The sequence below is a fragment of the Cavia porcellus genome, unplaced genomic scaffold, assembly GCF_034190915.1.
Source record: "Cavia porcellus strain 051 isolate PalLab524CR breed Dunkin Hartley unplaced genomic scaffold, mCavPor4.1 scaffold_25, whole genome shotgun sequence".
Lineage (NCBI taxonomy): Eukaryota > Metazoa > Chordata > Mammalia > Rodentia > Caviidae > Cavia > Cavia porcellus.
In genome coordinates, this window is record NW_026947508.1 from 18,104,134 (window position 1) to 18,244,479 (window position 140,346).

Here is a 140,346-nt window from a genome sequence, read left to right on the forward strand (position 1 = left end):
TCAGAGATACTCTCTAGAGGGTCTATCTAAAGGCCTTCAATAGACACCAGTGTTCTCCTCGTGGGTAGGCATACACTTTAGTCCGGAGGGGAAAGCCTGAAACAACAGTTAAGTGTACAATGGCCAAATAATAAGATCAACCACACCTTTTGGGTTCTGACCTAGATCCCCGATCTCCCAAATGAGTGTATGATGGAGGTTAAATAAAAAGAGACAAATTGTATGATTTTTAGGGCTCCAGGGGGGTCAAAACCCTTTAATTAAGCTCAAAACTTCAAGGGTTAAGACAAAAGCTTCTCTGGATCAGTCCACTTATATTGGGACCAAGGACAAAGGGCGGAGACTGAGGAAAGCGCAGGCGATGAGCAGGGACTTGGGAGTCACTTCAAGGACATCTCCAAGTCACGAATCAAGTCAATTTAGTGGCATGGTCTTCTCATGAAGACATGGTAGAAGTGAGACTGTAGGAGTAATCTTTGCAGCTGCAGTCTCTACCTTGTTAACTGGGGTGGAGCCAGAGTGTCTGCAGCTGTGGCCTTATCTTGCCCTTTGAGGTATCTCTGGCTTCACAGGCCACTACAGACCTCAGCCAGGACCAGTGATTCATAGAGTTCACTTACTATGAATCAGCTCCCGTCGCCAGGCAAGGGGTCTAGTCCTAGGGCAGACTCACAGATAAACATAGAAAGCCAATTAGTAAAATTTAAATCCTGCTCAGAGCCGCTTCACTTTATAGTGGTCTCCAACAACACCATCACTAATATGACCAACACATGTTTCCACTAGGAAGCGCCAGTAACAGCTTCCCACAGAAGATACGGAGGTCCATGGAATTTCAGAATCTGACATTGCATTAACTGTTTTTTAATATCTTGAATAGCCATCAAGATATTAGCAAAAGGATGAGGACGGTACATGCAACATTCAGATTTTACAATTGCACAAGTACTCTTTTGAGCAGCTGTTAGACTATCTAATACTGTCTGATTTTGGAGGAAATTTGCTCCATTAATTTTGCTTCTTTTAGGAGAGAGACTGGTTGAAGTATTGCTTAAAGCCATTGAGTACAGTCAGCCTAGGCCTCGATGTGTTGCATGACGTCCTCTGATCCCAGGAAAGGGATAAAGATAGAAGCCAAATGAGCTTACCAGTGAAACACACTCCTAGGCCATTGATGTAAGTTCACAGATTTGTTGTATTTTTGACACTCCTGCCTTTTAACCACACAAATCCCAGTGTGCATCTCCTTATTCATCCAGGGGGTAGCCACGGTCACAAATTGGTTCCACAAGGACCAATGTGTGCCACTGGGGGCTTCCCATCTAATTCCAGGATGATTAAACCAGTTTGTTGCAACCCAGTCTTTGACCTGTAAAATTATAGTGTATATACACTGCTCAGGTGTTGTCCATCTCCAATGTTAATAAGAGAATTGGAGTTATTTTCTTTGCTCCCACCAAAAGGGGTCTTTTTATTAAGTTGTCCTAGAGCTGGAGATAACTACATACAATCATCCTTTTTCTGAAAGGAGCCATTTTGATATCTATGATTATTAGCACTCATGATAGGACCTTTGCTTCTACTTAACAGTGTTCTACTAAAGTCTGTACAGAGGCTGCTGTGATCTTCTTCTTTTTTTTTTTTTTTTTTGTCTTTTTTGTTTTTATCGGTACCAGGGATCGAACTCACGACTGCCTGCTTGCAAGGCAGGTGCTTATGCCGCTGAACTAAATCCCCAGCCCCTGACCTTTTTAGAAAAAATTCTGATTATGTTTGGGATCATCAAGGATGGGGTTCATAGGCCTCTCAGTTACCTTGTAATGGTGGGCTAATCTATGAACACTGAGCTTTTTCTGGTCTCATCAGTGCTGTCTTCTGGCTTATTCAAATCATCTCCTTGAAGTGGGGATACCCACCAAGGAAGTCCCGATGTCCTTGACCAGAGGAACAGGCCACATTTCCAACAAGATTGTAATGGCTGCATTTCCTGAACCCATACTAAAAAGAAACTGCCCTCTCCTTTAGGCAGTGAATAGTAAAAAGGCTGAGTAACGACTGACTTATCTAAAGACTTTGCTTTCTTTTTGAGCAAGAACTTTAAGACTTCTGTGTGTTCATAGGCATATTTGGATGCTTGCTCATATTCAAAGACAGTCTCTGGTTTGCAGAGCTTGGGTTGGGTGCATCTTTTTACCTAGAGTTATCTAGAAGGAATTAATCCTTATTCATGGCAAAGTAGTATTCCATTTTATAAAACACGTACCCCTTCTTTATGCATTCACCAGTTAATGAGTATTTGGGCTGTTTCCAAAATCTGGATATTACAAATTAACAAATTGTATTGCTGTAAATATGGATGTGTAGCCAAGTGAAAAGTTTGATGGAAAGACTTAATAATTTTCCGTTGACTGGCACCAGGAAGGAGCAATTTACTGTCATCAGACTGTAACCACCCTGATGGAAAGAACTGACACCCATGGGAGAGGGCCTGTTCGATATCTGACTGAGAGTATTTGGGTCAAGTATGATCAAAAGATCCATCCCATATCATGGGACCTGACGGGCGGGCCCTTGAGCAGCTTCTTCTCCAGCTGCATAAACCAGGGGATTATCTTCTCGTACTCCATCAACTCGTTCTTGGTGCCCTTATAGGGAATTGCTGCCCCTTTGGAGGGCAGATACACAGTTAAGAAAGTCTGTGACACTTTATGGGAGCTCCATTGGCTGTGAGATGATTCCTTTCTTTCCATGTGTCAGTATGAGCACGCAGCACTAGGAAAGTGCACTTTAATGTGTCAGTATAAATACTGACATTTTGTCCTTCACCGAGTTGGAAGCCCTCTTCAGAGCTGTGGGTTCTGCTAGCTGGGCACCAGTCCCAGAGGCAAGGGAGGAACTTTTAAGTGTCCAATGTGCAGCCCTTACTGTGTACCCCGCCTTTCTTGTCCCATTTTCCTTGAAGGAATTGCTGTCACTGACCAGGGGCAAGTCAGGATCAGTAAGGGATGTGTCTAATTAGTTGTCTCTGGCTACATATGTGTACAGAATTACCTGTTCACAGTCTCATCTTTCAGTCTCAGTTTCCTTCTTGTTTTGATAGAAAGTTGGCAGGGTTTGAGAAGGAACATGTCTTTGTTTGAATGGCTGGTCCTTCCAGAAATAGAGCCTGGTAATTTGTTTTTTGGTCTTTTTTTGAGGCAGGGTTTCACTGTATGGTTCGAGTTAGCCTCAAAGTCATTTTTTAGTCCAGGCTAGTCTGGAACTCAAGGTGATCCTCCTGCCTCAGCCTCCTGACTGTTGGAATTACAGGTGTGTTCCAATGTGTCTATCAAGGTTGGTATTTAAGTCATTTGTCTGATAGTCGAAGGCTCTCTTTGGAAGGAAGAAGTCCTGCTACATCGGGAAGTGTATGTATAGTGTGATCTTTGCCTAAAGTCAGCTTGGGTGCCCTGGTACCAGGAGCACTACAGCAGCCACATCTCTAAGGCAGCAAGCCATCCATTTGCTACTCATGCCTCAGACACACTCCAGGCTGTTGAGCAGGTCCCCTGTCCTCTGTAAGAACTCCCAAAGCCATGCCCTGCCTTCCATTAACACACAGATTGAAGCAGAATCCTGCTGGTAGGCTCAGTGCTGGGGCACCTACAAGTGTCTGTTTAAAGTTTTGGAATGCAGTTTGGGAATCAGGTTCCCAGGTTAAAATATGGGTATCTGCCTTTTGGGCTTCTTTATAAGCTCATAGAAGGTTGTGCAATCTCACCATACCCTGAGGCAACAAAAGCCTATATTCCTAGGAATTCCCTTAGCTGTTTTTAGGCACTTGGGTTATGGGGAGGAAAATATTGATTTAATTCTCTCTTCCCTCAGTCTTTGGGTCCCCTTAAATATGATAAGGGCTGAGTATCTTACCTCAAGGCTCAAAGTTGTGCCTTAGACCTACAAAACTCAGCGGAGCATAGGTGCCTTGACTAGGGAGTTCTTCTGAAGGGGCACATAAAAGTATATCAGCTATATATTACAAGACCATGACTTGGAAAAATTCAGAACAGGCCAAGGTGTGGTAAAGAACTTGCCCAAAAAGATGAGGACCATCCCTGAATCTCTGAGGAAACAGAGTCTGTCATGGTTTATGTCTGTGTCCCCCAGCCCTCAAAAGTTTGAATTGTGCATTTGTTATTCATTCATTGTCTTGGATTGTTATTCATTCATAGTGCTTGGATTGATGGTGTCAGTGCTCCACCCACATAGGGGTGGAGCCAGGATGTGATGTAATGGCAGGAAGAAGGTGTGTCTTTCTCTTTGCTGGTTTGAGCTTGCTGTTTGCAGCCGCCATGAACTGCGGTCCAGCCATGCCCACCTGCCTTGGAGCCAACTGAGTGTGGACTGAAACCTCCAAACCTTAAGAAATAAACCTTTCCTTTCCCAACTTGGGCATCAGGTATTTTGTCTCAGCGACGACCATGAAGTAACTAAGACAGAGTCCAAGTCAGTTAGAAGGTCTTCTCATGAGGATTTTCCAAGGCAGAAAGAAACTGGGACTGTGTATGTAAAGGAATACAAAAGAAAAGTGTGGAGGATCTGGAGAACTCTCCTTGAATAAAGACCAATTTTCTCCGTTTTGGCTAAACCTGGCCCTGTCTCAGTTCAATGTACTGATATGCACAGGGCTGGCTTGGCTATTTCTTTATCCGGTTCAGGGGCTTTAAGCAACATAAATAGGGCTGGCGGAGGTGCTGATGTGTAATCTTTGAAGCTAAGCGACAGTTACTTTTGTGACTCCCAAAAAACGTGGTTGAGCCAGGATAAAGAGCCACTGCTCCGTGCTGTCTGGGATGGAGCCTTGAGGTAAGAGGCTATGACCTCCCAGGGCAGAAATGTTTATGCATCAGGACTGGAGCACCAGCCCCAAAACATTAGCTGCTACCTCAGTTGTGTTACACAGATGACTCTTTCTGCGTATCTTCTCTCTGCACAGTGCAGAAGTGATTTCGGGCCTCCCACCCAGCCCAGCTCACAGCACTCAGGTACTTCCCACCATTCTCACGGTCATGCATCCTCAATTCACTCCCTTCCTCATGAATTAATAAAATCCAGGTTTGGCCCTCGGTCAAAGCCTCTATTCTAAAGAACCTTCATTCTGGCCAGACCTAGGAACTTGTGGCTCCCCGTAACTATAAATATGTCTCAATGTCTTTATTCTTGCTGTGGGTTGTGCTGAAGTGGTAGATTGAAATTAACTGATTGGAATTCCTATAACTTTTCCATGGGATTGTGAATATAAACTTCTCGTACCAACACAAGGACTGGGAAGGGTTCTCTAAAGAGAGCATCTTCTAAATCTAACATTAAAAACCACCCAGAATCTTCTGAGAGAGGAGCATATACAGTTAGGTACCACCAGCTGGATTGATGCTACTGCTTCATTTACCAATCTAAGGTCCTGTACCAACCTCCACTCTCCATCAAGCCTTTCAACTCCTAAGATCGGAGTGTTACAGGGAATGTTACAGGATCCAAGCAAACTTTATGCCCTTAAATTAATTGATTATAGGCAATAATCCTTTTTTGACTATGGGCCTTAGAGAGTACTATCTCCCATGAGGAAAAATAGTAAGGAGCTTTAAAAGGTATTTGCACTGGGGCAGCTGTTATTTCTCTTGTTCTTCTACCTTGAGTTGCTCATACTTAGGATTTATTTCTGTTTCCGTGAGGGGAAGGCAGTGTACCTGACCCGGGTGCATGTATATTACAGTATTCAACCAAGATATCTTCCTCCAGGCAGACAACTAGACTTTCAGGCATAAGCAGAAAGAAACTGGGGAAGAGATAGCCATCCCTTTTTTAGCCTAAGGGTTGTGAGAAATATCCAGTTACCTCCTCTCTAGTGACTCCTTTCACTGAGGTATGATCCCTGGAGGGAAAGCCAGGATTGAAAAGAAGGACAGAGAGACACATACCACTCTCTGGCAATAGGCTGGTTTCTTTTCCCGCTGTGGTCATGATTGCCCCGGGCTCCTCCATGGAGATGGCAGTCCAGCCAGAGGGAGAGGACAGCGAGTGCCCTGGGGCCCTCTGACCTTGCTGGAACAGCTGGTAATCCACAGGTGGTAACAGTGCCACTCACAGCAAGATGGAGGTCTGATCCCTGGGGCCTCTATGTCAGGGGACAGTCTGACTTCTGCTGGTCATCTTTGTAGTCAGGGGATGGCTCAGGAGGACTCTCATCTTGATGGTGTGTGTGTGTGTGTCTGTCTGTGTGTGTACCAGGAACTGAACTCGGGACCTCACACTTGCAGGCAGTGTTGTGCCACTGAGCTATATCCCCAGCCCCTTGTAATGGTTCTTACCATAGTACATTCTGCAGTGGCCTGGCTTCCTATACTGGTAGCACCGAGCCCCAAGTACCAGACTTAGAATCTGTTTTAAGGCCTCAACCAAGGCAGCCACTTTCTCTTGGTCTCTGTTTCCTTCCTTGGCCTCTTCTTGGTCTTGATTATAAAATACTGAGCAAGCAATTCTCACCAATGGATCAAGAGCGCTATCTGAAGCAAGAGCTATCTTTTGTAGCTTTTCCCTAATATGTTGAGGCTGACCAGGTAATAAGCTTGCCTTTAAGAATAATTTGTCGGGGCTGGGGATTTAGCTTAGCGGCATAAGCGCCTACCTTGCAAGCAGGCAGTCGTGAGTTCGATCCCCCGTACTGATAAAAAGGAAAAAGACAAAAAAAAAAAAAGAATAATTTGTCCTTCTACTGAATCAGGAGCCAGGGTATGTTTCATCAATGCCTCTTATGAGCAACCTGAGAAGGCAGAAGGGTTCCCATCTTTCTCCCAATGAACGCTGACAATTTAAAATAGTTGAAGTGGTTGTTTTTGTCCTTCTTAGATCTTCAAGAATACGTGTCCAAAGATGTCTCCTGTCTGACTGTCAGGTCAGCAGGAGTCTTTGGCAGGGATCGCTGGGGCTCCAGTGGGAAGTGATTGCTCCCCTGGCTGCCCATCTTCAAACCTTCTAAAATTAACAATATGATATTCATTCCCAAATGCAATAGCAGCTTGTGATGCTGCCTGTCTCTCATTAGAAGTCATTTCTTGATTCAAGAGTAATATTACATCTTTCTGGTTCATAGGTCTGTGCTAGTCCCTTAAAGACCTCCATGTACTTATCAGGGTTGTCTGATCACTTTTCCAGGTCTTGTTCAATCCATTTGAGGTCACTGAGAGAAAAAAGTACATGGACCAAATTCTCCATCCACCAATAGAAGATACTGCCCTTGAGAAGCTTGAACAAAATCAGATAAGGATGGATAGAGGCCAGCAGAGTTCACAGTTAAGGTTGGCGTGGAAACCTCACCTACCTTAGAGTCCATAAGGCGAGTGAAGGGAACCTCAGGCTCAGTGAGGGTACACGCTTCCAGCCGGGCCTTAGGGGCCAAAGGTGTCCCGTTTCCTATGGCTCACATTTACATTTTGAACACGAGTAAGGGTTATTTCTTCATGCAAACAAAGTCTGACCATAAGATAATTCTGACCATTTTCCTTTTCTCTTACAGCAGAATTCTAGTTGTGAAATGTAATCAATATTTCCCTTTGCATTGCATTTTGCCTCTAGGAGGCAGGCAGGCCATGCACATGTGCAGAAGAATATTGAACCACTCTTTCTCAATATGTGAGTGTTGAACAATATTCAGCGGTTAAGAATACATTCCAAAGGAGTAAGTTAACTGGACACTGAGTTTCCCATCTGCAAAACAAGGCACCCCTCTAACCCCTACTTGGTTTTTGTAACATCTCAAGGCATCCACTGAGGAGACCTACTCCAGAGTGGGTGACTGCTGTCTAGAGAGTGACCAGAAGATAGGTCAGGTTGGAACAGCCACCCTTACTGATGTGCAACCCTACCTGTCCAGAAACTCATGCTCGTAACCCCACCATGTGTTTCCAAAAGCAAAAACTATAATGGATTCCAGCTATAACAATCAAGGCCTATCAGAAATCACTGTGGAAATGCGTTAGGGCCTGGCATGGAGGAAGCGAGGCCCAGTGAGTGCTGGGCTGGATGGCACATTTGGGGAGGGGCTGAAGCCAGCCACATCCAGGTGACATGCGCCCCTCATCCCAGTAACGGCTCTCAGGTTGTCTGCGCCATGATGCCTGAAACACGCTCTGGAAAGGACACAGTAAGGACAGCAGTGGTGAGCGCCGTGGCACAAGCCTCTGATCCCAGCCATTTGGACATGGGGCTTGGGAGCACTGAGGTGGGAGGGCTCAAGTTCAAGGCCAGCCTGGCAACATAGCAAGACCTTGACTCAAAAGCAAGCAAACAGCCCTCAACCGGGGTGCCTGAGCCTTGAGGCCACACTGCACCTGCACCTGTGAAGCACCCTCACACCTGTTCATCAGTTTGGTTCTCCCCACAACGGGCAGGTGCTGGATCCCGATGAACCTGGCTGGAGGCTCGCACTGCTGTGTACCACCAGCTCCCCATGACCCTGGGTGAGGTTTAAACCCGTGTGAGGTTCAGATTCTTACCTCACAAGCATGGGTGGTGACAGACTGAACGAGGGAAGTCACAGAGAGATGGCACGGAGTGATTGCTCAATGCATCGTAATTTTTGTTTCTTCCCCAGCAGCCTGAGGGATTATGACCCCAGGGCTCTGTGCTGAGCTACATCTTCAGTCCTTTTTTAAAAAATAAATCTTTAAATTTGAGACAGGATCTTGTTACATTTCAAATTCGTGTTTAAAGAAGGAAACATGAGACAGAGAGAGAGAGAAAGAGAGAGAGAGAGAGAGAGAGAGAGAGAGAGAGAGACTACTAGCAAAATTAAACCAATAATCAAGAGACCTGAATGATTGCTTTTCAGTTCTTTGACAGAGTGAGGGAAAATAAAAAATCAAAGGGCAAATTGGAAGTTGGAACACTTCACAGCCTGCACAAGAGATAACCTTCGGTGACAGAGGCGAAGAATGAGTTGGAAAAATCCTGCCCTGGGCTCGAGGACAAAGAAGTCCTTAGGACATTTCTGCTGTCTACTTAGTCACCTCGGTAATCTTCCTCGGCAGCAAGACAAGGCTAAACTTTACTCCAAAATCCCTCTAAAATTTCTGTGCCTCTATATCCCCAACACACTTATGAAACTCAGATTAAAACATTGACCTAAAACAGGATGCAACAAATCATCAAGAAGATTATATACTATGATCAAGTAGGATTAATTCCAGGGATGCCAGGATGGTTCAACATTTTCAAATCAGTAAATATAATACACCATATTAACCCAGCCAGTGACAAAAGCCATATGATCATCTCAATAGATGCAGAAAAAGCATTTGACAAAGGGCAGCACCCATTCATGATTAAAACCTTACAGAAGATTGGAATAAATGAACTTTATTTCAATCAGACAAAAGCCATCTATGGCAAACCAATAGCTGATATCATACTAAATGGATGAAAATTGAAATCCAAGCTGGATGTGGTGGCTCACACCTGTAATCCCAGCACTCGGGAGGCTGAGGCAGGAGGATCATTGTGAGTCAAGAGCATCCTGGGCCACAAAGTGAGCTCAAGGCTAGCCTGAGCTGCATAGAGAGACCCTGTCTCAAAAAAGACAAAAAAAAAAAAAAAAAAAAAAAATTGAAAGCTTTCACTTTGAAATCAGGAACAAGACAAGAACGTCCACTGTCTCCACATTTATTCAATATAGTTCTGAAAACATTAGCCAGAGTAATTAGACAGACAAAGAAATAAAAGGAATAAGGGCAGGAAAGAAAGAATTTAGATTATCAGTATTTGCAGATGGCATGATACTCTGTGTACAAGACCCCAAAAGACTTCTAGATTTAATAAACATTTTTAGTAGCATAGCTGGAAGGGAAGTCAACACTCAAAAATCAATAGCCTTCCTGCACATGAATAACAAACTCACTGAGAAACCAGGGAAACAACACCTTTCACAACAGCTTCCAAAAAAATGAAATACCCAGGACGCAATCTAATGAAGGAAGTAAAAAACCTTTACATTGAAAACTACAGTGCTCTGAAAAAGGAGACCAAAGAGGATATCAGAAAATGGAAGGATATGCCTTGGTCTTGGATAGGAAGAATCAATATAGTAAAAATGGCCATACTTTCAAAACTGTTATACAGATTTACTATAATTCTGATCAAAATTTCAACAGCATATCTCACAGAATTAAAACAATCTTAAAATTGATTTGGAGCCATAAGAGACCTATAGTAGAAAAGGCAGTTCTGGGCAACAAGGGCAAGGCAGGGGGTATCACAACTCTGGACCTAAAATTATAGTACAAGGCTACTGTGATAAAAACAGCATGGTACTGACAAAAAATAAAACAGACCTGGGAATCAGGAGAACAAATTAGAAGATGCAGAAACAACTCCAGACACATTCAGCTGCCAAACCCTGGAAGACAGACATCTGTTTTAATAAATGGTGCTGGACGCCAGCCTCCTGCATGAGCCAGGAGGAGACCTGGTCAGCGGCCCCAGAGATACGGCCATGGCCATGGTAGAACTCAGGTGGCTGCACAAAGAAGCAATTTGCCTGCCCTCTTGGTAAGCACCTCTCTCCAGGGCAAGCCAGGAGACCCAGTCAGCATCTCTTGTGAGCCTGCCAGGTGTGGACTAGGAATCAAACATCCCACCCCACCCCCTAGCCCCATTAGCAACTGGGGCCGGAGGTCTGAGCATCTCTTAGGGAGGACTGCTGTATGCAATATAGCAAATTATGGGGATTTCCTTCTACCATCTCTTTGAAGGCAAAGTTTATTTTCATTGTTTTATTTCATTATGATTAATGGTTTTACTTTACTCAATATTTTCTTTTGATTGATTTTATAATGTTCTGTATTTGGTTTAATTTTGCTATGCCTGATGGGATAGACAACTGTTGTGAAGATAACGAGATATACAATGGTACCTATTACTGTTATCCTGGTATCCTGCTGTGAAGTTCTGTACCAATTTCACAGCATTGTCTGAATTGGCTTTGTTCTGTTGTATTTCACTGCCTTCAAAATAATAAATAAATAAATAAATAGTGCTGGGAAAACTGACTTTGCACATGCTGAAGGTTAAAACTGACCCATATCTTTCACCACGCACTAAAGTCAAAATGGATTAGTGACCTAAATATTAAGACAGAAACATTAAATCTGCTGGTCGAATAGGTAAAACTCTAAGATGTTGGTGTAGGCAAAGACTTTAGGAACAAAACCCCAATTTCAAGGGAACTCTCACAAAGAATCAGCACTAGGATCTCATCTTATTAAAAAGCTTTTTCACAGCAAGACAAACCACCAACAGAGTGAAGAGACAATTCACAATGTGGGAGAAAGTGTTTGCCAGCTGTTCCTCAAGGGATTACTATCGAGAATGTATAAAAAACAAAACAGTTCTCCCAAGTTTAAAAACTCCATCCAAAAATGGGCATCTGATATGAATACACACTTCTCAGATGAAGAAGCACAAACAGCAAATAAATATGTGAAAAAAATGCTCAGCATCACAGATCATTGAGAGATGCAAATTAGAACAATGCAGAGACACCATTGCACACCAGAAAGCTTGGATATTATCAAAAGTCAACCAATAACAAATGCTGGAGGGACTGTGGGACAAAGGAACCCTTTCCACTGTGGGTGGGAGTGTAGACTGGTGCAAACACTGTGAAAATCAATGTGAAGTTTCTTCAAAAGAACTAGGACTAGAAGTCCCATTCAACCCAGCTATTCCCCTTCTTGGTATCTTCCCAAGAATTAAAAGCATCTTGCCACAGTGATATATACATTTATAGTGGCACAGTGTGTAATAGTTAAAAATCTTGGAAATATCCCAGATACCCTTCAACCAATGAATTTAAAGATGACTTTTTCATACGATAGAGTACTACTCTTCCATAAAGAAAGATAAACTTGAGATATTTCTAGGTGAATAGGTGCACCTAAGTCCATACTCAATGACATAAATTGGACATCATGTAAATACTCTTGAAAACACCAGATGGCCTCTGTGATGTGAGAAACTGAAGGTGTAAACAAGGGCTAGAATGTATCGTAGATATTGCAAAATAGGAAGAAAGAAATTGTTCAAATGGAGAGGGGAACTAGGAAGAGGAAAGATGAAGGAAAGGAAGGAAGGGAAAAGAAAAGAGAAGTAAAAATGGGAACAAAGCTTTTGGAAATGAGGAGGGAGATGAGAAACAAAAAGGATCAAGTTGTGTCATGTACAAGTACAAATTCTCTATGAGGAATGTGATCATTATGTGTACTTAATATGTACCAGTAAGCTTAATTGATATCTCTGCTCCATGTGCAGGCTGCGGGGAGGAGAACCAGGTGGAGGTCCCTTCCAGCACATGAACTGGAAGACAAGAGCCAAAGAGCCAAGGTCCCTGTACCCCGACCCTCACCCCCCATAAGCCACCGGCTCATCTGGAGAAGCGCAGGTTGACATGATAGTTACTGAAGTAAAATGCAGCTTAATACTCCTTTGCAGGGTTTAGTGTTCTGTTGACTGTGCAGGCTTAAAGCCAGTAATCTGATCGCCTGTTTGGAGGCTAACAGTGCTCAGCAGGACATCCGTGGGGATCTCCTTCTGAGGGTGCTAGCCATTGTTGATTCCCTATTGTCTTGTTTTAAAGTCCTGTATCATTTTCATTGTTTTGCTTGGTTTGATCTTATTCTGTTTTGTCTTGTTTGATTTTATTATATCTGATGGCATGGGCAGCTATTTCAAAGATAACAAGATATATTATGGTAGCCACTTTGGATTTACTAGAATCTTGCTTTGAAGTCCTGTATAGTGTTCATTGTTTGTTTGTGTTGGTTCTACTCTGTTCTGTTTTGTTAGATTTTACCATGTCTGATGATATGTGAAGCTATTTTGATGACAACAAGACACAATACGGTAGCCATTGTTGATTTCCTATTATCTTGTTTCATAATCCTGGATCACTTACTCTGTTTTGTTTTGACTGGCTTTTATTCTGGTTTCTTTTGGCTGGCTTTATTCTCTTTAAAATATAAAATTACTAAAAAACCTCCAAAAACCCTTTAATTAATCAACAATAAAATAAAACAAAACCATAGCCTGGCGAGGGTATACACACAAACGAGCCACCGTGGGAGGCAGAGGGATTTGCAGCTCTCCATTCATTTCCTCCTCCTAGGGGTGGCACACAGCCTGGGCACAGCTCCTCATCCAGCAGTGACACTGCTCTTCTGGAGCGGCAGCTGACCCTCGGTGGGGCTGCCTCAGAGCAGTGCTTACCTCCTTGGACACAGACCCTTGAACCTCCTTCTCCTTTTAGCTTCTAGGTATGAAGAAGGATCCAGCCTCTGCCTTTTGTGTCCCGTGCTTGCCCCTGCAGTTGCCTGCACAATAACTTGGCATTCTCCCCTCCCCCCTTCCCTTTGTTTTTTTCTGGTGCCTGGGACCAAAACCAGGGCCTCATGCCGAGCTCTAGCTCTGAGCTCCACCCCAGCCCTAACATTATCATTTCACTCTTAATGAACAAATTGCACCTGGTTAATGATTATTTGCATAAATTTCTCTGTTCCAATCTCCAGTGTGGTTTCTGTCTACTGATAGAACTTTGTGTATTGGTTATTGTCTGTCCCCACCCCTATAGCCAGTAATGTCAGCTCCTAAAGGGCAGGGATTTTGTTTGTTTGGGTGATTATTCTGAGCACCTCATCTGGTGCCTGGCTGTTTGTAATTGCTCAGTAAATATTTGCGAGCTGAGTGAGTGGCTGGATGGATGAGTGGATGATTGTTGGCATATAATTTCATTTGGAACATTTGTTTGAATTTTATTTTTAGGTTTTTGTTGGTTCTGAGCCAGGACTTTTGTTTTGTTTTGCTTTTTCTTTCTACCAGGACCTTACTCTCTAGCCCAGGCTGGCCTCAAACTTGCCACAATCCTCTTTCCTCCACCTCCAGAGTGCTGGGATTACAGGTGTGCGCCACCATGCCCAGCTCTGAGCCAAGATTAACAACAAAGTCAGATTTAAAGTAAGTTAGAACTGAATATTTGCACAGCATATGATCGAGGTGGAACCAAGAACTTGGGTGATTTGAGATTCTTCCAGTGAAGCTTTGGGGAACTTTCTAAAGTGGCGGACAGAAACAGAAAGTAAAGCTGTTAGCAATAGAACCCCAAGGATAATAATATAGTGGATTCCCTACATGTACGGGTTTTACGTTTAAACCAATCTGTGACTGAAAATGTTTTTAAAAATTTGCATCTCTCTCTACTGAATGCATTTAGATATGTTTTTCTTGCTGTAATTCCCTAAACAGCTATTACATAGCATTTGCATTGTTATAGTAATGAAAAATAAGCTAGAGATGATTCTAAACGCACAGGAGGATATGCACAGCTTAGACAGAGGGCATCACACTGGTGCTCAAAGTTTTTGGATTTTGGAATGTTTCAGATTTGAGACTCTTGGGGTAGGGATGCTCAAGCAGTAAAGTTTGTGGAAATATCCCAAAATCTGAAAAAATTCTGAACTCTAAAGCACTTCTGGGTCTAAGCATTTTGGGCACGGGGTGCTCACTGTATATGAAGATACTTTGCTGTTTTATGTTAGGGACTCAAGTGTGCATGATTTTAGGTGTCTGTGGGGATCTCGGAGCCTGTTATGCAAGGACACCAGGGAACACCAGGGAACAGTTTGGTCATGCGGGTGGTTAGGGCAACTGAACCAACCAATAGCCTCATGCCCAGTTGAGTAAACTGGCACTTTGTACTGAAGGCAAAGATGATTTGGTTAGAGACTTTAAGTTATGGAGACAAAAACAGAACAATCACTCACAAAAGAAGCCACTAGACCACATGTGGTTGTAGGGCTACAGGCCCAACAAGAGAATTTGTGTGTTGCTTTTCCATTTGATGGGAGAGCAAGTGAGTGAATTAGGACCCAGTGATGTCTTGGCTGCCAGAATTCTGGCCCCTGCCTCTCTCTATTTCCTGACTGCCAGGAGGCAAGCAGGTTCTTCCACTATACACTTGCACTTGATATCCTACCCAGCCTCAGTCCCAAAAGCAGTGGATCTATAATCCCAGCACTCAGAAGGTTGAAAGAAGAAGATTGCCTGGAGTTCAAGACCAGCTTGGGCTACATAGCAAGACCCTATTTCAAAAAAATCAAAACACCCACACATAGTCAGGTCAAACAACCTGAAACCTCTGAAACTGAGTCATTATAAAGTGTCCTGGCTGGGCATGGTAGCGCATGCCTGTAATCCCAGTACTCAGAAGGCTGAGTCTGACACAGGATGATTGCCATGAGTCTGAGGCCAGCCTGGGCTACATAGTGTGTTCAAGGCCAGCCTGCACTCTTGTAATCCACAAATGAGCCCCCCAGAGCCCCATCCTCGAGTCCAAAAATGGGGCAAGGCATGTTTTTTTAAAAAAGCAGCGCTGATTTATTTTATCCTGGGCCCAGCGACACAGTGCAGTTGGAGTTTGCAAAAGCTGTGTGTCTCCCTCAAAACTTTTTAGACTTTTTGTAGAAAGCACAGTTTACAAAGTAAGGGGTTATGGGCGTGGATCAGGAAATCTGCTAAGGAATGAGGAAGACCTTTGTTTCCCTTTGCAGAGGACAGAGAAGTCTAGCAGGAATTAACAACCCTTTGTCAATTTATTTTAGCACAACATCTGTTATTTGTAGAGGGCAGCAATGGTTAACATATCAATTAGGTCAGGTTCCCAGGGATTTACAATTCTTTACAGAGGGGAGCATTGATTAACATATCAATTAGGTCACCCAGAAAAAAAAATGCATACACAACAGTACAGCGGTATTACAGGTACTTTGGTCATATAACTTAGGCATAACACAAACATAACGAAGCTCTTTTTGCTAGTGTACAGCTGCACTACATGATGAGACCCTGTCTTAAAAAACAAAACAAAACCAAGCAAAACCAAACTAAACAATCAATAAAATAAACCTTCCCTCCTGTAAATCAATTATCTCAGGTATTTTGTCACAGCAATAGAAAACTGACACTACCACCACAGGGCCCCACCCTCACAATTTTATCTGATTACCTCCCAAAGGCTCTACCTCCAAATACAATGAACGTATGAACGTGGGGGCTAAGTTTCCAGCACATGGACTGTGGGAGGACTCATTCAAATCATAGCCCAGTTGATTGTGTTGTTCTCTAAGGCAGGATTAGCTACTAGGGCTTAGTTCATTTAGTTGTCTGAACTTCATCTCTGGTCCTGAAAGCAGCCTCAGGGTTAGGTGTACCATGTTCAGGGGAGGCTGCTGTGTTTGAATCTGTTCATTTATTCAGGCCTAACAATTTCACTCCAGGAAGGACTGCTATCTGCCAAGCAGTGGGAAGCAGTGCTGCTGGCGGCTAAGCTTGTAGGTGCCCCGTTATTATTAAAAGACAGGCTGGTGCGGGGCCCCAGCAACCTGACACCTCTGGAACTGTGAGTCAAAATACAATATAGGCCCTTCAGGTCCAGCAGGAGTTTTTCAGCCTGAAGTCCCATCTGCCCTTTTTTGATCATAAGCTTCTTTTTATTTAATTTTTTATTTTAAATTGTTTTTTTCCTTGAGGCAGGTTCTTGCTCTTTAGTCCAGGGTGGCCTTAAACTCACTGTGTATCCCAAATTGGCCTTGAACTTGCCTCCCACCTCAGCCTCCTGCTTCAGCCTCCTAAGTGCCTGTAAGGTGTTCAACACTACACCTGGCCAATCATAAACTTATTCTTAAAAAGTTTTTATTTTGTTTATTTATTTGGTACCAGGACTCAAACTCTCGACCTTGTGCTTGCCAGGCAGGCACTGTGCTGCTGAGCTGTATCTCTAGCCTGTGAACTTCTTAACAATGGGACAGTGGTGAGTCAGTGCCTCTCTGGCTCCAGACTCAGTCTCCCTACTCTGTACCAAGCATTTAATAAGAATTTGCTGGTGGATGATGCTTGTTCAAAATCTACTATTATCAGCCTCTATTAATAGAGGAGAATCTTCATCTCTCCATTCCCCAGCCAGGATTGCCTGAGATCATGCTTCCAAGATGTACAGAATGAGGGTGTAGCCTGACAAAAAGTAAACAACTTCTTGTGGCCCTGTGCATGAGAGGTGGAGTGAAATGCCGATGGGTAGGTGTCATTGTCTGGCCCAGGACCTGCGATCCGGAGGCCAATAAACAGGAGCACAATTGTTCTGGGTCTGTCTTCACCCAGGCTGCGTAGACATCCGGGTCACATCATCCCCTATGACATTAATTTGATTAGTTTGAATTACGCTGAACACAGCGTAATTCAAAATAGCCAGAAGGGAAATTTTGAATGTTCTCATTACAAAGAATTGACCAATGTTGGAGATGATTGATAACCTAAATATCCTGAATTAATCAATGCACAATGTACAAATGTACCAAAACATCACACTGTGCCCCATACATGGTTATGATCATAATCCATCAGTTAAAAGAAAAAATAAAACACAGGTGATCTCAGTCCATGAACATTCCTCGAATTTCAGTTTTTAAGGCCACATTCTGGATTCCATTACGATATGAGTTGCTTAAGCATAGAGCCAAGGTACTGATCCTTCTGATAACTGGTACCCTCTCAGTGTGGGCAAAGTGAAGAATGTTAAAAAGTATTTAGGCTGAGGCAGGAGGATCGCCTGGGCTACAGAAGGAGGCCCTGTCTCAAAGGAAAAAACAGAAAAAAGAAAGAAAGAATATTTGTTGGCAGCAGAGAGTTAAATAGAAGCCACAAAAGCAGTTCCTGACTTCACTACTTTGGGCTCCGTCCAGGGCCATGAGTGACTCCATTTCATCTTTTTGACAGCTCTATAAGGAAGGTTGCTTCTCTAATGTTCTGTTCAGTTTGTGAGAAATCCATTTCTTCTAAGAATATATGCTGTGTTCATAGTGTGAATCATGCACTGTTTTAGGCAGCAGAGTCTGGAATCTACAGGGAGAGAGATAATAAACGAGTGAGAAAATACACAAATAACATCAAGAACCCAGCCAGGCCTGGGGGTGCATGGCTGTAATCCCAAGGCTCAGAAGGCTGAGGCAGGAGGACTACTGTAAGTTTGAGGCTACAAATGAGTTCAAGCCCAGCCTGAACTACGTAGCAGTCCTAGGAATATACCAAAGAGGGGTGAAAACAGGGACTCAACAGATACTTATACATGAACGGACCCAGGATATAGCTCAGTGGCATAAGCTCCTGCTTGGCCAGCACAAGGTGCTCAGTTTGAATCTATCTATCTATCTATCTATCTATCTATCTATCTATCTATCTGGTTGGGGCACAGTTGTTGGGAACGTAGAGACACATTCACGACAGGGTAAACGTATAGCTTTTTATGATCAATTAGAGGCCAGCCCAGGGTTCACAGTGAGCTGAAGGCCAGTGAACTACTATACACAGTGAGACCCAGTCTCAAAGGAAAGGAAAGCAAAACAATAGAAAGAAAAGGAAAGAAAGGAGGGACGGAAGGAGGAGCTGGTGGGTGGGCAGCTAAGTAGCAGAGTACCCTGGATTCAACCCCAAGTATTGAAGTTAAAAAAAATCCTCATGGGATTGTGGGCTTCCACTTCCTGAAGCAATCTTGCTGTCATCAGTCAACAATGTGCAGCAGGAGGAAACTTGGATTCTGTGAGCTCCTACCCTGGTGGGGTGGGGCCCTACCGGTGCGTGGGGCAATCTATCATCTGTTAAATTCCTGGGGCACAGCCCTGGTTCCTTGGCAAGCTTCGTCTCATTGGCTTCTCATAGCAGCCTTTTTTTTTTTTTTTTTTTTTTTTGCTCTGTAATTCAGCCTGCCCTTGAGCTCAGTTTGTAGCCTCGGCCAGTCCTCCTATCTCAGCCTCCCGAGTGCCGGCATTACGGGTGTGTGCCACCACGCCTGGCCTAATTTTTAAAAAGCTACAGCCATTACGTGATAATTCTTTCTTGTAGAGCACCCATTAATTTTCATGAGTGCAATTGGAAAATAACTGTCTGAATTTCCTGCAGGAGGGGAATTCGGGGCTCCCTCATCTGTATCTAATGCTCTTGACTAATTGCCAGATATAAATAACTTACATGACTCCAGATGAAAACAGAGCTGAGGGTTTTTTCCTCCTGGGATCCAAAAAAATGTTTTATTATATAAAAATATTTTAAAGACACACACAACTAAAGAGGATGGTAGGAGGAGCCCCCACATTATCTGTCACCCAACTTTGAGAATTATCGTTCTTTGCTAACTTTTCCATTTCTTTTCCTCCCCCTCTCATTTTTAAAAACTGGAGTATTTAAAGCAAAAACCCCAAAGCCTCATTTCACCAGGAACATTTCTATAATTGGAACGAAAAAGGCTGTTGCGTGGCCCTGCGTTTCTGTCCCTCTAGATCTGCTGGTGCTGGAAGCCAGGGTGTAAAAGTCAGCGGGGCTGTGGATTCCCGGGAGGCGCGGACAGGGAGGGGCTGTGTGATCTGTTTGCCCTCGGTCTGGGGTACTCCTTTGCTGATCAGCCTCCAGCCTCGGAAGTCATGCTTTTCTCAAATGGTTAAAATCAAATATCTGGCTCCCTGCTAGCTAGAGACATCTGCGGAGTGTTGCTTCTGAAACTATTTTTGGTGTGAAAATGTCACTCGAGTTGCTTGAAGCTAGCTGTCTGGAATGTTTTGAGGGTTGAAAGCAGCGGACTGCAGCCCTGGCTGAGGCCAGGCGGGCACATGGTCCTGTGCTCTCCTGTGCATCGGCCGCTCCTGTGCTCTGATGCTCTGAGTGCTCAGGCGGCCTTGAGGGTGTGGGGAGGAGCGGCTGGTGGTGTGATAGAGGGGAGCCCCACTGAGTGCCTGGCCTTCCTCCTATCTGTGCATCTGGCCTGCCCTCCTTGGAAGACCAGCCTGCTGCCCGTCTGGAGAATGCAGGGGCGTGCATTTGCTGATGGGTTTTGCCAGGTAAGAGAGATGAAGTTTCCAACTTCCTGTGTCCCACACAGGGTGCCAGGAGTCAGGCTTCCCAGGCTGCACCAGACAAGGAATAGTAGAAAGAGCAAACGGGAAGTATAGCCACAACGGAAATAGCAAAGTTCTAGAGAGGAGGAGCCTGAAAAGAGTAGGTCGGACAGGAAGCCACTGAAAGTTTAAATTACTGCAGCGGTTAACGTGGAGGAAGGGCAAAGCGGACAGATTACCCCGATGGCCACTCCTTCTTTCTTCCCCTCCGTTTGCACATGAAGAAAATTCCAATGAGTTCCTCACATGTCATCAATGCCCGCCCCATGTGCCACTTCTGATTAGAGGTCATATAACCTTCTGCCCCTCTATGTCTAGTCAGAGGGAAAGCCAAACCCCCGCGGGCTGTGGGCTCCTCTCCATGTGCTCAATAAAAAGGCCACTTTCTTTTTTTGCTTCTCTATTGCGCCAGAAAACTCTTAACAGTCACTTTATAGAGATGACCATCAGAATGGGGAACAGGTTAAATCCTGGGCCCCAACCTGCTATTTGTTAAAAAATATGATTTGGTGCTGGGGATTTAGCTCAGCGGCATAAACGCCTGCCTTGTAAAGCAGGCAGTCATGAGTTCGATCCCTGGTACCAGTAAAAAGGAAAAAGACAAAAAAATATATATATGATTTATGTTTTGGGCTGGGACAGTCAGGGACTTAAAGGCCATTTTTACTTAAAGGCCATTTCATGACTTCGCTTGGGCCTGCAGATGTCCATTAAGTAAAAAAGACAGAATGAAACTTGACCTTCCTTTCATTTTGTATTCTTTGTTACTGTAAATGTTGGGTCAGGTCCTCTCAGCTCTGCAGAGGGGCCTGTTGATCGTTTAGGGAGTCTGTCCAGGAGCTGAGCAGACAGCTGATTGTCCTGAATTTGCATGACCTTATCCACCTCCAAGACTGAGGACACCAAGATAAGGGGGTCAGCTATGCCCAGTCATTGTCTTGAACCTGGAGTCACCTGGATTCCAGGAAAGGTGGAGTCCTCATGGCTGAGACCACCACAGACTTAGACAGTCTTTTCCTGGAAATGGGAGCAGTTCCCAACCATGAGGATTCCAGAGCAGCCACAGCAAGTCTGAGATAAAGCCGATCAGCTAATCCTTCCTTCAAGATTGGCCTCCACGTTTGTGGGTGGTCTTGTCTGAACCCCTATATCAGAGTGTGTCCTCCCCAGCGACCTGAGCTGGGGTCCCTGCTTTCCCTCTAATTTTAACATTTTTCCTGCACACATAGGCTTTAGTTTTAAGAAAGTGAGGACCCATACTGGCCAGCACCATGGGCCCTCGGGCGTGGGGAAGAGGAGAGCAAGGTGGAAAGGAACCAGGGTTCCCAGCTGGTGAGCGTGAATCAGGTGAGGCTGGAGGCTGGCTTCTGAGACCTTGGGGTAGCACCCTGTCTTTGATGGGCTCAAGAAAGATAGAATACCTAAAATGGAAAAGATTCCCAAGTGGGGTTCCCCCCTTGTCCCCTACCCTCATTCCCGGGGTACTTGGGAATAGGTGGTTAGGGCTCGGGCAACAGTGAGGGGTCTCAGGGCACCTCCAGCACCACTGGCCCCTCCCCTCCTCCACATTCCTAGGTACAGGACTTGCGCTCTTTTTTCTTTCTTTCTTGAAGCAAAGTCTCACTAAGTAGTGCGGGCTGCCCTTAACTCACTTATGTAACCCAGGCTGGCCTTGAACTCATGGTGCTCCTCCTGCCTCAGCCTCCCGAATGCCGGGATTACAGGCATGTGTCACCATGCCTGCTGAGTTTTGGTTTATGATTTGGCAAGTGAGCGATGTGGAAGCCACCACTCCATCCTAACAAGTAAAAACCAAGCAAGCTCTTCTTAGGCTCATCTGTTAGAGAAGCAAGGACTCAGGGCACGTGGCTGTCCCTGTGGTGGACAGACAGACAGGTGGCTAGACAGCCACAGAACCAGTGCCGGTGGGGAAGCTGAACGGCAACTGAGGAATTGCGGGTGGCCCTGAGGGAACAGGTCAGGGACCCCATGCTTTTGTGTATTCTATTGCCAGGAACTGAGCCAAATTCTTGGTGGAGATAGAGAAAAATCCCCTGGAGCTTCCAGCGCAGGGAGGAGCCAAGTAACCACTGTGCAGTACGCCGGTGCCACTGGTCTTCTTTCTTACCAAAGCCTGGCCTGCGGGGACAATTTTACCAGAGCCTGCTCTGCTGGAGGACCACAAGCTACTTACCTCTGTAGTCATCCTGTCCCACATGAATGGAGGGACAGCACACACTGTAGTTAGGGAAAAGATGAAATGAAGCCTCCTTGAGCTTTACTAAAAGTATTTTTTTGAGGGAGACAGAGTCCTACTAGTAGTGCAGGCTGACCTTAAGCTCGATTACGTAACCCAATGGCCTTGAACTCACAGGGATCTTCCTGCCTCGGCCTCCTGAGTTCAGTGTTGACCTCTGCAGACAGACTCCAGCAATTAGAGTCTAGTCTAATTAGACTCTAAGGAATTAGACAGGCTGCTAACCTCAGCAATTAGAGTAGACAGGTAACGGAATCAGGACAGGGAAGTTCCTAGGGAGCTCGATACACAAACCTCCTCTTCACTTCATCCTTCAGCCTAACCTACTCATAATCTTACCCTCCGACAAAGGCCTGGGAAAGGTCACGTGGCTGGAGGAATCCAAGATTAGGGTGAAAGACAAACCAGGGTGCCAGTGAGGTTCTGAGAATCTTAGAAGTACAAAGATCTCAATAAAAGAAGCTGCAGGTGAGAAATTCACAGGCACTTCACTGTCCAGTTCTTCCTTTTGGTCCCATGTAGCTTTCCCCATCTTCAAATAAACCATTTCTTATTATTTTGCCTTTTTTTTTTGGCAGCGGGGATCGAACTCATGACCTCACACTTACAAGCAGGTGCTTGTTCCACTGTGCTAAATCCTCAGCCCCTTTTGTTTTTGAAGAGACGGGGTCTCGTGTAGTCCAAGCTGACTTGAACTCAGCCAGCAGTGGCCTTGAACTTGCGGATGATCCTCCTGCCTCAGCCTTCCAAATGCTGGGATTACAGGCATGCACCGCCATGCCCGATTTTTAAAACTTTAAACTGCCTATTTATTTCTTTACTGACACTGGGTTTATGATCAACGGGAACTATATGTTCCAGCAGGGCAGTGACTTGCTGCCCTCCCTGGATGTTACAGGGTGGTGTAGTGTACAACTCCCCCGAGATGTCACATTAGGAGCTGGAAAAGAGAAACCCTAGAGGCACAGTGAAGGCCTAGCCCAGGGCGTGGCAGTAAAGCCTGAGTCCCCATGGGGCCCACGCAGCACCTCCCTTCCCCACCTCTTACCCTGGCCCAAGGCCTATTTATTACACAGCGTTTCACCTGGAGCAGAATGTCTGCTATTATCAGGCTCTGAAAGGCAAAACGCAGTTGGAAGGAAGAGACAGAGCAAGCATCAGAACTAGAGTCAAGCCACGCATATGGGATTAGCAGATGAGGGATGCTTCAGAGCCCCAGTGTTAACACACTACAGGCTCCAGTGTAGCCGAGCACAGACCACCTCGGGCTTTCCAGCTGTCTCAGCCCCTTAACAGGAAGCTGCCGGCCGGTGCAGCCTCGTGAGCTTTCGGTGGGATCTTACAATGTGACACAATCCTCACACTCCGCCGCGGCCGGTAGGTTTTCCAGTGTCCCTGAGCTTGGGCCATTTTTCACTGGCACAGGAAAGAAGCCAAGACTGTGAGGGTGGGTTAGGGTGTGGCCTTTTTCTAGCTGCATGTTTGCAGGAAGGGAAAAGCCAAGAAGCTGGGGTTATGGGAAGTAATTAAAAAAAGTCTTCCTGGCAGCTGAAAGGGCCCACAAAATGTTCTTCTGGCCTTCTTGTTTTGTAGATGGGAAACAGGCCCAGAAAAAGAACATGTATTGTGTAAGATGCTACAGTGAGTGGGTAGCAGGAAACTTTCAAGCTAGGGGAGTTGGCCTTCAAGACCGGCATGGTCCCCCAAACTCTGTCAGTGCTGCCTCTCCCCACCAGGGGGCTCACTGAGCGCTGCATAGCTGGAAGGATGGCTGAGCTCTACCAGTTAGCTGGTGGGTGCGGCAGGGCCGACTCACTTTATCCTGAGGTTCAGAATTCTTTGCAGAAATGAGGCAGGAGTTATTTCCCGATGTTGGGAGTACACATGATTTTTATTTTCTCCCCTTTAATTTCCAAGGCTTTTCTAAAAATTTTACAACAAATATCTATAATTCCATAATCTGCTCTCCAACCAGTTCTTTTTTTAATTTTATTTTTCCCCTCAACTTTAACTTCTTTTTTTTAACCTTAGTGTTTAAAAGAAAAAAACTGAAGAGCAGGGAAATGCCTGGCTTTGCATTGAGATCCATCAAGCAGGGCCAACCAGTATCTGTCACACCAGGCAGAGGCTCTGTCTGCAAGCAGCCGAGAAGGTCCGCCAAGGCAAGCTGGTGCCCACGGCCGCCTGGGCAGCTGCCTGCCTCTACCTCGTCTTTGCCCCCGCTACGCCCACTCCCAAAGCGCCCATCTCCACAGCCACACTGGACTCAGTTTTTGGAGCCCACACCAATTCCGCCCCCTGGTGGGAAGGAGTTTCAAAGCCCACTTCCCCCAGCTGTGATGACCCGCGTTTCTCCTCTCTGACCATCAGTAGCACTTTACTTGGATCTGTTCTATAAAACTTATCCTACCTTGTCCTCTTGTCATTTATATGCAGTTCTGTCTCCCTCATGGACACATGGGCGTGGCCTTTGTATTATTTATCTTTTTTTTTTTGAGACCAGGTCTAACTGTATAGTTCAGGCTGGCCTTGAACTCACTTGATCCTCCTGCCTCAGCTTCCTGAGTGCTGGGATAACAGACGTGCATGACCATGCCTGCCTGCATGCCACACTTCAAATGAGTGTTGAACTTATGTGACCTGAAATGATCATCTCCTAAAAGAGGAAGCCTATGATATACCAGTTTATGGCAGGGTTTGTTGACCTCTGCACTGTTGACATCTTAGGTTGGCTAATTCTATGCAAGGGAAGCCGTCTCGGATAGCAGCATATGTGGCCTTGATCTACTAGATGACAGCAGACACCTCCAGTTGTGACAACTCAGAATATCAACACTGCCAATCGTTCTCTGCAGAGCAAAGTGGCCTCCTATGGAGAAGCCTCTGACTGTCTCTTGGGATGGTTGGGGTGTTTATCTGATGGATGAGAGAGAGGTGAGGTTTTGGAGAGCGGAATGAATCTCACATCTAAGTTTCCTATTCCAAATCCAGTGCTCACCCCTCCATCCTGGAGGTCTCGAAGGACTCTAGCCGCGCTTTCCTTCTCCACTTGGTGTGTCCGTCCACTCCTCCCCGCCTGTTGTGGATCCCACCCTGTGCCCTTTCCTCTCCCCCACCATGGCCTGTGCCAGGCTGTGACCCACTGGTTGGTCCTGCTGTTGTTGCAGACGGGATCTCAGGTTGTGCCAGGACACACCTGTCACATCTTTTTCAGCTCCTTGGGCTCATCCCCGTGTTTGAACACACTGATGGTGACCTGGCCCGTCTCGGAGCCATACTTGTTCTTGACAAAGACACCGTAGCGTCCACTGTCCTCACTGGTGACCTTCTCGATGGTGATGGTCACCTCTGTCCCCCTCACATCCATGCGGTAGCGGTCCAGGAAATTGACGGGCTGATCATTCTTCAGCCAAAAGATTTCAGGGGCGGGATCCCCTGAGATGACGCAGGTCAAGCACAGGGTCTGTTTCAAAGGACAAGAAGAGAACAGTGTCACCTCCTGTGACTTGACCTTGGCATTCACGCTAATGTCCCAGAGAGCTCCTAGGACAGGTAGTTCCTGGGATTAAATTCATGATGGATGCTTTATTGGAACCCATGCAAGGGACCTTTTATTTTAACCCCACATTCTCTACCCTCCATCTTTCTACAGGAACCCTGGAATTTTAGGCCATCCTCACTCTAGCAATTACCTGTCCCAGAAAGGTCTGCATATTGATTTATTGCCATACATATGTCATTCAATTTTACTTTGCAAGGAGATCACATTGCTTTAGTACACAGATACATGAGTTGAGTTGGAAAATTCTCAAACAAGACCCAGTGCAGAGCACTAGAGTGGTTAAATATGCAGACTGTCGGATTGGGCTGCACAGGGATGTGTTCAGCCTTAGGGGTCTGCGACCTTAGAAAATCCGTTAGGCGCTCCGGATCTTGGCTTCCTCAACTAGAGACTGTGATACCTCATTTCATGGGGTCGCTCTGTGTCACTGGAATAAGGCCTGGCACAGAGATGCCACCCTAAAAATAGCTATAATTTTTCTGTTTGTTTTTTGAAACAGGGTCTCAGTATATAGTTGAGCCTGGTTTTGAACTCACAGTGATCCCCCCGCCTTGGCCTCCTGAGTACTAGGATTACAAGTGTGCACCACCACACTCTGTTGTAACTATAATTTTTGAAGTTACTAGATTTGTATAATTCTATCCATAAAAGGAATTTTAGGGATCATTCTGCTGAACACTTATGGAAGTGGAAGGCATTGATGGGGTTGAGCTGGGTGGAGCAGTACTGACACTAGGCTCAGTACCTTTCTCTCATATGTAAGTAGTCAGTGACCCGTGGTCCCCTGCAGATCTAGTGCCTAGAGGCACTAGTGCCTGTGGCTAGAGCCACAAACCTGACAGTCTCATGATCTGGGATGACTCGGTTCTTAGGAATACAGAGGGTGATAGCTGGCATGGCCAGCGGGTCGGTACCTTGTCTTCCATGATGGTGGCCACGTCTGGCAGCCCCCTCACTACCTTGGCTCGATCTGGAAGGGAAATGGGAGAGGCCAACAGTAAATACTTTGCTGCCAGCCACTTGTGGGGCAGGTCTCCTTGGAGCTGAGGTTTATTTTTAAGTAAAGCTTCTTTCAAGTTTCAGCAGTTTGGATGGAGATTTTTAAGACTTATTTGCTTTCTTGTCTTTACAAGTAGAAGACACAGGACATGCTGTGTTCCTGCTGCTGAACTGTGGTAATTACGATTTGACCCTCAGTACCTGGGGGTGACAGAGAGGTACCCTTGGCCTCAAAAACTCAGAAAGAAAGCAAATAATATTGTTCTGAACTTAGACTGACAACACCCAGTGATCAGTCAGCTAAGTTAGGGAACCAAGACGAGATGTCCCAGCTTTTAGAACACGATGACTCTGATCCAGCAAAGGGCCAGGTGGCCACTGTGGGAGGGCAGGAAGACAGCGTGGCTGCAGATCCCAAAGCAGAAAGCTCAGTATGTTCCCTGTGCTGCTGTGCCGCCCCAGGGAGGGGAAGAGGCGCTGGGCATGGCCCCAGGCTCTGCATGCGGATGTGCAGAGCCCGGCCTGGACGATGTCTGTGCAATGCACTAAGGGGAGCAGGGCCCTGGATCCACCAGGGAAGTCCCCAGCATGGGCACGGTGGGACAGGGATACTTGCCAGGTGCTCGAGTGAAATGATCCACGTCCTTCACTGGTTCCGATTCCACAAGCCCCAGCAATCACATGTTAGTGAGTTCAACTATTAGGGCCCCACACGGAGCACCCTGTCTAGGGACATGGCATTTCAGGGGGTGAGGAGACATTCGAGCTGGGTAAACGGTTAAGGGGGTTCTGTGGGGCCTCCTTCAGGAGCAGCAGGCTGAGGCTGGTGTCCCTTTAACCCTGCGAGGGCTTCTCCTTGCATAACCCCTTAGACATCTTGATGGCCCTGACCATACCTAGGAACTCAAGGCCTGTATTTCCTGTGAATGGGGACAACGAAGTCCTATAGAGAAGTGCTCAACTGCTGTGCTGGCAGCTTTCAGTGCTCCTGTCCACTTCTTTTTTTTGTCTTTTTCTTTTTTATCGGTACCGGGGATCGAACTCACAACCCCACACTTGCAAGGCAGGCGCTTATGCTGCTGAGCTAAATCCCCAGCCCCCCTGTCCACTTCTTGAAGCCGTCCAGCCTCCCTCCTTGTGGTCAGGCTGGCGGGGCTATGGCTATGGCTCTGCTGCCCATGCCTGTGCCTCACTGAAGCGCCCCCTTCCCGTGGCTGCCAGTGAGACAGGACGCCCAGAGCCCCAGTACTGGGTCACAGAGCCCATGAGGGGCTCGTCCTCAGCCACGACCTCCGGGTCCTGGAACTTGTCCATGCATCTCCACATTGCCTCGGCCCAGGTCTCCCCAGCAGTCCTCGGACTCTAGGAGCCCTCCAGGGGCTTGAGCTCCACGGATGCCCACCCAGCATCCAAAGCAAAACCACAGAAGCACAGGGTCTTACTCTTCTCGATGATGGCCAAGGCTCTGAAAAACAGAAATGGGAGGGAGGTGTGGGTTCCATCTGTCCGGGGACTGTCCTGCCCTGTGGGGGTTGGGGTGATGGGGGAAAGGTGGAGCTCCGGGGTCTTGAGTGCAGTCCAGGCCACCACCCGGGTGAGGCCTGTGGTCTGCACTGAGAAACGTCAAGAAACTTACTTCAGTCTCTGGTGTTCGGCCAGGGCGTCATCAAAAGCTGCAAAAAGAAAAAGGTGGTGGGGAGCATCAGGCCTCTGCAGGGGGCCCCAGGCAGGGCTCCGCCCCAAGTGTCCTCCATTCTCCTCCCCGTTCCGGTGTTCTCTTGGGGCGCTGACAGGATGGGGCGTGGAGAAGGGAATTTCCTGGATGTTCACCTTGCCCTGAGAGGTCCACTGAGAGCTGCCGGGCTTCCTTCCCGGCGGCTATTTCCAGGGTGTATTTGCCCTTGTCTGAGTCTTTGGGGTCCAGGATGTGCAGCCAGATCTCATCCAGGGTGGTGCCTGCTCTGAACCGATCACCGCTCTCCAGGCGCTTGTCTCTGAGTGTGGCGACAGAGAAGAGGTCAGCATTGGCGCTGCAGGTCTACTCCTGACCTGGCCAAGCTCCTCTCTTGGGCTCCAGGCCATCCCTAAGACATGTCATGTGCACCCACACACTTTCCCATTCATTATTCAATCGACGCTCCATTCATTTATCCTGTGGCATCTCAACTACGCACAGGTGCTGCATTGTCATGTGTCCTGAGGGGTGGACCCCAAGAACACGGTGTGCGAGGGGCAGTGACTGCCACTTCCTCCACCCCAGGAGCCACTTCCTCTCCCCTTCATCCTCCTCTTAGACCTTCCAGGGTTCCTTCCTATAATCCTTCTCCATGAACCATTCAGAACGATACTCAGTCAGGTTGAAGTCTTTCCTTTTTACTTAAATTTCATGCCTGAAGACACCTAGCACAAGTCCCAGGATTCTGTTGCCCCTGCCTGTTGCCAGGGCTCAGAAACTGGCTGCAGAGGGAGCCCCACTGTCCTGAAATTCTCTCTGACCTTGGCTCTGCTGCATTTGACACACTTGACCAAGCCCGTCTGTAGAATGGGCACAGCAGTGTCTGTGCTATGAGGCTGAGCGTATAATAAGAAGCCTGGGGGAAATTCTGCTCTCAAACTATCTGGGGTGACCAAGCTTTTGGCCGCATCTCTGTGGATACGTTATCTATCCTGTGTTCCAGCCCTGACCTTCAGTTGGTAGTTGGCCTCACGGGTTTCTCTCTTTGCACCTTCTCCATGACCCTGGTGTTCTGAGCTTGCTAAGGCTGCAGAGGCCCGTGGGCACCATGACCCACTGGACCGCCTGGCTCTTCTTTGTTCCTGTGTCTCTCCCTCTGCCACTTCCCAGGGGTGCTCTGAGATCGTGCTCCTTCTGAGGACGTGGCTATTCCAGGGCAAGGTCCTAGCAACATGATTCCCATCGCATTTCTACTGTGCTGACTGCAGATCCCTGCCCTCAGCTCTGACTGTGGACAGCAGGGCCTGTGTGAAACCCTGGCCCATGCCAACCTCCTGGGACCAGGCTGTGCTGGGAGGACTCAGCAGGGCAGGAGGGATGCCCCCGTGGGCAGGGTCCACCTACTTGTGGAACCAGGTGGTTTTCATGTAGTCCACGTTGTAGTACTTGACCTTGCTGAAGATCCGGATGCCCTCCTCAGTTCCCTGGATCTTCAGTGGAGTCGCGGAGAGGGCTGCAGAGGTCGAGGAGAAAGGCAAGTCCCTCCCGAGTCCCTCTGGGCGGCATGCTTTGGGGCCAGCCTGCTCTCTCCTGCTCTGGGGTTGGGGATGGGGTGGGGACCTAGATCTGTGGGGAGGCAGGAGCATCTCTCCTGGTCCTTGAAGGAGGGCACAGACCCACTCCCAGCAGCCAAGGCAGGTGGGAGGCCCCGTGAGGTGCTTGGGCGTCGGTGTAGGGCTGGGCAGAGGCAGGCTTGCTTACCACTGATCCTGCCCAGCTCAGTGAAGATGGCATCCAGGTCTGGAGGGAGACAGAGAAGGGTCAGCTGGCGCAGGCTTCCCCAGGAATGTGAGGGGTGGGGACACTCTTGGACAAGGCGGTGGGAGCTGTCCTTGGGCCCAGGGAGCTCTGCAAGGTGACTGCAGAGTGGAGGGTGTCTGAGGCACTCAATGATGGGTGAGCAGAGGAGCTGACTTTTCTATTTTCTTGCAGACTGAGCCGAGCAGAGAGCGAGCGCAGGCTTTGGGCTCAGAGGGTGCACTGCAGGGCCTGGGTGTCACAGCCACATACTCCAGGGCCCCGCCTCACTGTGCAAAGTCGGGCAAGTCACTAGACCCCTCCCTGCGTCAGTGTCCCCCAGTGACCTGGAGATTTCACAAATCTTACCCCCAGGTCATATCGCAGTCTCTTGCTCCAGACTGACCCGCCTCAGCCCTCCCAGCCCATCTCGAACATCGCCAGCTCCTACCTTCACCTGTGAGGTCCAGGATGGTGTCGTCCTCCCCGCGATCATCGGAAACCTCTGCTCTGTAGATCCCCTTGTCCTCTTTGGACAACTGGAAAGGAAGGTGAGAGGTGGCGGCATCAGCGTGGGCTCCCGGAGGAGAGGCACCACCTCAGAAGGGCCGTGCTTTCTGTGTGACTCCCGAAGGCCTTCTCCTCCTGGGCCTCAGTTTATTTCTCTGGGCTCCGGACAGTTCAGACCCTGTTGATTTCTAGCTCAAGGCTGGTCTGGACCTAGGGAAAAGGGGAGACTGAGGGCAGAAGTGGATGCCTCTCATTTCCCAGCCCCTTCTTTGGGGCTTGGGGGTATTATTTGCCTTCCTGTCCCCTCAGCAACCTCTCTGACCCACCCACTGCTACACAGTGGGTCTGGGGCAGGACTAAAGGCGTGGCAGCTCTTTTAATCAGGGACTGAGGGGCTGCACCCTCTGATCCTTTCCTATGGCTTTCTTCCTCTCTTCCGTGCACCAAAGACCCTAAAGTCTCTGCCCTACAGGAAGTGGGTGATTGAAGTGACTGCTGACCCACTCTCTAGCTTTGGGTTCTTGAATTCATTCCTCTGAGCCTCAGTGTACTCATCTGTAAAATGGCAGCATTATCCTCATTCTATCCACCTGCTGCTGGTGCTTCAGAAAGCCAGGAAGCTCTGTAACAGCTGGTACCCCACAACCATGAAACACCTACTTGATGCCAGGCCCTGTTTGAGGGGCCTGCCCTGTGGTGACAGGTGGATGACATGGTATTGCCAGGATTTACAGAAGACCCTGAATTGTTATTTTGGTCCTAATAGCTGTACAAACGTGGGCAAGCTAGATTGCTCCAGACTCCTTGAGGCCAAGGGGCACCAGCATCAAGGCAAAGAAGCATGGGCCGGCCAGGATCAAGCCTATATTTCTTCCCTCTTCTGAAGGCCCTGGCTGTGGCGGAGGACTTGAGTGGGAGAAGTGAGCTCCAGGCCCACTTTGCTGTGCTCAGAACTGCCTGTCCTCAGGCCGGGGCTGTGGGAGCAGGAAGGGTTGTTGACAGAGTATCTTTCTGATCCAGGCATCTTACTGATGAAGCCGAGGTCAGAGATGGTTAGCTTAGGCCTGGAGCCCAAGCAGAGGGAAAAAAAGCAGTAATACTGGTTTTATCTTTGTTGGAAATATTATTTTTTTCTTCATGGTCTTTTTGGGGGCACTTATTTTGATTTTTTAAAAATCTCACACAAAATATAGTTTATCATGATTATTGTGTTTTTTGGTACTCCTTAAATTTTGAGCCTCAGGGTGAGAGTCTTGCATACCTTACCCAAGTCCTAGCCCTGCTCTGGACCCTGGCAAGCCTGTCATGCAGCTAATAGAGGATGTGAGCCCCGGAGCAGGAAGTGCCTTTACCTCTTCAATGCGAATTAACCCTTCACCAGTCTGCGGGTCATACTGACCATCTGGCACCTCTCTCTTCCGGAAAAACCACTGAAAGCGAGTCTCCTTCTTGGTATTGGTCACCTGCAGATGGTAGGAAGTAAAGGACTCTATCACTCTGTCTTCTTTTAAGTAAAAACTCAACTCATCACAACTTCCTGTTACAAACATGACTCCCTCCCCCACGTCCCGCCATCTCCCAGCCCATGATCAGACTGAAGGCTGGGTGTCCCCAGTTAAGTTTCTGCTTCTCTATCCCTTCCCGATTCTGTTTTCCTTGCAAATGTCTAGCCCCCCATACTTGGGACGGAACCCAGGGCCTTATGCAGATGCCCCCAGCCCATGCCTTGACTCCTTAGACTCAGATGTCACCTCCTCCAGGATATCTTCTGCCTCAGCCCCTGCCCCATTGTGATTAATCAATTTCCTGCACACATCTGCTTGAACAAGAGGCATCTTGCTTTCCAAGGATCCTGCCTTAGACCATGGGCTTGCAGAGCCTAAAGAAACCAGGTCTGCAACCTTGTGTGTTCAGTATCTGGCACTTAGTAGGTACTTTGAGTTCACTGGGTGAATCTCCTTCTGGGGAAATAATCCACCCACCGACCCTGCCCCTCCCCAGTTATCCTGGGATAGACAGGAGGAGGCTCTGGAGTCGGGCCTTCAGTGGTTAACACCTGGCCTCTGCCTGTGGTCTGGAAAGATTTGCTCTTTCATCCATAAAGTGAGGATAACATTGCCTATCTCACAGACATGGGGAGGTGGATGAAATTAAATACTGCTGTGACCCCCTAAGCACTGCTGACACAAGCACAGTGGACCCCTCGCTCTCTGGCTCACAGGCGCCCTGGCCTCCCTGGATGCCTTTGGAGACTCCTGCTGCTGCTTCCCAAGTGAGAGATCAGCAAACACTGGCGATGGAATTTGGGGCGTGGGGTGGGCAGGGCAGCCAGCAGGACAAGCCGCAGGCTGGAGGTGGGGCAGGGACTCGCCTTGCACGTCAGCAGCACTTGGCAGTCCTCGGTGACCTTCCACTGCAAAGGTTCCTGGAAGTAGGGACCTGTGGGTCCAAAACAAACACACCCACCCGTCAGCGCCCCAAACTGAGGCGGGCGCCACCTGGTGGCCACACGGGGGAAGCCAGCCTGGAGGAGGCTGCAAAGGACCGCTGGGCTTAAAGATCCAGATGCGGGGGTCTGGGGTAGTTCAAATGCTGGTTTGATCTGGTACCGGGAGAGAGGTGGACTGAATCGCAGTGGGCCTCTCTGGGGTGGGGGTAGGGTCCTCGTAACCCCAGGTCTGCCGTTCTGCAGTACAGCGGCCAGCCAAGGCCTTTGACCTCCGACCTCCGACCTCCGTCCCGCAGCTCTTACCCTGTTTTCTCTTCCAGTCTTTTCTCTTGGCATCCGCCTTCCTCAGAAGCTGGTCGAAATCTGTGAACACAGTGGGAGGGGCTGGTACCATCTGAGAAGAGTGCTGGTGCCCAGGGGGACATCAGGTGGCCAGGAGACAGAGGTGGGTGGGGGAGGGGCTCAGCAGGCCCCTGAGTGGGGGTTGGGGGAGGCTGGGGAGCAGCAGGATGCTGACCGTCGTCCACCAGGGCCAGGGTGATCTGGTTTTTGGCTTTTCCATCCTGGAGCTGCGCAGTGTAGGAGCCTTTATCATCCTCTGTCAATTGCTGGATGATCACCTCAACCAAGCCCTTCTCACGGTCAAAATTGATTGTGCGGTTCTGGGAAGAAGCAACGGAGTGAGTTCCCTAACTTGGGAACAGCTTGTGGACCATGCGTCAGGGTGGAGTTGAGCTTGGGGAGAGGGGTGTGAACCACGGACAGTGATCATCTTTCAGAGACCCTGTTCTGCCCGTGTGGATTGGGGTGCCCCAGCTACGGGGCCCTGGAAGATACCCTGGATGCTTGAGTTAATCTCATGGTAATAATAACCCCTCACCCCTGCTGTGACTTCTTGTTGGTCATTTCCTACTCCTTTTACAGTTTCATAGAAACACCATAAAAGTATATGAAGAAAAAAAAAGTATATGAAGGTCCTGGGCCTGATGGTACATGTCCTTAATACCAGCACTTGGGAGGCTGAGGCAGGAGGCTCACCATGAGTTTAAGTTCAGCCTGAACTACACAGCAAGACCTTGTCTAAAAAAAAGAAAGAGTGGGCTGGGGATCTGGCTCATCGGCATAAGCGCCTGCCTTGCAAGCAGGCAGTCGTGAGTTCGGTCCCTGGTACCGATAAAAAGGAAAAAGACCAAAAAACAAAAACAAACACCTATATACTGCTACCCAGAACTAACTCTTCTCTACAGTTTGCTACATTTCAACAGTTTAAAAACTTTCATTTTTCTCCTTTAGGTCTTTATTTCCTCTGGTTTTGTGTATATATGTATGATTTGCTGGAATGATCTAATTTCCCTCTTTCTCTCTCTCCATCTCCCTCTCTTCCTCCCTTACTTCCTCCCCCTCCCAGTCTCCATCTGTCTCTGTCTGTCTGTCTTTCCTTTCTCCCGGGAATTGAACCCAGGGTCTTCCTCATTCCAAATACATTCTCTACCGCTGAGCTACACCCCTAGTGCCAACCCATGTTCTCTGATGGCCGATTTGCCGCCTGGAGATGAAACCACACACCACGTGAGGCTGCGCCCTGAGCTTGAATCTCTCACAAGATTGGCAATCGCCGTGTTTGCAAATCAGAGCAATTGAGGGCCAGCAACCTAGCTAACAAAACCTGCCTGCTTAACGAAGGTAAATAAAAACTGAACATAAAATAATCCTCTTCCCGTAACAGGAGGAATTAAAAATCATTTCAATGATTTTACAATGTAGATGTTTGGACAAAATCTCACTCATGCCACACTGGTTTAATGAGCTGTTTTGAATATAAGAAAAGCAAAAAGACTGGAACTAAATCTGTTCAAGAACAGAACAAGGAGTGAACGAGCACAGGAAAGGCGGCTGAGGGGATTGAAGCTCTCTACTGAAAGTACATTAGGCTCGTGAGAGAGCTCTTTGTATTTGTGCCTAAAACAGGGCGAGGGCCTCGGTGTGGATACCGATGGGCCCGCGTGCAAGCTGTGCACTGGAAGAATGTCTGCTGGGGTGGCCCAGGACAGCCACACAGTCTGTGTGGCCATCTCTGAAATGCCTGCTCTGGGGAGAACCGAGGCCAGGACAGGCCACCTGTGCTCAGGAGGGGCTCCCGGGGATGGTGAGCGCCAGTTACCGGTGAGCTGAAGATCTCCTTCTCGTTGAAGATGAGGTGCAGCTCCGCGGCCGGAGACAGCTTCTCTACCTCCAGCCACAGCCGCACCTCCCCTCGCTCCAGGATGTCAATGTTCCAGCCGGAGATCAGTTTGATTACTGGAAAGCACAGGATGGGGAGGGTATAGATGGGCCCCCTCCTTTCCTCCCTACCCAGTTGCACCCAGTTGACACAGGAGCTGCTTGGAGGGCCTAAGGCTGGGGGCTGAGGAGGGTTTTTTTTTTTTTTTTTGTCTTTTTCCTTTTTATCGGTACCAGGGATCGAACCCATGACTGCATGCTTGCAAGGCAGGCGCTTATGCCGCTGAGCTAAATCCCCAGCCCCGAGGAGGGCTTTTTGTATGCGGGCTCTGGACTGAACCGATCTCAGGGAAGCATTTCCCCTTCAAGGGTTCTGAGGCTGTGGTTCTCAAGCTGGCCCAGCACTGGATCTCTGAGGACTTTGAAGAACACTTGTGCCCAGCATGGTGGCACAGGCATGTAATTTTAGCACTCAGGAGGATTATAATTCTAGCACTAGCAGAAGGATTACAATAAGTTTGAGGCCAGCTTGGGCAAAATAGCAAATTCAAGGCCGGTCTGAATTGCATAGTGTCTGTCTCATCTGTCTCAAAAAACCAAACCAAACCAAAACTAATGAACCAAACAAAAAACTTGAAAATAAACAGATATCTCCTCCCATCCCCACCATTACCCCCCAAAGAACAAAACACTGGTATTGGGGCTCCACTTCCAGTGGTTCTGATTTGTCCAGGGTGTGGTTTGGGTGTTGTTCCTGGGGTGATTCCCATGTGTGGCCAAGTTTGTTCCAGGACTGCTTATGCTATTCCCAGCCAAAGGAAGGAGGAGGTGGAGGATTAGATGGGCCAAAATTTAAATGACTGAAGAGCAGGTAATAATACTTAGAAAAAGAAAGCACCTGTGGCCTTTCCTGCATTGCCTGTCCTTGGCTTCTGCTGGCTTCCTTTTTCCCTCTGTGGAGCTTCTGGCCTCCTGCCACAGCCCTCGGGGCCCCCCCCCCCCTCCATCTCCGCCCCTGCCCAGGGGTTAATTCTCCAGCCCTGTCTTCTCTGGATGCGCCCTGGCCCCTTAGCAGCTATGGGTTTAACGCTTACCTGGGTTTCTGATCTCATGGCTCAACTTCTTCAGCTTGTCCAGCTCTAGCAGAGAAGGGCACAGAAAGCAGCAAGAATAAACTATCTGGGCTCTGGGGGACCATAAGAGCCACCCCGGGTCCCAAGCTGGGTAAGTCCTGTGAGATCCCCATCACCCTCTGCTTCAGAATCACCTGCTGCAGGGGATGATGATGTGCACAGGGCAGGAGACCCTGGGGCTGCTGCTGGCCGCCCTGAGGTTGCACATCTTCCTGTCCGTAAGGCCTGGACCAAGCCCACCTCTCTTGACAAGCACCTACTGTGTGCCAGGCTGTGCATGATCTCAGTGGCATCACATGGTGCTGTGGGCTGAGCACCCTGGCTGCTGCTGGCCACTCCATGCCCATGGGGTCCTGAGCCCCACTGTTAACTGGGGTACCATCCTGTCCCAGTGCCCTACAGGTCTCCAGGGGGCCCAGCAGAGAGCTGCCACCCCATCTGCTCATGGCCTGTTTCTGTCCACTTTGCCTGTCCTGCTGAGCTGAGCTCTGGATTGCCATGAGTGTCCAGCGCACAGTAAGTGCTCAATAAATATTCATTGCAGGGATGAATTGGCAGGGTCAGAGCCCATCTTCATTTTCCTGATAAAGCCCAGAATCCTTAGCATGATGAACCTGGACTCAGGGACAGCAGGCGCTTGTCCAAACAACAACAAACCCTTCACTTTTGAGGATGGCTTTGGTTTATCTGTATAGTAACACTGTTTCCAAAGGCGCAGCCAAGGATCACAGTGGCCCCTTTACAGACCAAGAAACCGAGGTACGAGGGGTAATAGAATTGCTCACGGTCAAGGAGCCAGGAAACTGAGCTGGCATTGTAACCTCGTCTCTGGGCCTTTGCTTCTTAGCCAAACCCAAGAGCAACGAGCATTGGAGGCCATGGAGTGGGCTGTCCGTGTTGCCATGGAGACAGCAGAGCACTCTCAGGGTCTCTGGTTTCCTGAATTTATAGGAGTCGCAGGAGCCTTCAGCCGGCCCCATTCTTTGCCCCTCCTGGCAGTCTGGACTCCTCCCTCCCCATCAGTGCTGCTTGCAGTTCATTATCACCTTTGCACTCTCATTTTTCTTAGGCTAAAGAGCGAACTAAAATAATTCTGGATGATTTGCTTTCATCAAAAGTAGGAAAATGAAAGGGAGGTCAGACGAATGCACGTTCGACCAGGCAGGGATTTTTGTGGGTTGAGTTCTGATGTGGTCCCAGGGCCTAGGACAGAACCTGGCACAGGACAGGGGTGCACTAGACTGACTGACTGACCGAATGAATGCCTGGTGGCTGAGGCTGCTGCTTGCTGGCCATTATAGGCACCTGTGTTTGGACTCCAAACTGGGGGGCTGCTCCTCACCTTCCTCAGTCAGCGTGTGGCTGGCAGAGATGTCCTCATCAGCATCGGTGACTGTCACTGAGTAGGTGCCCAGATCCTGAAGGTCAGGTTCTTTCAGGATGATCTTGGACCTGGCAGAGAGGGGACAGAGGCTCTGAGCAGCTCCTTGGCCTCGTGCAAGGGAGCCTGCGAGCTGCAGGATTTGGGCTCTGGTGGCCTGCACCATCCCAGGCCCTGGCCAAGGTGGAAGCAGGGCAGCTGACTCCTTGCCCTTCCTTGGGGTCCCCTTTGGCCTGCCACCTGCATTGGCCCCACTAGCTGGGCTCTGGCACAGGGTCTGCTAGACCTGGCTGTACTGCCCCATCTTCCTCCAGGGCTCAAGAGTCAGCTTTATCTTCTGCAGGGGAGGATGAGTGAGATGGTAGGGGCCCTTGTGTCACCGGGTCCAGCCCTCTACTGTATGGACAAGGAAGCCGCTGGACCCCACAGGAGTCTTCTTGGAGGCTCTGGGGCAGAGGCAGTGCAATCCCTTATGGAAAAAGAACCTCTCAAAGAGCATCACCATGCTGAGCATGGTGGCATGTGCCTGTAATCCTGGCGCGCAGGAGGCTGAGGCAGGAGGATCACTGTGAGTTTCAGGCCAGCCTGGACTGCATGGTAAGACCGTGTCTCAAAAGAACGTTGCCATGTCCGCCCCTCAATCCCCTCTCCCCTCACTTCCTGCCGAGGTGTTATCAGCGGGCCACTGAGCTCAGCTGTCTGCACCCTGCCTGTGGCCTCACCCCAGCCCGGGCCGGCAGTATCCGGTCCTGTGAGTGGCTATGGCTCCTCCTCACCCCTCACTCACTTGTTAACTCCATCCTCCACCTTGACCCTTTGGGGGTCGGGTGGACCCTTGTAATCCTTGGACCACTGAAACTCTGAGTCATCGGGGGCCTCAGGGGCTTCGAAAGCCATGTAGATCTGGCCTTCCTCATCCACGCCAACCTCGATCTCATGGGCATCTGAGGGAGAGATCCAGCAGGGAGGGGGAGGGGGGACGGATGTTTATAAATAGTAAACCCGACCACGCCCCCCTTAGGTCCAGCAGTGCAGCGCATGCGCCCTGGCCCCCTACCTGGCTTGTCCTCCAGGAGCACAGGGTCAGTGGGCATCGATGGTTGTCCCAGCCCAGCTGAGTTCATGGCCTGCACCTGGAACACGTACTTCTTCCCTGTCTGCAGGTCAGATACCTGGGAGGGGGGCGAGAGCCAGCACTGAGCATGGTGAGGGTTGTTCCCCTGGGCCCTAGCTGGGCACAGGAGGCCTGGGGCAGGAGCGGAACACATCTCGCTCCTGAGTTCCAGACTGTAAAAATGTTATTAAAATTTGAATTTTGTGGTACTGGGGATTGAACCTAGTGCCTCTGTACTGAGCTACAGCCTCAGTATGTGTTTTTGGTTTTGTTTTGAGACAGAGTCTCACTAAGTTGCTGTGTTGCCCAAGTTGGGCTCCACCTTGAGATTCTCCTGCCTCAGCCTCCTAGAGGTTCTGGGATTACAGATACTCACTACCACATCAGGCTCTGAGTTCCAGCTTTGTGACTGGCCTCTAGCTGCTTATCTCCCAGTCACTGGCACTGGAACCTGCTTGAGGCTTAACTCTACCTTCTCTTTCTAACGAGACACTCTGTTCCTGTGTCCCTGTCTCTCCCTCTGTCCTCCTCCCTCCTCCCTCCAAATGCCAGAGGCAGGCCTCAGACGATCGTGTTAGATCTTTTTTTCTTTTGTTTAGACGGGGTCTTACTATGCAGTTCAGGCTGGCCTTGAACTCCCTGTAGCTCAGGCAACAATTCTCCTGCCTCAGCCTCCCAAGTGCTGGGATTTGAAGTGTGTGCCACCATACCTGGCTTGGAGAGGTGGTTTTCTTGAGTCCTCCTTACCTGATCACCAAATCCTGCCTATTTTATTTCCCTTACGTTTCCTCCCCTCCGTGTCAAGGCCACATCCTGATCGAAGCTTTATTTCTCCTCACTTGGATTGGTTCATGTTTCCTAAATGGCGTTTGTGCTCCTGGACCCTTCTCCAGTACGGTTTTCCCTGTCAATCTGATTATGCTTCTCCCATCTTTCAGTGACTCTCAGGGTCAAGGTCACATCCAGATGTTTAGAACCTAAGGACTTGTAATCTGCTTTAACCTTCCATCTTCTTAGCTAGAACACAAAGGAGTGAAACTCTCTTTCCTTCGTTACACCGCCCCCGATGGCTGCTCGTCTTCTATAGTCCTGACACGGAAGCTGTGAGCGCCACCTCCTTCTCTCCATTCAGCCATAACCCTGATGCTTATTCAGGCTTAAACTTAGGAGATCTCGCAGATTGCTGACATCAAAAAGAGAGCCAATGGGAGGCATCAGGACCCTACACATACAGGGCGCCTGACCTACCAAGGCCCTTTCCTGCCCGCTTCCGCTGCTGCCACAGGACCCTCAACAAACGTGTCCACCCTGTGAGGTGCACACCTGCAGTTCCTTCCTCAGGACATGCAAGAACTCGGCTCATTTTGGCCCACTCGGCTGTGTCCCTCCAAGTCCCTTCCCTCCCTCAGGGTCTGCATGGTCAGGGAGCCGTTACCCTCCCCACTGCCTGCCCTCTTGGGTTGCTGGCCCTCCTCCTTGGCCTGGCGGACTCCAGCTCAGGCTTCCGGGACCGCTGAGCTGGGGAAGTCGAGGATCCCAGGGTGTGGCTCTGACCTTTCTCCTCTGGTATTAGACAGCTAAATCAGGTAGAAAGATTAGAGTCAGACCCGCCTGGGCCTTGGAGGAGTCAGAGCAGAAGATAACACGTTACAGCTGTGGCTGGAGGCGCGTTCCTTGAAGGACTCCAGACAAAGACGGAATGACTACACCTTCAGGCTTCCCCAGGGGGAAACAATAATACAGAAGGCGTCACCTGGGTGGGGACCAAGACTTCCTTGACTGTCCCCTCCAGGAAAGGTCCTTGTTTCTCTTCATGCACACCTGTTACGTGACTTGCTTCCCACAGGATCAATATTACCTGAGCAACTATCCTTGTAGGCTAATTGGATGATCAGAGTTTGTTCCACCTTATACCCAGCTCGTGACTTGCACCCACCTCATGATTTTGCTCTATAAAGCCTCCCCTGTAAGTAGAGTCCGTGGCAAACTGCTTTCTGGTCCCCTCTGGTCCTTCGTAGACAGAAACTATCTTCCCTCAATAAATATTTCCTCCTCTAAGCTCCACTGCTCCTTAGAAGTCATGCTTTGATTTTGGGGGACACACACTCAGGGGTTGCGAGTTACAGTACTTCCCTGGTATTATCTGGACGCTCGGGGGTCCTCTAGCATCCCCGTGTCATCAGCACCCCGACCTCCCTCCATGGCTGCATTCGTCACCCTGCACTGTAATTGCTGTCACCCTGTGGCTGTCGTTTGTTTAGCTTGTTATGTCCAGGGCCCCGTCCAGACCTGGCAGTCGGCCGATGTCAGGAAGAGGTTAGTGAATGGCTGAGTGACAGCCAGCCCTTCCCATGTGGACACCGGTGCCAAGTCACTGTTCTGGCCCGGGGTCACTCACAGAGGGAGGGACTGTCTGTCCATCATGTGGGGCTTTCTCAGGCCAGCTGTCCAGCACCGGCCAATTCCTGTGCTAGCGGACTGACCCTGGGGATGTGGAATCTCAGAGGACTCTGCCTGTGAATGCTTTTCTTCTGTTGTGTTGGGTCAGGTGGGCTTAGTTTCATTTTTACAAGATTAAGTTGTTTCTTTTTTATTTTTGAGTTGTTTCTGATTATAAGAGAAAGTGGGAAAATTTTAAAGCGGCGGAGAAGGATATAAAGTGAAGGATTAAAGCCCCTCAGGGGTTCCTTAGTTCCACAGAGGACCGGGCTGAGCAGGATGGTGAAAATCATCTTAGATTTTGTAAAAACATGATGTGTATCTTGCTCTCTTTGTTGGTATCTAACCCCTTCCACATTACTGTGGGCTTCCCAAGCCTATCTTCTTTCTCTTGTGTGCTGTCAAGGAAGGCTAAAGAATGCCTCTGTCATCCAGGCATGGCAGCTCACGCCTGTAATCCTAGCACTCTGGGAGGCTGAGGCAGGAGGATCCCTAGTGAGAGTGAGGGACTTAGCAGGATCTTATCTCAGAATAAAAAAGGGCTAGAGATGTAGCTAAACTGGTAGGCCTGGGTTGCATCCTCATTACATGTGTGTGCACACGTGTGTGTGTGTGTGTGTGTGTGTGTGTGTGTGTGTGTTGTGTGATCCTGACAACTGCACCTCCTCCTGTGCCTGGGAAAGGTGCCTCAGGGAGGAAGTAGCCCATCTTTCTCTAGAGCTGCAGAAAATACAATAGCACACTTTCCTTGCATCCCCACCCGCAGATACGCTATCTACAGGGCATGGACACCACAGCCTGTGAAAGTGACCCCAGTGACCGGAAGTCAGTAAGCCAGTGACTTGTGTCTGCAGCTGCTGATTCATAGTGACACCTTTACCTTCTGACTTGTATAAATATGTGTGAGTCACCTTTGTCACACCGGGAAAAGAGTTCCTTTACTCTTGTGTGTGTGTAAAGCTAAAACCACGAAGCCACCGTGATCAAGACCATGTTTCTTATTTATCCGAAAGGTTTAGAGTTTTTCTTATTTAAATTAAAAGGCATTTATCTTCAAATGTTTTTCTCTATGTAATATAGATACTATAGATTGTGTGCTATGTATTTATTTTTTGGGTACTGGGGGTTGAACTCACAACCTTACACTTGCCAGATGGACGCGTAAGCTGCTGAGCTAAATCCCTGGCTGACTGTGTGCTGTTTAAACATAAAAATATCTTACTCTTCTTCTCTCTTTCTTTTGTTTTGGTTTTCTGAGAGGGATCTCACTGTGCATCCCAAGCTGGCCTCGCACTCACAGCAATCCTCCTGCTTCAGCCTCCCTAGTGCTGGGATGACTGGTGTGTTTACCACACTGGGATGCTTTTCTTTCTTACCTGCATATGACTGGTGTATTTTCATGGCCATACGCGAAGGTCTGGCTCACCCCTAACCCTACTGCCATTCCCTGTGCTTCACACTACCTGGCCCGGCGTCTCTGTGAAGGAGCACTATGATTTCAGCAAACTCCTTCTGGCAGACATTTAAATTGCTCCCGGCTTTTGCTACAGTGCTAGAGTCACTGTCACCATCCTTAGGTCCTTCCACACATGCCTCATTCTTCCTCTACAATCCAACTCCAGAGGCATACTTCCAGGGTCTAGGGATGTGCATATCTAAATACTGAAACACTGGCCTCGCTTGTGTCGTGATTTCACAGAGGATTCTGTCCAGCATAGAGCAGAGTAAGGCCAGTGGCCAGCCGGACCTGCTGTCAACTTGCTGTGTGGCCCTGGCTAAGTCACTCTCCTCCTCTGCTCCTGTGCTGCCAGTAAGATAAGGCGCGCTGTCCGAGGGGTGTTGCAGCTTGAGTGGTTCTGCCATGTCCAGCGGCAGGGAAGGCTCAGGGCTGGTTAGAAGATGAAGAGGCAGGAACTTACCCTGAAGTGGGTGGCAGAGACGGGGTGTGGGGTGATCTGCTTCCACTCCTCAGAGCCTTCCTCCTGGACACTGATGCAATAGCCCGTGACCGGTCCCGCCCCTGTGTAGATGGGGGGCTCCCACTGCAGCATCAGGGAGGTGGCCCGCACTTCGGATGCCTGCACATCATACGGGGGGCCTGTGGGGGAGGGATGGCAGAGATGTGGGGGCCAGGCATCCGGGCAACAAGCTGGGCGGTCCGCCAGCAAGCTGGTCAAGTGGGTCATTACCAGGCCTGGAAGGGCCTGCTCCAGGCACAGGGAGGACCTGGCCAGCCTTGGCTTTGTGGCAAAGCTGGGTTCTGGGACTCCTGTTCCCTGACCTTAAAATGGGAACACTAGTCCTCACACTGCTGCTGTGAGCCATACGAAGCAATAGTAAGAGTGTTTGGAAAGTGTCTGGTACACAGTCAATACCAGATACATAGTCAGTATCCGAGAGGTAAGAGCTGCTCATCACAGCTGCTCCTGAAGGCCCTGCGTGGTGTAATTACCTGGCACCAGGTGGGACAGGTACGGAGCTGAGCATCGTGATAGATAATGTGATTGTTCCCTCTTGGGGGAGGTGAGGGGAGCATGCTCAGGGGTTACTGTCACAGCGTGTGGTGTCCCCCTGAGGGGACTCCTGAAATGCACGGGCTTCAGTGGTAAACCGGGAAAATCCCAGGTGGATGAGAGGGGGTCTCGCCACGTGGCCTTGGCATTCACAACAGGGCTGGGGCAGAATCAGCGCGTCAGGTTGGGGGATGGTTGGTGTTGGGGTGCAGACTTAGGAGGTGGCCAGTCAGGGGTTGTTTTTGGTAGGCTAGGGACAGTCTGCACGAGGTATTCCAAGGTCAGTCTGTGGAAGAGTCAGCATCTGCGGTCCAGATCAACCGAGCAAGACTGAACACACAGAAGCTGACCATCTCTCTGGGGCCAGGTGGTGAGGGCAGGCAGGGCAGCCTGGGATGCAGCCCTCGGGCCTCACCTGGCTGGGGCATTGTCCACTCTTTGCACTCAAACAGGCTGCTCGGTGCCGACAGCTCACCAACACCTGCCCAGTTTACTGCTCGGGCACGGAACTCATAGAAGTGGCCTTCATGGAGGTCGCTGACCTGGAGGAAGGGAAAGACGGGCTGGGTTTGCTGCAGCTGGGGAGGAGGAGCTGTGGGTGTGGTGGTGGGGCCCTCGGCACTGAGCTCCATTTCCAGCCCCTTATTTGTTTATTTATTTTTATTTTGAGATAGTGTCTTGCTGAATTGTTAAATTGCCTGTGCTGGGCTCAAACTCACAGTCCTCCTGCCTTGTAGGGGAGCTGTGATTACAGGTGTGAGCCACCACAGGGGCTTTACACAGGGGCTTTACACAGGGGCCTCAGGAATCGCCTATGCCTGAACTCAGCTGGGCAGTGGCTGCAGGGGAATTTGAGGGCACACAAGTGCCTGGAGGCCTCACTCCGTGTCCTCCATGTCCCCTTGCACACACAGCAGTGACATGAGTTCCTGGCCACACTCCTGCTCACCTTGCAGACCCGGCTGGGGACTGGCTGCTGGTTGACCGGGTGCCAGTCTGGCTCCTCTGAGTCATGCTGGTCCAGGAAGTAGCCCAGGATCTTGCCACCTCCACGACGCTTGGGGGGTTTCCACCCAATGACCATTTCATTCTTCCCGCAGTGCAGGAGGGCAAAATCATACGGGGCTGACGGGGTGGCTGTGGGAGGCGAGGAGGCAGGCAGCTGCTCCCAAGGGTAGTGGCGCTGGGCTGTGGGGCCTGAGGGAGCCCAGGAGCCTCCCCTGGTGGTCATCCACCCTGTCCCAGGGGTCCCTGAGCCAACCGCGTCTTCCCTGAAGGACACCCAGATCTGATGTGGCCCAGGAGCCGGGCCCCCGCCCAGCCCAGGATGCCCCAGAGGGTAATGGGTTGGTCTCCTGGGGACTCACCCAGGGCCTGCTTGACCCTGATGGGCTCCGTGGGGGCTGAGCTGTCACCCACACCGGCCTCACTGACGGACCGGACACAGAACTCGTACTCCTTCCCTGTCCTCAGCCCTGGAACTGTAAACCTTGGAGAGAAATGTGCAGCCTCAGGGGTGGCCAAACAGCCTGGAGACTTCCTGAACCTCGTGGGCTAAGTGGTTATCAGTGTGATGAGGTTTGGGGGTTCTGACCCACTCTTCCCTAAAAATATCTCCCCCAATCCGACAGCAATGCCTGAAATTGCTCCATGGCGGGTGTTGTCCTTAAGGTCCAAAAGGATGCTTGCTCTTCTAAGGACCGCAGTCAAAGTGCAAATACTTACAATGCAAAAGTTCCCAACCTAGGATCAAGGGTGCCCACCCTTGGCCCAGTGCTATATGCTCAACTTCAGAGCTCTGAGTTTTGATCTTGAACAAGAACAGGTGGCTTTTATAATCTGCAATGCTGCTGTGACTCAAAACACAGAGTCTTCAGAAAAACCTCAGTAGGAAGTGTCACCCACAAAAGGACACCCTGGTTTAGAGAAAATTGTCCTTCTCTTCCTGTCCCTGTGTGACAAAGCCCAGGTCGTGGACCTCTGTCTCCCTTCTCCCTTATCCACATTGTCCTGTAGTAGATCTGGCTCTGCAGGGGACTCCTCCAATCCATGGTCACCCCATGCCCAGACTTCTGCAAAGGGCACGCCCTTGGCAAGTGTGTGCCAAAAGAGTCCATCTGGGCAGGTCCCTGTTCTTGCTCTTCCTAGCCATGGGAGTTTTGGCAAGATGCTTAACCTCTCTGTGCCTCAGTTCCTCCCTCTGTAAAATGATGATAAAAGCAATCATCCTAACTGTCCTAACGGTGGCCCATACAGCTGTGACACAGTGGGCTGGGTGCCTGCTGTGGATGGGGCAGGACAGGTTCACCTGCTGCCCTGGATGGGTTTGTTGTTGACTGTCTGCCATTCAGATGATCCTGCCTCCCGAGAGTAGATGTAATATCCCAAGAGCTCGGCGCCACCGTCCACAGGATCCCAGGTCAGGGACACAGAGGTCTGTGTGTCTCGGAAAGCTTGAACTTGAGCCGGAGGAGGGAGAGTGGCTGAGAAACAGAAGCATAGGAAAGAGAGGCCAAGTTAAGACCCTGACAGGCTGGAGGAGAGGTTTTGGGGAGAGGCAGAGAGGAGGCCCACAGCAATCCAGGACATCATATGGATTTCAGCTTTGCGCAGGGGACTAGGGTTCAATTTCCCAGGCCTGAAAGTGCATCTAGGACTTTCCTATTTAAAAGTCCTCTCTTCCGTAACTGCTGAGCATCTCTGTTTCTTTACTCAAGCACCAAAGCCCTCCCTCCTTGAGTTCTACAGTCTCTCTCAGAAGTGACAATTCTGACAGTCCTTATCAGTCCTTACCTTTACCCTCAAGCAAACTTGATTTTCCTTTCTTGAAATTTCTCTGTCGGTTTTCATAGTTCCTAGATACTAAGCTACTTGATTTGGGGTTGCCATGACTTGTCAACAGATAGATGGATGGCTGGTTGGATGGTTGGATGGGTGGATGTGTGGATGGGTGGATGTGTGGATGGAAGAGTGGTTGGATAAATGGACAGATGGTTGGTAGATGAACAGATGGATGGACGGGTGGATGGATGATGATTGGATGAATAGTTGGTTGGATGGGTGGATGCTTGGAAGGCAGGTTCAAACTTTTTTTAGTTCTTTCTTTGCATTTCAAATTCCTTATACATCATTTGTTGGATCCCCGTCTTCCTTTTGGTACAAATGCGAGGTTCTTCTAATTTTTTCTTGGCCTATCCCACTTTTTTCCTCTCCTGTTATTCCTCCTGGGCTTCATACCCCTCCGGCTACATCATGCAGTACCTTTCTTGCCTCTCAGGGCGATGGGTTCACTGGGCTCTGAGGGGTCGCTTATGCCGTATTGGTTCATGGCCCGCACTCTGAAGACGTATGACTTCCCTTTCTCCAGGTTCAGGAGGGCAAACCTTGGAGACTTCACCGGGGTTTCTGAGCTGATCGTCTCCCAGGTGCCACTCCCTATGACCGACTGGAGGGAGAGAAGAACTGGCATCAGCTAAGCTACTGCTGGGTGAACCGCTCACCACACTGCCCTCATGATCTCCTCCAAGACAGGCTGCCCCAGGCCCTGGCCCACCTGCTTCCTTTCTTTCTCCTGAGTTCCTCACCTGGGATGAGGGGTGGGTGCATGTCTAGCACTCAGCCCTGGGATTCCTCACATCTGTGCTGCCACCACGTGCTCGTGCACCACACTTCCCCAGGCCCAGACCAGGGACCTTGCAGCTCTTACCCTCCTGCCATAAATACACTGCCATCGACAGATCCAGTTTGTGCCACCTTTGAAATGTGTCCAAGCTGGACATGGTGGCACCTGCCTATAATCCCAGTAGTTTGGGAGGTTGAGGTAGAAGGATTGTGAGTTCTAGCCCTGGATAACTTACTGAGATCTTGTCTCAAAATTAAAAAATAAAAAAGGGCTGATGATACAGCTTAGTGCAAAGGCCCTAGATTCAATTCCTAGTATTGGGAAATGGAGGAAAAAAAAAAAAGAAAATGTATACAGAGTCCAACATGCCTTAACCCTTCATGCTTCCTACCCTGTCCATTAACCAACCCAGACTTATCTGTGGCTTGAATTGAGTCTTCCTACCTTTAGTTCCTTTCAGTGTTTTCTTAAGGGGCTGCCAGAGGCCCTGTCTGCTCAGAAGTCTCTTAAACTCTTCATCTCTCCTGGAGGAAGCACTTCCCCATGACCTGGGCTACTTGTCTGGCCAGAGTCCATTCCTCTGTGTCTGCTCATCACAGCCCTGTGCCTCCCTGCCATGCACTGACGGATCAGGTCCCCGGTCCCTCCTGGGTTTCTGCACAAGGCTCCCTGGCCACCACATCTAAGTGCAGCAGCAGCCCCCGTGTTTTGCATCTCTGTCCTCAGTGCCAGCTGCTAGCTAATGAGCTGACTTGCTTCCTGTGCCGCTCACTTTCTTGTTGCCTCCCCAACTTGCCACATGCCCAGGCCCAAACAGGCACTGGCACAGGGGATGAATGAATGGGTGAATTCTCACCATAACCCTGTGTACTAGGTGTTGATTTCCCTACCCATGAGACATGCAGTTTAGAGACAGTTGGGTAACTTGCCCAGAAGTCTCACGTTGAACACCTGCTGGAGAGGGCCCTGAAACCCAGGTGTGGCTGTTTCCAAACCTGTTTGCCTGCTATGGCACCAGGGGTGCAAAATGCAGTCATCCATCCTGAAGGATCTAAAAAGTGCCATCATCCTGAGGGACCCAAGGTGACCACCTGTCCTCCTGAGTCTCTGAGCAGATGTGGGAGACCTCAAGTGATTGAAGAGGCATCCAGAGACCATTCCCAGTGAGTTTGGACTTGAGGGGCAGGGCCCAGGAACGCCAAACCCCCATCTCTGCTCTCTTGGCCCACCTGGCTGGCAGTGGCCTGAAACCCAGGGAAGCTAAGAGATCACCATAAACATGGTGGGCGGTGCTCAGTACTCACTGGACACGGGCTCTGTTCTGGCTTTGTGTACCTTAATTTGATCCTTACATTAACCCATCAGATGTTTGTGACTATTATTAACATTGAAATGTGTAGGGAGCGGCTCAGAATGGCTGCTGCTGCCCTGCCCCTCCCACCTGAGGGCATTTTGTGTGTCAGCCTACATTTCCCATGATCCTCCCCTTGCCTATAGTGTGCATGATGTGAGCAACTTCCCGCTTCAGCCTACATCCCCCATGATCCCCTCCTGCTTATATCATATATCCGGATGTGACGATGACCTATCAGATAACACTCCGTGCCCTCTTCCTGCCCCATTGGCCCGCCTCCACCCTATATAAGTTGTAGCCATTTTAAGAATAAACGAGACTTGAATGGAATCCCGCCTTGTCTCCATCTCTCTTTTCTCTTGCCCAGCTCTTCATCCCCGTCCCTTCTCCAGGCGAGGCCCACGGACTGATCTGTGGGATGGATCAGAAATGGAGGCCCCCAGGAGACTAAATAAGTTGCCCATGGTCACACAGCTTGGAGTAGCGGAGCTAGGGGTTGAATCCAGAAAGTCCGGCACCAAGGTGGTCACTATCACCCCCTCCACTCACAGAAAAAAATCCACAATCATCTATGGCTTCCTGCGCTGGAAAATTAGGGTCCGTTTCCTGTGACTGTGAGAAGAGTGGTCCATTTGGATGAAAAGAGCTAGAGATTCCTCCCTGGACATTTTAAATTTATCCAGTAAACCTTGATGGCCACCTATTTTGGGCCAGGCACCACGGTGGGCACAGCGATTCAGAGAAACCCAGGCCATGAAGATCAAGAACACATCTTGGGAAGCATGGACAGCCCCAGATTCTGGCCCTGACTGTGTGCTGTTCCTTGTTTTTCCCTCTTTGGTCAGGTGGTCTGTTCTGGGACGGAGGAAACCGGGGCTCAGAGAAGGCAGGGAGCTAGCTTGGGAGGCCCCATAGAAGCCTGGGTTGAACTGCACTGGCACTGTCTTCTTTCCATGCTGCCTCCCCTGCACTGAACCCAGTCCACAGGGGCAGCCCCAGCTCCTTCATGGTGTCCCCTGTGCCCAGTGGGGCCTTCCTTCTCCTGCAGGGTGGTCCCCGTACCCCTAGCTGGTGGGCACCCTCCCCTCCCATCATGGCCTGGTTGAGAGCAGGTGTTTGACACGTCTGACCCGACATCATCCACTTGGGACAGGGAAGCCGTCAGGAGATGGTGTCTTACTGTTGTTATTGCTGTCTGTGCCTCTTAACTTTGTGTATTTCATGAACAACCTCAAGAACTGCAGCACAAGTAACTGTCTTGCAGGCAGGATTTCTCTTCTCTTCCCTCAAGGCCCCCAGGCACCCTGCCTGGGGTTTCTCAGCTGCCTGCACTTTCCCGCAGCTGGGCCCCATAGTGTGTCTGTTCTCAGGCTGTCCTGGGCTGGTCCTTGGGGTCTCCTACCTTCTCCAGGGCATAGGTCAGTGGGGCTTTGCCTCGGGGCCTTGGTTCTTCCCAGCTCAGAATCACGTAGGCCTCCCGGATCTCGCTGGCATGGACATTGGTCGGGGGCAAGGGGATGGTCACGGCATCTAGAATCATCCGGGGCAGAGATGGTGAGCCCCTAATCTCAGCTTCTCATTCCACAGAGGAGGGAGCTGGGGCCTGGAGGTCCAGGTCATCCCACAGAGTCAGACCAGAACCCTGGTCTCCTGATGCCCTGCCCAGGGAGTCCCCATAGGCCACCTCTTCCACCAGCACTGCTGCCAAATGGCCACAGTGACCCCAGTACCCAGGCCGCCTCCAACTAGACCCTCCTACCCTCACATCCCTGTATCCTGAATGTGGATAGCGTTCAGGTTTTGCCTGATGGTGCCCCAGTTTCCAGAAATGTCCAGGAGCTGGCCAGAGGCACAGTGCTGGGCAGAGTCAGGCCTACCTTCAAAGTCGTCCATGCTGATGGTGATCTTGCTGCCCAGGTCAAAAGGGATCTCTAGGGAGGAGGATGGAGGATGTGGGTACTCAGTCAAGGTGAGCCAGGGCCTGCTCCACCTTGTCCCTGAATCCTGCCTGGTGGTTCTCATTGTGTGACCTCAGGCAGGTGCTCTCTGGGTTGAGCTTTCTCAGGAGTCCCAAGTAGAGCTCTGCTGTGTTCAACCTCAGAGACCTGCTCCTCCATGGGGCAGGTGGGGGCAGAGAGGAGGAGCGATGTGTGTGAGCACAATGGAGCCAATGGCAAACCTAAGTCAGGGTGACCCTTAAGGCTGAGAGAAAGGCGTCTCCACATTTCCCCTGGACTGGGGCTCCCGAGGATGGGGCTCCCTCCTGCACCAGACTGGAGGCATCTGAAGAAGGTGCTGTGGTCCTCCTTCAGACTGGCGCCTCCAGTGGACATCAGACTGGCTGAGCCTTCCACCTCCGGCTAAGGCTAGGACTGGCTCTCCTCCATCAGACTAGGACTTCTGAGGGCTGAGCTGTGTCACCTGTCTCCTCGCATAAGACCTGCTTGATACTCTACAATGTCCCTTCAGGGCCTCCGTACTCACCTGTCTTCCTGTGGACGGCATCGCGGGGGCCCATGACAACTACTTCTGAGGCCTTGGAGGGGAGGCTGCTGCCTGCCTTGCTGATGGCTCTCACACGGAATCGGTAGCTCTGGCCTTCGAGGAGGCCTTGGATTGGGCACCGGCAGGTGCTCCCAGGGGCCTCATGGCAAGGCACCCACTCCTCAGAGTCGCCCTGGCACCTGTGGGGGACAGGCCCTGGTGTCCAGTCCCTGCCTATGTCCCGCACGTCCCTGGTTGAGCTTCTGTAGGTGCCACTGATTGCCTGGGACCGCCTGCCCCGGGAGGCCTCCTCCATTTGTCTGCATCATGCTGATCGAATGGTCTGTGCCTCTCATGGAGTTCTGCCTGCGGGGCTGTGCCCTCTGTCCCCATTATCTCATCCTCTCAGTGGCCTCAGGAATTGCGGCTCTTCCTTCCTAAGTGGGCATCTGCTGCCAGAGTGGGAGGACTTGATGCCTCCTAAGCCAGTGACAGCCACCTTTCAGAGTTTACAAGGATAACAAACAGCCATCACTGCCGTAGGGATGACCCTCCAGGCCTGGCTCTCTGTGGCTTGTCAGTATCATTGTCCTCAGGAGCTGGACAGCGGGTGTGCCTTTTAGGTTGGTCCTGCCTCCATTGCTATGTGACTTTGGGTAAGATTGTCCCCCGAAGGCCCTCATCTGAAGGGAGTCCCACTCTCCTTTACACAGGAGGTAAGGCCAGATGGGGGCACCTCTTTCCTGCAGTTGGACAGAATCCACCCGGGGGCCCAGCCACTGCAGAGGATGACTCACAGCTCGATGGCGTAGCCGGTGATGGGGTTGCCCCGGGTATCGCTGGGCGGGGCCCAGGTCAGGATGAGGCAGTCTCTGTTCACTTCCAGGCACCGGACATTCAGCGGGGAGCCTGGGGCCCCCGGTGTCTCAGCTGCAGCATCTGAAGCCGGCATGTGTGGGTGGTCTCTTCAGTCAGTGGCCTTTCGGTGACCAGCTCCTCCCACTCTCCCTGCTGCCCAACAGCTGCTTCTCCTAAGACCTTCTGGGGCTCAGTTTTGACCTTGAGGACCAGGGCCTGAAAAATAGCCTCTGGATACCCCACCCCCACAGCCACATCTCCGGGAAGGGGTGACAGTGCCATTTTCCAGAGGCCCACTTTCCACAAGCACCTGACAATCAGTAGAATCAATCTGAGTCTCAAAGCACCCTTCACTTTGGAGATGGAGAAGCTGAGTTTCAGAGGTGAGTGACATGCTTAAGGTCACCCAGCCAGTGAAGTGGCTTGGTGACATGAACCCCACCTAGTGACCAGAGGCATCTAGCCCTAGTCAGCCTCCAGGGCTGTGTCCTTTAGGTGAGGTTGCTACAGGGGTTCCTAGAAAGGCTCTAGCCCAACACCTCCATTTAGAGTAGAGAGACAGAGATGCCAAGGGTTCAGGGGGCCTGGCTGAGGTCCCCCAGAAGTCAACTACAGAGCCCTGGTCGCTGTGCCCTGGCGGCCCCTCCCACCACTCCTCACCTCTCACAAACACATAGGCGCTCTGCTCGCGGGGCCCCGTCGCTGAAGGCACCCGGATGCTGTACAGCCCCTCATCCTCCTTGTAGGCACAGGTCACTTTCAGGGAAGCCTGGCGGTCCGCGTAGAGGATTTGCCAGCGTCTTGAGGATCTCAGGGCCCTGCCTGTGGAGGATAACAGGGTTCCACTGTGAGCTTGGAGAGGGGGATCCTGGCCTCCCCTCTGGGGGACTCTGGGGTTCTGGAGCCCTGGCTGGGAAGAGGAAGAGAGGGCTGCTGTAGCTGCGGCCTGAGGGTTAGCTCAGTGTGGGGATTTTTGGGCTCTTCCAAGGTAACTCCCCAACTCTCCTCTGTGAAAAGCTGGAGATAGGGCAGGCTTGGGGATCAAGCAGACAGTGAAGGTTTAGGGAAATGTTTGGGAAGACGAGAAATTGAGGTTCCATGAGAAGAGAGATTGGGTCCTGTGTGGGGCTGCAGGCTCAAAGAATGGGCTTATTGAGAGTGAGGGGAGCTCAGTGGGTGGGAGCTGTGAGTTTAGTGGGGGATATGGGGGTTGTCGGAGGTGGGAGATCAGTAAAGGGTCCACATCTAATAGACAGCGCTGGGGCCTCTCAGAGAGGAGGGCAGACTGCTGGTTGAGGGGCTGGAGTTCAGTGACAAGAACCGATGGGGACTTGAAAAGGCCACTGCCCAGCCACCTCGGTGAGCCATCTCTTCTCTGTCGCAGACAGGGGCTCCTCTCACACCTCTACTCTGTAAGATCTGCAGGTTTGCAGAAACCTCTTGTAGCAGGCATTTCTTGGGTTCCTAAGTCCTCTCCTCCCCACCTCCCACCTCCTGTAGGTGCAACTCCTGGGCTCAGAGCTGGGGTGTGCAGACCTGTCCCACAGAGGGGCAGGAGCCCTGGCTGTCTTTTTCTCCCCTCTTGGGGCTGTCTGTTCCTGCCACAGCCCAGCAGTCTGTTCAAGCTGCTCCACGACATCCCCAGAAAGTGCCCGCACACTGATTCCAAAAGCCCTCCGCAGGCCGCACAGCCTGCTCTGAGCATCTAAGGGACTCTCCCGACCCCTCGCCTTGGCCTCAGGTCCCCTGCTAGAGTGGTGACAATGCAGGCAGAGGACCCCGCCAACACCGGACCTCACATCCACAGGCAGGACTCAAGGCGGCAGCTACAACCCTGCTGATGGCTTCCTTCTACCCTGAAGACACAGGCAGCTCCAGAGCATGTGATCTGCCCACCCACTGCCCAGGTCCCAGCACAGGGGCTGGCATCCTGCAGATGCTTGGTGACCACACCTGGCCGTGCTGCTGCCCACCTCTGGATCTTTAGCACAAACAAGGCAACCAGTGTTGGCCCAGTACTGAGTCCCATGCAGGTCCCAGGGTTAGGGATGGACCCAGGGCTCCCGTCCTCCTGCCTTCTGGACCCTCTGGCTCTCAGCTGAGCTTCAGGGTGGGAGTGGGGGTTTGCCACTGAGGGCCAGGACCAGGATCCTCACCGTCTCGGAACCACTGGATGTTCTGTTCGGCGTCTGACACATCGTCAGAAAAGAGGCAGGACAGGGAGAAAGGCTCCTTCTCACGGGCAAAGACGGGCCGCAGCACCGATGTGAAATCCACGCTGGGGCCAAACATCGCTCCTGGGGTTGGGACAGAAATCAACGGCAGGAGCTTTCTGAGATGCCAGGGGTCTAGATGGGAGTGAGGACCCGCCTGGCATCCTCTTCCTCAGGGTCAGGAGGATTTCAGGGGTGGTGTCGACAAGAAAGGGGGCTGGCTCTGGGGGTGAAATGGATGAGGCTTGTCTAGATGGGGTCAGGTAAGCAAGAACAGCAAACACCCCAAAGCCATGTTTTCCATCGTCTTCTGCCCTTCTAGCCTAGTTTTGGTCAGGGGACGGCTCACGGGCTGGGGGCAGCTCTGCCATCAGTCTCAGAAGCCAGGCTACAGTATTAACAGCTAGTGAGTGTCATCCCTCGGGGACAGCCCTTTGTGGGCAAGGGTGGCTCTATTCTGAAAAGCACTATGTGAGGCCAAATCCTGAACAAGGAGTCCCAGATGCCCCATGAAGCTCCAGCCCTCCCTGGTCCACTTACTTTTAAAGATCTCTGAATCGAAGCCAGCCTCCTTCCCCAGGTAAGCTGGAAATACACACACACACACAAAAACAGACTTGGGGAGGGTTCAGACTCTACATTTCCTACCATACGTGGAGGGCATGGGCCTTGGCAGTCCTAGTCTGTCAGTAGCTCCTGCTTTTACCTGTCTGTACCTCAGTTTCTTTGTCTGTAAAATGGGGACATTAATTCCTACCTAATTTGGTTATGAATGAATAAAGTATGCAAATAAAGCCCTCAACCAGAACCTGGCCTGCAGCAGGTGCTCGATTCATGTGGGCTTTCCTTCTCCACCCTTGCTGGCTCCTGGTATCTCACACTGCGCAGAGGTGGGGCCTGGCTGGAGACCGGGGTTTCTGGTGGATCAGCACAGGTGCAGCTGCCCAGAGGACCCCTCAGGGATGAGATTGCTCCCGCGGTGCTTGTACTGTGTGCTGCAGGCACGCTCCTTGGCTCCTTGCAGCTCCCCTGCCTCAGGAGTCTGAAGCTACGCTGTGACCATGGTCCCCAGAAAGCCCCTTCCTGGGGGAGCCCCTAAGGAGGTCACCTCGGTCCCACAGGGAGCCAGTGGGAGGCAGCAGTAGGACCCAGGGCTCCTGCTTCCCAGCTGGGGCTTCACTCGGCCTGAAGTTACCACGTGGATGGGAGCAGGGGGGAGGGTGACCAGTGGGCGCCCTCAGCAGGGGCTTGGCGGAGTGTGACTGGTGTCCCTGGGTTTGATGGGCGGAGGGACAACAGAGACCGGGCTGAGGTGAGGGGCAGGGTGAGTGACAGAGCTTGGCTCTCGGCACTGCCTATGGAGCAGCTCGAGTTCCCGTTCAGAGGCCACCTGGCAGAGGCCTCCCAACAGCTATTTGGGGAACAGGGCCTAGGGTGGGGAGAACAGCAAAGGACAGTTTAACAAGGTCTATGACAAGTGGGGCTGGGCTCCAGCCTGTCTGCTGCCCAGGACAGCTGCCCTGGGGGTTTGTGTAGGTGTGTAGGGGTGTGTGTGTGTGTGTGTGTGTGTGTGTGTGTGTGTGCGTGCCCGTGCTTCCCAGGGGCCCTAAGGGCCAGGCACAGCACTGGGACCAGGATTGCACCCCCAGACAGTGTTCTGGTCAGGTCATAGGGAGGGACGCGGCCTTATCCTTTCCTGAGCGCTTCCTGTGTGCTTAGCTGAATCTGTGCATCTCATTTAATCAGCACGAGCCTCTGAGGGAGGCCGTGGGAGTAGAGGAAGGATTGGCCACACAGCCAGCCAGGGCAGAGGCGGGAGGGGTCTCAGCTCTGGCTGACACCTGGGTGTCTGTGCTGCACTATCCATGTCCAACTGGGAGATTCACACTAGAAGCCAGAGGGACAGTGGGGGGAAGTGGGGAGGTGGCAGGGCTTGGCCTTTGCCCCTGTGCCCTTGGCAGGGCCAGACTATCCTTGCAGAGGTCTTTGGCTGGATCTGGCGCCACATCTGACTTGGCGGGGGTGGGGAGGACAAGCAGGCTCTTTGGACACAGACCGGCGGGGTCATCTTGATCAGCTGTGCAAGGTGTGCTCTGCACAAGGGTTCCCCAGCGAGAGCAGGTAGGGGCTGAACCTAGACTGTTTTGCACTTGTTAAATCACGAGGCCCAGCAGGAGAGGGCGTCCACTTGGAGGAGAGGGTCCCTTTTTCTAATTCACTCACCCTGGTGACACAAAAATGCCATCAAGGCCAGTGATGACCTCAGACACAGCCAAGGTCCAGACTAACTCAGCATGGACCCGGAGGCTGTCAGAAAAGATCAATCCCCTTCCTCTTCCTTTTCCTGGTGCCTCTTCACCCCTACCTCTGAGGCAGAGGTTCCTGCCTCACAAGCCTCACATCATCAGCCACCCACACTGGTCTCTGCTGCCCAGGCCAGTTGGATGGAGGAAGCTGTCAGCTCCAGAGGCCCATAGTGAGCCTCTCTGGCTCTCCCGCCCCCACCCCAGCTCAGCAGCCCTGGGCCCTGGATCTAACTGCATGGCCACGTCTCCATCTGCTTGGGTTGGGTTTGCTAAGGCCTGGCCTGGCCTGGCCTGGTGGGAATGGGCAGACTTACTGCGGACAAGGACTTTGGCGAAGGAGGAGGCCTGACCGTAAGCGTTCTTCACCTTCACTGTGTAGGTGGCCGAGTCCTCCATGGTGCATCTGCAAAGAGGCGAGGGTGAAGCCCCTCTGAACTGCAGGGCTCCATGGGAAAGGCAGGCCCCCTGGGAAAGGCAGGCCCCCTGGGAAAGGCAGGCCCCATGGGAAAGGTAGCCCCATGGGAAAGGCAGGCCCCATGGGAAACGCTGGCGTGACAGGGCGTGACAGGGAAAAGTGCTTTGAAATTATCCTGTGCCACACTGTATGCTCATTACTGACTTTGGAGGGTCAGAGAGGTAAAGCCACGTGTGCAGTCACACAGCAAATAGAATCCAACATGGCCTCCCGGTGACAAGCCCTCCCCAGGCATGGCCTCATGCCCTAGTGATGTGTCCAAGTCAGACTCTCAGGGCAGGCCCTGCTCCTTTCACACAGACATGCCAAGGCATACTGCCAGCCTGTGCCAGGGCCGGGCCGCATGCCAGGAGTTGTCAGTCTCTGGCCTGCATCTCACCATCAGCTGGGCCAACCCTGCCATGTTCCCAGTGGGAATGTGGCCTGGCTCCATCTAAGGGAACCTCAGTGCCAAAAGGACAGGCATTCTGTGCATGTGGTTCCATCAGCAAACCCAGGGGCCCTGTGGTGGAGCTGGTTGCTCCCTGACCCTGGCCCTGCAGCCCGCAGACGCCTCCCTACAGTAGCGTTGTGTGGCAAGCTGCTTCTGGAGGGAAGGATCCACGTTCTGCTTGCCTTTGTGTCTCAGAGGCTCAGGTTGGCTAAGGAAGGGGTGCTGGGGTGCTGGAAGGAACCCAGACCCACAAACAGGCTCTGCATTAGCTTAATGAGACCCTTGGCTTTCAGAGCCTGTTTCTAACATGGGGGTGACCAGGCTCCCCTCTAGTAACAGCAACAGGCATCATAGATCTTGTGTGTGTTCACCTAGCCGGGGGTTTGGCCCTGGGAAGAACTCAGTATGGGGCCGCTCAGACAAATTTCCGGAGAGGACAGGACTTGACTGTTCCAATGCAGCCTCCCTCCCCGCACCTACCTCTCCTTTGGAATCTGCTCAAGGTGCATGTCTCCCGAAAGGCCACTCACCTTTCCCGACTGGGTGTGACTGGGTATGCATGCGACACATGGGCGTGTTTTCTCTTGTCTGTACACCTAGTCAGTACGTTGCTCCCTGCTAACCTGGGTCTGAATTTCTTATCAAGTGTTCCAGAGCAATGGCATCACATGGGGCATGTGCGTGTGTACACGTGCGTGTGTGCGCATGTGTGTGAAATACCAGCTCCCAGGCTGTGCTCCAACTACAGAATCCGAATCTCTGGGGCAGCTGGGGGATGTCCACTGGGAATCAGTACTGTAACACGCACTGCACATTCTTCTGCAGACAGGGCAAACCTGGGGTGAGGGGAGACCCCAGTGGTGCCGGGGCCTGCAGTCGCTGGTCTCTGGATTCAAGGTCTCACCTCCTGATCTCCAGGGCCAGCAGCCCGTAGTTGTTGGTGATGTGGTACTTGCCAGCAGGAAAGAGGCGGGGATCGATGGGCACATCGCCCTTGTACCTGTGGAGACACAGTGCCTATGGCGGGCGGTGCGGCGCCCAGCAGGAAGGATGCGGAGACTCTCAGACCAAGGTCAGCTTTGTCTTAGTGCTGCTCCCTCCTCTGTGCCATCCAGGGGTGGCTCCTTCTGTGCTCTGCGCCTCAGCCTCAGGGCACGGCCTTCCTGGCTGCCGGCCCTGAGTCCTGTTTGTCTCCACGGTGACCAAACACAGCCACCCTCACACACAGCCCCATCCTGCAACCTCTCTGAGTAGGGGCCCACATAGTCTCCATGGGAGGGCAGTGCCTAATCTGGGAACCAATTTTTCCAGCTCTCTGGGTTGTGGGGACCAGGGCCAGGCCCCCACCCTCCACCTGTTCGCAACATTCCTGATTGGGAGGCCAGCCAGGGAAGAGGTGGCAGCTGCAGTCCAGCCTGGAGGGTGGAGTCTCAGCCTCATCCTGCTCTGCCTGGGCCTCAGTTTCCCCAGTGTGGCCAGGCTGGGTGGCGCCTGGTAAGAGTAGCATTAAAGGGGACACCCAGAACCTGACGCAATGCAGACGTTATAAAATAGTGAGACCTTTATTACTTACCTAAGTCTTTTTTTCTTCTACCTATATTCTGATGTTAGACAACTTTTAAGGGTGCTTGTCTAGAGACGCCAGCCCTGCCTCCCTTCTTCCTTCCTTTCCTCCCTCTCTTTTTCTTTTTTTCTGTTTCTGGCTTTGATAGGTTCTTGCTATGTAACCCGGCTGGCCTTGAACTTGTGATCTTCCTGCTTCAGCCTCTCCAGGGTTGGGACCAGGAGTTAGCACCAGCCAGGGCATGCTTTACTTCACTCAAGGCTAAGAACCACCTCCCCATCAATCGTTGAGGGTCCGGGTCCTACCTAGAGACCTGCCAGTCTAATTCCCAAAAAGTAGTTACAATTCAAGCAGTAGTACATAGATCGGTTCTTGGGGAATCTCCAACTTGGGTGCAGCACAGAAACACGTCAGTGTGTCTGAAAGTGACCTTTGGCTGAGGACAAACTTATCACCTTCTTGTCAGGAAGTATAATATCTCACAGATGCAACTATAGCAGAGTGAATTATGGGAAAGGACGTGCAGGTGGCCAGAAATAAAAAACCCTCTTCCTAATCTCAGGGGCGCTGTGAGTCTTTTCATTGGGCCACCCCCACTCTGCAGAGAGCATATTTTTCTCCCTTTTCAATAAAAGCACATTTTTGCTCCTTTTCTGTGTGTCTGGTCTAATCCTTTGTGTGTGACACTGAGAGCCCGGAAAGAGGCTCCATGGGACCCTCTGTGTGGTCACAGGATTATAGATGTGCACCTCCATGCCTGGTTTGAGAGACTGATTCCAACTGGCAACAGTCGGATTCCTGGGTAAGACCCCTTTCTGTGGCTAAACACGCCAGAGTGGGGCGCCCTTGATTTGTCTGGGTGCTGGCCAGCGCCCTGGGGGCCTGGGGTTTCTAACACACCATCAGCAACAGTTTCCTGGGTGCTCTGTGGAAGTCTCACCTGGTTCTCAAACCTGGAGGAACAGACTTGGGTGCTGCCACTCTCCCTTGCTCTGTGTCCCCAGAGCTCCTTAGCAGCGACAGTGCAGGCATCCGAGTATGGCCCAGTTCACCTTCCAGCACTTTTTGCCTTTGTTTTTCACTCTGTACCCCAGCTTGGGCCCCTGGTACCTCAAAGGGGCCAGAGGGCCCTGAATGCCCTGCCGCAGGCTTCCCCAGTAGAGAAGCTGGGCTCCATCTGTGACCATCTTCTGTGAAGCCTCCCTCAGCCTTGCATGCCTCCTCAGCAAGCTGAGTCCTCTCTCCGGGTGCCAGGTGAGAGTTTGGTGCGGCTGCTGCTTTGCTAGAGGTGTGTGTTCGAGTCTTGGCAGGACCTCCACATCAGGAAGTGCTCAGTAACCGCCGAGCCAATGCACTTGCCTGTGTGTGCATGATCTTCCCCGTGGATGAGTCTCTGCAGGGCCTGGGTGGGCACCTGGGAGGCTGACCCCAGACCCACCAGGACCCCTGGAGTGGCCGACAGAGTTACCTCCCAGTTCTGGGAGCTCCAAGGGCCACCTGCGTCGCTGGGGTTAGAGGGGACTGGGTCATGGCTTCCCTCCTTATAGAATGCTCAGCACCGTGTGGTAGCAGCCTCCTTGGCTGGAGTGGAAACCAGTTCCCCTTCTGAGAGGGGAAGAGTGGAGGCTCTGACCAGAGAGCCCAGGGCCGTGCTGAAAGCTTTCCTCCTGCTAGGATCAGCCACTCGCATGTGGGACTGCCTTGGTCCTCATGGGACCTCAGCACCAGGCACAGTGCCCAGCATACTTCTTTGAATAAGCACGCCTGATAACAACCAGCCTTGGGGCTGACCCTCTTGATATGCCTTTCTTACTGTCTCGGTCTAAGTGCATCCTATTTCCCACTCCTGAGCACTCCTTGCCCTTTATAGGAAATAATGACTTCAAGATCACACTCTGGCTCACTAGGCCACGTGGAAAGAGTTGTGAGCTTGGAGGCAGAAGCCCTGAGTCTGAATCCTGGTTCACACTGCTGAGTGACCTTAGATAAGTTGTATCATTCCACTGAGCCTTGTTAGTCTTATCTGTGAAATGGGGTAGCAATTCCCCCGGCATGAGTAACCCTGAGGCTCAACTGAAAGAAAGGTATAAAGTGGCAACGGGCCTTAGACCCCAGGAACTCAGGAAACAGTGGCTCTACCGTGTGGGCAATGTGTCTCCTTCTGGGGTATGGCCAGGTGCACCCCATCTCTACCATTCCTGTTCCAGGGACCCTGCCCACCCCAGTTGGCCTAGCCTACTTCTGCTCTCAGAAATGGCCTCTCCTGTTTCCCCAGATTGTTTCAGGTTCTGAGGGCTTCTGTGTTGTAAATCCTTACCACCTGCAAATGGAGTGGAAGGTCTTCAACCCACTCTACAGAATAGGAAACTGAGGCAGACCCAGAAAGGTTGACATATGTGCTTGAGACCATACCCTGGGCTAGCAGAGAGAAGCTGAGGCCTGCATGGCTCATACCTGTGGTCTGAGCTCCCCCTCCCATTAGGACCTGCCCTCCCCCCTCCTGCCTCTCGCCACCATCCTCTGGCCCTGAAGATGCCCTGCTCAGAGCAGCTGTCTTCGTCTGCCACCAGAATCATATTTTTACAAGGCTGGCTCCCTGTGGAGGCTGCATGTCCAGCCCCGGACTGGCGGGGCGGTGGCTAAGAATAACTGAGGCCCGAGGCTCCCCAGCAGCTGTCCTGTCTGGGGATGGGCAGAGTCGGGGTCTGTGTCTGTGGCTTTGCCCCCCGGGGGAGACCTCACAGGCCCCGACGCTCACCAGGTGACCTGGGGCGGAGGCGAGCCCTGGACGGTGCAGGTCAGCAGGACCGTGGTGTGCTCCCAGACGGCGTGGGAGCGGAGGGGGATCCAGAACCAGGGTCCCCGGCCAGCACACAGCTCCCGCAGCTCCTTGGCCTCCCGGATCTTCTCCTCTGTCTGGGGCAGGAGAGGGGGTCGCATGTGAGATTCCCATTGAGAGGTGGTGCTGCCCGGTGGGCAGGGCATGGGCTGGGGTCAAGGCCTGACTCTGCTCTTACTGGAGGATGGACCTAGGCAGGGCCTCAGTTTCCCTACCAGTAAACTAGAGATGATGGTGACCCCCCCCACACACACCACCACGGGGTCCTAGTGGGTCAGTGTGGAGAAACGTGTGTGCCCCGGGGAGGGGTGATGGGGAGTGACTTCAGACCCCTGTATTTGCTGGGATGGATTCCCTGAGGGCCTTGTTTTGTCGCAGGCATGGGGAAAGTCACCTCCCAGACCCAGGCTCATTTAATTCCCACCGGGGAGTTGTTAGGACCACATCTGTGTCACCCACGAGAAAACCACGCTCCTCCAGGAGTCCCTCATCCCGGTAACACAGCCCCAGGGTGGGGAGCCGGGATTCGAACTCAGGGCCGGGGCCCTTTCCTGGATGCCCGGCAAGGGGCCGTGCTGGGTGGCTCACCCGCTGCCGCAGCGCCCTCCGGTCCCGCCGCTGGCGCAGCAGCCGGTGGGTGCGCAGGTAGCCGGCCTCGGCGCGCTCCCAGGCGTTGGCGAAGCGCACCCGCTTCTGCCCACGCTCCTCCAGCTCCACGGCCGAGGTCTGGCGCCTCAGCCGGGCTTCCCTGCGTGACAGGTCACCGGGGCGTGGAGCAGGTCAGGCCGGCCGCCCCTGCCAGGCCCCCCGGGAAGCTCTCGGACTCACCAGGTCAGCTCCGAGGAGGCCGTCAGAGCCAGGGCGGCGGCCAGCGCGTAGTCGGCGGCGCTGAACTGATGCTCTTCTTCGCTGCTCCGGGAAAACGGGGTTCATGGCTGCTGCACGTCGTCGGACGGGGGCTCCCCCAAATGAGGGTTGTGTTGGTGCTGTCCGGCAGGCTGAGCCCCTCTCTAGGCCGTGGCCCCCCCCCAGCCCCTTCCCCACGCTCCCACCTGCTGCGGAAGGTCCGCCTGCGCACCGAGGAGCCCATGTGCAAGCTGTGCTGCCGCTGCTCCTTCTGTTCCTCCTCCCGTCTGTGCTCCAGCCTGTGAACCTGCACGGCTTGGGGGTTCTGGGGCTCCCCCCCACCTCCAGGGTTGTGGGGCAAAGTCATGGCTGCGAGATCGACAACCTGCAAGGTCGAGGCACACACAGTGGTTCCATCAGTCCTGGCCTGTCCCACTTCCTGCGCACCCCTCCCCACGTCTCTGGGATGGTTTGGGGTGAGGGGTTCTCTCTCTAGTGGGAAGACACAGAAGCGAGGTCTGAGAGGGACAGGACAGAGACGGGCTCAGGCTCAGAGTTCAGTTTCCACTTCTCCCTCACCCCGTGTGATCTCCTGGCTGAGGGGGCAGGTTCTGCTCAAAGGATCAGGTCCCTGCCTGCCTTGCAGGCCACTGGGGGCCACGCCTCCCATTCTCTGGCCTTCTCTTCCCAGGCCTGAGGACAGCACAGTGATGCCCAATGCTATGTCTAGAACTCAGAACAAGCGGGTGTTTCCAGGATCTTAGTTTCCGGTCCTAGAGAGCCCCTCCCCTTCCTCCTGCGAAGTGAGGATGCCCCTGGCCATGGTGCTATGATCCCCAATTCCTCATTTCAACTTCCAGTGTGTGACCTTGGACTCAGTTTCATGACTTGATTTCCCCTTCTGTAAAATGGGCCTACCAACCTTCCAGGGCAGCCACGAAAGTTAGATGAATGCCTGGCACTTAATAATACACAAGAATTCAACATTAGCATGATTTTTTTCTAAAGGAAAAAAAATGCCCTTCTGAAAAGCCTCCAGGTCGGCAAGAACTTTCTCCCTTTGCACTGAGGAGGAAGGGGAAGCCTGGGTGATGGGTTGCAGGGCATGATTGGCATCAGATGTGCCCAACCCCACCCCTTCCAACCTGGTCCTCTGAGTCTACTCGAGGTCAGGCTTTGGCTGAGGCTGGGACACAGTGGGCCACTTGGGCTTTTTTCTCCTTAGGGCACCACAAATGTACAAATCCTCTCTTGTATCCTTGAAGCTCAGGTTCTGGACTGCACTGACCAGGAATCTGGGAGTAAGCAGGGCGCGTGGGTGGCCAGGGCAGGCTCTGGCTTTGGGTTTGGGTTCTAAATTCGTTTTAGACCAGGCCTCAGTGTCACTGCTGGGTTTCTGACAGCCCCTTGGAGACCAAGCTGAGGACACTGTGGACTCCCCAGAATGATGCTCCAGGTGGGCATCCTGGTGGTGGGCATCCTGGTGGCAGGGTTCTACCATGGTAGTGCTTGCCTGAACTGGAGAAGGGAACAGAAGGGGGAAGATGGCCCTCAGCTTCTCCAGAGGCACCTGCTCAGGGTGACTCCATGTGTGTGTGTGTGTGTGTGTGTGTGATATGGTCTTCTGACCTGGGTGTGGACATAGCACCCAGGGGACCCTTTCTGTGATGGAGGGAAGATGATCCCACTAACCTTCAAGACCCCTTGGCTGGAAAGGGCCTGGTGTGGGGTTTGCAGGCTGCTGAGGGTCCTCTCAGTGGGCAGACTCTTCTTCCTGCTAATGGATTGCTCCCATTGGGTGTCTACAGCCGAGCACACCAGGAAGGACAGCAGATTGCTACAGAACAGCGATGACCAGGGGCCTTCCTTGATGGTCCTTCGGCTGCTGCTGAGAATCTCAGCGATGGGTCAGTGGCAGTCACCCTCTTTGGCTTCACTTCTGTTTCCCCGGGTGGAAGAGAGTCTCTCCACATCCCAAGAAGCAGCCGCGCCCTCTCATTCTGCCCTCTCCTCCTCACAGCCCAGGACAGCTGCTGGATACCACGCTGGGCTGAGCGAGGCTCCCATGCCTTCCTGGGACACTGTGGTCCTGGCCCCAGCAGCGCAGGATTAACGTTCCTGGGCGACGGCTGTTGGCTCCCTGCCCCTGCTGCTGTGTCCTCATTAGCACCGTGGCTGGCCTGGCACTCATCCCTGACCTCGGGGCCTCGGCAAACAAACCCCCTGGCGCGGATGAGCCAGCGATGCTTTTTAAAGCACTGATATGTGGGATGAAACAGGGAGGGGTCTGCAGCCTCTGCTGCCTTTTCCACCACAAGAGGTGCCCTTCCGATAGCTCCCCGTGGCCTGCAGGGAAGGGTCAGCACCCCACTTCTCCTGCAGAGACCCCCACAGAGCCCCTCCCATCCTCTGGAGGGAGAGAAAAGCCCTCAGTTGAGACATTTGGCGGCCAAGCCCGCTGAGAGCTGGTGACAGAGAAGCGGCCCTGGTGGTGAAAGCAGGGACGTCCTTCCCGGGTGGACTGTGATGGCTGGGCTGGGACATGCTGTGTCTTCCCCAGCTCCCTAGAGGCTAGGATGACCCGGCCCTGATGAGCAGAGGCCTCTCCCTTCCTGGCCGGCCCTCCATTAGCTGCCAGGCACCGGACGGAATCCCTTCCGGCTCTGAGTTTTGGGATCAGGGCTTGGTCTCTCTCTGCTGTGCGGTCAGCAGGTGCGGCCAGCCGGCTCCAAGTGGGACATCCCAGCTCAGCCGGGTCCCTACGATGGCCGCTCCATGACTGCCAAGACTCCATTTCTGGAGGTACCTCCGATGCCCAACGGTCTTTTACGTTTTCAGCTTTCAGAGCACAGGGGAGTCATCTCGGAAGACTTGGGGGGCTGTTTCTGAGTCCCTTCCCCATTTTCACAAGCATGAATCTTTTAGACCCTGTTGCAGCACACACACACACACACACAATCACTCCCCAAGGGAAAGCCAAGGTCTCCCTTTCTTGAAGTGTCCCTTCCTACCCCAATTCCCCAATTCTGGGAGACAGATAACTCACAAAAGCAGCTGTGTCCAATTAGGGAGCAGATCCCGATCCCGAGGGAGAGGGGTCCTCGGTGTCTTCTTGCCCTCTGCTCAGTGAGGACAGAGAAGACCGCGATCCTGGAGCCGGCACACGGCACAGTTTTATATATAGCAGTGCTGGGACAGTGTGATATGACAATGGATGGGAACTACGGCGGGGGTGCGGGCGGGGGAGGGCCGTCCCGTCCTTCTAGCACTGCTGGGCAGAGCGACAGGTGGAGCGCCCCCACCCCCTGCTCCTCCCTCACCCGCTGCTTCCGCCAAGTCTTGCCCCTGTTCAAGCGGAGAGTGGAGAGCAGCGGCTGAGGCCCGGCTGGGTGGAAGGTGGACAGGGATGGCTTTCCCAGCGGCGAGAGTTCAAACCTGAGCTCTTCCTCGGGCTGCTGGGTGCCCTCGGGAAGATGCTTGGCTTCTCTGATCCGATTCCCTTTGTGAAAATCAGAGACTGTGGTTCCTGGAATCCACACTTTACCAAGGCAGAGGAGTGGCCACAGGACATTAGGGGCCGGAGAGCACCTGGGGGCCATCAGGAAGGGACCTGTGGTCAGGTCCTAGTGGACTCAGGTCTGGGAAGGCTCCCCATCTGTCTCACAACTTTCTAGCTGTGTGACCTTAGACAAGTCACCTCACTATTGTCGTTTGATTATCTGTACAGTGGAGGACAATAATGCCCACCATGCAGTCTGGCTGAAAAGATTTAATTAAGATGTATGCAACCTCTGGCAGGCCTTGGTACCATCCCCCAGCACCCAGGAGGCTGAGGCAGGAGGATGATGAGTTCAAGGGCAATATGGGCTACACAGTGAGATCTGTCTCAACAAAACAAAATAAAAAGGAGAAGGAAAAGAAAAAAAAGGAAAAGGAAGGGGAACCTGCAACCTTCAGGACAGTGCCTGGTCCCCAAGAGATGTTTGCTACATGATGGCTGTGCCAGAGGGCCTTCTGTCCCTCCTGTGGCCCTTGGGCTGTCCTCATGGTAGTGATGCCCTACCTATCACTGGGACCTCTGTAACAAATAACAGCCAGGCTGTAATGGTTTATGTCTAGATGCCCCCTCAAAGCTTCATGCACTCGTAGGTGTGGCTTTGGGGACTGAGACTTGGATGCGTGATACTGGGTTGGATCACTGACGGGTTATAGCTGAGTATGATGTTGGGAGGTGAAGCCTGGGGGTAAGAGTCTGCGGACATAGCCTGCAAGGCCATTGTATATATTTCTCCCCTGATGGCCTGAGGCTTGTTGCCTGCCATGCCATGGGCTGTTTCTCCTCTGCCATGCTGCCCTGTCTTGGAGCCAGCCAACTAGGGACTCTACAACGTGAGCTAAAGCAAACCTTTCTTCCTTTCATTTGTAGGTGTCAGGTATTTGGTCCTAGAAATGGGGAAGCCGCTAAGATAAACATTGGCTGTGAGACTGGGCAAGTTGGATGATTCGGAGTCCCACAAACTTTGGCATAAAATGACTTGCAGGCCAGGTGTGATGGCTCACACGTGTTATCCCAGTATTCAGGAGGCTGAGGCAGGAGGATCACTATGCGTTCAAGGCCAGCCTGGGCTACAAAGTGAGACCCTGTCTCAAAAAGTCTCCCACAACAAAAAAATGACTTGGAGTCCTACAAACCTTGGTAGAAGTTCCAACTTCTGGTAACTCTACTTACGGATAAATCCCTGGAGATTAAGGGGAGTTTGGTCTCCTTCCTGGCCTCAGTTTCTTTATCTGTGTTTTAAGCCAGAGGAAACTTTACTGTTCATTTTATCTTTAACCCAAGAATAGTGCATGGCATACAACTAGATCTTGAATTTGGGTTTGTTTAAAATAAATGAAAGAATGGATGAATAACAGCTTACTTCGTTCAGGCTGCTATAACAAAGTACCTTAGGAATGTATTTCTTACAGTCCTATAGCTGGGATGTTCAAGATCGAGGTACCAGCAGATTCAGTGTCTGGTGAGCGCTCCTCCTGCTCCAGGATGATGCCCCTCCTTTCTGTATCTTCCTGTCATGGAAGCGACTATAGAGGTCTCTCTCTCTCTCTCTCTCTCTCTCTCTCTCTCTCTCTCTCTGGCACTGGGAACTGAGCCCAGAGCTTTGAACTGAGCTACATTCCCCAGCCATTTTTACTTTTATTGTTTATTTTGAGGCAGGGGCTTGCCAGGTTGCCAAGGCTGGACTTGAATTGTGATCCTCTCGCTTCAGACTCTCAGGCATGCAACCATCACGTCTGGTGTGCACCAATCATTGTTATCGGGATATTAATCCCAGTGCTGAGGGTGGACCCTTGTGACCCACTCACTTTCAAAGGTCCTACCTTTTAACTGGCCCTGAGTTTCAACATACAAATTTGAGGGGACACTAAACATTCAGATCATAGCAGGCTGTTTTACAGAATGGTTGTAGAATTCAAATTGTTGTCAAAAATGCATAAAATTCCTGGCATTATAGTTGGCTTCTATTTCTTTGGTTCTCTCCTTTCCCTTTCTTTTTTCCTTTCCTTCCCTTCTTGGACATGTGACCAAACTGACAGTTATTTGAATACTGCCTCTCCTTCTGGCCTCCATCTTTCCGGAGAGCAACCAAACTGTCCTTGGCCGATGGCGCCATCTAGTGGCCAGAATGGGGAACCTGCTGACAGGACGCTCCTGGGCTCCTTCCTCTGCTCACAGATAAAGCTTCTGCATCCTCTTCTCCGTTCAGTCTGGCGTCACAGGGAGTTCCAGCTGCTGTTCTCATGGGCCCAGGTCAGACCTTACATTTCTGTACCTTGTTCTCCTTACAGCAGGAGGAAAAGGGGTTCAAGCAGCCTGTGGGCGAGCCGTGGGCTGGCATCTCAGAGCGGCGGCCCCCAGTATTAGCTCAAGCAGGACGTGTCCCTCAGGTTTGCCAGCTTCAGCTTACTGCTCTATGCCAGGCTGACACTCAGACGTGGAGGATACAGGAGGATCCGCTCTCTGTGATCCCTCGGAGCTCAGCACCAGTCTCTGGGTGGGGCTCAGGCATCTTCACGTGGCCTAGGGTGGGACCATGGGGTTTGCAGGCCTTGTGGCCTCTGGCCCATCCCAGGAGGTGACTCAAGGGAGGAGAGTCTGGGCTGCAGATGGAGGAACGTGGAATGAGGGCAGCATCCCCTCAGCATAGCTGAGAGGAATTCCAGAGGAATTTGTTAAGAATGCAGATTTCCCAGGACCTATGGATCTGGGGTCAGGGGAGCTGTATTATTAGTTAGCTGCCCAGAGATTTTTTTCACTAGGAGGCAAATTTAGCAAATTGATGAAGGAAAGTTGCTTTTCTGAGCCACATTTTCTTCCTTTCCAAAATATCAATAATGTGACCTACCATAGAATGAAGGTTAACAGGACAGAGAATCATGAAGAATAATGAAGCTGCCGAATGACCTGCTTAGATTCCTCCTCCTCTTTCTTCCTAGTACCACTGCTCCCGCTACTGTCATAATCTGCTTGTGTCAGTCAGCTTTCTGTCACTGTGACAAAACACCTTAGATAATCAGTTTATAAGGAGGGAAGGTTTATTGTGGCTCTTGGTTTCAGTCCATGATCAGCTGGCTCTGTTGCTTTCTGGATCTCGGAGAAGCAGAATATCATGATGGGGAGGACACAGCTGAGAAAATCCACTCACCTCATTGGTGGCCAGAAAGGAAAAAGACAGGAAGTGACCAGAACCCTAACATCCTTTTGAGAGTTTGCCCCCAGTGACTTCACGCCTTCCACTAAGCTCCATGTCCTGAAGGTCCCACCACCTCCCAAGAGCACCATCAGCTCAAAACTAAGTCTTCAACACGTGAGCCTTTGGGGGACTCCTAAGATGTGAACCATAAACTCCCTACCTGTGGTTTTGCTTGCTGTGGTTACATGGACTCAACCATAGTCTGAAAATGTTAAATGGGAAATCCCCCACATAGTCCCAGTTCATAAGTTCAAGGTTGAAGACCATTCAGAGTAGCTCAGTGAAACCTCGCTCTGTCCTGCTCCACCCAGCTCCAGCCGTGATTCCTCCCTTTGCCCAAGGCAGCCACACTGTACGTGATGCCCTCCCATTAGCCAGTAACCATCTGCATTTGGCATCTGTGGTATCGTGGGGGCAGGTAACCCTTATTTTACCCAATCCAGTCATTGTTCTATTTTATTATTTTAATCTCTTCTTGTACATAATTTATAAGTTAATTTTACTGTGGGTCCGTATAGGCAGAAAAAAACACAGTGTATACAGTATTCCATACTATCCAGGGCTTTGGCCACACTGGGGATCTTAGAACGTTTCCTCTGAGGATAAAATGGGGCCGTGTATTTCTGTTCACTTACGCCTGGGTGTCATGTCTCGGAGGCGGTGATACGTTGGAGACTCACCTGTCTGGGATGGGCAGGGCAGGGCCCTGAAGCTTCCTGGTATGAGGCCAGAGCTTGGAACTTTCAGGATTGGCATGGTCCTCCGGGACTTGGACACCTGCCCTCTAACTGGCTCCAGTTCATCCACAGGCCTGGGCTGACTGGGAAACCAAGACTCCCATGGCCCTGCAGCCTGGTCCTTGCACCTCGGAGGTCCCTGACTCTTCACCAGATCCTCGGACTCCCCCCTCTGAGGATTATTTTTGGAATGTTTGTACCCCATGTGGTCCTGTGAGTTGGAAGAGATGTTCACGACTCTTACTAAGAAACCTCTGTGTCTCCCTGGACCCACTGGCCTGGTAAGAACAGTCCAGCCATTCTGTTGTTTTCACTAATAAATAAGGTGAAGACAGGTAACCTTTGGCCAAGGGACAGGAAGTAGACTTGTTTGCAGTGTGCATGCCAGGCTGCACAGGTGGGTGCCTTCCCTGCCTCTGCTGCGCAGATATCGGGTCAGTGACTCTGAAGAGATGTTAAATATTAATTGCACACAGATAAGAACCCCATCACTTGTCACCATGCCCCAGGAAGGGAAGACCAAGCAAGCACAGCCAACTACAGAAAAAGGACATTGTGTCCTCCCGGAAGGGCTGCTCTTAGGCAGCTGGAGTTCGATCTTGTTTCTCAGAAACTTGGGGCAATAAGGTGATCAGGGATCCCTTATCTTTCAGCGACCTATGAGGGTGCTCCTCCCTTCTTAGGCCTCAGCAGTCACATACTCTAAGAGTTCCACCAGGTGTGGAAAAGTTCTCTTGATAAGGACCAAGATCTGGGCACCAACTCCACCATGGCCTGCAGAGTGGCACCATGGGGGTGACCGTCACCTCTCAGAGCCTCACTTTTCTCCACTCAGGGTCACTGAGATGCGAAGAGAGGAAGATGTGATGGCTTTCAGAAAGCACGGAAGAGGGTGCCTCTCCTTCCAGGAGTGGACTCAGGCTGGCCTGGGGTAGGGGTGGCAGAAGTCAAGAAGGACAGAAGCCCATAGAGGTGGCTGCAGTCAGAACAGCTTCCACTTCTAGTGCAGGCACAGGGCTCTGCATCGTCAGTGTCTGTACCCTGTTTCCAGAGAACTCTGCAGCCTCCCCCTTTGCCCCTCCTGAGCCATCCAGTCCTTGGCTTGGCCAGAGCAATCCTGGGGCAGCCCGGCTCCTCTGAGTCCTGGAGAAAGTGCCCAGGGGGTCAGAAGCCAGCTCACACGGATGGGGTCACTCTTTGCATTGCCAGATCAATAAAAAAATCACAACAAGAACAGCCACATTTTTAGGGCACCACCCATGTGCCAGGTGTTGTTAAGCACTTCATAAATATTAATTTCACATTCACAATAGATGTTATTGTACCCATTTTGCAAATGAAGAAACTGAGATTCTGAGCTCTGATTCACTGGGTGGGTAAGAATTGAGGCTGGAATTTAAACCCAAACGGACTGCACACAGGGCTGATTTCCAAAGCTGTGTGATACAAATAGTTTGTGTCTGGGTCCCCTTCAGGGGTTGTGTAGCCTTGTGTTTCTCTGTCTTTCTGTCCTTTAGTAGTGAGGATTGAACCCAGAACTTTTATACTGAGCTAAGTTCCCAGCTCCTTTAAAAAAAATTTTTTTTTTGTCTTTTTGAGGCAGGGTCTGTATGCCATTCAGGCTGGCCTTGAGCTCACTTTGTAACCCAGGCTGCTCTCGAACTTGCAAGAATCCTCCTGCCTCAGCCTCCCGAGTGCTGGGATTACAGGCGTGAGCCACCACGCCCAGCAAAATTTTTTGACATTTTAAGTCAAAATCTTACTAAGTTGTTAAGTTGCCCAAACTGAGCTCAAAGTTTTGATACTCCTGCCTCAGCCTTCCACAGTGTGGGACTGCAGGCACGTACCACCATACCAGGCACGACATCCCTTTCCAATCTAGTTCTCAGGATAAAGTTGGAAATTACTGTTTGAAGGAAAGGCTTGTGTGACTGACTCTCCGGACTGCATTCTCTGGATAGTGAAGCAGGAATGTCATACTTCAGTCACAGGCCCTGGTGTGGACCAAGCCCCAGCCATACCCCTCCCAGCAGTTGGCCTCTGGCCTTGGCAGCAGGGCAGGTTGTTCCGGTTCTGCCCAGCCTCCCACTGCAGACTCCTTCTCCCATCTCAGACAGACACCTCACTGTGCTGAGCTAGATTACAAAATGGGACAGGAATGGGGTCAGGCTCCTGGCCAGCATCCTCAGAGCTGGGCCCTAGGTCTCCAGAGCTTGCCTGCATTACCTCCCTGCACCCTGACGGCCTTGCCCGCCACCTCCTGAGAGCTCACCATCTGCCCTGAGCTCCTCCAGCTGGAGCCCTCATCACGCCTTTGAGCTCCTACAGGGAGCTTGCCCACGGCAGGCCTCGAATCCCCCTTTCTCTGGCTCTTCCCCAGGTCTCCCACATGGGTTGGGCTGCGGAGTGGGGCATAGCTGGGGATGAGGTTGACAGCCTAGAAGATACCAGTGGGGACTGAAAAAAGCTCAGGCCAGTCCTGTTCCTCTCAGGACTCCCACTGCACGGTGAGGGCCAGGTCTTGGAAAAGACAGTCCAGCTCTGAGGGCTGCTCCAGGTCCAAGGCCCCAGGGCCTGAGCTCAGGCCCCCAGCCTCAGATGCTGGAACCTCATCCTTGGGACACACAAGGGAGTCCAGCAGGCCCCAGGGACGTGGCCCCTGGTCGGAGGGGGAACAGGAGGGGGAAGGAAGGTGCAAAGCGAGCGACAAGGGGTGGCCTTCGATCCGCACAGAGGAGAGGAGGGAGAGTGAGCCTGGTAGGTACAGAGGGGTCTGTGGCTCCCCGCTGGGTAGCAGGTCCAGTTCTCTGTCTGTACAGACCCCCAGGGGTGAGAGGAACAGTTTTGCTTCTTGGGGTTTCTCCAAAGTCACAGATGTCATTTCTTGCAGAGAGACGTCACCCAGGCTGACGCTTTCCACTGGTGCCTCTTTTTGGAGCTGACCTTTCTGCCTGAGAAGCTTGGGACTGGAGGGTATCTCCAGAGGGGAGTCTGTGCTGCAGCCTTCCAGGCACACCCCGTAGGAAACAGGCCCACTGTCACCCGTGGCCTGTGGGGCGTATGAGGGAGGTTGGGCCTTGGAGACAGCCTGCAGGGTGTAGGGTAGGGCTTTGGTGTTGGGGGCCACCTGCGGAGTGTAGGAGGGGGGCCTGACCTCAGGGGCTGCCTTCGGGGTGTAGGACGGTGGCAGGGAGAGCGTCTGGGGAGGGGGCACACCAGCAACCCCGAGGATGGAGATGTCCGAGTGTCCTAAGTAGGCCATCTCGGGCAGGCTGTGCAGTGGAGCGGCCCCTGGGGGCTCCCTGGGCGCAGAGGCTATGACCTGGGTGTACTGCACCGGCTGGGTCAGGCTGCCGGGGCTGCGGAGGTCCAAGGCGGGGATCAGCACGTGCTCCTGGATGAGGCGCAGCGGCTGGAAGGTCAGCACTCGCTGGACATTCTGCGCAAGGACAACAACCGCAGCTCTGAGGATGCATTCTAAGCTCCTGAGGTGGGAGCTGTGAGTGCCTGAGGTCCTCCGGGGGGAGGCACGGGGAGGGGCCATTTCTGGGGTCCAGGCCTGGGCTGGGGGTGGCTCAGTGGCAGAGCCAGTGCCTGGCATAATTGAGGGCCTAGACCCCACTCCCACCATAACAAAGATAAATAACCAAGTAACACATGTGTCCACCTCCCGTCTGCACCTCAGTGATCCCCCAGAGAGCATGAGGCTCTAGGCTACGTCTACATCTGTGTCCTCTCTGGGAGACAGATTTAGGCTCTTTTGCTGAGACAGATAACTGATGATCCAGATAGCTGGTGATCCAGATTTGGGGGTGTTGTGTGGCTCGTGGGCCTTGGAGGGCCTGATACAGGGGTCAGGGTGGAAAGGGAGGGGCAGCAGGGGACTCCAGAGGAGCTGACAGATGCAGCTCATGGGCACGTGGACGTTAAGCAAAGCACCTTCAGAGCCGCCGTCCCTCAGGGGGGCAGCAGGTTCCAGGTGGTTCAAGGCCACCGGGAGTCCTGCTGCTGGAGCTCAGAGGCAGCTGTGGCTGTGATTAGATCAGTTTGCACAGGGAGCTGCAGTTTAAGTTTAGCTGCTGATGTCTGAAATTTGGGAGATTTCACATTACAAACTGAAATTCTGGCTTTTCTTGAAAAAACATGAAGCCAGGACAACATCTGGCCCGCAGGCCCCTAGCTGTCACTCGGGTCCTGTTACGCACCTGGCCCTGGACATGCTTGGGCCTGATAGCTTTTCTGTCCCACGTCTACCACCTCTGGTCTCCTACCCCTCTGCTGGTCACCCCTGTTGTCAATGTTGGGCTGGACCAAAATTCCAACATCAGACTGGCAGACCTATTCTGCTTTGTGTACGGACCCCGTGCTTTGGGGACCCCTTGCCCAAAGTGGAGCTTTGAGGTCCTCCCTGATGCCCTCCCTCCCGCTCAGGTAGGGTGACTTACCAGAGAGTTAGGGGGCACAGGTGGCTTTGTGATATATTTGTAGCTCAGATAGCAAAGCACGCTGAGAAAGAAGCCCGAGAAGAAGAGTATGGCGCCCGAGAAGGTGTAGGTCCACGTCCGATCTGGGGGAGGGGAAGCAGCGTGAGGCGGCCTGACCCAGGGCGGGCTGCAGAGCCGGATAGGTGCTCTGCTCCCTCAAGGGTGGAGGTGCAGGGAAAGCCACCTGGGGCCCCCAGGCCAGCGCGGCTCCACCCCACTGCCAGGGCCTCGTCCACAGGCCGCCTCCTTTAGGTCCCTGCAAAGAGTCACCAGTTGGTCTCCCTGGGGGCCAAGAGTCTGCACTTGAGTCAGCATCTGCCAAAGAGTTTGCCTAGACAGAACGTGGGCTTGGGCCACAGGCAAGGGACTTCAGGGTCCCAGTACTCAGAGCGTGGTCCTCAAGGGCGGCTGCTGGGTCCAGACGGACCTGTTCTCTTCACTGTGTGGCCCCTTCACCTTGTGGGGAGGGGTAAGGCCAGAGCAGAGCCCCCTGGAGGGCAGGGTGCAAGGCAGAGCCCACCCCGCCTCTGTCTAAGGCAGGCAGGGGAGGGGACAGCAGGAGGGACACAAGTGACCACCTTCCTGTCCTCTCTGCCTCCCTGCCAGCAAGGCCTGGGTGCTGGGGAGGATCTTGCTTACTGCCGCCCGCTCTTAAAGGCACAGAGGGGAGGCTTCTCCCTGCCCAGCGTGTTGTGATGGGCACTTTCAGGTCTTGGTGTGACATCTCCCCGCAAGCGGTCTGAGCCTGCTCCTTGCTCCTGCCCTAGCCCGTGTGGCCTGGGCCGCTCTGGGTCAGCTGCCATTGTCACGTGACCCCCATCAACGCTCTACTGTTTCTGCACGATGCGCCTCACATTAGTGGGAAACTGCTGCTCCTTTCATGGGAGTGGGCTGGGACGGGGACATTGCCTGGCTTGAGACATTTTCCACATGCTGTTTTTCCCAGAAGGAGGAGGGATAGGGTAACAAAACGCCAGTCTAGGGTAAGGAATATACAGCACTAGAGGTCTGGCTCAGCCATTCATGTGCCAGACGTTCTCCTGGCTACACAACCCTGTCTCCCCTTTACTAGTACCAGCTACCCATGCAACATGTCCTGTGAGCCATGCAGTGCGCTGCGTGCTCTGCCTATCATCCTGGCAAATCATCAAAACCACGCTAAAGGATAAGGATGCTCCTTTCTTACAGAGCACAGACTGAGTTTCAGAGAGGTTAAGTGACTTGACCATGATCACACAGCTTCTCAGCGGAAAAGCCCAATTAACATGTAGGCCTCCAAATCTCTTCCTCATAGCCACTCCTTAAAGACGTCTGTTTGCTCATTTGTACTCATAAAACAACGACCTTGCGATCTATATCCTATGCCAAGAAGCTGGCACAGTGCTCTGTGATTCTCCAGGCATCCCGGAAGGAAATCAAGGGGTCCTGGGTCTGGGGTAAAGCAGATTCCATGACACAGGGTCACAGGGCAGGATGTGTCACTCTGACAAAGAAGAGGAATAATGTGCAGTTGGCGGGACTGGCTAGAAACCCAGCTGCAGAGTGGAGGTTAGAGCCCAGGCTGCAGATCCAGCTGACCAGCCCTATGTTCCTGGACAGGCTATGTAACCTCTCTGAGCCAGGCTGGGACATCTCTGTAAAATGGGGGTGATGCAACCTAATGTGCGGGATTGTTTTAAAGGTAAGTAACATATATAATAAAAAAGATGGCAGAATGGATGCAAAGCGTTCGACACATAGTAGAAATACAGTAGCGATTAATAAGTGGTGGGAACTGTTTTTAGTGTGCTGTATTTTGACGGCTAAGGTATCATCTATGTATCAGTGAAAGATACTCATCAGGAAGTGTGATTTATATGAAAGCAGCTCCCAGAAAAAGTGATGCCACGTTACAGGTGAGGTCATGGCAGGAAAGGCACCAGGAGGGCATGTTGTCGGAAACAGGGTGAGGTCTATCTGCTAAACTCAGAGGGGAGAGTCATGGGCCACGCATCACTGCTGGCTGGGTGTCCACCAGGCTCATTTCCATTCTCTAGCTTCCTCTGGCCTGGGTCTGCTGTGGTGTCCCTGGCCTTGTCCAGAAAGCATGCCCAAGAGTGGCTTGGTCCACTCTAACCGCAGCTCTCTGCAGGGGAGGTTGTGGGATTTGATGGGCACTTGGTGCAGCTGATAAGTTGAGTTTCTGTGTAAAGCCAAGAATGGGACCCACTCACTCGCTGGGCCATGTGCCGTGTCCAGTTCCTGGCTAAGTTCTATTCTTTGATGTGGGCTCAGAAATCACACACAGATACTAATCTGGCTAAAGCAGAGACTATTCTCTACTAAGCCATCCAATTTGCTGCTATCGTGTCCAGGCTGTACTCCTGCAGCTTGAAGAATGGCAGTGTTTCTCCCTGCCTAGGAAAAGAAACACTAATAAAAAGATCAGAAGCTGGACGTGGTGGTACACATCTGTAAACCCAGCACTCTAGGGGGCTGAGGCTGACAGATGGCAAGTTTTTTGAGACAGGGTTTCCTTATGCAGTTAAGGCTCATCTTGACCTCACTGTGTGGCCCATGCTGACTGCAAAGAGGTCAGTGATCTTCCTGCCTCCGACCACTGAGTGCCAGAATGTGAGGTGTGTGCTACCACACCTCACAAGATCACAAATTTGAGTCTTGCCTAATCAATTTGGCAAGAGCCTATCTCAAAATAAAATATAAAATAAAATGGCCTGGGAATACAGCTCAGTGAGGAGGCCCTACATTCAATACCCAGCACTGTCAACAACTAAACAGACAAACAAAAGCAGATGCTTATGATGAACGCTGAGTTTCACTTCTGTAGTTGTGCAGTCGCAGGAACATGGTCTCCGGAATGGGCCTTGTTCTATCCCTCACCACCTGTGTGACCTTGAGTGAGTTATTTCAGTTTCCTGTTCAGCAGGAGGAGGATGGGGACAGTACCTGCCTCGCACACTGCTCGGGAGCCTGGTGTCTGGTCAGCAATGCAGTGAACCTAGTTATCGTCATAACCATTGCTGCTCTAAAGAAGCCATCATGGGATCCTGTCACCTTCTTTGACCTTCCCTCTGCCACGTGTAGATCCCTGGCACCCCCTCTGCCCTCATGTGTATCACTTGCGTTAATGTTAAGGTGAGTTTAGTCTGCCAGGGTACACACAATACTGGCCAGAGAGAGGAAATTCAGACTGAAGCTGAGGGTGGGGATAAAGCCTTTGCTATGACAACGCATCCGCTATCATGGTTATGAAAAGCAAAGATCAGTCTTAATAACACACCAATAACCCTGCCATGGCTTTTCAGCACGCTGCCAAACTTTACCCTGGGTACCAGAGGGAGCGGGCAGCAAGCTCAAGCCTCATGCCTGTCTGGGCCCCCCTCCGCTGCACCCCCACGGCATGGCACCCCCACTGCACCCCCTTGGGGCTCCCCCAGCTGCTCACCTGGCAGTGTCTTCACTCGGCACACATAGGGGGCGCTCTCCTTGGACCAGGTTGGAACCAAAATCACAATGCTCCCAGAAAATTCCGAATCAGGGGTCAGGCCAGAGAACTCATATTGTCGCTGCTTGCCTCCAAGATGCTGAATTGGACAGAGGGTCAAAGTGATGGTCTTCCAGGCCAGCCTCGGGGGAGCCCAAGCCAGCCCTCGATCCTCCTCCTGAGTTGCTGCCCTTAGGAAAAGGGTCTCTTTGGCTGCCCAGACTAGAGGCAGGGATCAGCCACAACACTTCATTCCGTTTTCTGACCTCCATTATTCACTGATGCCCTCAGCCTCCACGCTGTCCGGACCTCTGATTTAGAACTGCACTTTGTAAGCAGCCCAGAGATGCTACCACCGTGGCAGCCTCCACAGTCCTGCCCTGGCCACCCTCCCCCCCTTCCAGTCTTTCTCCTCTTTCTCCTCATCAAACATCAGAAGTCCTTTGAAGCAGGGACCCGTCTGTAATCCTGGCTACTTAGGAGGCTGAGGAAGGAGAATCACAGTTTATAGGTAATGTAATGAGAACTCAACTCAAAAAGCAAACGGGCTGAGGTGTAGTTGAGTGAAAAGGCCTTGGGCTCAGTCCCTAGTACTGGAAAAAAAGAAAAGCAAAAGCAAAAGCAAAAAGTAAAGCCGTTTGAACGCCCATCCCTCTCCTCCCTTCCTCTTGGCCTCCGCCCTAACCGGGCCCCAGCTTGGACTCTTGCTGTGGCCTCCATACTGGTCATTTGTCTCTGGCTTGGCTCCTGCCCACTTTCACGTTCATTTTGGTACTACTGTGACCTTTATAGAAAATGAGTAGACTTGGCACGTTTCTCTATTCCAGATCCTTGGAGGGCCTGGCCTGTGTTTAAGGGACACAACCCTGGCCCCAGGCTCCTTGCCACAGCCGGCCTGGCTCCGCAGCCTGGACATGCGGCACCCATCCCTCTGGCCACCTGTCTTGCTGCAGGAAGACCCGGCTCCTTAGTCTCCGATGCGGCCTCTGCTGCCCTGGCTCGTCCTCCTGTGAGCCTCTGACCTCTTCCACCTCCAACTCCTCTCCTCTCTGCCTCGCCCCGCTCCTGCCCCTCTCATGCCTCTTCCCTGGCTCCTCCTTTGAGCAATGCTCTCCGAGATCGTTCTTCATATATTCTTTCTTCATCTCTTGTATTCCGTGGCCACTGAGTGATGCCACCAGATTGCACGGCTTCTATGATCACCAGTGTGGGGATAACTCCCACGATGTCCCAGGAAGGTCTGGAGTTTCTGATGGGCACTGCCAGCTCCCTGTGCAGTATCGCTGTGCGGGCACCTCCTGCTCAACATGTCCGACATGCAGCCATCCTGGATGGGAGCTGCCCCTGCCACACCCACACCTGGTGCAGATTTTCTTATTCTGTTAGTAGCATCATTCTTTTTCTATCTGCCCAAAGCTCAAGAGTAAAAAACCTTTGACAAACGCCCTCTCCTATCTCCTCTATTTATCTGCCTTACATGATCCACACATCTTCCTTCAAAGGACCGGAACCTAGATTCCTGAAAGTGCACGGACCAAGTAAAGATACACAGATTGAAGATAAATGGATGTAAAAAGAAATAGTATGTAAAGTATAAAAAGGCTGGAGTGACTAAATGGGTATCAGATAAAGCAGATTTTAATGCAAAGAGTTTAACTAGATGTAAAAAAAAAATACTTCACGTGAATAAGTGACCAGTTTACCAGGACGCAACCATAAGCACATATGTCTAAGAGTTTCAAAACAGGTGAAAGAAAAATGCACAGAATTAAAGAGGAAACTGGGAAAATCCACCTCCTAGCTGGAAATTTTAATACTTGCAGCAGCTCAGCGAACGATAGATCCCTCCCAGAGTCAGGAGAGAAACAAGCTCCTCATGACCCTAATAATCACCTTTCCCTAACTGATATTGATAGAGCAGTCCACCAGACAACCGCAGACACACACTGTTTTCAGGAACATGTGGAACGTTCCCCAAGACAGGCCACATGCTGGCCGTAAAACAAATCTTAATAAACTAAAGGGCTGATATCAGACAGAGCGCGTTCTCTGACCACAAATTGAGTTAAATTAGACATCAGTAATAATAAAAATCTTTAGTTAAACTCCAAATACCTACCCAAAACAGCACTGATCAGGACTCTGCTACTCAATAACCTCTAATTGCTCTCCTCATCTTCTGAAATAAATAAACCTCCTCTCCCCACCGCCCTCAGCTCTTCAGGGTGGACCGAGCAGGTCTGCTCAAGCCTCTCTCCCAGGGCGCCTCTGCCTTGGTTCTCAGATTTCAAGGGGAGGAAGAAGCCCTGGGCATTCCTGAAATTCAGACTCCATGTGTGAACCTGCAGTCATTTTATTGGGTTGAGTAGGCAGGGTTCAAAGATCTGCGTGTTAGTGCTAGAAGAGAGTCTGATGCCAGTTACGTGGGATCCTGTTTGAGAAACTGCTTTACTGTCTCTCTGATTCAGCCAAATAGGGGTAGTTGTTTTGTTATTGTTTTTCGTCTTGGTACTGGGACCCAAACTCACAACCTCACACTTGCCAGGTGCTGCTGAGCTGATCCCCAGCCCTGGGGTGGTTTTGTCTTCTCCAAAAGCCCTAAGTGTTCCTGCTTCTCTGTCTGATCATGATGGGGACAGGATAGGCAGGGTGCGTGTGTGTGTGGGGGGAATCAGGCTTGGAACAGAACTGAATTTGGATCCTATCTAGTTACTCTTTGCTGAACAATCTTGCCCAAGTGTCTTAATCCTCTCTGAAACCCTGTTTTCCATTTGGAAAATGAAGATAGTAACTCTTGCTTCGCAGGGCTGTGCTATAGATGAAATGATACATCACATCCCTGTAGATATTACCTGGCAAAACTCAGAAACTGGTGTGGGCACCTGAGAGTTTTCTAGAAGCCTTAGAGCTTACTGAACTGACACCCTGGCCCATCTGGCAGTATCCTGACTTTCCTCTACTTGTAGCTGTTTGCAATCTTTGTTTCAACTTCCTCTGTACTCACTAGGTTACAGTATAAGCTCCTTGAGAGCAAGATTAAGAGTCAGAAAAAAGAAGAGTCAGAAATAAAAAATTCATTTAACCTCATGCAAATTCCTGGCATATGTTAGGGGAAATACACCATGTATTTCCTGAAAATAAAATCATATGCTTATCACCCGACGATTTGTGCTTTATTTCCACTTTTCCTTTGATTGCTCTTAAGACACTCCCTGTGTAGAGTCCTGCAAACAGGACCAGCACACAGGGTGGCAGCAGCGGCGGCATCTCTAGCATTTTCTAAAGAGAATATCTGAGGATGCTACTGGAGGTTGTTTTCTACAATTTTAGTGTTTTCTACAATTGAGAAGGCAGGCATAAAAATCTGCATTATGAAAAAAATGTTTTTCTGCTCAAATAACCTGAGAACAATGATTAAGCAAACCCAGATTTAGAGTCCTGCCCCGGAAGGACTGGTCAGAGCCGTCAGCGTGCTATCATGCCCTGGTGTGTGAACCCACGGAGCGAGGGTGAGGTTTGTGATGTTTGCAAAGCTTTGGGACATGCTGGTCTATATATCACCTTACCTTTCTTAAAGCAACACAGATCTAATTGGGAGATATGGGGTTCCCCAGACAAGGAAAGACCAGGGTGCAACACACATTTACCATTTGGTAGGTGTCGTTAATTTGGAGCTCCAAGCTGTAGAAGAGGTCATGGAAGATCTCCTCCAGGGTCAGCTGGTGGCCATCTCCAGTGTGCACTGGGGTGAGGCTAGGATGGACAATCATCTGAATGGACCTCATTTTGGGGATACAAGTCACATCCGGTGGTTTGATGGTAGCTGAAAAATGGGAGAGACAAAAGAGAAGAATCAGAGTTTTCTGGCAGGGTCTGAGGCTGTCTGGACGATGAGACTGCTACACCTCCTCTCCTGTCCAAGCCTAGAATGATCTGAAGGCTTCAGCTGAACTAAAGAGCAAAGCCCTGCATATGGCTGGTGTCTGAGTGGAAGGCGGTCGTGGGGTCACCCCCTCACATCCCTGGCTCTGCCCCCATCCGTCCTAACCCCTGTGTCCCACCTTAAGCTTGCCTGGAACACGCCCCGCCCCCAGCAGCGACAGCTTTGGGGCGTCACTGACTGATGGCTCAACTTCACATCCTAAATCACATGTGGGGGGCGGGGCTCAGCTCCAAGGGCAGGCACTGCACTTGACCCTCTTTGAGGATGCAATTTTCCAAGTTAACAGACTAACCATCACTGGTTTAGAGTCCCCTTTAATGAATGCCATTGGATCTTCTTGCCTCCAAAATATAAAAATCTCACATCCAATTCCAGGGGTCTTACGAACCCCATTCATCCTGAACGTAATTTATGAAAGTCCCTTGGGGAAATCCATTGACTCCCAAGATTTAAAACAGCTGGGCAGAAGAATGCACACTTTGGTGTTGTTTATAAAGCTGAGAAATGGAGCTAAATGTCCTCAAAAGGCCAACCAGGTAAATAAGTTATAGCACCTCCAAAGAATGAGTCATCTTGCTGTGACACAGCGTCTTGCGGGTAAAGAGCTAATGACATGAGCAATTCTATGCTACCATCATATAAGGAAAAATCACAAAACCAGGAAGACAACACGAGATGACAGAAAGCAAATAAAGATGACAGTAACTATGGCTCTGAATGCTCACGTCACTTGGGGTGACGTTGTTTTGGTTTTTTTTTTTTAAGTTTATCTATGTTTTAGTTTATCTCAGTTTCAAGGGCAGGCACTGCACTTGAGCCTCTTTGAGGATGCAATTTTCCAAGTTAACAGAAACAGAAAGCAAATTTCCCATCTTTAACATGAATTAATTAAATAAGCCCCCCCAAAAGCCCAGGGAACTTAAGTTTTATTTATTTAAAATTCACATGTGGTTGTAAAGTCAGGTGGTGAGCATCACCTACTAATTGTGCGTGCATCACAAGGACAATGGACAGGGTACAGTGGTCCCTCCCCATCCCTGGACACAGTGCCCCATGCAGAGTTGTGACACTGTATTTCCATTATTTAGAATAACCAGGAGGAGAAAAGTGTGTATGTGTTCAGTACAGAGCCAACTGTGTTCCAGATATTTTTCTCCCACTGTTTGAGTCTGTGGGTGCAGATCCATGGGTACTGGGGACCCAAGGCATCGGGACCTCCAGTAGTGACAGGTAGGAGCTGCTGGCATGGGCCAGTCAGGGATGCAGTGGGGACACTTTCTAAGGCGTCCTCAAGGAGCCGAGCCCTAAGGACTGCGAAGAAGCCTACTGTGTGAGAAGCCATGAGGCAGGAACCACAGTGGGCAGACTCAGGGCCTTGGCGCCCGCAAGGAGCAGCAACTTATGTTAAGAGTCATGAGAAAGTGCTGGAAGGTTGTGAGCGGGGAAAGAGGAGGTGGGATTTCGGCATTGCGCAGGTCGCTGGGAAGGCTCTGAGGCGGGGCAGAGGCGGAGGAGGAAAGGGTGGGGGCACAGTAGCCAGAGGACAGCGGCCAGAACCGTGAGCCTGGGATGGATGTGGACAGCAGGAAAAGCCCGCTGCGGATGGCCGTCCCTGAAAGCCACATCCCCAGCACGCCCGGGTGCAGAGCTCTTCTGGACCCTCAGTCCCCTCCAGGAGTCAGAGGCCGGTGGTCCCCTCCCTCCAGACACACGGGGCTCCTACTTACTGTGTCGCAGTGGGTTGAATCGTTCGGTCACCTTGGTGGACGGCAGGCCTTCTGCACTGATGGCTGTGACCCGGGCATAGTAGAACTCGTTGAGGTCACCTGTCTCCATGGTCAGGTTGCAGGATTTCCGGGTGATCTCCTGGCAGCCCTCCTTGGCTAGCCATTGTGTCTCTCCATACCTGGGGGCCAGGGAGTGGCCAGCGCACCTGAGTGAATGGCCCCTGCTAGGCCTGTGGTTTATTAGTGATGATAACAATGTCTAATATTTACTTAGCACCTTCTGTGGGGGCCTTTTATGTGCATGATCTCAGTCGGTCCTCACAATGACCCCTCAGGTGTGTACATTATCTTCCTGTTTTTCAAATAAGGAAGCTGAGGCCCAAAGGAATAAAATGAGCCCACGCTTTTGAAATGTACATGTGATGAGCTGGATTTGAATCCAGCCAGTCTGAGTCTACATAATGGGTTCACCAGCACCATAAGGCTTTAAGGCAAACCCTCTTCTCCCCATTTCATAGATGGAGAAATTGAGGCTCGGAGAAAGTAAGAGACTTGCCATGGGACAAAGAGGCAGGAGCAGGAATGAGACCTCAGATTTGCAGATTCTGGGGCTTCTGTTTATTCTCCTCCCTGGTCACAGGGGAAGAGAGAAGAGCTGGATGGGGGCGCAGGTTGGGGTCATGGGCACAGTTTGTGTTACCTCTTACCACCAATAATAACAAGACAAGGGTTGGTAGTTTCTTATTTGTCAGGCACAACCACTCATGACATTTCATTTCATCCACCTGACACCCGCAAGGAATACGCTGTCATTTCCCCCAGGCCCCAGGCAGAGTTTGTACACCAAGCTACCCTTTTACCTTCCCTCTGCAGCAGAGCCCTGCTGGTGCAGGGACTCAGGGGCGGGGCTGTCCCGCTGGGGTTGGCTGCAGGGCAGTGTCTGAGGGGTCAGCTGGGGCGGGAGACCTACTTCTTATAGTCCACGCTGTAGACTGTGCCTGGGATGCTCTCCAGCCCGCTGTCCCACGACAGGATGTTTTCAAAGTTGCTGGACTGGAATTTGGGGTGCTGAAGAAGCCCAGAGGAGTCCTCCGCAATGTGGGCTGCGGGAGAGTGGGGAGAGGGTGAGCGGTGGGCTCGAGGATCCTGACCCCAGCATCCAAAGACAGCTGCCACTGTCACTAGCCCTGATTCAGGAACACGTGCATCGCCCTCCAAAGAAACTGCAGTGAACCCCCGTTCTCCCCGACCCAATTCCTCGCACGAGGCCCTGCATCCAGCCCCTAGATCAACAAATAAAACAATGTTAAAACGCGTCTACATCCGTCTGTCACCGCCAGTCCTCTGCTCAGCCTACTGCCGCCCAGGACTAGGGGGTGGAGGACCCGCACTGTCAGTGAGGAGCCTTCGACTGAGACACCCCTGGAACTCCATGCTGGATGTGGGAGAAGTGGGCAGGTGGGTGGAGGCTGGGGTTGGTGCGCATGCTTAGGCTGGAGCTCTGAGCATGCGCAGGGCGGCCTGGGAAGTAAACAGGTGCAGATGCAGTGAAGTCAAGGCCTCGAGGTCTGTGTGCACCTCTGCTGTGTTTCTGCTGGACTCCTGCGTGACCATGAGGAGCCCCAGGAAAGGTTGCTTGCTGAGGCCAGGGGGTGAGGGACTGGGCAGTTAATGATTGCCTCCCCCCAAGGCTGCAGACAATGCCTGCAAGAGGACCCCAGGGAGGCCGAAGGACAGCCACAGTCTGGGGCCACCATGACTCTCTGGCTAGTGGGAAGCTCCCTCCTCTCTGAATCTGGGACTGTGTGACCCAGCTGTGGAAACCTTTACCTTCTAGGCTCCCAGAGCCCCGGGATGGGGTCTTGGGATGTCACCATATACACCTGGGGTGATGGCTGTGCTGTTGTGCCCCACGACGTGCCTGACTTTCTATTTGGGTCCCAATCTGGGAAGAACTAGCAGCAGTGCTGGAGGGAGGAGACCTGGAATTCGGGGCTGGGTCTAGAACTGAGTGAGAGGGCTGGGGATTCAGCTCAGTGGCGTAAGCACCTGCCTTGCAAGAAGGCTAAGTTCGATCCCTGGTACTGATAAAAAAGAAAAGGACAAAAAAAAAAAAAAAAAAAAATAGAACTGAGTGAGTGCATCGGGAACAGACTGGAGAAAGGCCGGTGCGGGGAGCTCAAGGGCAGGAGGGTGGTGGTTGGTAGGCATGGAGACGGTAGGAAAGGCTGCTGATGGGTCTGTGTTCTGGGCAGGCTATCTGGGCTCAGAGAGGCTGGTGACTGAAGCTTGGGGCCACTGGCAAAGGGTTGTGGGGAGTGCAGTTGGTATTATTCAGGAAGGGATGGAAATTGGCTTCCAGATGCAGGGTGGGCAGACCTTGGCTGGTTTGTCTTTTAGAGGATAGCAGAAGCTAACAAGGCCCCCAGTCCCTCCCGCCCCACTCGCTCCTTTCCCTCCCCAAATCCATACTGCCTGTGTCATTTCTGTACTTCCTGGTTGAAAGTCTACATTGTGAAACCTGGGAGATGTATGTTGTGTGGAGCCTGGCCGTCTGGCAGACTTTATAAAAGGCAGGTTTTCACATTTGTGTGGAAAAATAATCTATCAATTGGTGGGGAAGCTAAGGGAAAACATAGCAACAATCCAGCGTAGCCCGGGCTCAGCCAGACTGAGGGGTGAGGGACTGTGATTGCAGAGGGTGCAGCTGGCAGTGAACAACCTCCTTGGGGTGGCTTCCTGGGAGCCGAACCTAAACAGCCTGGAGCGTGAGGGCTTCGGCTAGAGAGACGTGCTCTGAGCCTCCAGGGCTGTAGTGAATCCCCAGCACCCTGGGCCCAGAGTGTGGGGTTGTGCAGCTAATGTCAGGGAAGGGCAGCCTACCAACAGATAGGGTCCTTTCAACACTGGCCAGGGACAGCATGGACGGGGCAGCTCCTATCCCTTCATGGGCTTTATTCTGTGTTGGACAAAAGGCCATGTCTCCCCCTGTTCCAGTGGTGCTGTGCTCTGGCTTCCTCAGAGAGCATCCTGGGTTCCATGACAGGAGAACGGAGCAGGGGTTTCATGTCTAGTCTCCCCTGTGATAAATCCAAAAGTCCACGTTGCTGGGTTTGACAAGGATGCCCAGTGCTCCTGTTTGCAAGAGAACCCTGGTGCCTTAAAACCCTTGAGGGCAGCCCACTGGACCACTCTGGGAAGAAAGGCTCTTCCAATCTAGCCAGAGGAACTGGAGGAGAGATGCAGAAGCTCCCACCAGCCCATCCCTCCTCCCTACCCCTCAGAAACAGAGAGATGGTAACCCATGGTCAGGTGATGAGAGGGGTCCAAGGATATCTGACTCCACCTGGTCAATCCTCCAGCTGCTGGGGTGTGGGGATCCAGTACCCCAGTTCTGACAGCTGGCTACGTGTCCTCTAACCCCAGGACCATTTGAGTCCCTGGAAGAAGCTGGAGTTGGACAGTACCCACCCTTTAGCTTTCCCGGATCCCTAAGCTGGCCACCTGCTCCCCAGGAAGCCTGGCACCTGGCTCAGCTTGAGCAGGGAAGAAAAAGAAACTGGTCATGATGAGCTAGCTGCGCAAGGCTCATCATGGTGACAACCCTGATCTTGGCTCCTGGGGTGAGGAGGATCTGACCACAGGATGGGGACACTCACCAGCCAGGGATCCGACAGCTAGGATGGTCAGTAGCGTCTTCATTGGCTCAGCCTGAGGCCTTCTGGGCCTCCACTCGGGCCCTGCACAGAAGGCAGGCTGCGAAACCTTGCCGCCTTGGCATTGGCTCCTCCCGGCACAAGGCGGGGAAAGGAGGGGAGGGCAGGGCTGGGCGGTGGGGGCAGGGTGCAAAGGTGCCTGGCCCTGTGCTCTGGAATTCCACGTCCTGGGTGGGATCCAAGGGAGTTCCCTCACTGGCTGCAGAGAAAAGCAAGTGTCAGGCTGGCTTGTTTATCTGGTCTGGTGGCTGATTCATCCCAAGACTCTTCAGCGGTTTATCAGGGAGATGAGAGGCACAAAAGGCAAAGACTCCATGATATATGGGCTTATCAGAGAGCAGTTGGCGCTGTGTCAAAGCTTGCACTATGTGCCTGAATTTGGTCCCAATAATTCCATTCCCAGGGGGATTTACCCTGAAGAAATAACGGGACAGGGAGGAAGAACGAAGTTGACTCAGAATGTTCCCTGCAGCAGAGCTTTGACCATCAAAGCTTTGGCTTTGTTGGAGTGATTGAAGATCCAGGGTGCCTGGTGCCCATGTGTGGACCCCCGGCTGGACATTGTGCTTGGGAACAGCCTCCTGTGGGGGAGCCTGCTGGGGTGGCATCCAGGAACTCTTCTTTTGAATTTTCAGGCTTGAGATCAGCAAAAGGTTAGAAAAAAACCCACCACCTCAGACTTCACAGATTCCTTCTGCTATGCTTGGGAGAGGGGCAAAATTCAGGGCAGCGCATTAGGCTTGGGACCATGAAGAAGGGTACCGCTCCCCAGCATCATTCTGCCGTGAAGAAGTATCCTCAGAGATGACCCAGCTCCCTGATAAGGAAGGGGGGGTGGGTTTTTGGGAAGTAGTTTCTACTTGTTGGTGAGCTACAGAAATGGTTGAAGGGACCTAGACTCAAGCTGGGGGGACTCAATCAAAGAACCCAGCCCCCGGGGTGAGTTTGGCTGGCCCAGCAGCATAAAGCAGGGAACAGAGTGGCCCCTGCAGGATCCTGGGCAAGTTTGGTCACTGCTGTTTTGCTGGACTAGGGAAGAACCCAGGACCTTGTGCATGCTAGACAAGCTACACCCCCAGCACTGGGGTTGGCTTTTTTGGATGTAATAGGCTGTAATATCCAAGGTTCTATGATTTAGTTTTCTTCTTCTGCATTGTAGGTGTTTGTTACCAGCTCTAAGTCTTTACTAAAATTTATTTGAACAGACAGCCAGATCTAAGCTGTGCTCTAGAGTAAGTAAGGGCCATCAGTCTTTTACTATTATCCTGGGAAATAACATTTCCTAGATGCCTTTGCTAGCAGCTCCCTACTAGGGCGGACCCCTGGCAGGGTGGAGGGTGGAGGAGGTCAGGGGATTCTCTGCCGTAGGCACATCTCCTGCAATGGCTGGGTTTCTGGGGCTCTAGCTCCTGCTGGACAGGCCTTCCAGCCAAGCTGCTTCCTGATCCCACCAAGTGGCCATTCCTGAGCTCAGGTACCACCTACTCCTCTATCTTTCCACTTAGCTAGAAGGCTGAAGCTGCTTCCTGCTGTGGTGAATCTCTGGCTGCTTCCTGGTCTTGATTGAACCCCAACTCTCCCATCATCTACTTACATGTGTTAAAGCCCCGTGGTTGGAAAGACTCAAGCTTCGAATATAGGGTGTTTGATGACTTTAGGTGGGTACAGCGGCACAGGGAGACTATGACCAGCAGAACAAGTTACAAAATGCCACCAGGAGACTCCACAGGGAGAGGAGGCAGCTCTGGACCAAGGTGGTGGCCTGAAGGACAAGCTGCCCCCCATCTAACCTGCATGGAGGAATTTGATGGGAGGCTGAGATGCCTATGGTCATGAGGGTCTGTAGTAGTATAGGGATAAAGGAAAGAAAGGAAGGAATTAAGGAAAGGAAGCATCTGCATTATTAAAGAATCTGGAAGCACACAAATTCATTGGTAATGTTAAATTCTTTTTTTTCTTAAGAGAAAGAATAACCTCCACGTCCAACAGTAGGGGTTTGGTTACATGAATAATAGTCTGTCCACTCAAAGCAAGACAAAGCAGGGATCGGCTGCCTTGGGGCAGAAAGCTCTTGACTGGTAAAGGTGTTCAGGGTGAGGATGTGGACCATGGTGGCGGGTCCCTAGATACCTTGCTCTTGTCTCTAGACAAGATGGTTCTTGTCTCCCCCAGGAGGGGGAAGGTGTCCTCATATTTCCCTCCATGTGGCTAACTACGGACCAGGGATCCAACACAGACTTAGAAGTCGGACGTGGGAGACGGCAGGTTTGGCCTGCTGGTTCCGGCTCAGGCTGCTGGGGGAATCACATTTCTCCAACCCTTCTCTGCATCATTTTACCTGTGAGCCTTTGAATGAGCTGTTCCTGCTTCTTAGATCACCCCTCCACTCCCTTTTCCTAACTCTTATTTATCCTTCAAATTCCTCCTCCAAATTACTTCCTCCAGGAAGTCTTCCGTGTGTGAGCTGCTTACTGCTTGGTAACTCATTTCTCTGTCCTAATGTGTGTTTAACTATATTTTCTGCTCCCCCACTGTGGCCGCTGCTGGGCACAAGAATGTAACGTGCTTACCTTGTGCAGTGGATTGGTAACTGGTGGTGAGTTTAAACCCCAGCTGAACTAAGTCAGTGTGGTACTGAGTGCGAATGGCCCACCTGGGGACTCTTGCCAGCATAAAAATGTGACCTGGAGAGGAAGAGTAGCATTGTGGGTTCTCCTAAGTGGTGCTGTTGTTTGGAGCCATTGGTTCCCCTGGAGGAGCTTGTCACCCTGGCTTCCTGATATGTACTCGGCTGTTATCATCAGAGGAGCTTGGAATCTTGCTGTTGTTGAGGATGGCTGTGGTACTTTTCAGGAGAACCCTGGTCCTTATTTTGAGTGTCACTTCCTGGCTGCAGTGCAGAACCCTCAGCATGCTGGCACAGCTCCTTCACCCCACTGGCATAGACTTTTTAGCTTCCACTGCTAACCTTTGGGCCTTCCCAGTGCAGATCTGTGAAATAAATTTGCCTGCCTTGGTGAAGAAGCGTGATGCTAAGGAGATGCTTGGGATCATTGTCGTGGGCTCTCGGTTTTCAGCTGAACTCATGCAGGTTATTGCCATGGGATCCAGGTCCTTGACTGGTTTTTTGAGGTCTCTTTGTTGTGAACAGTGTTCCTGCACTTTGTATTTGATTCCTTGGGTGGCCATTATAAATAATACTATAAACTATGTGTCCTGTATGTAATTGTTCTCCTTGCAACCCATGACTACAACACCTTGGTACTGTAGTGTCTGGTCTAAGTGGTACAGAACAGGTACTTGGTGATGTTTGCTGATTGACTGAATGTTCTGGCTAGGACTTTACTTATTTCTATATATTTTATTAGTAGATGTGTGTAGCATATAATGTTTACGTGCCTTCTGTTGTTAGTACATGTACAAACTATATCTTAATCCTTGTTTTTCATCCCCTTGCTGTGCTCACCCTCCCTTTTACCTCCTCTTTTGATCCCATTCCCATTTGAGAGCTACTTTCCTACATCCTATTTTCTATCTTTTATTTTGCTTTTATTTATCCTTTGGGTTTCTCATATCAGAGAAACCATGTAATATTTAAGTTTGCTTGTCTGATTTATTTCACATGACATTATGGTCTCAAGGGGCATCTATTTTCCTGCAAATGACTCAAGTGTACCTTTCTTTATGGCACAGTACTACTCCACTGAGTATAAATGCCACATTTTCTTTTTTCTGGTACCGGGGATCAAACTCATGACCTCGCACTTGCCAGCCAGGCGCTTGTGCCACTGAGCTAAATCCCCGGCCCCCTGCCACATTTTCTTTACATTCATCTGTCGATGCACATATAGGCTGCTTCCAACATTTAGCCATTGTGAACTGCACGGCTGTAAACTTAAGTGTGCATGTAGCGCTGTAAAAGAGCTATTTAACTCTAGGAGGGGAATGGCTGAGTAAATGGAATTTCTATTTTTAGCTCTGAAAATCTCCACCCTGAAATCCATAGTGGTTTTATTAGTTAACATTCCCACCAGCAATGTGGAAGGGTTCCTTTTTCCCTGCAGCCTTGCCAGCATTTGCTATTATTTGGTTTCTTAATCATGGCCGTCCTTTCTGGGGTAATTTGTTTTAATTTGCATTCTCTAGTGGCCAATAATGTGGGGCATTTCCTTATGTATTTATTGGCCATTTATGTTTCCTCTGTCAAATGTCTATTCATTTAACTTGCCCATTTTTTTCTCCTGGATTTCTTTTTGGGAGAGTGTCTAATTTTTCTTGACTTCTTTATGTTTCTAGATGTTAGTCTGCTGTCTGAGGTAAAACTGGCAACATTTTCTTCCCATTCTGTAGATTGTCTTTTCACTCTTGGTTGCTTCTTTCATTGTGCGGGAGGTTTTTAACTTGATAGATCCCATCCATTGATCCCGTACTATTTCCTGTGCAGCTCACGTTCTATTAAACCCCTCTTCTATCCCTACTAGGACTTTAATACTGTATGAAACTTCAGCTCCAAGCTATAGCAAAGCACGTACTAACGTGACAAATACTCAGGAATGTGACCCTTCTCTTAATCGCTGGGGAAACTAAAACCTTTTCTGCAGAAATGAGAACCTCAAAACTCAGTGAGGGGCTTACTAGATGTCTTTGGCAGAGTGGACAGCGCTGTCTATGTGGTTGGCGGGAGAGAGAGAGGGAGAAGGAAGGGGAGGTGGAGGAAGAGAAAGAGAGAGAAGGATCTCTAAGCTTGCAGAATCCTCAGACATTTCTGACAGGAGGAGCAAGGATCAAAGCTTGGCCACCTTTCTCCTCCAGACTCTTCTAGCAGAGTCAGTCGCCCGAGGTCATCTGACCATGTGGCCTGGGCTACGTCAATCAGGGATATTGGCATAGACCTCCCACGAGCCTGGGCCTGGCCCCTGCCTGTGACTCCTGGACCCATGATAGGTCTTATCCCCCTGCTAGGCCTCACTCAGTTTTTCTGTTTGTAATGGAGTCTTGTTCTACAGGATTCGAGGACCTTGGAGTTTGAAGGGCCTCTGCTCTGATGCATTTTGGGTTTGGGAGACCTCCCCAACACCCCAGAATTCCCTTCCAGACTATTGTCAATCACACAAGCACATGGTTGCCTTCCTGTTTATTGACGCCGAGTTCAGCTGATTGCAGTTTGGGGTTCCAGCAGCTCCTTAGCATCACGCTTCTTCACCAAGGCGTCCTTGTGGCCCCATTGGCCTCTGCGGCCAGGGGAGGTGGGCAGGGCGTGAGCTTTGGGCACACGGAAGTAGCTGCAGTCCCAGCTCTGCCACTTCCCTGCTAGGTGCAGATGGCTCTGCCCCGCATCGTTGGCTTTCTCGCCTACAACTCGGGAAGAAGGGTCTCTGCTCGCCAGCCTTCTCATGCTGCTGTCTCTGGAGTTTCTGAGGCGGGGTCTCACGCAGCAGCTGCCCTTTCTTTCCGAGTGGGGATCGGAGGAGTTGGTGAGGTCCCTTGAGGGACTCTGCAGGAAGCTGAGTGTGCAAGTGTCAGGTAGAGAGAGGCAGCGAGCTGGGCAGTGACACGTGTTCCTTTAGAAGTTCAGATTAGCAGTCATTTCAGAGGCCGAATTGCAGAGAGGATAGAGGCAGCGCTGACATCCTGCAGACCAGGATCTGGGCTCAGCCACCTTCCACCCTCAGACTCTTCTTAGAGAGTCAGCTCTTCTTAGAGCTACTTAGGTGTGTGTGTGTGACTGGGGGTCAAGGACCTGAGGATGGCAAATGGAGGGGCACTCTCCTGTTGGACTCTGGCTTTCCAGTTGGCCCACTTAGTGTCCTGAGAAACTGAGGCTTAGAGCAGGTGGGAGAGCCTCGTCTTGGAGGCATCAAGATCTAGAGAGGCCTCTACCACTGCTGGCAGTTTGAGGCCCACCTTCTAATTCACATGAAGGGACACAAAGGAAGAACAGGGATCCTGCCAATTTAGGCAAAGCTCTCACACCTCCGTGTCCTCTACTGACACATGCCAAGGGGTGGGGCTCCTTGGGCTGGGCTGGGTTCTGGCACCGACCAGAAATTTAATTTTTAAATAACTGACTCATGGGACTGACTCATTCATTTAAATATAGATAGAACCTTTGTCTATTTTTCTAAAAAAAAAAAAAAAGAAAAGAAAAGTCCTTTGTACACACAGGAACCAGCTCAAGAAGGACACGGGCAGCAGCCACGGATCAAGTCCTGCCGTGCGTGGCCACTCACCAGTCAAGGAACAGTAAGCTGCAAACGGGGTCCAGTTTGTCTCCCTCTCTGTGCAGATGCTGGGGGAGGAGGGACGGTTGCCCAGGTGTGACCTGAATGGACCTGGCGTGGTGACTTCTGATGCAAGATAACCAGCCTCCCTACATGGAAGTCAGCCGTTGCCAGCCGCCTCCGGGCTCTGATCAGATCAGTTCACTCTCTTATTTCATTCATGTATTCAATGACAATTCTCGGCTTCAGAGGTTCAAAAACAGTTCCTTAGCTAAAGGAAATCTCAGGATGTAATGTTCTGCCTTCCCCAGCTCTCCTGAGCTCTCTGGTTAGAAGGCTCCAGCAGCACTGCCATCCCACTTGGGTCCAGGAGGTGGCAGCACACGAGTTGAGAGCCTCTCAAGAGGTTGGGTGGGAGGTGGTGGGGATGAACTGGACAGGAAGTGCTGGTGGGTTTTCCAGAAAGAACCTACTACACATCGGGCCACGGGGGCAGATAGCTGAGCCTGGCCCCCACTGTGGTATTCACTGTCTCTGTCCTGGTGAACTGGCGATCAGTTGAGTAACACAAAGCACTGGTTTAAAGCTGCCAGACCCCAGGAAGGGACGGGGACCAGGAGTCTGTCATTCTTGCAACTTGCGTGGTGACCCATTCTTGTCTCCTCTGCAGACTGGGCCACCCGGTCCCTCTGAGTGTGAAGTAGGGTCACAGCAGTAAGAAGGGGCTACTCCAGGCCCAGCCAGCCAGGAAGGCTTCTGGATCCGGGAGAGAAACTCGTCAGATCTGCTCAGCTTGGCTCTAGCACCTACAACTTACCATGGCAGTGGCAAACGGTAACCACCTTAGTACAGTGCTGGACATCACAATGAGACTCAGAATGTCATGTGAGGAAGGGGATCTTCTCCAGGAGAGAGCTGGTGGAGAGAGTTCAGCTTGGCAAGGCCAGACACCCTGAGGCTGTTCTGCACCCTTCTGCGGACCTGGTTGCCAGGAGATGAGCTTCACCAGGGTGGTGAGCAAGACTGGGTCTCACCGTGGCTGTGACACTGGAGACCTTCCGTGGCTCTGTGGCACTCACCTGCCTCCTGTACTCAGCCTGATGCATTCAGGCTACGGGAACTTACGACACTGCCTGGTACTCTGCACAGTACCGGTGCCAACCGGCAGATGAGGAACAAATCTGAACTGGGCCTGACAGACACTGACTTCCACCGCTGCAGGGGCCTATTCCATTACAGACCTTGAACAGCTACCTTCCCCCTGCTGCCTGGCTCCCCTAGTCCCCCAGTGTCACTGGGACCATGGACTGCACTAGCCCCAAAACGTTACCTCTAAGTTTACTTCTGGAAACCCAACCCCAGGCCCCTGTAATTTCTTCTTCTTTTCTTTCTTTCTTTCTTTCTTTCTTTTTCTTTTCTCTCTCTCTCTCTCTCTCTCTCTCTCTCTCTCTCTCTTTCTTTCTTTCTCTTCTGAGACAGGATCTTGCTGTACTCCAGGCTGGCTTCAACCTTGAAGAAATCCTTCTGCCTCAGCCTCCTGAGTGCTAATTACAGATGTGCACCACTGTGCCGGTCACCCCTGTAATCATTAACAGTTGAGTTGTGAGAAAAGATCAAAGCATACATGTTTCCATTCAAGTCTATCTTTTCTGTAAAAATAGAGCTCTTTATTTAAAAGTTTAGGGTAACAGACCCTCAAACATTAGAGTATTATTTAAATATGATGTAAACATAGAACAGAATTAGACATAAGTACAAACGTGTAAGAACAATACAATCTTGTCCCCAAGCAAAGAACCACACTGCACTTTAACCTAGGGCACCAATCACCTTTCTCCTGATGTCCTTGAGTGTGGCCCTGCCCACACCACTGTCCCCAGCAGTGTGTGCCCAACAGGGCTTTGTAAACAGGTGCATGCTGGCTAGCACGTAGACAGATTACTATATGTCCCTTCCTCGTACTTCCCACAGTGTCTTGTAAATGACCTAACCACTGCACCGAGCTGAATTTGGAATTACTAGAAAGCTCAGGCTCTTTTAAACATGAAACTTTAGAAAAAATTCTTTTAAAAACTAACACAGTTGGAGAGTAGAAATAAAGTGCTTCATTCAAGCCTAAGACAATACTTTGGAGAAAACCTTTCCTTTTCTGAACGCTCCTCTGTGAAGCAGCTCACCCGGCCCGGAAGGCACAGTGGCCTTGGGCTGGGGCATTTTGGGAACCCAGCCTGAGCCAGAGCCCTTACCGTGTACCATCGTTTTGGTCTGCTCTCGGTTTGTGTCCAAATGACGTGGACAAAAGCAGCACAGAAAACAGCCTTGGGAAGGTGTGTGTGCGCCCCAGAGGTGGTGACAAAGGCCTCCTGCCAGCTTAGTGATCCTTGGGAATCCTGGCTGAGACCCACGCCAAGGGGTCAAGGGCCAGCTCAGCTGGGCAGAAAGATCTAAGCTCTCAGCCTGGGGACATCACCCTAAGTTGCTGGGGCAACACTGCCAGGTGGCCTTGGGCAGATGCTTTTGCCACCCTGACCTCAGCCTGTTAGTCTGAAACAAGGTAGGTGTTCATTAAAAAGCGGTACACAACTTCTCTTTGCAGCGGGCCCACCTCCAAAGCCACTGTGCACCGATCAGGCACAGTGAGGCTGCTCCAGCCGGAAGTGCAGGATCCCAAGCCCCTCACCCCACCATGGAGACCCAAGGCCGTTGGGAGCACAGCGTGAGAACCTCTGGACTGGAGGCCCTGGAGAAACCTCCCCAGCTGTGCCTGTGACTCTGCATCTCCTGCTGGCTTCAGAGCAACACAGCGCTGTGGTCAAAGGGCTGCGAAGGTCTCTTCTGCAGGATGGAGTGATGTCATCAAGAGCTAAGTGGCAGGGCCTGGGCTGCAGAGGCAAAAGCTGGGGGTACAGACAGCCAAGGGAAGAGGGCCTGGGTGCAGGGCGTCCTTGGTTGCAGTTCTGACTTCTGAGCACTGAGCACCTTGTTGAGAGCTAGGGGGAAGCCTAGAGGTGAGGTGGGCAGAAAGATGGGTGCTCCTGGTCACTTCAGGGTCAGGGTCACAGCTGGGGGATGCCCAGGGGTCTCCTTACAGCCTGAGAGGGTTCTGCCAGCCACATAGAGACAGCACCAATGCCATGGCAGGCCCCATGCCACACACATCCGAGATCTCCCTGCATCCTGACCACATCCAGGTAGTTCCTGCAGATGAGGAAACTGAGGTACGGAGAATGAGAGTGGCTTAATCAAGCCACACAACTAGCAAACAACAGAGCTAGGATTTGAATCCAGACCAAACGGCAAAGACTAGGATCTGAAGGATGACAACCTTTTCCTCCTCCATGACTCCCTCAGGCGACTTGATCTTTCTTGTTGGTGGCTCACCCTAGGGTACCTGACCGAGGCCTGGGAGAGGGGGAGCTCGGCAGGTGTTGGGAAAGGCAGCAGTATACCAGGATGTGCAGTCAGTGGGACCACACGGCCCCTTGGGTGCAGTGGCCGTAGTGACCTGGCCTCATTTGGTTCATACTGCCTAGGATGGTTTTCCACCTGGCCCGTCACCCAGGGCATCTCAAGCCTGGACGGTGGGTCCCTGGGGATAGCTGGAGCCAGCTGGAGCCAGCTCACCTGGCCATGTAATGTCCCAGAATCCCATCCCTGACCTTGGTCCTCGGAAAGCTCTCAACCTGCCAGTTGCAGCTGCTGCTGTCCTTGGGTTCCAATTCCTTCTCATCCTCTTCCTCTTCTTCCTCTTCCTCCTCTTCCTCCTCTTCTTCCTCCTCTTCCTCTTCAGGTCTGCTATCCCAGCAGAAGGTCAGTGTGTTAAGAGGAATTTGGGGCTCCCCAAGGACCAGATTCAATCCTGGGGATAAGGATCCCTGGCTGGCCCACGAGGAGAGACCACCCTTCAGGGGCTCTTCCAGGTTGCCCAAGTCCTTGGAGGATTCTGGACGTAGGAGTGACTCCTGATGGTTGTCGCCATCTGGCCCTTGGCCCAGCCCCTTCTTGGTCACATAGCTAGAAGACCCAGTGTCGTCCCAAAGCAAGCAGTCCCCAGTGCTGGTCCAGCTCCTGTCTGAGGAGTTCCTGGCAGAGGAGCCTTCGCTGTGGCCCACAGGTGTCCAGGGGCCCCCTGAGTCCACTCCGGACTCATCTGTCTCAGAGAGCCCCAGAGGCTGGAGCTCCTGTCCCCGGAAGAGGGGCTGTTCTATGTAGGGCTGGATGCTGACCCTGTCATCTGTGTCCTCCTCATCGTCATCCTCAGTACTGTCCTCCAATCCTGACGGTAGTGTGGCTGGGGCCCTGACTGGAGGGGCTGGTGTGAACCTTCTGGTCAATTTCTTTGGGGGACAGAGGACTAATTCATTTAAGGATTCTGGTCCGCTGGGCTGAAAGATTGCTACAGGGTGTCCGTGTCCTGAAAAGTCCTAATTTGGGGAAGGGAGAGAAGAGAGACAACTCAGGCTTCCTCACTGGTGGCATCTGCGGTCCATCTGAACAGATCTGAGGTATGGGTTCCAGTGTACATTACTTCTTTGGAAGGTGTCCCAGCAGCTGAGTTACAGAGTGGGCAACTCACATTGTGGTGGTGGTGTGCAGGCAAGCACATTGCCAACTGCCCCGTGATGCCACAGGGCAGCCGGACCCTGATCCTGCAGGGCACCGGGGTGCCGTTCTACACAGACACCTTGGACTGGGGGGCACTGGGGTACTTATCCATCAGCCCGCTCTGAGACATGGTGCTAGTGCCCTGCCCTGTGCATGGATCCACCCACAAAGCCCATCCGAGAACCTCCTGAGCTCCCCTGTAGCCGGGCCTGTGTGACCCTCTGACCTCGAAGGCACCTCCTGGCCCTGGCTGGCCCCCAGTTTCTGAGGAAGTAAAGCAGTGCTCAAGGCTGACTGCGGGTCTGGCTTGTCCTTGGTTATGATGGTGAACTGAGTGTCAGAGCCTCTAAAACGTCCCTTTTCGGTGCCACCCTCTCCCCATGCCCTTTGGACCCCTCTTGGGTCCCAAGGCTGCGGCTCTGCACCCGGCACCCGACACATCTTTAGCAGGCGAGACGGGACCTAACAGGGAGCCCAGGCACTTTCCCCTCCTGGACTTTGCTGTTTTAGTTTGTGTGTTACTAATGATAGCAATTCAGACAGGAGGCCAGGAGGGGGTCAGATGAGGCCACAACCGATTCTGTGGAACCGCCCCGGCTGCTGACCACACCCAGACTTGTCATACCAGGGCGCCTGGTGTCTTGGAGCCATGGAACCAGGGGTCGCTCCTCAGGTTCTTCCACATCACACCCCCTAAGGCAACTACCAGCAACAGTGGTGGGAGGGAAGGCAGCACCAGAACTGTCCAGTTGGCCCCTAGAGAGGAAAACAACGCTAAATGCAGACACAACGAGGGCACCCATCTAGCAATGTGCCAAAGGGCTCCCGGGCATCCTCCTTCTAAAAATAAGCTGTCCTACAGTCGGTGCAAACTGAGGCTCGGTGAGGCCTGTAAGCAACCCAAAGACACACACTGTGTGCGGTGGAGCCGGGGTTTTCACGGGGTGAGTCCGTCCTGCACTTCTAACGGCACATCACACGGTTCCTCAGGGGAAGTCCCCACTGCAGAGCTGCTCTGCACCCACCTGGGGCCTCCAGGGAGAGGCAGCTGGGCTCTGAGAAGCTGCTGTACTTGGGGACGATGAAGGTGTAAATGGTTCTGGCGCTGAGGCAGTGGCGTCCACGGGCAGAAGGCTGCAGCGGGATCGGGACCGGCTGGCCATGTGCAGTGGCTGGAAATAGGGTCTGTTCAGCGGGATGAAGCAGAGATGAGAAAACCTTTTGGGTCCCCGTTCGGTTCAGCCAGGAGCCAGTATTCGGTCAGCAGCTCAGGGTGGGAGAACTCCAAACCTTGTTTTGTTTTCCTAGCTTTCAAGTGTTAAGGGCACACTTCCTGACACTAGGGGTTCCTCAAGGCTGATGGCAGGGGGAGGGTGAAAGCTGCCCCCACTGAGGTCACACTGTGTGCTTCCCACAGGGACTGAGGGTCTCCACTCTGAGGAAGAGAGTCCTTAGGTCTCCAAGTCCACTGGGGGCCGGGGTCACTCAAAGGTACTGGTCCATGTCAGGCGTGCCCATGCGTGTCATCTCACAAGTCTGGGGGCTGAGGCAGGAGGGTCTCAAGATTGAACCCAGCCAGGGCAACTTAGTGACCTAGCTAGACCTTGTCTCAAAATAAAATATTTAAAGGAGGGCAGGGATGCAGCTCAGTGCAAAGGCCTTGAGTTCAATCTGCTGGTGTCATGGGGGAAAGGAAGGAAGGAAGAAAGAAAGGTAGCTGGTTCAAATGGAGACATGTTCAGAGTATGAAATACACACCAGCTTCCAAAGACCGAGTGAAAAAGGAAATAAAGCAAGCTCAAGAGCTGAGAGTTTAGCTCAGTGGCACAAGCCTTGCAAGCACAAGGCTGTGAGTTTGATCCCTGGTACAAAAAAAAAAAAAAAACCAAGCTCAATAATTTTTATATTTACTGCACGTTCCATGGTGATGTAAGTTTTGGGGGGCAGGGGTATTTTGAGTCAGGGTCTCACTGTGTGGTCCAGGCTGGCCTCCAACTTGCAGTCGTCCTGCTTCAGTCATCAAGAGCGCTGAGCCACCACACACAGCCAAATGACAACATTTGATTACATGAAATAAAATCTGTTATTAAAATTAGAGTCACTTGTTTCCTTTTATGTAATTTAATGTGGAATATTTAAAATGACACAAGTGGCTCATGCTGTATTCCTATTGGACAGCTCTGGTCTAGAATATTCGCGAGGTACTTTTGTGAATTGTTTTTCAATTGACTGACACTGCGTATCTAGGGGCTACCATGTGATGTTTCAATAGCACTCTCGAGGTGCTAGAAGACAGGAGCTACCCTGGATTCTGATCTGCATTGCCTGGGATCAGGTGGGTGAGCGCTGGTTTGTGTGTGTGGGGGGTGGTGGTGGGGTGTGTGGAAAAAAACTCAACCAAAAAACAATAGCGGGGCCTCCTGGTTTGATAAATGGGAAGCTTGTGACTTTTATCTTCCTGTTGTCTGTGGCTGCTTTGTTTTACAGCTGCAGAGTGCAGTTGTGACCGAGCTCATGGGCCACAAAGCCAAGAACATCTGCTCTCTGGCCCCGTGTGGAAGTTTCCCCAATCTTGGTTACGAAGAAGTAAACACAGGAATACACACAGGCACACACGGAAAATGGGCCTGAAACTGGATCCAGGCCCAGGAGCTGGGTGTGGTCATATCCTCAGGTTCTTTTGGTTTCGCTCTTAGACTTTATCCATGCTTTCTGAATTTTCTGCAATGAACCTAACGACTCGACAAGTTGGCATGCTATGGCCCATCATACTTCAACAGATTTTGTTGAAAGAAATGAAAAAGAGAAAGAAGAGGAGGAGGAGGAAGAGGAGGAGGAGAGGGTCTTAATAATTTCAAAATGAGGAGGAAAACTGCCCTGAAGTTGCCATGAAGAGCAGGGTGCCACGATCCATTTGCACTGTATGTGCCAGGGGCAGATAGAGAAGACTTCCCGGAGAAGGCCTACAGGGGCAGAGGGAGGATGAGGAGCATCTGGGCTCTCTGGGGTGGGGAGGGGGCGGGGCTTCCCACCTTGTTTCTGGCACCTTCCTTCCAGAACTGCACCTCATACTGCAGATCCAGGGCAGGTGTGCAGGACGGCAGCTGGTAGGTGGCATTGACACTCAGCATCTTCTCCTTCGGGGTGAGCACCAGGATGGGCGGGCCCAGCTCCACTTGCAGAAGCAAAACAGGCCCTGTCAGCACCTGGGAGGGGGTCTCCATCCCCCACCGCACCCAGCCCAGGGAGGCACCCAGCCCAGGGAGTGTCCTGTCCTCGGGGAGGAAAAGGCCTCCTCGATGCATTGTCAGACACTTCCTGTTACAGCTACATTATTGACACCTCTCACCAGCCCCAGAGGGAGGTGTCCGCAGGCCTGCTTGGGCAAAGGGAAAGCCGAGGCATATAGGCTGCCTTATAGGCTGCCCTGCCGGCTCAGCTCCCAGGTGACCTTTATTTGCCGTCTCTTCCCCGCGGGCGCCCTCACATGCCACTGCCCATCAGCACCCTGTCCATGTGCTTCCGGTAGCTGCTGTGACACAGGGCTGCAAACGCAGGGGCCCGCAGCAGCACACATGTTCTTCTGCAGGGATTCCAGGACAGAAGTCCAGTGGGTCTGGACTCTACCCTGGGTCTCCCAAGTGGACCCCCTGGTCCTGCTCAGGTCACTGGGCTGAGGGTTGCGTTTCCTGGCTGCTGGGCAGTGGATGGCCTCTCTCAGCCCCTAAAGGCACTGACACCTCTCATCACAGTGACCCTTAACTCCACAAAGGAAATGAAACAACAGTCCTCCACAGGTATTATCTCCCCGACTCCCTTTGGGCCCCAGTTTGTCTTTCTCCGGCTACTAGAAGCTCTGCTTTTTAGGCACCGGGATTAAATTGAGCCCATCTGGAAAATCCTGCATACACTCACTGTTTTAAAGCCCAGAACCCTAATTAAAATTCCTTTTGCCCCACAACACTGACATCCAAAGCTCTGGTGTGTCCCAGAGGTCAGAGCAGAATCTGTGGAGGGTCTTGTGCCTTCCATGATCTCTCCTCTGACTCCCTCAGTTCAAATGCAACATGCATTTACCTGAGGTTACCTGAGATCTTATCCCACTACAGCACCAACTCACAGCCACGCTAAAGGACAAACTAACTGTTCTCAACAGAAAAAAGCGGGCAGACCGAGGATGACCGCGGTAGACCTCGGGGTTCAAACACAGAGAAAGGAAAGGGAAAATGAACTCATTGGTCCTAAGTGGTTTCCAAATCCAGCCGAGTAAATTCCGTTCGGTTTCAAGGCCTGAGAATAATTCTTGGCTCCTGAAGTTGCCCTTTGAACCAAACTTTTTCCTTAAAGGCAGCAGTGTGTGCAGGAAAGCAGTTACCAGCTGCATTTTGTGTCCCCGAGAGTCTGAGCTAGCAGTGTTTCTGTGGGTAAAAGTGATTGAGAACTTTAAGGGTCTCCTTGGGTGTCAGGGGCATTCACACTGCAATATATCTCTTCTTACTGTATTTACCTGTATCCTGCTGGTTTGGTTTCTTTGGAAAACTTGGACTACACTTTCCTCGATCACTTCCATTTGCACCTGTTTCTTAATAATCATCTGGCCTTCTATCCAGCCTCCTTCCATTTTTTAAAATCAATTTGTCCTCCACCTTCACGATTTTCCTCCCCTCTTGCCCATCCAGTCTGTTATGGTTTGTAGATGTTCCCCCAAAGTCTGATGCGCTCTAGGTGGGGCTTTTCAGAGGTGGCTGGGTCTAGGGTGTGTGATACTGGCATTTACGTGGTACTGGATTAGTCCACAAATTGGTTTAGCATAGTCCTAGGTGCAGATTACGGGAAAGCTCACACTGGGTATGGGTGGCACCAACCTAAAGGTTTATAACCGGAACGGGATACAAGTGAAAGGGAGGCTTGCTTTGCTGCTGCTGTTGCCTGCTCTGGACTGGTTTTCCCCTGCGATGCCCCTCTGCTGTGCCACCCTGCCTGGCAGCCAGCCAACTGTGGACTGAAACCTCTATGAACTGTGAACCGAAATAAACCTTTCTTCCCTTCAGTTTGGGTGTCGGGTATTTTGTCTCAGCAGAAACTAAGGGTATTTTTTCCTTTGTCCACCCACTCAGACTCTTCCCACCCACCCCATTTTGAGAAGTGTGGGCAGCCAGTGTGACCTACGCCTCGGGAGGCCGCGTAGTCTTCTCCCCCTGAGACTGCCCTTCATCACTCTCCTCGTCCAAGGTTGCAAAGACCCAGATTCACAGTCAGTGTCTGTCAGCTGCCAGCAGTGTGTCCTGGCAAGTTACTTCCGAAAGACTTGCTTTATTTACGTTTCAAAAATGAGTTGATGAGGGGCTGGGGATTTAGCTCAATGGCATAAGTGCCTGCCTTGCAAGCAGGCAGTCGTGAGTTCAATCCCCGGTACTGATAAAAAGAAAAAAGACCCCCAAAAAATTTTTTTTAAACTCTTCTTTTTTTTGTACTGTGTGTGTGGGGGTCTGACACAGGGTGTCAGTATGTATGTGGTTCAGGCTGACCTCAAACTTGTAGCAATTCTCCAGCCTCGGCCTCCTGAGTGCTAGGATGACAGGCATGTGTCACCATGCCTGGATTAAACAAAAGAAAAAGAAATAAAAAAATCATTTCTTAAAGAGAAAAGCTGGGCAAGACAAAAATAGGAATAACTATTAAGAACCTTGGATTGTTCACGGCAATCGTGGGGTGGGGCAGGCAGTTACGAACCTTGTAAAACGAAGGGACCCGCTGAATTCCTGGCATTAATTGGAAGTCCCTAACTTTCTACACAAAGTCAGGCTACTAGATTTGGTTGCAGCCTGGTCGCTAGCCCCTGTCACAAGACTGGCCCACGTGAGCTGCCTCAGAGTGGAGCTTCTGTTTTGCAGAAGACGGAGACAGTATTTTTTTTTTTTTTTTGAGATAGGGTTTCACTACGCAGTTCAAGCTGGCCTTGAGCTCACCTTGTAGCCCAGGCTAGTCTCAAACTCGCAACAATCCTCCTGCCTCAGCCTCCCGAGTGCTGGGATTACAGGTGTGAGCCACGCCTGGCTTATGAGGGCCAGTTCCGAGTGTCAGTCTCACCACATGGAGAGCTGCCCAGAGAAGCTGTGAGGTGTTTCCAGAGTAGCTCGGCACCTGGGTCAGTGAGCTGAGTGGGTTTCCTGCCCCAAATGTGCCCGATGCCCACGAGGGCCCGGGTGCAACCAGAAAGTGGAAGGAGGGGAAACTGCTCTCACTCTCACTTCCTGAGCAGGTGCGCGTCCTGCTGCTGACGCTCTCAGGCACTGACTGGGCTCTGGGTTTTCCAGCCTTTGGACACGGACTGGCAGCACCCTCAGGGACTTGGAGGCTTCAGCCTCAAATTTCTCTCATTTGGAGGCTTTTGGTTTCTTGGACGGAGCAACTGCTGGTTTTCCAGCTTTCTGGTCTGCTGGCGGCTCCTGTGGGACTATTCAGCCTCCTCAGAAGCAACCGAATCAATCCTGTCTTAGCACTGCATGGGTTCTGCAGGCTCTGTTTCCCCAGGGACTGCACTGGGTGCAGCTCCAAGGCGAGGGGCCCCCACCTGTGCCTTCCTCACACCTACCTTCAAAGAGGTATTCCAGGTACTGAGACTCTGCCCAGGGGGACCTGGCACCAGCAGAGGCCGCCTGCACACGTCCTTTGAACTTGTTGTACAGGTCCTGTTTCTTCAGGCACATGAGGGAGCACACCAGCGCCTCGGTTGCCGAACACCGCTGCACTCTGCGCCACCGTCTGGGTGTGTGAATGCTGGGTGGGGAGAGAAGAGAGTGAGCCTTGGGCTCGGCCTTTCTGATGGGGAACAGCAACTGTGTGACTGCACATCCCTCCATTCAGCCCAAATAGCCACTGATCCATCCATCTGCCATCCATCATCTATCCATCATCCATCCATCCATCCATCCATCATCCATTCATCCATTCATCATCCATTCATCCATTCATCACCTATCCATCCATCATCCATCCACCCATCTTCTATCATCCATCCATCATCCATCCATCATCCATCCATCCATCCATCATCCATTCATCCATTCATCACCTATCCATCCATCATCCATCCACCCATCTTCTATCATCCATCCCTCATCCATCCATCCATCCATCACCTATCCATCCATCATTCATCCATCCATCTTCCATCATCCATCCACCATCCATCCATCCATCTTCTATCATCCATCCATTCATCCATCATCCATCCATCCATGCATCATCCATCCATCATCCATCCAGGCAGTGTTGGCTGGGACAGCCTAAGAACTGTCTGGTTTGGGAGCCAAGCAGTTGTGGATGGAAATCCCAGCCCTGCCTCTCTTGCTGTGGGCTCTCAGGCAAATCAGTGCTGCTAAACCTCGATCTCCTCATCCTCAGTGCCTCCCCCACAGGCTATGGTGGTGACTTCTCTTGCAAGCACTCATGAACATTTTCTTTATACAGCCACAAAAGGGCCACCTGTGGTATAGATGTCAAAGGGGGGCATGCAGGTCCATGACTCCAATCTCTTGAAGGCCTGGGGTCAATGAGGACACCTACCCACTGGGCACTGTTCCAGGAAGTAGGGAATAGGCATGTACCACAGATGAGGTCCTGCCCTCTGGTGGGGGGGGGGCAAGGATGGCAGTCACACCCACAAGATGTCAGGAGCTGGTAATTACAGTGACAAGAGAGTAATGTGGGGGTGACTGCTTTCAAAGACCTTTAAGACAAAGCCAGGAAGACGGCATAGGTGGAGACCTCACTGAGGAGGAGGAAGCCAGGGGATGGTGTGTGGGGAGGAAGAACAAGAACAGAAGACCTGTCCAGAAAAACAAAAGGCCAAGATAGCAGGAGCCCAGAGGGCAAGGAAGGGAGGGACGTGGCCGGTGGACAGATGGGGGGGGGGGGCCTTGGTAGTGTGTGTAAAATGTATGGATTTATTCCGAGTGTGAACAGAAGCCCCTGGAAGGTTTGAACAGGGGGGCTGCTGTGGTTGTATGGACATGTGCTTCCAAAACTCATTCACTGGAATTTAAACTCCAGGGCAGTGATATTGTGAGAGGGGCCTTTTTGGAAAGAATTAAGTCATGTGGACTCGGCTCTCTTAAATGTGATTCACATCTTTATAAAAGAGACTTCAGGGAGGCTGAGGCAGGAGGGTCATTGCAAGTTCGAGATGAGCCTGGGCTACACAGTGAGCTCAAGGCCAGCCTGAACTGCATAGCGAGATCCTGTCTTAAAAAGAAAAAAAAAAAAAAAAAAAGAGGCTTCAGAGACCTGCCTGGCCCTGCCCTTTCTTCTGCTGCAAGAGGAGACAGCGTTGTCCTTTCTCCATGTGAGGACACAGCAAGAAGGCACCACCTTGGCAGCAGGGTGCAGCCCTCACCAAGCGAGCACCTCCCTCTCAGACTTCCCAGCCTCCAGCTGTGAGAAACAAACTGCTATTATTGCTAAATCACCCACTCGAAGGTATTTTGTTAGAGCAGCACAGACAGACAGACAGATGCAGACGGGACTGAAGTGCTCTCAGATTTTTAAAAGACCTTTCTGGAGAAGCACCCACGAGGCTGCCACAGGGACCCGAAAGGGAAGGCCGGGGAGGCCCTGAGGACCGGCTGCACTCAGCTATATTTTGGAGGTATGACTGATAGAACTAACTCGCTTGTGGGTTGCGTGTGGACTGTGAAGGAAAGGAGGCTCCAAGATATTCCTGAATTTGGAGACGGAGAGGAAGACGGGTGGAGAAGATTGAGACGGGGTTGGTACAGAGAACAGACTCTTGAGAAGAATCAAATCCTGCTTTGTTTCTTGCATAGTTACATCATGTAAACAGTAACAAAAGAGAAACTGGTATCATTATTTAAAAAGAAGACAAAATATTGACTTCAAAGTCTAACACAATACTAAAATAGAGTCACTATGTAAGTATATATACAATTCCACTCACCAGGAAGACAGAAAAGTTCTAACACAGCCATGCCTATTGGACGTCTTGTTACAGACAGCTGAAATATAGGCAGTCAGCCAGGGCTGGGCCCCTGAAGGAGCCACCAGAAGGCCAGATATTTTGTAACCTTGGAAGAAACAGACACCTCCTGCGGTAGGCCAGACCTCAAGGCAAAGGCACAACAAATGCGGCCACACCCTAAGTACACACTTTAGGGACTGATATTCTAAATAGGGGTGGATCCCTTAGAGGAGGCCAGGAGTCATCATCCCAGCCCCCTACAGAAGGAGTCACTGCTCTTTAAGCATTCCCTGCTTGCTACATGACTGGCTCCCCTATTTGTTCCTAATTTGGTCGATTTTACCTGAAGTATTGGTTAACCACACTTCTGTCCCACTTCACGCCTGCCTGTCATTCCGGTTCCCATGTTATCCCATCTTGGACCCGGCTCACCTCTAGCTTTTGCTCTATAAAAGTCCCTAGAAAAGTCAGTCTTTGGCAACCCACCCAGGACCCTTCTTTCTCTCTCTCTCAGAAGTTTTCTTTCGCTCAGCAAATATGTTTTGCTCTTAACCTCTGTTGTTCTTAAATTCATTCTTTGATTTTAGAGGACACGAATTCCTACCAGACATAAGTAGGCTGCGAGTTTCATTCCCTTATATCAGTCTCACTGCTTTTTTTCTTTTTTTTCTTTTTTGATATCAGGAATCGAGCTCTCCACCTCACGCTTGCCAGGTTGGCCCTGTGCTGCTGTGCTACATCCCTGGCCCTCACGCTTCCTAAAGTGACAGTTAGACAAAGGGAAAAGAATCAGTAAACACCTGTAGCAAAGAACACCCCAATCTCAAGTCCAGTGAGGCATGTATAGAACTGCCTGAAGAGCCACATGTGAATTAACAAAATGTTAGTTGAGAGAACTGTGTGGGCCTGGCGGCGGCTGAAAAGATAAGAAGTATGAAATATAAATGACCTTTATTTTGAGAATGCGGGGAGAGACACCCCTGATCCCCTGGGGCATGGCATCTCCCCCCAGGATCGGCGATCTCTCCATGGAACACATGGAGTGGGGACATACATGTAGCTTAGGTTGGGGGTGGAGCCTGAGGGGGCATTAGGGATGCACAGGTAGCCTATTATTGGTCTTTGTTTGGCGCCACAGGTAAATTCCTAGGGGTGGGGGAGATGGAGCTCCTTGGTTCCGCCTCTAAGGCTTTACCAGCTACAGTGTCCGGCCTGGGCCAAAACTCTTTCATTAGTGATTACCAATAAAAATGTAGCAATTCTCAAGAAATTTCAAAGACTGAGATTTCCTTTGACTGCAAGTAATCTAATTAAAAGTCAATAAAATAGAGAACTAGAGAAAGTTTGAAGTTTTAAAGGTGTATTTAAAAATAATTCAGCATCAAAGAAAAAATTATGATGCAATTGGTAAATATCTAAAATTGAGGGATCACAAAATAACATAAATAAAAACTTATGAAGTTGGTGGTGTAACTCAGTGGTAGCATACATGCTTAGCATGCATGAAATCCTGAGTTCAATCCCAGTATCAGACATAGATAGACGGACAGACAGACAGACACACACACACACAAACATCCTCCAAGCAAAACAATAGCAAAAACAAATGATGTATGAGATACTATAAATAATACACAGAAGAAAATATACAGCTTTGAGTATTTACAACAAAAATAAGAAAGAATAGAAATTAATTAAGAAATTTAAGAAATCAGAAAGAGCATGCCATGAAAACATACCCACAAGCAGATTAAGACTGCAACCTACTACTTCAAAATGGGCTAAAAGACATTTAAAAATTATGCAAGACATAAAAAAACAATATAAAACAGAATTAGAGAAAGTCAGAAGGTATGTACACACACACACACACACACACACACACACACACACACACACACACAGTGTGGTCCTGCCCATTAAGTGTCCTAGTAAGAAGAAAGGAAGAGCCATTAAGAACACACCAACACAGTGAAAAGGTCAGGCAAAGTCACATCAAGAAGATGGCCATCTACCAAGATGGGCTCCATACCCAGCACATCTCTGGGATGAAACAGGGACATTATCACAAAACTGTAAACACCGGAAGAAGAAACAATACAGACACTCCTGCAAGCCTGTCAACCACCACTGTGGAACCATGGCCAGTGGTGGTCCAGGAGAACTAACCAACCAAGCTCCCACATGCCTACCCCCATCAGGTGAGCCTTGGTATAGCCTTACGTGTCTCAAGAAGCCCATCCCACACCCACTGCCTCCATGGGAACCTAGGTTAGGAGAAACCTAGGTGCCTGACCCATTCCCCTGCACTGTGGATGGGCAGCCAATGCAGGAGGTGCCTGGGATCCCACAGCTGGCTTGTCTGGAAGAGTCAGGAAAAATGTCAAGATGAAGGATCAAAAGGCAATCTCAGACCTACAACCTACACAGAATAAGTCTAGGAGACATAAAAATAGAAGTAATTGGAAGTTACATACCTGAAATTTCTGAAATGATAGCAACTGAAGTAAAGAAAAAACTTCATGAGGCTGTAATCAGATAAGAAATAATATCTCAGATACAAGAACAAATGATGACCAATGAAAGAAATGCTGGGTATATCTAAAGAAGACATAGGTTAAAAAAAAGAAGAGCATAAGAAGATGATAGAAACTTTGAACGAACAATATAGGAGTAAATTACAATGCATGAAACAGATTCAAATATCCAGGAAATTAAAAACTCCACTGAAACCTGGCAAAAACACTTGAAAGAAACTGATGATAGACTTTCAGACCATAAAGACAGGATTGCAGTTAGTGATCACAAAAGGAAAGACCTCTTAAAAATAACAAGGAACCAGGAAATAACAATTCAATGGCTGCAAGATGAGACAAAGAAAAATGATTTAAGACTGATAGGTGTCAGCAAAAAGTAGGAGTCAACACAAATGACAGAAAGAGATTATTTACAGAATAGCAGAAAACTTCCCCAGCATGAGAAAAGGACTTGACATACAGATAAGTGAGGCACACATAACTCCAACTCTCCATAACCAAAATAAATCTACACCCAGACATATCATAATCAAGACCCCAGAAATTCAGGGCAAGAACAGAATATTTAAGGCTGTTAGAGAAAAGAAACAGATCACCTATAAAAGAAAACTCATCAGAATCACAGCAGACTTCTCAACACAAACCATCAAGTCAAGAAGACATTGAAGTGTTTCAAGTCTTGAAAGTAAACAACTTCCAACCCAGATTGATGTTCCATGCAAAACTATCTTTCAAAATTAATGGAGAAATATGATACTTTCATGACAAACCACAACTGAAGGAATTCATGACCACAAACCAAGCCTACAGAGAGAGCTGAAGGATATTCTAGAGAGAGATAAAGATGACCATGGCTCCAGGAATAGGAGCAGAGGGGGACTGCTGAGCAAGGAAGGCACCAGAACAGAGAGAAAAAATGGGGGACCAATGACAGGAGGCTGGCATGGCAGAGATAAGTCAGTGCATGTTGGTCATCACCACTAACGTACATGGCCTCAAGGCACCAATAAAAAGAAACACAGGCAGAGTGGATTGGGGGGGCAGGATCCATCAATAGCTGTATGTAAGAAACACATCTGGCTCAAAAGAAAATTCAAGGACAGAAGGATGGAGGAGACAACACAATGCTCATGCAACAAGGGCCTAGAAAAAAGCAAGGGTAGCTTGCCCGTTAACTGCAGCATGAATAAAAAAGACATGGCATTTCTATATAATGGAAAGCTACTCAGTTATAAAGGATAATCATGAGGCTCTTGTAGGTTAATGGATGCAACTTGAACGCATGCTCATGAGTGACACGGTTTGGACTCACATTGGTGAACACTGTATTGTCTCCTTGAAGGAGTTAGTGGATCCAACATGTCCAACAGATATTTTGAAAATGAAAGGGAGGAAACCTCTAAAAAGGGAAGGTGGTAGCCAATGTTAATTTTTTGTGTCATTTTCATTATTTTGCTTTGATTGGTTTTATTCTGTTCTGTTTTGTTTGATTTCATTACGGTGATGGCTGGTGGTGCAGGCAGCTATTTTGAAGAGGCATTATGGTAGCCACTGTCAACCTCCTATTATCATTCTGAAGTCCTGTACTACTTTTCTGTTTTGTTTTGATTGGCTTTATCCTGTTTTACTTTATTTGGTTTTATTCTCTTTAAAATAAAATTTAGAAAAATAAAAGAAGATGGCCATCTGGCTGTGGGCAGTGCCACATACTTAACTGCAGCATTCTGGAAGGCTGAGACAGGAGGATTGCACGTTCAAGCCTTGCCTGGGCAAATTAGTTATACAGCAAGACTCAGTTTCAAAGTAAAAGATGAAAAAACAGAACAAAACAGCAAAAAAAACTAAGAATGTTACTCTGTGAAGAAAAGAAAAATGTCCATCTGCAAATCAAAGGAGAAGGACTTCAGGAGGAACTGAACGTGCCAATACTTTGATTTTGGAGTTCTGACCTTCAGAATTGTGAGGAATCCTTGGGAGGCTGAGACAGGAGGACTGCTGTGACTTGGAAGCCATTCTGGGCTTCCTCGTGAGTTTGAGAGTCTCTGAACTACATAGAGAGACTCCATCTTGAACACTCATCTCACAAAAAAGCCCTGTCAAAACCAAACAAACAAAAAAAAGCTGTAAGAAACTAAATTCCTCTTAAGTCACCTAGTCCTTGGTGCTTTACCCTACCAAGCTATTTTTTTTTTTTTTTTTTGTCTTTTTCCTTTTTATCGGTACCGGGGATCGAACTCATGACTGCCTGCTTGCAAGGTACCAAGCTAATACAAACAGCTTTGTAGCTAGCTAATAAGTAGACACAGGAAGAGTTTTGAGATATAGGAAGAAACCCAGCTTGCAGGACAGAGAATGCTGGTAGGGATGTAAACCCTAAGAGTGACTCTGTAAGGTCAGGAAGGAAAGGAGAGACGGCCACTGTCCTAAAGAAAATGTAACCCTTGTCAAAAAAGAACCTGGGTGAACTGTGTTCGCCTGTTTTGTAGAAAATAGAAGTTAAAGCCAGGCACAGCAGCACATGAATGCAATCCCAGAAAAAGGAATCAGAGCTTGAAGACGCAAGAGATTTTCAGTCTACTCAGATTGCAAGAGGCCCGAGGGCATTCTGGAGAGAACGAAGAGGGTGTGTGTGGGAAATCATCTGATGAAGAAATTATAGATGCGGCTCATGGATTTCATCAGCCAGTTCTGTGGTACCGGAAACACAGACAGGATGATGTCAGCAGACGCCCTGCCAGCTCTAATGAAAGGGGACAAAATGAAGCAGGACAGTCAGGAGGGGAGACAGAGCCACGTGGCTGTGGACCCGCATCTCCCACAAGCAAAGGGGAGACAGACCCCGAAGGTGACACGGGCTCGGCAGGGTTATCACTGCCGCTCAAAGACTGGGGAGCAAGGTGTCCCCGCTTCAGTTTCCACAGGCCAGGGTACTGCTCCTCAGTGTCTCAGGGGCAAGGCTGGCCTGCAGGGCAAAGGGGGGCGCTGCCAGCCTGCTGGTTCCAGGAAATGGGGCTGCCATCTATATGACCAGAGGGAAGAATGTTGAACGAAAGATGATCATTTCTTGACCCTTCAAAGCTAAGGGAATTTGCTTTGCCAGGTTTTATACTTGTCTGGCAGCTGCCACCGCTTCCTGCTCTTCCCTTTGGAGCAGGACTGTGTATCCCATGCCTGTCCCATTGTTTCCTTTTAGAAGCACCTGGCTTATCTGGTTTCATAGGTTCGCTAGCAAAGAGGACCTGTGCCTCAGGGTGATTCATACCCCAACCCACACCATTCCTGACACAGATAATATTCAGATGAGACTTTGGACTTAGAATGGAAGCTGGAACGAATTTATTTTTTGTCTCCTTTTTTTTTTGGTACCAGGGATCAAACTTATGATCTTGTGCTTGTCAGGCAGGTGCTTACACCACTGAGCTAAATCCCCAGCCCTGGAATGAATTAATACTTCCATGGCTGTTGGGATGGGGCAGACGTATTTTTCATATAAGACCATGAATTTGGGTAATCTATGGGGTGGGCCATATGGTAGCCCTAGCAAACTAATATACTGAGAACAACTCAAATGTTCATTGATGGAAAAATGATTAACAACAACAAAATCAGCAGTATAATCATACAATGGGATACCACTCAGAAATAAAAAAGAATGAACTACTAGTGGTGGGAACAATGCAAGTAAATTTTAGAATCATGTGCCGATTGAAAGGAGTCAGGTGTAAAAAAGCTCATATTATACAAATGTATCTGTAGGAGATTCTGGGACACGCTAAGTTAATCCAGGGGGTCAGAAAGCAGACCTTCATGTGGCAGTGGGAGCCTCTGGACATCATGGAGATGATATTTGTTGTTATTGTTTGTTTGTTTTGAGACAGGCTCTTGTTATGTAATGCAAGTTGGCCTTGAACCCACTTATGGAGCCCAGGCTGGCTTCAGACTCACAGTGATCCTCCTGCCTCAGCCTCCCAAGTGCTGGGATTATAGGCATGTGCCCCCATGCTAGGTCATGTTTAAATCTTGATCTAGGTGATGGTTTCATGGGTTTCATGGTTTCACGGTCAGCACTTGTCAGGTGATACTTAACAAAGGGCATTTTGTACACTTCAACTCAATATTGTTGGTTTAAGAAGAAAAATGGAATCTAACAAGGATATTTAAAAAGGGACATGCTGAGTTGTACACAGTCTTTTAGAGAAGGATTAGATTTATAAGACAAGTAAATGGAATCAAGGTAAAGAATACAAACGAGATGTTGAATAACCTTGGAACAGAAGCACATATAACTTTTTAAAAATTGAGTGAAATCTATTCCATTTAGAGAACAGCATGAATAAATAAAATACATAAATAAATGGAATTTGAGAGAAACAAAAGCTGAACACAGAAAAAGAAGATCCAACATACAGATAATATGAGTACCTCAAGAAGAAAATCAAAGCAAGAGAACATAACAAATATTAAAAAACATGAGAAAAATTTTCCCAAAAGAAAAGATTGGAGCCTGAGCAAGACCCTGTGTCAAAATAAAAAATTAAAGAAGATACCAAGGATCGAACTCACAACCTTACGCTTTCCAGGCAGGCACTTATGCCACTGGGCTAAGAAGGGCGGGAACATAGCTGGGTGCAAAGGCCCTAGGTTAAATCCCCAAATCTATAGAGATAGAAGGTGGAGGTGGAGGAAGAATTGACTAAAAATATCAACCCAGGATAATCAACCTCAACACACACTCCAGTAAAATTACTGAATTTCAAAGAAGGAACAAACAACCTCTAAGAGGCTGTTAAGCGTATTTGCAAATAAAGAAAATGAGTAATTACAGGTCATGCAGATTCTACAATCTCCTATGTTCTTGAGAACCAGAATTTTAGTGTGGATGAAAGAAAATACAGATACAACACGGGTTAGAACAAACTCAGATGCGCTACGTTAAAATCACGCACACGTATGCCTATGTGATCCACACATATCCCTGTTTATCAGGAAGAGCCCAGAGCCCCAGCTTTACAGAGAAAACGCAGTCGACTCACGGTCTGCAGTCTTTAAAACCTCCTCTTGCTAAACAGAGAAATGCCTCACTGCAGGCTTTATGTCGGGAATGTGTAAGGCAGCCTGGGACATCTTGTAACAGACAAGGAAGATGACAAAGACAGAGTTAAGTTAAAAGGATGCAGGAGCCACCTTGAAGAGACTTGCTGGTCAAAGGTGACATCTCACCTTGCAGGACAAATTGCAGGGGACTGACACCACGACATACACTTAAAAATTTGAGTTTATAATGATAATGATAATGCGATTTAGTCACTTTTGGGATAAGACAGGGAACCAATTCATCTAGCTTAAAAACTCATAAGTGAACAGAAGAAAATCAACCATGTATCCTGTCTTGTTTATTTGAGTCCCTGGATATCAATAGTAGATGAGCAAATGTATGTTTTATAAAATGATTCCAAGTAGCAATTGAGAAGATGAATGTCATTAGAATATCACCGTTCTGCGATCTTCACAGGTGTTTTTGTTTTTGATTTTTGAGATGGGGGCCTTATTTGCAGTTCAGGCTGGTCCTGAACTCACTATGTAACCCAAGTTGGCCTTGAACTCAGCAATTGTCCTGCCTCAGCCTCCCAAGTGCTGGGATTACAGATGTCCCCCATCGGGCCTGGCTTCACAGGTGTTTTACAAAGTATAAAAGACAAGCGAACACTCACAGCGGTCCAGAGGATGGGTTCTGTAACTCCTCAGTACAGTTATCCCTGCCACACTACATCGAGCTGGGTAACTTTGAGCAAAATACACCCAGAGCACCTCCGTGTCCTCCATGAAGGGCAGCACGGAGCCTTCCTCATGGGGCTATGGCGAGGTAAAGTACAGTGACGATGCTGACACAGGGCTGGACGTGTGGCTCAGAGGTACACATTGCCTAGCACACTCTGGGCCCTGGGTTTGCTCCCTGGAGCCTTATAACAATCAAAGCATGCTAGTGAGGCACAGATGGTGGGTGACACACAGTCCCTGCTCTGTGATGGGGTTCCTGCCTTCCAAATCTCTCTCCAGCCTGTCCTTTATTTGCCCAAGCCAGGGCCGCATTCTGGGCCAGATGCAGGGACTAAGGGACAGGAAGAGCACAAGCTTTGGGGTCAGACAGGCTTGGGGTCCTCCAGCAGCTCGTCCCTAGCTTCCCTGGACCGCTCAGGGCACCACTCCGAGCTCACCCTCCTCCCCTCTAAAACTCAAAACCAAGCTCTGGGAAGAGGAAGTGAACTGTTCCCCAAGCCCATAGCACAAGGCCTGGCACATGGCAGCTCTGCCCTTTCTGCTTTCTCCCTCACATCTAGACAGATCCTGCTGAGTGTCTGCTTCTGTCCTCTTCCTGCCCTGCTGAAGAACTCCATACAACCCTCATGGATGTTCAAAGATGGTGTCTGCCTCCAATCTCAGATTCTTCAGGATGAGCAGCGATGGCCTGGGCTTGGAAGTGGGGAAGGATGCTGGGCTCTGCCCAGCTCCACTGGGAAAAGTGTGTTTGTGTGGTGATGGCTTGGTGGCCAGGCTACGCAGGGGACAGCATTGGCTCCTTGGTCATGTGGTCCCTCACTAATCAGCTGGGACAACTCCAAGAGCCTCACCCGGGCACTCAAAGGCTCTGTCCTCTGGTCTCCTGGTGCCTACACTTCACCCAATGCCTGCTCCGGCTTTTCTTAAACATCCTCCCCACCCTGGCCTGTCCTTCACCTGTTCACCGCTCTCCACCCCACACCGTCCCCACCGTTTCCAACCCTTATCAAAAGTCCCTCCCCCAGCATACCTGCCATGTACCATTGCCAATGGAACCCAGAGCACCACTGGGGACCACACAGCTCTCCCCTGAGCGGCTCCTCCTACCCCACACACAGCTCAGGGGCTCCCACTTACCCTTGGTAGGCTACAAAATAGGTCACGTTCTGGGGGTTGCCCAGCCCTGGGAGCCACGTCAGGTACACACCGAAGTTCTGAGAGAACAGAGTCACATTCCTGGGAGGGGCCAGAAGGGGTCTCCCTGTGGGGAGAAAGAGGTTCTCAAGACCTGAGGATTTTTTCCTTTCCTCTTCCATGCTGGGGATTGAATGCTGAGCCTTCACCCTGACCTACATCCCAGCCTTTGCTAGTTTTTATTTTGAGGCAGGGTCTCCTTAAATTGCTAAGCTGCTCAGGCTGGGCCCAAGCTTGCCCAGCCCCTGCCTCAGCTTCTCAAACTCTGGGATTCCACACATGCGCCCTCACGCCGGCTAAACGGGGGCTCTGGGCTGCTCTCCACACGGGGCATGGGTATTTGGAGCTGAAGAGCAGCTTGGGGAGCAGCTCCTTCAATTTTGAGGAACAGGGAGCAAGTGGCTGTCTGTTTTGGGCTCTTCCCCTTCCCAGGCAGCTGAGGGCACCCCAGAACCCCAAAGTGCAGGAACCATCTCTACTCCCTTCCTGGACCCCAGGCACCAGCAGCCCTGAGGGTCTCGGGCAGCAGAGGCTTCGTCTTGATCTCGGGGCTGCACGGTAAATACTGCCCGAGCTGAGGGACACTGCAGCAACTTGAATCCCTCAAAAGGCTCCCTAACCTGCCCTCGGGCTCTCAATTTTTTTCGTTTTTATTGGTACCAGGGATCGAACTCATGACTGCCTGCTTGCAAGGCAGGTGCTTATGCCGCTGAGCTAAACCCCCAACCCGCCACCCTGAATTTAAATAGACCATTTGGGTGTTTTCCTGTGAACTTAAAAGTGGTCACCACAAATACTGTGAGCTGCTTTTTGCTCCCGTCTGCCTGACCTGTCCCTGCCTCACCTAACCTCACCTTGGGACAAGGACTGTGCCCTCCCTAACCAGGATCTGAGTAATAAACCCTCTCTATCTTGCTTCCTACTGGGAGGATGCATTGAATTCCCATCTATCTGAAGAACTAGGGGCTCCCCCGGGCCGAGCTTCCCCCAGGACAAGCGGGAGAATCTACGTCTAGCTCCCAATGCCAGAGCGATGGCCAGGCAGCATACAGTGGACAGACAAGAGCCACAGAGACTCTGCCAGGATAAGCACGGGGGCTCCAGGTTGGGGGCTGGAACAGCTAGACCTTAGGGTGCTGCCAGTTAGAAGCGCCTTGAAAGGGATGCGGAAAACGCCATTTCCCTTGAGGAAAGGCTAGCAACCTTAGAGTGGAGCCTGGTTTCAATGGGGGCTTCAGAACACCTTGTCCCCTCCGCCCCTCCCTCTACACACCTGTAAGGGCTAAGATCAAAGTCAGATCTCATCCCCTTCTACTGAGACCCACCCACAGCCTCCAGCATCTCACTCTGCATCAATTCCCAAGCCTTGCCTGTCACTGCCCGGCTGCCACCCAGCCTGGCACGCTCCTCTCTTCTCATTCACTGCTCCTCAGCCACGTGGTCCAGTGGCATGTCCCTGCCCGCCTTTTGCTGGCTTGTACTTCCCTCTGGGACACCCTGAACTGACTACACCAAGATCACATCATTCCTCAGGTTCCCACCTTCCCCCTGCCCTCGGAAAAAAGCCACCCTTCTTATTGAGGTACGTGGGGCCTGGCCCAGATGTCAGGCTGCCACTCCCCACAGGCTGGCAGGCGCAGCCAACCTTCCTGCTTGCTGTTCACAAGTCACTTTGCTCTTCTGGAAACCTCTGGACTCTGCTCTTTGCAGGGCTTGATTTAAATGTCCCTGCCTCGAGGGGGTCTTCTGTGACATCTCTAAGAGGCAGGGGTGATGCCCAGGATGCTGATGAAAATAGCAATCGCAGCTCACAGACACTGTGTTCTAGCCACAAGCTAGGCTGTGCCAGACATTTTAATTGAATTTTCTCTTTTAATCCTCCCTATCCTAGGAGGTAATACTAACTTTGAGCATTACAGGTGGGAAAACCGGGGTGCTCTCAGCCAATGAGTAGAAGAGCCAGGATTCAGATCCAGGCCTAGCTAACTCCAAAGTCTGAGCTCTTAACCCTGCTTCCTCCTCTAAATTCTCATGGGGCCTGCCTGCATGATCTTAATCTGTACTGGTGACCACTGTCAGTCAGTGGCACCTGTTGGCCACTGCGTGCTGGTGTAGAAGGCAGGAAGTACAGCTCAACCTCCAGCCCTGGAGAAGCTCAAGGTCTGGGAGAAGTGTGAGCCCTGAACTGTCAGTGGGCCATGAAATCCACACACGCTGCAGAATGGCATCAGGGAGGACAGGCCCAGGTCTCTCGCTGGCTCTCAGCTCGGCTCGCCAGCCTGGGCTGTCCGCCTGGCATTTTACACTCAAAGGTACCACTTCCACACATCCTACACTCTCAGGTGCGAAATGGATCAGTGAAGGTGACACTGTTATTACTCTGGGTTCCTGGACTGTCCAGCAAATGCCTAGCAGGAGGCCAGTCCATGTCCAAGCCACTCAGAAGGTATCCCATGGGTGGGATTGCTTGAAATGTGACCTCGGCCACAGGAAAACCGGCAGGAGGGGAGCCACAGTTTACTGAGCCCTCAAAGGCGCCCCAGCTATGTGGCTTTTACTATTCAAAACTCATTCAAACTTGGGGTGAAGAACAGTAACTGGTTGGCAGCAACTACTCCCTGGAATGGTCCTGGGATCAGAGACAAAGGTCAAATAATCTGCCTGAGCCCAAGTCAGCTGGGGGACAGGGACAGAGAACCCCTCCTACAGTGGTCTCCCATCAGCTGCAAACGTGCAGTGGAGGTGCTGGCATCGACCTGGGGATGGTGCACCCTGCTGCCCTGCCCACCTAAGGCTCAGGCTGCCGCCTCAGCTAGGCCCCTCTTTTCCATGTGTTTCACTTGTGCTGTCCTTCCCATACAAGCCTCTTAACTGCTCTGAGCCTGTCTTCCCGTCTGAAAAAGAACAATGTCCAACGTCCACCTCAGAGGATGGCTGAGTTTCAAGGCTTAAAAAAGGACAGTGTGATGGCCGGCAACAAGAAGTTGCTCAAAAAAAAAAAAAAAAAAAGTTAGTTTTTATGATTTTTTTTTAAGTCCGAGGACCCTTCTAGGTCTTTACATTGCAGTCTAAGACCAGGAAGGTGGGGCTGAGGGAGCGATTGGGGTCCTGGCTCCTCCCCAGGTTTCAGCGGGTATGGTTCAGTGGCTGGGTCCTAACCAGAGGTGTTCTGTAACCTGCTGATAAATCAGGAGGACAAAGAGAAAAGGCGCCAGGTAGAGTTGCACCCGGGCTCAGGCAGTGCTCTGCCCCCAGGCCCCTGTGGGAGGAGGCCGGCGCCTCTGTCCTCTTTCCCCTACTAGTCTGAGTCAAGCGTGTCGATTTTAGAAGGCGGTTATAAAGAAAGCACTTGAACAATAAATTCCTTGTCAGCTCTGCGGTCTCTCTGCCCAGTTTACCTGAACCCAGAGCGGAGTTCACTGGGTTTGTTTCCTTCCCCCATAGGATTCGCGGGCTCAGGTCTGTTTACCCCGGGGCGCGCAGGCAGCACCCACCCGGGGAGTGGGTGCCCACCGAGCCGCCCGCGGAGCGCAGCCCACGTCCCTGCCCGGCCTGATCGCGCTCCCCGCGGCCCCGCGCCCTTACCTGGAGCGGCCTGCAGCAGGCAGAGGAGCAGGGGCGCCCACCGGCCGGGCCCCGGCATCGCGGCCCCAGGGCCTCCAGGGCTCTGCCCAAGTCGCCGGAGCAGTCTCTGCTGCCCAAAGGTTGCGGGGGCGGTGCCGATGGGGCGGAGTCGGGGTCGCCCCGAGAGGCCGGGGGACTCCCCGGGGACCGCCCCGGGAGGTGGCGCTGACTCCCCGGGGACCGCCCCGGGAGGTGGCGCTGCGTCCGCTGCGCTCAGGCCGGGGTCCCATTGCAGGGTCGGGGTGTGAGGGTTACACCCGCACGTTGTTCAGTAAACCAGGGGAGAGGAGGAGAGGAAGGCTGTTCACAACCAGTAACCGCACTCGGGGGCTCCCGCGTGGGCCAAGAGCAGAGCCAGAGGCCACCGCCGAGCCTTGGATGCCGTGGGCGGGGTCTACGACACAGGACTGCTGAGCTGGGCGCTTTACAAAAGTGTGCTGACTTAATCTCCTGCAGGAGCCGGGTGTGCGTGCACGCGCGCGCGTGTGGTGGTGGTGGCTGGGGGAGCGGCGGGTAGGGTGCAAGACGGGGCGGATCTTGCTCCCAAACCTGTGCTGGGCACCAGGAGAGTGAGCAGCCGTTTCCAAAAAGCGCACCGAGCCACTAGGCGGAACCCCCTGCAGTCATGGGCAAGGCTGTTTCTCAGAACCCTGTAGCTTCACGGAAAGTGACTGCAGTTAAAGATCTGGCTTGGCTTCACAACCCTGCTAGATCTTCATTCCACGTGTCCCAGGGAGCAGAGCAGAATTTTATAGTCAGAAGGGCTAAAGGAAGCAGAAACGAAGAACAAAACCAGATTGGTCGTGGCAGTTGCTTTGCTTTAAAGGGAGGTGGAGTGGCTGGGTGGGACGGAGACAGAACAGAAAAATAGCAAATTGCTTGACATCAGTAACTTCAGGCAGTCTTTGGTGTAAACTGGCCTGTTTGGAAAGTCTGCCACTTATCTCTCATTTCTCCCTCCCTCCCTCCCTCTGTCATTTTTTGAGGCAGGATTTCCCTATGCGCTTCCGGCTGACTGTGAACTCACTTTGTAACCCAAGTTAGTCTTGGTTACAATCCTCCTGCTTCAGCCTTCTTGGTGAGGGGATCACAGGTGTGGCCCACCACACTTGGCTTCTCCTGATTTCTCGGAAGGCCAAATGCACAGTTTAGTTTCAGTTTGGTGACTGAGCTTCAGTGTGGGTGGCTTTATTTTGGATTTTAGTCTCATTTGTTTGGTCCAGCGTAGAAACAGTCCAAAACTATAGCTTTCGGTAATTTCTGTTTAACTGTAGTCCTCACTTGCAATATTTGCAATACAATGAGAAGCAAACGCACGAGTACTGAAATATGGGCCATTAACAAAGTGTATGTGAGCTAGAAATGGTGGCACAGGCCTGTGGTCCCAGCACTTGAGAGGCTGACGCAGGAGGATTGCCAGGAGTTTGAGGCCAGCCTGGGCTACATAGTTGAGTTCAAGGCCAGCCTGTGCTACATAATGAGACTTTGTCTCAAACAAAATAAAACATAAAAAAAGTGTAAGTATGTGTGTGTGTGTGTGTGTGTGTATGAGTGTGGCATGGGTACAAATATGGAATATATTACCTGTATATTAATGGATAGTATCTCTGGGTGATGTAGATTTTCTTTTTAAAATTTCCTTCTGATTATGTTCTATGTTTTCAATAATTAAAAATAAAAAATCACTTTTATTTTAAATTAATCATAGTTATATTAAACCAAAACTCTTGAGATTGAAGGATCTCTAAAAAAGAATGGCTGCCAGGTATGGTGGTGCACACCTGCATTCCCAGCACTCTGGGAAGCTGAGGCAGGAGGATTGCAAGTTCCAGCCTCATTTGGCAACTTAGTGCTTTAGTGAGACCTTGTCTCAAAAACAAAAATGAACAAACAGACAGATGGGGGACTGAGTCCTGAGCATGGAGTTCACTGTAGAAGGCCTTGCGTTTAATCCCTAGACCATCAAAATAGAAAAGATAAAAGATTCAGAAAGAATTGCCATGGGAATGGGGTAGAAATAAAGAGAAAAAAAAGCATGGAGACTTTACATACATGTACCAGGTCCCCACAATGAATGTAATCATTTGCATTGTAAACATGTCCTAATAAGTGTAACAGAACAGCATCCCCCCAGCCTTAGAAAGGGATATAGAAGCTAGGCGTGGTGGCACACACCTGTAATCCCAGCACTCTGGGAGGCTGAGGCAGGAGGATTGAAAGTTCCAGCCCACCCTGGGCAATTTAGCAATTTAGCAAGATTCTACCTTTAAAAAAAAAAGTAAATAAGTAAATAAATAAGCCAGCTTGGAAGGAGGACAGCTCAGTGTGAAGGCCCTGGGTTCAACCTCCAGCACCACAAAATAAATAAAGGAAATTTAAAACTAGAAACCTTTATAGGCAGCAGCCAGGACAGGCCTAGGTCCTGGAATGAGCTCTCCACACTGGATAGCAGGTGGGAAAATGACCACTGGACCCAGGGCTAGGAGTATGTTTATAAGGAAAATCGGAGGGGAGAGCTTATAAGCCGTCCACAGGGACCCGGCACTGCCTGCGGGGAAAGGGCTGGGAAAGCCTGGCGTGGCTAGGAGGCCGCCCCGAGAAGTGTTGCCTGTGGGTGGTGTGCAGTCAACAGTCCAGAAATTTCTGTGTAAACGGGGCATGGTCACTGTCAGTCAAGTTAAAGGAGCCTTTGGTTAGTTTCTCCCAAAGCTGTCATCTGATTAACTTGCTTCATCTCTTCCCCCTCTACTTTAATTTAGAGCCCTGGAGAAATTTTCTTTTATCGGCTGTTCTTTCTTTACCCACTCTGCATTCCCCACTCTTAAGGACTTCCTGCCCCACTTACAGCTATGGAAATTGCCATCCGAGAGCCTGGAGACCTTATGCCATCAGTAGGTGCTGGATTCTCGCCTGGTCCTAAAAGAGTTTTGGCCCAGACAAGACACTGTAGCTGGTAAAGCCTCAGATGGAAACAAGGAGTTCTATCTCCCCCCACCCCTAGGAATTTATCTCTGGCACCAAAAGAGTACCAATGGGCTACCTGTGCATCCCTAATGCCCCCTCATGCACCACCCCCAATCTAAGCTACATGTATGCCCCCACTCCATGTGTTCCATGGAGAGATCACTGACCCCTGGGGGGGAGGGGAGATGCTGTGCCCCAGGGGCTCGGGGGTGTTTCCCCACATTCTCAAAATAAAGGTCATTTATATTTCATACTTCTTACCTTTTTAGCCGCCACGGGTCCCCCACAGTTCTATCATATGGTTCTCTGGCCGGGAATGGCAGATTCCTGGGGCTTTTTCTCAGTTTGAGTCCCCTGTCATTCAGGACCAGGACCCGACTACATCCTGCATTAATTCCTCACTTCTACACTCGGGAGCTGTAAACTTGTCACTGCTCGTTCGCAAACAACACTGACCCAACTTACCACAGGCAAGCAACCCCCAGAGATTGCTGCTGGGCCAGGCCCTAGGAGGGTTTTCTCCCCCTTTCCGTGGGTTTGTGTGACACTCTCACATCCTTAGATAGTCCAAGGCAGGGTCTTTCTGGGCCAACCTGTGTCCACACTGGGAGACTCTCACATCCTTCAGGTTCGGATAGGCCAAGGCAGAGTTTTCCTGGGCCAGCCTGTGTCCACACGTTAAGATTCTCACGTCCTTCAGAGCTTTTTAAGTTCTCATGGGCAGAGCTGTTACTATACCCATGAGAAATCCACTCATATATTGGTGATGGCCAATTATTATGAGTTTTGAAACCAAATAATGCCGATCGGTCTAGAGTAAAAAGTGACGACTTTAAGCTTAGCAGACCACGGTCCGTTGCCTCATCTGGCTATAACACCGTGGGCCAGACCCCATACCAGATTTTATCTTGAGGACCACTTCCTGTCCCCCCCCCCAAAAAAAAACCATACCTATTTATAGCTTATCACACTGATGACAAGTTTACAAAACTCTCTCTCTTTAAGCCTTTGTTTTGGGAATGTGCGTCCTTTCCTGCTCTTCCAGAATCTCTCTCTCTCCCCACATTTAAAGAGATAATAGCGTCTTTCCTTGCAGCCTTTCAGAGCTTTCTCAGCGTCTCCTTTCCTCCCTGCTTCCCCTCCCTGCCTCCGTGCACCGACCCATTCCCCACCGAGATAAAAAAAAAATGAGCCCAAACAGTGTTGAGAGATACTTGCAGGCTACTTTAAGCTTTCATGCCATGCCCCAACTCCACATGATATCTTGGCTGTCATGCTGCGCTCCAGGTACACTAGGTTCAGCTCCAATGCTGAGCCCTAATCTGGCTCTACATGGAGTCGTTCTGCCAGCCTGTAAGATCCCAGCTTTGCGCCCTCCACCTCCCAGCTCTGCCCCCGTGCGCCACGTGCCCGTGCACTGCCACTGCCACTGCCACCACCATCACCACCACCGCCGCCCTGTGCACATTTACCGAGGCAGTCCCAGCCTGTCCTGCACGCTATGTCCTGGAGCTGGCCCTGCCCTCACGCTGCATGCGCCCAGCCTCAGAGTTCCATCCTGCCTTAAGCACTGCATGTCTCCCAAACACAAGCACCGCTTTAAACTACAAACACAGATAAACAGCAGCTCAGCAGCTCGGCTCAGAGATGCTATTTTTTACATTCTCAAACCATTTAATCAAGGTTAAATAAGCCAGAAATAGACAAGACTTTGGCTGACAAACAGGAAGTGGCCACCTGGTAATTTTACCAGTCTTGTTTATCAATTAAAGCCTGCAGTAATCTCCTGTTTAACAACTAAAATTGGGAGGTGTTTGTAAGTTCCTTTTGCTGTGGACTGCCGGTGGTGTTCTGTGTTGAGCTTACTGCTTATATTATACTATATTGTCACTGATCTCCTGTTTAACAACTAAAATTAAAAAATAATTATAAATTCCTTTTGCTGGAAACCACTAGCTCTTTTCCAAGACAAGGATTATATGATATATGCAAAACAGTAAAACCAACACTGGGGCACAAAATTAAACCTTTCCCAGCCTATCTGCCTCCCCTGGCTCAGCCCTCCACAGAGCCATAATTAGCTATATTCAACTGATATTAAATAACCGTAGCTGATTTCTCTCCTAAATAAAAAGGAAAAAATTAATTAAACAGGCCATCCTCCAAAAATTAGATGGCATTAGACCTTTTAATAACATAAAGAGATACTTATATATATGAAATAAATAACATGTCAGTTCCTAAAATTCTCTGGAGCTGTCCTCCTTATGAGAAGCCATTACTAAAATTACAAATACTGTGTTGATTATATTTGACTCCTGCATACTTACTTAATTCTACAGATACCTTCTACTGTAGTCCAGATCCCAAACAAAAAGGCAAAACTTTAACTTCAAACCTCATAGAGACCTTAATATGGCTTTTCATGTTTTCAACAACAGAGATAACAATAACACTTGTGACACTTGGAGTTCTGAGACAGGTAAACCAACACAAGGTGGAGCTGCCTGGGCCCCCCCATGGACCATGCTTCAAATGCAGCAGAAGACATTGGGCAAAAGAGTGCCCCATCCTGGCGTCCTTTGAGACCTTACCCCAGGGCTACTGGACTGTTCTAGCCACCAGAGAGTGGGTAAGCCATCCTAACTTCCATCCCTCACAGGAAATGCCAACACTGCCAGATTCATTGCCGACAGATCTGCTGAAACTTGCTGCTAAAGACTGATGGGGCTCAGGGTCAACAACAGCTCCCTTTATGGGTGTCCGTCTCAGAGTCCAAGTCCCACTAAAAGTCTCAGGTAAGACATTCTCTGTATTTGTGGACATAGAGGCCATACATACAGAGTTCTTCCTGAGTTTTCAGGCTGCTATATTAAATCTTCAGCCTCTAGGGGTATTGAGGGTCAACCTATGCCATTTACAAACAAGGCCTATTTCGTGCAGGTCCCAGACTGCTTCTTCCCAATCTATCCAGTGGTGCCAAGTCTTCCCTCCACCACTCACTCTACAGTCCTAAATCTTAAAATGCTTTTCATTCCCTTGTGTTTATACAGGCTGACTTAGACACACTGAGGCCTCAACAGCTTACACCTGTTATTGCTAGTAAACCTCTCCTCAGTGATATAAGATCACCTCCTTCCTTTTTTATTCACCAATTTCTCAGGCAACCCTGGTCAACATTGACAGATACATTTTGTCTTCTCACTTTGTTTATACTTTTTCAGGATACATAAAAGCCTTTCACACAACCAGGGAGACTGCTGATATACTTGCTAAAGTCCTGTTACAGCAAATCATTCCAAGGACTACAACCAGGTTACAGCGGCTCATACCTGATATTCTTGGCAACCTCAACAGTGATCAGAGTTGCTAGACTGCCATCCTGGTTTCACATCACTCAGGCTAAGTGGTGCCCTTCCAGTCTTAGATCTAACCATCCTGTTGCCTACTCATCTCTGCCTTACAAAGGCCCCAAAGCCACAACTGTCAGGCTGTCATGTTTTGTTATCCAATTTGGTTTCTAATTTCTTATTCTTTTTACAGCAGGACTCTTAATGGTATTTCCTAAACACTCCAACATCATACATACCAGAGACAAGCCTTACCTACCTATCGTCTTAACTTTTACCCTTTCATATGGGGGAGTAATCATCTCTCATAACTTCACTCCTCCTAACCCCACATTTATTTTTCAGAATCTACCTCACTGTGACAATGATTCTACCTCAACGTGGTCCTGATATAATGACATGTCAAAATCAAAGGCACCTTTCCTTCTACCTCACCTGGGTCCTTAAATATGACAGTGCCATGCCTCCTCATAACATCTTGTCTCTTTGTTTTTCCAGTCTAACATACATGCATTCACCAGTGAAGTTGTTGAGTCTTGGCTAAAACACCTGGCACCAGCGTCTACCTGGGCATCAACCGTCATCCCATCGACTCCCCTAGACCCCAGTACAGCACCCTCAGCCAGCAGGAAGCAGTAAAGAGAGAAATCTTCGCCCCTTTTCATAATAGTAATCATAAGATGGGATATAAAAGAGTTTTGGCCCAGACAAGACACTGTAGCTGGTAAAGCCCCAGACGGAAACAAGAAGCTCCTATCTCCCCCACCCCTAGGAATTTACTTCTGGTGCCAAACTAGTGCCCATGGGCTACCTGTGCATCCCTAATGCCCCCTCAGGCACCACCCCTAACCTAAGCTACATATAGGCCCCCACTCCACATGTTCCACGGAGAGATCGCCGACCTCAGGGGGAGATGCCATGCCCCAGGAGATTGGGGGTGTCTCTCCCCACATTCTCAAAATAAAGGTCATTTATAATTCATACTTCTCATCTTTTCAGCTGCCGCCGGTTCCCCACAGTTCTATCAGGTCCCAGCCTGCCTCCGTGGCCACACTGCCTCGGGGTGTCAGTGACAGTTGATCAGGCTGTGTTCATACACATTGCCGCTTTTGAGATGCCAGGGACGAGCTCTGAGCTGCAAGTGGGAAGCACGCTTTCATACTGGGAGATCTCCTTGGGAATCCCAACATCATTTCCAACAAGCGAGCTCAGCTCTTTCAAACTGGAACCCCATGACGGCAGGAACAGTTCAGCAGTGGGGACAGAGGTGTCTTCACTTGCAGCTCCATATGCTACGGCTCTGGCTCTGGCTCTTTTTAACATGATTTGACACGTTTGTTTTTCTCTGCTCCTCCCGTACTCGTTAGGAATTTCAAGTTAGCAAACTGTCTGTGTCACAAGTGCGGATAAGTCAGATCTCACGAGACTTTTCTTTTTTGTAATGCTAGGGATTGAACTCAGGGCCTTTTGCATGCTAGCCATGTACTGCCTCGCTGGGCTACATCCTCAGCCCTTTTAAAATTTTATTTCGATACAGGGTCTCTCTAAGTGCTCCAAGCTGGCCTTGAGTTTGTGCTGCCTCCTGCCTCAGCTTAAGCAGCTGTGATAACGATTCATGCCATGTTCCTAGCTTTCTCAAGACCTTTTAAAGAAGAGTTTTTTCACAGATGCAAATTGGAAAATCACAGCTGGTTACCGTGACCTGCCAATGTCTAAGTCCTCTGTAAATGGCCTTGGATTCTTTCAGGTTTTTCAAATGCTGATAATAAATCCATTGTGTCGATAGGATATATCACTATGGAAGTCTCCTTATTGGGAACAGCCCATAGTACTCAGACAGAGGCCTTGTTGCTCAGTGGAGCCGTGTTCCTGCCTAGTGTGGGTCCTTACCTCAGTGACAATGGGCATAAACTTGGGCATTCAGTATGAATTCACTCTTAAAAGCATGAAGTGGAAAGTAAGAGATAAAAAAGGGTGGAAAGCTTCTCACAAAGGTCCACCCAACCTGCCACCAAAGGAAAGTGAGAGGAGACAGGAAAAGGGCTTCGTCTTGAGGAACTGACCGAGTCACAGAGGTGAAGGGGAGATTCAGCCTGTCCCACTCACAAAAGATCAAAGCCAAGCTGTACAGAGTTTCTGGAGTTGGTTAGAATCTGGCAATCAGTATCTTAGTTCTGCTTCTGTGGGCAGGTTGGGAGAGCCCCCTACTGCGTGAGGGGTGAGGTCAGGCTCCAGGAGATCACTGTTTCTGCTTAGGACAGTTTCAGTCTTGTGAGGGTCTGCTGAAATCCACAGTGACTGGACACTTGTAGGTGTAGCTGAAACCCTGCAAAGCTCTGTCTGCTCAGTCTTGAAGGCGGTGCAAGACAGTTCATGTGAATTTAAGGCTAATCAGATTTGCTTTGCTAATTTTTAGACAGGCACTACTTCCAAAGGATTAACATACCTATAAGCAGAGGTGAAAAGGGCTTCAACTCAAAGTTTAACAAAGGAGGCAGACACAAAATAAAGCTCTGTGTTTTGCTTTTAGTTATCCATGTAGCATCTGTAAGCCCAAGTGAGCAGTCACTTTTTAGAAGAAAATTAAATCCTGCTTGTAATGAGTAACAGGGTTAGGGTCCAGGAGTTCATCCGTCCTCTGTCCCCATGGCGGCCTCCGGCTGTAACTGCAGCACACAACTCCACACAGGGAATACGCTGATATTCCCTTTGAACAGGAGAAATTCACCGAGCTCACTTGTGTCACACCGCTAATTATAGTGACAACTGACATTTGAACCTGGAGCCGTCTGTCCTCGAAGCTTGTGGCTTGTGGCTGAAAGACTCAGTCTCCAGATGGTTAGAACCGAATAAAAAGAAAAGCCCCTAGTCTTGGCCACTTCCTGATTTGCAAAGATCAGAGCACTAACCTCTCGCAAATGGCACGGTGGGCACTGGGATGCCAGTTTCAGGTTGGGGCATGAGGCGTAAGCAATGCACTGATGAGTGTTCAGTCACTGGTGGGCACCGGGGCCACGTGGTTGTGTTTAAGGGTCTTGGTGTGAACATCCCCGACCAGATTTGTATCATGGCTCCCAGCACAAGATTTGTATCATGGCTCCCAGCACACTTCCGGATGGGAGAAGACCTCTTCCCTACTGTCAGAGGAGCCATGTCTGTAGCAAGCTTTTCTAATGAGAGCAAAGCCCACTCTAAACCTTGAGCGCCTATGGGACTCCCATTGAAAATCTCTGAGGCTCAAGGTCTCTTCCTAGATGCAAAGCTTTTATCACCCATGGAGGCTCTTTTGGGGGTCTCAAACCTCCAGTCACAGAGTCCTGAGGTACCCATCTTTCCCATGCCCACTCCAAGGGTCCCTGTGCCAAATGTTTTTCCCAGGCTTCTCTCTCCCCTGGTCTTGTTATGACACTTATTATTTAGCATAAACTGCTTTAAAGTACCTGAACTCCTGTCACTGGCTCAGGGACTTCCTCACCCTTGACTTTAATTTGCTTCCAACCCCCATTTGTGTATTTCTGTTTAGGTCCATTTTGTGCTGCTATAACACGAAGCCACCGACTGGACGGTTCACTTAAATAGTAATGTACTTCTCAGAGTTCTGGAGGTCAGGAAGTCCAAGATCAGGGTGCTGGCAGGTGAGGGTCCTGTCTTTCTGCTTCCCAGATGGCACCTGGAATGCCACATCTGGAAAGGAGGAGAGCCCTGTCCTTCATGGAGAGAGAGAGAGAAAGAGAGAGAGAGAGAGAGGAAGAGAACTAGAGACAGCACCTCCTTGACACCTACTCGATACATGGGACATTCAAACCCAGCAATCTCTCTGATCCTACTTAGTTTCACAGGGATAATTGGTGTGCATTTAACATTGTTTCTGCCCATATCCTTAGTGAGATAGAGTCCAGCACACAGTAGATGCTCAATGAACAGTGAATAAGCAAACCTAGATGTTGGGGCTCAGTCACACACCATCCCACAAGCCTCCAGCTCCTGGATCTCGGCTGGCACACAGCAGCCACTCTGCTTTACTGATTTGAAGTTGGCATATGACTCATGCTTAAGGCGCCTTAGCTCTTTTGAAAGTATGACTTCACGGTCATGTTTCCTTCTATAGCTGGGATTTTATAACCTTCCACTGACCTCAAAAGTTAAGAATAATCTATAGCAAGGGAAATGAAACCACATTACTGAGAAGGATTCACAGCTTCTCCCTCTCCTGCCACCCAAAAGCATTATGCAGAGGCTGGTGGTGTGGCTGTGGGTCAGAGCGCTTGCCTGGGATGTTCGAGGTCCTGAGTTTGATCCCAGCACCACACAAAAGAAGGAAGAAAGGCAGGGGAGACTTCAGCAGGGCTGGGAAAGGGTCCAGCAGGGGTAACTGACTGATGGCCACTGGGAAGGGCGGGAGAGGAAGAAAAAGTAAGGAGATGGAGCTCAGCATGGGGGAAAAGGTCAGGCACATTCCTGGCCCTGTAACCTGTTACCCGTTTACTCATTAAAACCATGATTTGTATCGTCTTCTAGGGCATCAGTGACTCAAAAGCTGCTTTTCCTGAGGGGTGGAGATATTCTTCACTTGGACACACAGTCACCCAGTAGGTGACTAAAAGCACAGAAAAGCTTGGCTTTGTTTTGTTTCTGTCCCTTTTACTACCTCAAAACATTGGGATAGATCCTTGCTCAGCTCAGGACACAGCCGCTGATCATTTAGGAAGCATTTAGGAAGATTGAGGATACCAAGAGAACAGATTTACAGGGACATCCAGTTACCACTGAGCGCCCATAAGTCTCCAGTCATTGCCTAAACCTACTGTTACCTGATCCCAGCAGACCTGCCACAAACCTGGGACCGCCCCAAGCAGCCACAGTGACCTCATGGAGAACAAACTGCCCCCTGAGGCAGCAAGGCCTCCGTTAGAGCTGCCTTGTCAAACCAGGACAGAGACAATGGTCAGCCAGGCCCCAGCCGCTAGACCACTCTATAAAAACCTGCCTTTTTTGTATGTGAACAGTCGGTCTGGTCTCCATCACAGTTTGCCTCCTCAAGCTGAAGTCTCTCCATTCTTTCTCACTTTCTAACTGCCTAATAAATCCACCTCTGTTTCTCACTCATGCGTCCCAAAATGCTTTTCTCCGAGAACCTGCCAGGGCCCAGTGGAGTCCCCTTTGCCTCTGTGCTGCTAGAAACATTCAGACACAGCTATGGAGCAGGCACATGTTTTCAGATCACATGCCTACAGGTAGAATTGCTGGGCGTGTGGCAATCTGTTTAGCTCTCTGGGGCACAGCCAGTCTGTTTCCGGAAGCAGCCGCTCCCTCCTCCCCTGCCCTCTGCTGTGTTCCTACCCACGCTGAGCCTAAGCTGCCTATTACCAAGCCTCAGTTAGTACTATTTTCCTCACAGACTGGCTGGAAGAATTAGATGAGATACCTTAAAGCAGCTGGCACACAGTAGGTACCTGATATGCAGACTTGGGTCTTATAATTACACACCCTGTGAGGTGCCAAACCTGCTCCTTTTGGTTCCCTTCAAATCTGAATGAGCGTCTGCTTTTTATTCACCTCACTTGTTTACCTAGTTCTTGAATTTCCCTCAGTGATTGTTGGAATCAAGTTCACTGTGGCATACAGTATTTGCTACTTGGTATTTGCGCACGCGCGCGCGCGCGCACACACACACACACACACACACACACACACACACACACACACTATTGAACAGGGACCAGACTAAATGGAAAGGTAAGATTATCTCCACCCCTCACCGTGCAGAGTACATTAGAATTGGAATCAAATGCCACCACGCTCCCAAAGTGTGGAAGCCAGACTGGCAGCATTATCACCAGCAGAATCCTCCGGAAACCAGCTAACGTGCAAATCCTCCCCAGGCAAAAATGACATCAGAGATTCTAGAGAAGAGTCCCAACACTTTGTGCTTTAAAAAAACTCCTGTGTGATTCTTATGCACACTCAGGCTCTCATGTTCCAGATTAGAAACTGAGACCCCAAGAAACGGTATGACTTTCTCAAGGACTCAGTGCCAACGGCACACGGGATCTTCGGAATTCTGTGGCCCAGGATTCCAGTTCCAGTTTGCCTGTTCCCAAATGTGTGCCCTTGGCAAGTGCTTTAAATTCCCCTTCCTTTAGTGTCCTGTCTGCGGAATGGAGACAGCACGCACGTGCCTCCCAGCACGGCCACCCCACTTCCTTGGATCCTTCTGTCCGCAGTAAGAGTCAAGCGGGACTGGGTTTAAGAAGAAAGTTTTGAGCTTCTAGATAAGAAAGGAAGCAGTTTAGGACTGGATATCCTGAATATGAGATGTATAAAGGGAGAAGTGGAAGAAATGGATTTAAAATATTTGGCTCTGTGTCAACACCGCAATCCCCCCCCCACCCGACAAGAGATTAAATATGTGGGTCTTATAGTGGACTAAAGCCAGGGCCTCTGCACTGAACTACATCCTCAATCTTTCTTAAATTTTTGATTTTGAGACAGGATCTTACCAAGTTGCTAAGTTCCTCAGGCTAGGCTCAAACTTGTGATCTTCTTGCCTCAGCTTTCCAGAGTGCTGGGACTATCGGTGTGCACCACCTTGTCACTGAGACTAAAGATTTTAAGTGGCTTTAAAGTACTGTTTGTCTTGCTGATGTTTTAACGTAATGCTGCAGGGGAACAAGCCTCAATACAAGAGCAAGAAGGCCCATTTTGGGAGTATTAAGAATCTGTCAGTTGCCAGGATAGAAACCCCAGTCAGTCTTAAGCAAAAAAGGGATTCTGCAGGTTTACCAGACTGGGATTTCAAGGGTGGATGTAATTATGGATGCTTAGTAGAAAAAGATTCTGATTGGCTGCCTGGGTCACATGCTATTCCCTCAACCAATCAATGTGGTCACTGAAGATGGACTGCTCTCATTGGCCAATCTAGGTAGAAGCCCTTCTTCCGGGAGAGAGGAGTCTAAGGAGACAAACAGGCAAGTCCACCGCTGGATTAGTGGAGACACCTCAGAGATCATTCCCCGCAGCTTCCTGTCTGGAGAGTCTCCCCTCTTTACTCTGGCAATATGGACACGAGATGTTGCTTGGATTCTCCCAGTGACCAGATATCACTGCAGATATCTTGGGACCAATCATTCTATTGTTGAGCAAACCTGGTTAAGAACCTTGCCCTTACATTGACCTAGCTCTTGGGAATTTCCTCTGGTCATTCATTTCTTCCTTTGGGGGAATGAAACAAAGCCCTTCTCTCCCCACCAACCTTGCAAGCTCTGCAGCCCTAAAGAGAATGCAGTGGGGTGGCCATGGTGGGAGGCACGTGCGTGCTGTCTCCATTCCGCAGACAGGACACTAAAGGAAGGGGAGTTTAAAGCACTTGCCAAGGTCACACATTTGGGCACAGGCATACTGGAACTGGAATCCTGGGCCACAGAATTCCGAAGATCCCGTGTGCCGTTGGCACTGAGTCCTTGAGAAAGTCATACCGTTTCTTGGGGTCTGTTTTTTAATCTGGAACATGAGAGCCTGAGTGTGCATGAGAATCACACAGGAGTCTTTTTAAAGCACGAAGGGCTGGGACTCTTCTCTAGAATCTGATGTCATTTTTGCCTGGGGAGGATTTGCACGTCAGCTGGTTTCCGGAGGATTCTGGTGGTGATAACGCTGCCAGTCTGGCTTCCACACTTTGGGAGCGTGGTGGCATTTGATTCCAATTCTAATGTACTCTGCACGGTGAGGGGTGGAGATAATCTTACCTTTCCATTTAGTCTGGTCCCTGTTCAATAGTGTGTGTGTGTGTGTGTGTGTGTGTGTGTGTGTGTGTGTGTGTATGTGCGCGCGCGTGCGCAAATACCAAGTAGCAAATACTGTATGCCACAGTGAACTTGATTCCGACAATCACTGAGGGAAATTCAAGAACTAGGTAAACAAGTGAGGTGAATAAAAAGCAGACGCTCATTCAGATTTGAAGGGAACCAAAAGGAGCAGGTTTGGCACCTCACAGGGTGTGTAATTATAAGACCCAAGTCTGCATATCAGGTACCTACTGTGTGCCAGCTGCGTTAAGGTATCTCATCTAATTCTTCCAGCCAGTCTGTGAGGAAAATAGTACTAACTGAGGCTTGGGAATGGGCAGCTTAGGCTCAGCGTGGGTAGGAACACAGCAGAGGGAAGGGGAGGAGGGAGCGGCTGCTTCCGGAAACAGACTGGCTGTGCCCCAGAGAGCTAAACAGATTGCCACACGCCCAGCAATCCTACGTGTAGGCGTGTGATCTGAAAACATGTGCCCGCTCCATAGCTGTGTCTGAATGTTTCTAGCAGCACTATTCATACAGCCAAAAAGTGGCAGGAACCGAGCTTCCAGAGCAATGCAGAGAACTGTGGTCTGTCCGAGCCATGGAATTCCATTCAGTGCTGAACAGGACACATTCTCCACTGTGGGTAAACTGGGGAAGCGCATGCTAAGTGTAAGAAGCCAGACCAAAAAGGCATGGACTGCATGAGTTCATATCTATGAAATGGATAATACTGTGAAGATACTACCTAGTATATCAGATTTCTTTCTTTCTTTCTTTCTTTCTTTCTTTCTTTCTCTTCCTTCCTTCCTTCCTTCTTTCTTCCAAATCCATTTTATTTCAAGGATTAAAAAAAAACTACAACAAAATTTCAAAACATGTCAGTCGGAGGCAACAGTGGTACATACCCTGCACATTATCACCCCCAAATCATTCACCCAGAGCACAAGACATCTGCATTCAGCTGTCTGAACAATACCATTACAAATCTTTCTCTTCAGTGAGCTCAGAGAAATCAGTAGTACAACTGTCTTAACTATTATTTTTAGATACATATCCATGTTTTTTCTCTCAGCTTCTCACGCTAATGAAACACTATGGGGACACATGTGTGTCTTATTTACCTCACTAAAGAGTATGTTCTCAAGAGGCATCCACTTACCTACAAAAGTCTCTAGCTCATCCTTCTTTATGACTGAGTAGTACTCTCATTGTATAAAAATACCTCATGTTTTTTACCCATTCCTCACTTGATGAGCATTTAGGTTGTTTCCAAGATCTGCCTTTTATAAACTGTGCTGCTATAAACATGGGTGTATATACATCACTGTGGTATGATGTTTTAAATTCTTTTGGGAAGATACCCAGAAGAATAGCTGGGTTGAACAGGACCTCTAGTCCTAGTTATTTGAGGAATCTCCACACTGATTTCCACAGTGGTTACACCAGTCTACACTCCCACCAACAACGGAGAAGGGTTCCTTTTCCCCACAGACCCTCCAGCATTTGCTATTGCTTGACTTCTTGATGGCAGCCATTCTTTCCAGGCTGAGGTGGAATCTCAGTGTTGTTTTAATTTGCATCTTTCCAATGACCAGTGAGATTGAACATTTTTTCACATATTTGTTTCCTGTTTGTATTTCTTCATCTGAGAAGTGTGTGTTCATCTCAGATGCCCATTTTTGGATTGGGTCTTTAAATCTTGGAGGACTGACTTTATTTTTTTTAAGCTCTGTATGTGTTCTCAATAGTAATCTTTGTCTGAGGAACAGCTGGAAAACATCTTCTCCCACATTGTGGGTTGTCGCTTCACTCTGTTGGTGGTTTTTCTTGCTGTACAAATGATTTTCCTCAAGTGAGATCCCAATGGATTCTTTGTAATAGTTCCTGTGCCATCAGGGTTTTGTTCACAAAGTCGTTGCCTACACCAATGTCTTCAAGAGTTTTACCTCCTCTATCTTCCAGCAGATTTAATGTTTCTGTTTTAATTTTAAGATCTTTGATCCATTCTGATTTTAGCTTAGTATATGGTAAAACAGATGGGTCCAACTTTGATCTTCGGCATGTATAGAGCTAGTTTTTCCAGCACCATTTATTAAAGAGACTGTCTTTCTTCCAGTGAATGTGGTTGGCACCTTTGTCAATGACAAGGTGGCTGAGTGTGTCTGCAGTTATTTCTGCATCTTCTAATCTATTCTATTGATCTTTGGGTCTGTTTTTTCCCCCAGTACCACACTGTTTTGTTTTTATTTAGCTTTATAGTAAAATTTCAAGTCAGGGGTTGTGATGCCCCCTGTCTTGTCTTTGGTGCTCAGGATTGTCTTTGTTATTCTAGGTCTCTTCTGGTTCCAGATGAATTTCAGGGTTGTTTTCTCTAATTCTGTGAGATGCGCTATTGGAATTTTGATTGAGATTGCATTGAATTACAAATTCTTTCCTGAGTACCAAAAGTATTTTCAAAGTAGATAAGGTGATGGGTGTGCAATCATGTGAATACATTAACAACTAACCCTAAAAGGAGTGCATTTATGGTGTGTGAATTGTGTACTAAAGGGACGGTCAGTTGGAGGAATAGTGGAACTAGGATTTGAACCCAGAGTCCTGCAGCAGCCTGAAAAGGGTCAGTGAGTTCCCACCATGGCTCAGCCCCGACTCTGGGCCAGCCTCTTGCTCCTTAGCTTCTGGCCTCAGCCTACCGCTATGGACACGTTAGTGTAGAGGACCCTAAAGCTGGGGCAGAGGCGTGTGAGAGAAAGCGGAAGGCTGGCCTCATGGAAAACTCCCTCTCCCTTTCCTGTAAGAACAGCTTGGCTCTTTCCAGAACTTACCTGCTCCTTCCAGGCCTGGGAAGGCCCCCAGGCACTTGACAGTGGCTCCCAGGCACGCTGGCCACATAGCAGGCAGGCAGGGACAGACACTGTGTGTGCCAAAACCTGGTCGGTGGGCTGGAGACGCTGCCAGGTGCTTCTGGGAAATCAGAACCTGCAGCCTCGCTGCCCAGCATCTGTGGCCCGGGCCCTGCTGTCCGCGGGGCTCCTGTTTCTCAGGGCGGCCTGGGCTCTCGCTTGCTGGCTCATTGTGGACCTACTGTGTGCTGCAGCCCGCGGCCCGTCTCCTTCCCGCCCATCCTTTGACCTCTTCTCTTTCTCTGATCACTATCTCTAAACAATGAACTTTTTTCAATGATGAATTTCTGATCACACTCATTTTCCTTCTGAATCATTGAGACCCTGTGCTTGGCCCCCGCACCTGTGTCTCCCTGGGTAGATGACACGGAGGTGTAGCCCCTAGGTCTCAGTGCCAGTGCATCCTACACCTTAGCAGACACTGCGCGGTGCTTTCCACTGCTGAACCAGCTTAATTCCTACCTGCAGGGTGCACAAGAGCGTCCGACTCCCCCGTCCTTGTCAACCTCAGCGCTCATCAAATTTCAAGTGTTTTTCCTAGAAGTTTCTTCTTGTCGTGTCTATTTATATTTTATGGCCACTTCCTTGACATTCCAGGTTGCTGTGGTGTGCGAAGAACTCAGGAATTGAGGCTTGGGAATCAAACACTATACCCAGCTACACTGCCTTTTGCTGTGTGGTCTTGGGCACAGTCAGATGCCTCTCTGATCCTGGCTATTCACACAGACGCAGCCTCTCTGCTCCCCTCATTTTCTTAAGAGTTTCGCTCATGGCTTTCCTTGGGGTTCTCGAAGGAGCCTGCCCCTCTTGGGCCCCTACTGGGATGAGATACCTATGTGGAGTGGGGTGTCAGGAGCGTCGCCACCATGCACGCATCCCCACCAGCTGACACAGCTGCGGCTGAGAAGTGCCCCGTGAGGAGCACACAACAGGAGATGGACAGACGAGGGGTGGACAGGACTTTAGGATGGGATTTTCTCCGTTACAAAATTTAATTTTAGAATTTAATTTTAGGGTGTGATGGCATATGTTTGTAATCCCTGCACACAGGAGGCTGAGGCAGGAGGACTGCTTTGAGTTGGAGGCCAGCCTGAACTACATAGTGAGACCTTGTCTCAAAACAAAACAAAACAAACAAACACAACCACATAAATAAAAGTGAAATGTATTCAGCACAGAAAATTTGTGGGAAAAAATCATACACAATAAAAATAAAACTAATAAAAATCCCACCCTCTGGGGAGACCCTTTGTTAGCAATTTGCTCTTTTATCATAAAAAATGTGTAAAATAGGTAGGATTTTATGTTTGTTTTGTTGAGACAGGGTCTCACTTTATATTTCAGACTGGACTTGAACTCACTGTGTAGCTCAGGCTGATCTCGAACTCACTGTGGTCCTCCTGCCTCAGCCTCTCAAGTGCGAAGATCACAAGTATGAATTTCATATACAGTTTTGTACTATTTTTTTCTTAGCATATATCATGAATGAGCCTCTTCAACCTGATTTTCAGCCTTGATTTTTTAAAGCCTACTTTCAGAAGCCTGTACCGATTTGGGTTCCCAGGGGAGTGGTGGACCGGTTAACTCTGAGGGGGCAGGGTGGCCCCGTGACCCTCATCCATTTAGACCTGCACCTTCATCTCTAAAGGATGGAAGAGCCCTGCACGTTACACAGCTAACGGCAGCGACTAAGAGTGGACACCAGGGGGCGCCACACACCGAGGGAAGGTGACTCAGACGTGAGATGCCAGACCAGGAGCCGGCTATTTCTCTTTTTTCCCCTGGAATTCTCCAAGCCAGAGGGAAGAGCGATCTTCTGCTCCCTTCTTACCTGACCTGTGGCCTTTTGGGGTCGACCCCCAGATATGTCCACAAAAGCTCTGAGAATCCGAGGCAGTGATCATTACTGCCCTGCTTTACTGGCTGTACCCGTGTAACTTATGCAAAAGGGTGTTCCAAACCCCTGGGGTGTCTGCAAGATCAGGGTAATCAGGTGGTCAGAAGTGGTTGGATTTGGGGTGATATGTCAAAGGTGGAGCCAGTGAGATTCACTGACAGCTGAAGTGTGGGGTGTGAGAAGAAAAGAGGGTCAAGGATGACACCAGGTCCCTGTCCTGAGCCCACGGAGACTGATGATACTTTTTATTTCCTGGGGAAGATCATGTAGGCATGATAAATATGTGAGATGCCTTTTAGGTCACTGGAATGTGGAAGTGAAGACAGAGACCAGAGCTTTGGTCATTTTCTCAGAGTCCTGGAAAGCTCACAGTGGCCAATAAGATTGGACTAAATCAACAGTGAAAACCAACCCAATATACACAGAATTGAGTCCCTTTCCATGCCCTGGCAGACATCACTAATTCATCGTGGCACTCAGGATCTCTCCCAGGCACAGCTCCATCTAGGGATCCAAGAATGTAGTTAAAACCAGGGTCTTTCCTGCCAGAGAGATCTTGGGTGGAAGGCTAATCTTGCTAACAAACAATGATTTCTCCT

General features: G+C 50.4%; 3 protein-coding genes and 2 long non-coding RNA genes across 7 annotated transcripts; 2 read left to right on the top strand and 3 right to left on the bottom strand.

Moving 5' to 3' along the window:
- Positions 1-24,137: 24,137 nt before the first annotated feature.
- Positions 24,138-66,279, bottom strand: Myom3 (myomesin 3). Of its 2 annotated transcripts, none has more exons than XM_003471128.4 (38): positions 66,111-66,279; positions 64,757-64,841; positions 63,271-63,449; positions 63,047-63,127; positions 62,807-62,966; positions 62,138-62,295; positions 58,720-58,815; positions 57,222-57,310; positions 55,142-55,186; positions 54,545-54,685; positions 53,049-53,210; positions 52,328-52,469; positions 51,531-51,730; positions 50,924-50,977; positions 50,449-50,576; positions 47,332-47,515; positions 46,379-46,553; positions 45,438-45,559; positions 45,020-45,207; positions 44,486-44,612; positions 43,477-43,655; positions 39,062-39,176; positions 38,792-38,948; positions 37,966-38,075; positions 36,585-36,629; positions 35,432-35,568; positions 33,788-33,932; positions 33,574-33,633; positions 33,193-33,260; positions 32,174-32,284; positions 30,763-30,850; positions 30,276-30,314; positions 29,919-30,027; positions 28,670-28,833; positions 28,476-28,512; positions 28,282-28,304; positions 26,755-26,810; positions 24,138-25,741 (listed from the first exon to the last, which is right to left on the bottom strand). In XM_003471128.4, exons 3-38 carry the CDS (start codon positions 63,429-63,431, stop codon positions 25,478-25,480), a joined length of 4,320 nt encoding a protein of 1,439 aa, XP_003471176.1. In that variant the 5' UTR covers positions 63,432-63,449; positions 64,757-64,841; positions 66,111-66,279; the 3' UTR covers positions 24,138-25,477. The 2 variants fall into 2 exon arrangements, with proteins under 2 accessions (XP_003471176.1, XP_023421467.1); XM_023565699.2 differs by having other exon boundaries at positions 64,757-64,838; positions 66,111-66,259.
- Positions 33,176-36,051, top strand: LOC134472957 (uncharacterized). The gene is made up of 2 exons (XR_010043012.1): positions 33,176-33,715; positions 34,679-36,051. It is a non-coding gene; the product is annotated as an uncharacterized LOC134472957 (long non-coding RNA).
- A 3,361-nt stretch (positions 66,280-69,640) lies between the features above and the next one.
- Positions 69,641-87,977, bottom strand: Il22ra1 (interleukin 22 receptor subunit alpha 1). Its single transcript, XM_063235766.1, has 7 exons — positions 87,851-87,977; positions 85,162-85,294; positions 84,192-84,370; positions 82,169-82,344; positions 78,483-78,621; positions 74,999-75,120; positions 69,641-73,992 (listed from the first exon to the last, which is right to left on the bottom strand). Exons 1-7 carry the CDS (start codon positions 87,891-87,893, stop codon positions 73,042-73,044), a joined length of 1,743 nt encoding a protein of 580 aa, XP_063091836.1. The 5' UTR covers positions 87,894-87,977; the 3' UTR covers positions 69,641-73,041.
- A 5,943-nt stretch (positions 87,978-93,920) lies between these two features.
- On the top strand, positions 93,921-95,761 carry LOC134472958 (uncharacterized). The gene is made up of 2 exons (XR_010043013.1): positions 93,921-94,150; positions 94,799-95,761. It is a non-coding gene; the product is annotated as an uncharacterized LOC134472958 (long non-coding RNA).
- Positions 95,756-121,272, bottom strand: Ifnlr1 (interferon lambda receptor 1). Of its 2 annotated transcripts, XM_013154178.3 has the most exons (7): positions 120,808-121,258; positions 117,166-117,289; positions 105,329-105,513; positions 101,766-101,908; positions 99,759-99,918; positions 99,359-99,489; positions 95,756-98,552 (listed from the first exon to the last, which is right to left on the bottom strand). In XM_013154178.3, the coding sequence occupies exons 1-7, from the start codon at positions 120,863-120,865 to the stop codon at positions 97,749-97,751; spliced, it is 1,605 nt and encodes a 534-aa protein (XP_013009632.1). In that variant the 5' UTR covers positions 120,866-121,258; the 3' UTR covers positions 95,756-97,748. The 2 variants fall into 2 exon arrangements, with proteins under 2 accessions (XP_013009632.1, XP_023421466.1); XM_023565698.2 differs by lacking the exon at positions 99,359-99,489 and having other exon boundaries at positions 98,298-98,552; positions 120,808-121,272.
- Positions 121,273-140,346: the final 19,074 nt, after the last annotated feature.

Excerpts from the sequence above, each read along its gene's own strand:
- Myom3 (XM_003471128.4), bottom strand. The coding sequence starts at position 63,431 with ATGACTTTGCCCCACAACCCTGGAGGTGGGGGGGAGCCCCAGAACCCC. Across the intron at positions 45,560-46,378 it reads AAACCCATCCAGGGCAGCAG|GTTTACAGTTCCAGGGCTGA; the intron begins GTGAACCTGTCC and ends TTTCTCTCCAAG. Across the intron at positions 30,851-32,173 it reads GGTTAATTCGCATTGAAGAG|TTGTCCAAAGAGGACAAGGG; the intron begins GTAAAGGCACTT and ends CTTCCTTTCCAG.
- Il22ra1 (XM_063235766.1), bottom strand. The coding sequence starts at position 87,893 with ATGAAGACGCTACTGACCATCCTAGCTGTCGGATCCCTGGCTG. Across the intron at positions 82,345-84,191 it reads ATTCAACCCACTGCGACACA|CTACCATCAAACCACCGGAT; the intron begins GTAAGTAGGAGC and ends CCCATTTTTCAG. Across the intron at positions 78,622-82,168 it reads TTAACGACACCTACCAAATG|CATCTTGGAGGCAAGCAGCG; the intron begins GTAAATGTGTGT and ends TGTCCAATTCAG.
- Ifnlr1 (XM_013154178.3), bottom strand. The coding sequence starts at position 120,865 with ATGCCGGGGCCCGGCCGGTGGGCGCCCCTGCTCCTCTGCCTGCTGCAG. Across the intron at positions 117,290-120,807 it reads CCTGCTGCAGGCCGCTCCAG|GGAGACCCCTTCTGGCCCCT; the intron begins GTAAGGGCGCGG and ends TTCTCCCCACAG. Across the intron at positions 99,919-101,765 it reads AGGAAGGTGCCAGAAACAAG|ACCCTATTTCCAGCCACTGC; the intron begins GTGGGAAGCCCC and ends CCCGCTGAACAG.